Source organism: Thermobia domestica, chromosome 17, assembly GCF_964235325.1.
Source record: "Thermobia domestica chromosome 17, izTheDome1.hap1.1, whole genome shotgun sequence".
NCBI classification, from domain to species: domain Eukaryota; kingdom Metazoa; phylum Arthropoda; class Insecta; order Zygentoma; family Lepismatidae; genus Thermobia; species Thermobia domestica.
Window position 1 is genome coordinate 12,000,277 of NC_137470.1, and position 144,179 is coordinate 12,144,455.

Here is a 144,179-nt window from a genome sequence, read left to right on the forward strand (position 1 = left end):
AATCCTGGATCATAGGCCAACTTCATTACGATTCAAGATACGAAAGCTTGGGGAAAAAGTGGGAAGTAGTTGGAAATAGCTGATTTTCAGTCTAAAATGATGGAATTTCCAAATTGCAACAGTTGTTTCGGTTGCACACTGATAAAGTGGACAACGATACATGAAAAAGCAGCGTCGACAGTTCAGCAAGCTGTTCCCTGGTGCCACCACAGTACCAACAATATAGCGGACTTGAGGTGTTCTGTGTTCTCTCACAACAATATAAAGCTATTCTTGCGTGCTCTTACGTTTCGTTCTAACAGCATACTGTACTTCTTCATTTAACATGGGGCACCTTACTAGAGAGTAGCCCAGACAGCTGAAAATTTTTTAACATTTTAAATTGAAAACCACGTATTTCCAACAACTTAACTGTTTTCAACTTATCATACCTTCCGTACTACCATGAAAGCTTTCGGCCAGTTGGCTTTTCGCTTTCTACGCTTGCACTTCAAACGCATGCTTTCATATAATTTGTCTTTTGTTGTACTTGTAAGCGATGCTTTAGCCGAACGTCATAGCATCACTGGCCGTTCATTGGCTATTGACTTGACTTGTAAAACGCTTGCGTCAAGCTTGAATGGAACGCTGAATGCAAGGTTGCTCCCATGTAACTGCGTTACTGGAATCTAGCTTACGGCATGCTTGCACGTTTTCCAATTAAGCTGGATGCAAGTTTGGCCGACTTGCAATCCAAGCGTACAGCAAGAGGTTTGCAAGTTGTTTCTACTACTACGGTTTATTCGTAATGAATTTCTCTATGGCCCTGGACTTTTTATAAACCCGTTTGTACTGCATGACGTATACGTATAACACAAATAAAGGTTTGTAATTGTTCTTAGTATTGACACGGGGGCTGACCATTGACACGTTAGCATAAAAAACAGTAACTTCATTCACTTATGTTGTGGGTCCAGGTAAATGGCAACGTTGCATTTTCGTTTAACACTGGGGACATAAAGAGTGTACAGCCCAAACGGCTCGTCCGATTAAAAAAAAAAAATCGTTCACTTTAGATAGAAAACAACATATTTGGAGACGATTTTCCCTGTTACATTTTGTTGTAACTGATAATAAGAGTTACCTTTTGTCAGGGGACTTTTGAGCCACCCTGTATATAAATTTGTTCTATTACTAGATTTAAACATAGTGAACATTTCACCCCTACCGATTATGTAAAAATGAAAAGGATGTTTGGGTACACCGAACTGGGTTCTAGTCGTGTTACTTCCATTAAAATGTAACGGGAGCGGTGAGTCAAAATTTATATGAAAAACTTAGTATAGCACTATCCTACCAAGTTAATACGACGAAACGTGATATACAAACTATATTAAAAATAAGTAGTCATGTGTCCCCACGTTTTTACAGAATCCCCGTTTTAAGGGTGCATGGAGTATTTTCTATATTATTTTTCTTCACATTGAAAGTGATGTTTTCTTTTTCTTTTTTTTTTGTATCGCATCATGGCGTATCACGATCAGACACATGGACAGTGGTAAAACAAATCCCAGCATGAATTGCTTGATTGTTGTGAAACACAAGAACTCAATTCTCGAACAATAGCGAACGCCTGCTCCATTTAGTTAGTTATCACAGTTTTGATAAGAAAACTAGTCTTGCCTTTATCACAAACAAGTTCCTTATCACTAAAGGCGGAGAAAAGTTTTTTTTCTTAATTTTTTAACAGATGTAGAAAGAAAATTAAGAAATAAAGATAAAAGAGCTAGTTGCACTGGAATTGCAAACTGATATATTGAGATGGAAGCTTGATATTGAATTATATAAAAAGTATTACGGTTTTTGTTGTGCAAGTGTGCTTGCTTTATCTTTCACTAACATAATAGATTATTATTTAAAAAAATAAAAACAGACACAACGAGATTGTATTTGTAGTGTTTAGGTCTTTCTGAGTCTGAGTTTCCTTTCCCTACTCTTCGGTGGGGCAGCATACTTTAAGGGGCCGGAAAATGATGCCATTGCACGGGGCGGCAAATTGTCTAGAACCGGTCCTGATCATGATAATTACAAATGCACAAATCAACATTTAAATATATATAATTTGAATCAAAGACACTACAAACGCTTCAGTTAGAAAAAGAAAACTAAAGATATTATTCAACACTACTATTATCCAACTTACATGAAAATTATAATAAGAGCTAAATTAAAAGGAGATCGGGAAACGCCCGAATTCTTCTTGCGCACCTGGTGAAATATGTGACGTATAATACGATTACACAATTTTACAAAGATCCTTTAAACGTAAAATCTATTATAAGAAAGCCAATTGGCAACTCTAAATGAGATTTTAAAACACAGCTTTAAACACTTCAGTTCTTTCAAAAATAAAAATTAAAAGACTTATTTTGTTTTAAAAAATATATTTAATAAAATCTTTTTTTTATCTCTGCCTTCTGATCTTCGGGTACTATCCCAGTATTTGCCTACCGTTGTCCCCTAAGGGAAAGCCTCAGTTATGGGTTGGCCGAGGGATCTGAATCCTGAGTGTAATATAGAATTACTCACCTCTTTGTTAATCCACAAAATTTTCTTTTTTCTCTCGAACTGAACTATACCCGATCACCAATGATGCAAAGTATGTTCGATGAAACGCGGATTGGGTTTCACGGATTTCTTTTGTGACAAGGAAATTCTATAGTTTCACGTGTTCAATAGAACATGAATGCGTAAATGGTGCTTCAAGTAGAAATACAGCTTTAAATGTATGTAGGAAATTTAATAAATTTCAGTTTTGCTCAATAAAACCCACTGGGCTGCAATTTTTAAAAAAGGTTTTCACAACCTTGATATGAAATCTTTATTAAAATTACGTGGACACGTCTCCCAGGATTTTTGAAGATTTCTGTTTTAAGGAGAGGAGCATTTTCTATAATTCATTTCTTTACATTTGATGGCGATGTTGAATGTTCTTTGTGATCATATCACGGGAAAATGGTTGAACAGTTTTAAATTACTTTTGTAAAATAGTTAGTACCTACTTCCAGCTAAGTTTTTACCATGTTACTTTCATTAAAGAACGTATCATATGAGGGGAAGAGGAGCTCAAGATTTCAACCAAAAATACAGTATACCGTGTTTACTCGCGTAATAGTCACCTTAAGTTTGAAGTAAAAACATTCGTCAAAAAATTTTCCCAGCATAAAAGTCGCAGTCTACGGAATTTTTGTCTAGTTATGAATGAGACTTTCTTCGAAATTGCTAATCTTGCGCGAGTCCTAGCAAAAGAACTTCTATGCAAGTGGATAGTATCAAGTTAATCTTCTATAACATCTGACACCGTGTCAAAGAGCTAACGCTTTGGACGTAAGTAAAGATGATGTATGCTCTGTGGAACAGTTACTCAGATTCATCAGATGCAGACATAACAGAAAGTGAAACTTCGGATGACAGTGAATAGTGCCTTTCGTATGTATGGACAGCTCTGACACTTCTTGTGTGTGTGTCTTTTTTCCCTGTGGTGTTACATAGTTGTTATTCATGTGCTTCCAGCTTATGTAAATATATCGTTCTCTTGTGCCAATGCCAAGAAGACATTTTTGTCTCCCACGAATCGGTTAAGTGACGAGTTTCTTTTTTATTTTCTTTTTTTTACAAGTTTTAATATTTGACATTATGTACGCTATCTTTTACTTATCTTGACACTGCTGTATGTATCAATATTCGAAATTGTTTTGATCGTAACTATAATTGAATGGAAGCTTTCCTCGCGTAAGAGTTGCAGTTGGATTTTCGCATTAAAAGTTGATACTAAAGTGTGACTGTTATGCAAGTAAACACGGTATCATGAGCTCGTCAAGTTAGGAAGACGAAAGTGTATATACACCCCTCATTAAAAATAGGGGTACGTATATCCCAGTTAATGAAAATATCCGTTTTAAGGAAGGAAGGTCATTAATTTCTATAATTTATTTTTTCGCATGGAAATCCGATGTTTCCTGAAGTTTGTGATTGTGTCAGGTGGAAACGGTTCGACAGCTTGAAATGAACTTTTGATTATTGTAAAGTTCTGCTTGTGCAGGTGTTGGTAGACCATAGGTAGAGCAAATTACAGCCCGAAATCGTTTGCTCGCATTACCAGGTTGTATTACAAAATTCAACTATAATACAAAATAGATACACATTCTCTGTTTGGGTAAAAGTAGGGAAGCAAGCTACCTGAGGAGGAATAAGACACTCAATGCTCCACTGCAAGCAGAGAGGGGTTGAGGTCCCGATAAAGATCCACTGCAAGTTAGGCCGTTGTTGTGATAAGGAATCTCCCAATCCTCCACTGCAAGCCAGGAGGGAAGGAATACCAGAAACTCTACTGTAAACTAGAGGCTTTGGGTTTAGGTGAGGTACTTCCAAAACTCCACTGCAAACCAAAAAAGGGAATTTGACTAGTCGAAACTGATGCCTGTCATTGAAATCCCTCGGTTATATAAGTGCTCCAGGTGAGGCGATGGCATCGCTGTTCCTCCGTCGTCACACGACCACTTGTGCCACTGTTGTCTCCGTCGTATTATACTACAGTACTCCGCAGTAAGACGCACTGGTTGATGATTGTAAGTAGAGGCACATGTCGGGATATTATTATATAGTTAATACCTACCTCAAGATGGAATTTTGTCATGTTACTTTCCCGAAAGACGTATCCTTGGGGAGGTAGGAGTTCAAAATTTATGCCAAAATAACTTACGGGCTTTTTATGGTTACACTTTCATTGAAATTCATATCCTAAAAGTGGAAAGGAGGTTCACATTAGGAATGGGTTTCTCCGAAACCCGGTTCGGTTTCTCACTAGAGTATTGTTTCGTAGTTCTCCGAAAACTGAATCCGTTTACAACAAAACAGTTTTGTTTTTAAAAATATTGGTTTCTAAGCATATCGATTTCGGTTTCCATTTCCTTTATATCAGAATTTACACATGTTTTTCAGCTATGTGTTCTCGATGCATGTTACAATGCCGTAAAATCAATATACCAAAACCGGAGAAAACCGAACCGGTGTTTGGAGAAAACCGGAACCAGTTTTGAAGAAAACCGAACCGGTTTGGAAGAAAACCGAAATCGGTTTCAGAGAAAAATAGTTTTTGAAAATTTTGAAAACCTGGTTTCAGTTTTCCTAAAACCGGAAACCGAAAAACTGGCTTTTGTGCTCACCACTAGTTCAAATACACTTTCCATAAACCTTATTGTTCCTGTGCGAATAACGGGTATTTTAACTAGCAACAAATAAAACGAAACATAATTTTCTTTATATTATTATTTTAACAACAGCAACCAATAATGGAATACAATGCAACTAAGTCTGCGGTCTTGTTTTAATTCAAACTACATCTATTGTTGCTATTTTGATTAATCAGAAAAAAAAAAAAAAACTTTCAAAACACAAAAATATGCTGAAAAAGAAAAATTCTTGAAGCTACATGGTACCTACGATATAGGACAAAAAACAAACAAAAGATTACTGCACAAATGAAAGTAACAAAAATCAAATCGGAAAAGATTAATGTGTATTATATTTGGGAAAAAATACTGTTGAAATCTATAAGCAAAATTAAAAAGTCAATACAAAAAAACTACTTTTTTTTTCAAAACTGCTTACTTCAACTTTCGTTAATTTGGTGTAAGCTTTATTTATTTATTTTTTTTATCACAGTTTGCATTTTGATTTTTATATATATAAAAAAATCAAATAACATCCTCAGTCTCAAGCAATTGAAGACTCTTCCTAGCTCTAATCTCACATACAAAATATCACATTGTTTTCCACTTATTGTTATTAGTAAGCATTTTTCTTAATAATTATATCTATCTAATCCTATATTTAATTATTTATATATATAATATATAGATCTATATATATTTTTTACAGATCTTAATAAACTAACAAATGACAAATACAAAAATCATTAATACACAGCATTTTTTATCACTGCTTCTCATTTCATTAAACATTTACATTGAGATCAACATCATTTATTTCATTTATTTTCTTTTAACACTTAAAAAAAGAAAGAAAAAGAAAATGTATATTAGCTATTTTGGTCAGTCACAAATATACAGGGTGTTTCAAAAGTCTCTTACGACCCTCTTTAAAATCCGTATGGATGTATTTATATTGAACTTGATGTAGGAAATACATAATAGGGCTAGGGGCAAACGTTTTGGATGATAGTTCACGGACGGATGCCAACTTGAATTTCAATTCTTTTATTTCAAGCGATAGATGAGTCATGTGATACATGACCTTCGGCTAGCATTTGCTCAGGATGTCAAATCTGAAATCAGATTTCATGTATCTTTATTTGGTAGGAAGTTATGGACAACTCCTCCTCTCCATGCCGTTAACAACTGAGGAACGCATCCAGATCATCAAACTGTGGGGTGGGAGAAGTAACCGTGCAGTAGCTTCACGTCACCCTGTGTCACATGTGGAGCACATTGTGTAACAGGTAAACATCAATTGTCGACAACGGTTTCCTTTTCTCAGCAGGGAAATATTGTACAACAGGGTTATCATTGGACCTGGATAACTTGATACCCATAGTATGCACAGTGTGGCGCAGGGAAACGGGAAATTCTGAATCTAGATTAGCAACACTGTATTGCCAGCATTTGTTTGGGACCGATAAGACAAACATTGACAAGAGTGCCATAACACCGACATTTGGGAGGTGATTCCTGACACCAAGATAAGACAAAAAGTATAGATCAACCGGGGTGCACAAATGCTTCCTTTCGGAGTTATAGGCTGCCGAAAACATAACATACATACATGCACATACACAGACAGACACACACACACACACACAAACAAACAAACAAACAAAAAAAAAAAAAAACTTCAAAGGTCCATAGCTCCAAAACTATGGGACTTACCGTAGTCGGGTCAAGACTTCACTTAGAAAGTAATATGTGCACTATCCAAAAATACATGTTTCATAATCCTAAGGTACTCACAAAAATATTTTTATAGAGGGAGTTTGGCTACCGGGAAGTAATTTGAAGTACTCACCAACTACCTCTATAAAAATTGTTTGAAGCTATGGACCTTTAAGTTTTATTTTTTTTTTAAGTTTTTCGGCAGCCTATAACTCCGAAAGGAAGCATTTGTGCACCCAGGTTGGTCTATACTTTTTTGTCTTATCTTGGTGTCAGGAATCACCTTCCAAACGTTGTCGGTGTTGTTTTTAAATACCCTGTATATATGTAGTATGTACCTGGTTAATTTAGAATTGTGATGAAGAGTGTGTGAAAATGAGATCAGGGTAAGATAGAGCGTTTGAAGACAAAATATCTTGATATTGAAGAATACTATTGAGAGAATTATTTAAGATGGTATTAAGATGTTAAACAAGTGAAATGTATTACTTGTAGATTGTAAATACGATTTAACAAAAGAATAAATGAAGCGGAAGATGACGAAAGATGACGGCTATATTAATTATTTTGGTACGACTGAGCACTGGGCGAAATTAAGCCAATAATATCCTGTCTAACTGTTTTTCGATCTTATGTAATAACTGTATTAATTCATAATCTTCAGCACAGGACAACTTTTTGCTAAATTAATCAGCACCTCACTCATAATGTTAGCGGAACCATTTATATTCAGCGTTTTTAATTTTTTTAAATGATTCGGAATAAATTTAAAAGATGATCCAGTTATTCGAGGCATTCCTGATAACTCCAACAATTCTAACCGCGTACATTTCGTAACAATACTTTGCAGACCGAGTTCTGTAATGTCCCAACACAACTGAAGCTTGAGGAACTGCAAAGAACAGCAGTTTATTGCAATACTCTTTATACAATTGTCGTCCAAAGTAGGAAATAGGGTTAAAACCAACTGCGTAAGATTAGAAATACCTTCTTGTGCGAAAAACGATGTTAAAGCACCCGCGGTTAATTTCGGACCTTCGCATAGTTTAAGTGAACACAGGTTTAAAGTGGCTATGATTTCTAAGCTTTTATCAGTCATGTTTGCACAATATGAAATTTTCAGAATTCGCAACTGTTTGCACTTCCCCAAGTTCGTGAAAGATACATCCGATAAGTTTTCACCATCTAGGGTTAGGCTCGTAAGCGTATCTTTCCTTTCTTCAATCAGATAGATAATATCTGCGTCTTCAATATTCACAATTCCATCAATATTCAAATCCGATAGTAACACACACCCATCAATGATTTTCCTTAGTAATAGTCCGTTTAAACTCGTAAGGTACGAAATGTTTAAGACTGATATATTACGGAAATTCGAGATGACACTGTAACAATGCAAATCAGATATCTCGCTACCTTCCAAACTCAAACGAAAAACATTAGGGAAATTGTTCCCAATTTGTTTCAGCGCATCAGGCATAATTTTAGTACACCATTCGAGAACTACTGTCCGAATGTCCTGGCACATTTTGCTCGCTAAGGTAAGAATGTCACTAGCCTCTTGGTTTTGAACACACAGAGTGTGAAGCCAAGTCGCGTGGGTTAAGATGGGCAAAACTTCTTCAAAACACTGATTTTCATCGAAGACAAAGACGAAATCTTTCCAGAGGCTTCGATCGCCCACCAGTCGCTTCCACCGCTTACATACAAGGCTATTCATCAGACACAAATCCTCAACAGGGAAATAAGAAAAGATTTTCAATAGAATTTCATCCGGTAAGTCGTCTATAGTGGTGGAAGATACACTATCACCTTGGAGGTCAACATGTGAAACAGCTTCACTCCCTAACGTCATTGCAGGAAAGGAGGTCGTTCACTTTTTCCTCAGAAGAAAAACCAGCATTAATTCTACAAAGAAAAAGGCATTTATTATACAACAGTAACAACGTTTTTGCTATTTTCAATATTGTCAATTCTACACGCTTCAAGAAAATAATAAAATGTACGTTCTTTATAAGTTCTCTACTTTAGTTTAGGAGTATTAGTTATTCTTGCTTCCGCTATGCATACTGGTAGTAGTTCCGACATGACAATGGCATTTTATAGTGTTTCATCTCCTACTTAGATTAGACAACTTCTGCTAGAACGATGGGTGATAAGTTCATAAAATCAAACGAATCGTTTTGTTATCGACAGAAATTCCGAGAACTGGCTCAAGTCAGGCTCTGAGAGCTAACTCAAGAGCTGTTTCAATCTCATGCCTTTTGCACTCACCACTTTGGTACGATACTACGACATGTGTGTCTACTGGGATACAAATAAATAAAAATAGTGAATGAGCAGGAATGTTCATGTATTTATGTCATTCACCTAGAATTGCTTTCTACTGAGGCAGTAAAACATCAACTGGAGGCGACTCTTTTGGAGCGTTACCTTGTACAGTTATCGATAGAAGAAGAAAACATATTTTAAATGGATGTATTCCTTGTTTTATTGCTGACTGAACCTAAATATGGATTAATTACTTGTATCTATTTGTAGATGTAGTTATACTAAACTTTTATTCTCCCTTGATATTTGGTATCAGTGTTTTGAATCTCTGATACGTAAACAACAAATCACCCCTGGGTCTCTGCTTACCGTACCAGTGTGCTAATCACTACGTTATCCAGTTCATTTCATTAACGACTAGGTACGAATTTCAAGACTGAAGACATATAACTAGACTCCTGGAGACTCCTGGGTAGTATAGGGTCAGTCAGTAATCTCGGAGACGTGAGTTCAATTCCCAGTCCAGTGGCACATTCTTTACTCTTTCAATTTGTACGTATATGGTGTGAGAAAAAATAAGTTGTTTTATCTAGTCGTCATATAATATAAAACAAATATTGGATTTTCTCTTATCTATGTTTATACTTGTACAAACTTGTCCATGGTCATGCATCTATGATACGATATAAAACGCACTTATCTAATATAAATAAAATAAAGAGTTTGTTCGTGTGTCTGTCTGTCTATCTGTGTGTGGCCTGGGGACCAGACGAGTGTACCGAGAGTTACCAAATTTTGGTCACGGGTACCTTGGTCCAGGCACCAGACCAAGGCGAAGCGTTTTTTTAAAATTCGAACCAGGGTGGGGGGTCTCAGGAAGAGCGTTTACCGGGACATGTAAAAGTAGTAAAAATTACCGATATTAGTGTCGAATTCATAGTTTTCGCGGTCGCTGAGATCAATGGTGAAACTCCGATTGCATTAACTTCCAAATTCACCCCATTCGGCTATGAGCCGGGGGTCACCGGGAAGGGTGATACTGAGACATTAAAAATAATCTAAAATGCCCGATATTAGTATAAAATCCATTAGTAAAATAAGAGTTTCTTTTTTCTTTCGTTGTTCAGTTTGTTTACATAGATACTTTATCTGACCCATGCGAAGTGCGGGCATTTCAGCTAATGTTTAATAAAATAATGAATTAAACGTACATTGTTTATTCTTATTATTTTGTTTATCAGGTTGATAGTTTTGCAAGTTTGACCAACTAAACAAAATATAAACAGATATTTGGTTTAATTAGACAAATTATGTACCAATGTTTAATCTAATAAACGTTAAGTGGGTCAATAATACTTCAGTTTTTTAATTCAGTATGTGGAAGAATTCAGGTCCATTGGAATGTTTCTTTATTTACTTCTAGAGAGATAAATTGATTTCGAGAAAGACCCTAGAGGTATTTAAAGGTGCCTAAATCATCAACCTAATAAACAAAATGATAGAAATACACAAGGTACGTAGAATTTATTATTTTACTAGCTGTTATGCCCGTACTTTGCACGGGTCAGATAAAATATCTATGTAAACAAGCTGAACAACGAAAAAAAAAAACCTCTTATTTTACTAATGGTTTTTATACTAATATCGGGGATTTTAGATTATTTCTAAAATTGGATCTATTTTGTGTGAATGTACTACCATGAGCAAAATAAATGACGCGTCTCTTTATTTTGAAGTTTTTTGAAAATATCTACGTTTTCTTTATATGTTCGAAATTTCGGAAGGTTTCCCCAGCAGGACAGGTTAATAACAAACCCGTTTTTAATATTTGTGTTAGATATTAGCTTAAAATAAAGAAATTAGAAGCAAAAAACATTAAATCGACAGAAATCTCGAGAATTACCAACTCTGCTAAAGTGGGAAATTTTCAAGAAAGCGAGGGAATTCTGCAGTTCAACACGAAGCAGCGACATCTATGTCATTGAGAGAAGAGTGGATTAGATCTACAAACGAAAATTTTAACGAAATATTTCTAGTATGTCTTATTATATGCATTATCAGCGAACTCCAAATATATGAATCTATGCTAAGTATTAACGTATAGATAGTGCAAATAGTGGAAATTACCTATGGAAAAAGACGAATTGTTAGCCCAATCGTAATGAAAAATCGTCTTTACTGTAGAACAGGTTCAGCTTACGTAAGAGAGCAAGTAGCTCAGTTAGGTAAAGCAACAAGTTTGTATACCGAAGGTAGACGGTTCGAATCCCGTGGAAGTTCTGTTGTCATTTTTATCACTAAGGTTATTTTATTTATTTTTTATTTGGGAAAGAATCAAATTGTAACATATGTGTAAAACTCATGACGATACCAAAAAAAAAAAAAAAAAAAAAAAAGAGAGAGAGAGAAAATATCGTCGCATTTGCATTAGTGTCTCTAATTTTTGTTTGCAAACAGATTCGTAATTATTTCCCCTGTGCTCACTGATGCATAACGAATGTTTTCCAGTAAATGTTAATTCTAATTTGGAGAATTTTATAGTTTCACAATGTTTCTCACTACATAGTCTTCTATCTACGTGTTTGGATATTTTGATAACAGATTTCCCTATTAAATGCTTAATTTTCTCTATAAATATTTGTCTTAAATTGAAATTGTTTTGAATTTACTACATAAGCAAAGTTGCCCGAAGGAGGGGAGCTCAAGTAATAGATATTCTACGTAAAAGCAACCTATTGTAGAATGATGATGCTTCTTACCTTCAGCACATAATCTTAACGTTAGAGAGTCAGAGAGAGAAAAATCCTGGTTTTTCCTCCTCTATGACCACCCATCTTAAACCTCTACATATCATTGTTCGTCTCACATAATTTCGGCTCTCCAAAGACATTCATATTTATTATTATTATTATTATTATTAATGAATATGCCACCCTTACATAATGTTGTAACTTTACACATCTTAGTTTAAAGTGCTTTCTTTAGTAATAATTTGAGCAACCACGTCACAAAATTTAAAATGTATGAGGGGCACGACGTTTTATTTCCCCTCCTCTGTTTTCAGCACCCTCCAACAGAAGGTATATAATTTCTGAGAAGCAGGGCAGACAAAATGAATAAGAAATATATTTAGAGCATCCTTTCCTCCTTCGTGAATGTAATATCACGTAGCATTTTTTATTCTACTGAAGACGACCCTAGGCCGTTATGGTTAGGTAACAAAAGAAATACGTAATATATTTATAGCACCCCTTATCTGTAATATTACCTCTTCTTTATTTGTTCGAGGCTTCCTTACACAACCAAGGGTGACAAAAAGAATAGGAAAAGTGTCTAAAGATTACAAAAGACTTTATATTTTGTCAGAAACAAGGCAGTATATACACAACATTGCTTTCGTTAACAAATGTTTCACCCTTGAGTCGCTTATAAAATTATGCAGAATAACTTTTGTCGATCATTGTTCTAGAGGGATTTGTCCAGGATGGTTTGGTGTCGAGCTAATAACGATAAGTATATTTATTTACATCACTGTTAAAGAAATAGCAAACTTTCTGAAAGGAACTTACTTAGGAAACAGATCTTCCTTCTACTTAGCCAGAGCCCACTCTGAAAAATTGCATCTGGCATTCTGAGTGAAAGTTCTATGGGACTATTAGAAAAATATATTCCCGTTTTCACGCTGATGGTAGAATTTCTTAAACAGTTATTGAATTACGTTCGAAGGGTAGGCGTAAATAGCGCCCCCGCAACAATGTGGCGTGGGGACCGCACAAGCTGCAAGGCCAAAAAATATACAGAAAGTACGCAGGGGCGGAGCAGGCCAAATTTTCACACGGGCAAAGTGACTTTTTGGCGCCCTTCCCCTAGTAGTAGCCTATATTTTACATTTTATCATAGTGTTTTTAATAGTTTAAACCAGGAGCGTCATTTCAGATTTTGCTTTGAGGGGGGGGCAGACCTCTTGATATAAGTAAAATTTCGCGTTTTTCACTGATTTACTACTATTCTAATGATAAAATCTATATACATCTCAAACTCACGGGGGGCAAATGCCCCTCCCTGCCCTCCCTAAATGACGCCCCTGTTTTAAACCCATTTTCAAAAAGAAATCCATTACCTAGGAAAAGTTCACAAAGAATATGACCCGCTATAAACAATACCAACTCCACCCCCCCCTGGTCTAGTGGCTAGCACGCCTGCCTTCTGTGGTACCGGGTCCAATTCCCGGTGGATTACTGTTAAACGATAAAAGTGGTTCGGATTCCACTATAATTAGTATCCACATCTCCCTTGCCCATTAAGGCATAACCGTGGAACGCTAAACTCAAGCAAACAAACAAACAATACTTAATTCCCGGCACTCTTTATTCTACATGCCATCTCTCAATTTTTCGATACAGCCCCCTTAGTACTATGAAACTCTCTTCTTCCATAGTGAAATGGAAAAAGATCATATAATTGCCACTACTTTACAAGAATATAAAACCAAAAACGTCAGTAGAAAGCACATTATAAAATTTACTTTTTGAGGCTCGTTTTGGTGCCCCTCTTTCTCTGGCGCCCCGGGCAGTCGCCCGGCCCTTAGTCCGCCCTTGAAAGTACGGACGCATAACTAAGGACTGCGGAGGAGAGGTTAACCTTCATGTTATGCCACTGGTTTGACGTGTTTGAAATGTTCAGTAAGTGATCAGTTGGTGAAATAATTTCGACGGTTACTGATGTTTAAAGTTTAGCTAAGACAAAGCTACCTAATCAAATACATTTGATATCGCGATGTCACAATTTGATTTTTCCTCACATAAAAAAGATAAAAACAATAGTAATAAAAACCCTTACTCGTACTGGGCTCCTAACTAACTAACAACCTAATTCTTACAGACTAGTTGCTCTGACCGAGTTACGATTTCTTACGCGAAAGAAGTCTGTTATATTAAGAGGCATGCTTTTCATTATCAAAACTGTTCGAAGTAATACGAACATGGCTTAAGAACAGAGACGGAACTGAATTACCACTCGATTGACCTTGAGGGCAAATCACCAAAGCGTAGCTATAAACGTAAGTTCAGCATGCATTTCTCTGGAGTTGTGTTCAGTATTCCTATCTGCCAGTCATGCTTGTTCGTAGGAGTAATATGTTACAAACCTAACCATTCGATAGAGCACAATGACAGAGAATCAAAATTAATGAATTCTTGCCCTTGTGAACTTGGGATACTACCATGTGCAATAAAACTGTCGCGTCTTCTGAAGTGATATTTTATCGAAAATAACTCGTTTTCCTTTATATATCCGAAGTTTTTGAGGGTTTCAAAATGAGGAAACGTTACTGACAAACAAGGACGCATTTAGGGGTGGGTCCAGGTGGTCCGGACTCCCCTCTGAAAATTTCTGTAAATTTAGCCTAAATTTAAGGATTATCTTTTAAATTTTATTATAATTTATCCTAATATTGAAGTCGGACTTCTCCCGAAATAAATTACTGCATACGTGCCTGCTGACAATTTTCAATATATTCCTTAAATAAGTAAAATAACTAAATTAGGAGCAAAAAGCTTCAACACGGGCTAACTTTTGTCCACTGCCAATATTGTTAGAAGGGATATTAATAGCAAAAACTGCTAGGCAATGCTGAACCTTGGAACTTCACTCCGAACAGCAAGCTTATTATTGAGAACTACATATGAAACATTTTATCAAAACTTATCTAGCTTTTACCTGGCATGAAATTATTATATACACCAAAATTCACTCTCCTAAAATGTGTATTTAAAAATGCTCCACGTATCTACGAAGCAATGAAAATTATTTATCGAAATATGTGAGCAGGGAATTCTAACAGCCAGCCATTTTATTTAAATCGTAGTAAACCCTGTAACCGGGCGTTAACGTGAAGACAAAGCTTGGTCCATTGGTAAAGTGTTGGAAGAATATAAACTCAATGTTCGTAGGTTCGAATCTATCCACTCACCATAACATTTTGTTCTTATGTGTAACGATGAAATAAGAAAGAAAAAATGTATAACCGTTAAGACAAAACTTCAACCAAGTCTGAAGAGAACAATACTAAAATAGTAATACAATGACGTCAACCAAAAAATATTTCATGTAGCGTTTGGACGAAATTACAGCTGTTAACAATTGCAGAAATAAAAACAGGCTGTAATGCAGTCTAGACTTCTGAATGCATTTACTTCCTGAAAACTTCCGTCTCGTCATTGGTATGCCGTTAATCATTGTAAAACCTTTCAATTGGAAGTGAAATGACACAAACTAAAACAGTTTTAAATCAATAAATGTCTATGTGTAAAAGTAGGTGTCTTTTATCTGTAGTTCTGAGTTCCTTTTACTTTGAAGTGGCAAATGAGAGAAGAAAGTATGGTGTTCGAAAAAAAAATCAAATTTGAGATTTCAACGAATTTACACGTATTATAGCCCCTAACACCGAAAAAGTTATTTTTCGATACATGTCCATTAGTTCGTCCGTCCGTTCGCTACACTTTTCTGTGCACTCGCCTAGAAGCCATACCTCGCCTAGAAGCCATACTTGAACATACCGTAAATTAGTTGAAAAATTTACGGTATGTTCAACTTATCTGCACCAAATTTTAGTTTAAGATTTTCATAGTATTTCCTATAGTTTTTTTTTATTTCCCTCCTACTCCCAAAACAAGGATAGTTTCCTGTACGATGAAAATAAAAAAAAAGATATTTTCTCATAACTGGCTCTAACGATCTTGTTTTCTTTCTTTTTTTATAAATCAATATTTAATTAGCAACCCTATTTTGTGGTATAAGGCATTTATCTGAGAAAAATCTACAAGGGGTAGTTTATACTAAGGGGGTGAATTTTTTCTCAGTGATTTTCTCAAAATGGACTCAAATGTTTTCGTTCATATTTCATAAATAAAGATTTCATTAATAACTAATCAATATGGCATAACTCGTTTGTCCTAAAAAAATGCGAGGGGTAGTTTATTCTTGGTGGAGTGTTGTCTGGGCGATTTTCTCAAAAACGACTCAAAAGAGTTTATTCATATTTCAAAAATAAATATTTCGTTAATAACCGAACAATATGGCAAAACTCGTTTGTCCTGAAAAAATATGCGAGGAGTAGTTTACTCTTGGGGGTGTTTTTCCTCCACGGTTTTCTCAAAAATGAGTCAAGCAATTTTGTTCGTACTCAGAAATAAATATTTCATTAAAAACCTAGTAATATGGAATAACTCGCTTACCCTGAAAGAATCCTCAAGAGATAGTTTCTTCGGGGAGTTATTTTTCCCTCACGATTTTCTCAAAAATTACTCGGACAATTTTATTGATAATTCATAAATAAGTATTTCATTAATAACCCTATATTTTAGTATAAGTCATTTCTATGAAAAACAATTACAACGGATAGTTTATTTTTGGGGTCAAGGTTTTTTCCCCCGACAATTTTCTCGAACGACAGGCGATTTTGTTCAAATTTCGCAAATAAATATTTCATTAATAACAAAAAGTATATCTTAACTCATTGTTCGAAACAATTCACAAGAGGTAGGTTACTCCAGACGTGTTCTTTTTGAACGACTTTCCCAAAGTGACTCATTTGATTTTTTTCATATTTCATAAACAATGATTGCATTAATTGGTCTATTATATGTCTAATGAAAATGTGCTCAAAGTGTGAGTTAGTTTGTAGTATGGATTTTCTTCAATCGAAGTTTTTTATTCGATAATCTGACATTCGATGTATTTGAATAATACGATAATTTTATTCGTATTATCCAAATACACACTTCAGTAACAACTGCGGCCTAACACAGTTAAGAAATTGAATTGAAAAAGTTTAGTGCGGTGGCCCTGTAATTGAATATTTTTTGAGAAACTCCCTAGCTTTTTGTGGTAAACTCAGGCTTTTCTTTTTCGAGCGACAAAAGAGAGAAGAAAATATAGTGATTGTGAAAATAATATCAAATTCAGATTTCAACGGATTTACATGTTTCATGGCGTCTACATACCGAAAATGTGACTTTTCGACACCCGTCCTTCCGGTCCGTCCGTTCGGCACACTTTTATATGCACTCGCCTAGAGGCCATACCGTTCAACTTATCTACACCAAATTTTAAACTTAGGGTTTACTTAGTATTCTTACAGGAGCTTTTCCATTTTTTCCTACCACCTAAAATAAGTGTGGTTTACAAACAGCCGAAAATCGAAAAACGCTATTTTCTCAAAAATGGTTTTAACAATTTTGTTTATTTTTCATTAATCAATATTTAATTAACAACCCTATATTGCAGTATCAGATATTTCTCTTAGAAAAATTTACGAGGGGTAGTTTATTCTTGGAGGTGACTTTTTCTCGACGATTTTCTCAGAAAAGACCCTGGTGAATTTTGTACACACTTCATAAATAAATATTTGACCTTACAACATGGTATAAGTCAATTGACCTGAAAAATATATGAGTAGTAGTTTATTCTTGAACTTGAATTTATTCCCAGTGAGTTTCTCAAACACGACCAGTTGGCAACCCTGTATCTCGACAACGAAACTGAATTCGAAAACTGCAAGAGGACCATTTGTCTCCTTTTGATGTCACGAATCACCTCCCGAAGTTTGTGGACATCTTTCAGGTTCACTCTTAATGAAGCTTCTTTTCGAAAAGTTAACTATTAACTTTAGGCATCGTTTATCTTTTTTTTAAATCACAAATGTCGTTATTAATTTTAAGGCAGAGAACTACTTCTGAGAGAATAGATCTTGAAAAATAATTTTAAAACTTAGACTTTTGTTTTCGATACATTCCAGACAAGACGAGACATTTTACAAGCTATCTCGTGTCCAAAACATTTGCCTCGTATTATCTTGGATGTCACAAAGCGCGTCTTGTCTCTTTCTCGAGACATGTCTTATCTCGTGCGCATTCGTTAACACTTGGGAAGGATTATCTTTCTACTCAAAGCATTGTTTTTATAATGGTTGCATATTTATGATAATTGCTGTCCACATAAATTACAGTCCTTTCAGTTGAATTAATTTTTATTATTATTATTATTGAAATTGCAATATCTAGTTTAACGTTGGACGATTATGCACCTACGCTAAGGGAGAATGATGATGAATGAAATGGTGAAATGAAGAAAGTGGGAGGAAAATGGAATATCTCAAGAAAACACATACCCATGCACACGGTATTTGTCCACCTCAAATTTTACTTGGCACGAAGTGGAATCGAGCCACGGACCCCCTGCACCAAAGGTCCCTGCAATGCTTTATTATTATTAATAATAATAATAATAATAATAATAATAATTGAAGCGAGCTTAACGAGTTTCAACCGTACGACTCAACCAACGTTTGGGTGCCTGTTCGTTCGTCTGCTCCTCTCATAAAAGACATTTCGTTTTAATGAAACTAGTAAGTGCCTTCTTTTAGCTCTGCGAAGTAACTATTGCTTGGAATATGAATCTGCAAAACATAATAGGTAGCAGTGAGCACAGGGGAAATAATTACGAAACTGTTTGCAAACAAAATTAGTGACGCTAATGCAAGTGCGACAACAGCATTTTTTCTTTTTTTGGTATCGTCATGAGTTTTACACATACGTTACAATTTGATTCTTTCCCAAATAAAAAATAAATAAAATAACCTTAGTGATAAAAATGACAACAGAACTTCCACGGGATTCGAACCGTCTACCTTCGGTATACAAACTCGTTGCTTTACCTAACTGAGCTACTTGCTCTCTTACGTAAGCTGAACCTGTTCTACAGTAAAGACGATTTTTCATTACGATCGTCCTACCAATTCGTCCTTTTCCATAGATAATTTCCACTATTTGCTCTATCTTTATGTTAATACTTAGCATATATTCATATATTTGGAGTTTGCAGATAATGCATATAATAAGACATACTAGAAATATTCGTTAAAAGTTTAGTTTGTAGATTTAATCCACATTCCTCTCAATGACATAGATGTCGCTGCTTCGTGTTGAACTGCAGAATTCCCTCGTGTTCTTGAAAATTTCCCACTTTAGCAGAGTTGGTAATTCTCGAGATTTCTGTCGATTTAATGTTTTTTGCTTCTAATTTCTTTATTTTAAGCTAATATCTAACACAAATATTAAAAACGGGTTTGTTATTAACCTGTCCTGCTGGGGAAACCTTCCGAAATTTCGAACATATAAAGAAAACGTAGATATTTTCAAAAAACTTCAAAATAAAGAGACGCGTCATTTATTTTGCTCATGGTAGTACATCCAACAAAGTAGATGTATTTCCATTGGGATGACTTTAATAGTAAACACGGTTTATACTTAATATAACCATTACCTAACCTGTTTTTAACCACAATAAAAGCATCTACTACTAAAAAGAAAAAGAAAAATGAATGTAGACAAAAATATGGATTTCACACAAATGTCGGTCATTTTAGATTATTTTTACATGTCTCGGCACCCTCTTTAGTATGGGCCCCGTTCCTTAGCTGATGGGGGCTAAATTTAGAAGTAAACACTTTTTTGAGTTTCACCATTGAGCTCAGCGACCCGGAAAACTATGGATTGGACACTAATATCGGTCATTTTGGATTAAGGTTACATGTCCCCCCCCCCGCTGACCTCCGGCCCTCATGCAATGATTGCTGAATTTGAAAGTCATCGCTAATGAAAGTGTCACCATTGATCTCAGCAACCGCGAAAACTATGGATTTGACACAAATATCAGCCATTTTGGATTATTCTTACATGTCTTGGTATTCCCCCCCCCCCTCTGAGACCACCTGGTTCGAAATTTTTTTTTAAAAAAAGCTTCTTGGTCTTGGGCCTTTACCAAGGTATCCGTGACCCAAATTTGGTAACTCTCGGTCTACTCGTCTGGTCCCCAGGCGACACACAGACAGACAAACACACAAACAAACTCTTCATTTTATTTACATTACACTAAGTTTTACCTTTAGCAATTTACTTTCACTTGTTACGTTCTAAACACATCACTGGCATACAATTAACTGTCTGGCAATTTCACTTTTCCTTGATCAGATCTTATATTTTAAAAGTTTCCCTGGTATATATTTAATTTCCAATTTATAGAGATTAATTCATTTCCTATAAACGTATTTTCCATGTGCGAAGAACAGCTCGGATTCGGTTAAGTTAGGTTAAGGTAGGTTCTGTTGTCACGCTCCCATCATTTACCCTTTCCCACCAATTTCCTTTCAGAACATTAAATAGGTTGAGAAGAACCTGAGCATAATGATAATGATACCTGTAAACTTTAACAAAAATGACCCGGTATTCTCATTGTGTACCTTCCTACTGGTGTACATTCTAGAACGTTTTCGAACCTACAGGAAAATAATATAACATGCTGGCACATTCTACAACAATTTTGCACGTTCTGGATCATTCTAGAGAGTTCTAGACCATCCTGAAAACTCTAGAACATTTTCGAACCTTTGGGAAACTTCTATCACAGTCTGTAACATTTTCCAAGATTGTTGATAATTCTAAAATTTAAACCCAATTTTAGCACAGTAACACCGTTGCTTGGGCGTTTTCTCCCTCTAGGACTCCTGCTAGTCTAAACCGAAACCTTCTTCATGGATGGGAGACATAGGGCGACAATACCATATAACTCCCATGGGGCTCCGGTTCTTGGTTTCGGAGCCTTTGTGGCACGCACGGACAAACCACACTTACCTTTATTATATATATTGATTACGACATACCAGTTTTATTCAATTGTGGTATTGTTTTGGTGTTCTGCCAGAAGATAGGTTATAGACACTTCATTTAACACAGGCGAGGTCACTACAGTATGGTGGCCCCAAGAGAGTCCAAGTAGAACAACCAACCCTCTTCTCCACAGGTTTCATCACAAGGGTATACCGAAAACTGGAGAACTATGTAAAGGAATGGGGCACACGGTGTTTGTCCACCACAATGTTCACGTGGCGGGGACTGGGATCGAACCCGGGACCCCACGCACCTAGAAGTTGTACGAGTTCTAAATTTTGTTTAGAGATGTGGAAAAATGCTTCCTTACGTAATCTGAGTAAAATCAAAGTAGAATGTTTGATATGCCTTTAGTAGTTAATGTGTGAATGTTCCATTTTACTTCCGTGCATCAATTACATTTTACTGGGAGAATTTTTTCCTAGTTCGGGTCACGTGGTTTGGACTCCCACGTTGAGTTATAGATTAACTACTGTATATTCTAACACATGGATACTGAGAAGATTCCAGTCAACTTTAAGCGTACGAGGTTAGCAGATTCTTTCCAATTCAGAATTTGAGTGGTTAGAAGAAAAAGCTAGTGGAGGTTCGTTCGATATGTACTACAACCTACAAAAGCTGACTTCAGATTAAAGCAGGCTACCAAATCACCGGGTAGAGACTACCAGTGGTTATCTTGTTTGATGCGGCGATAGCACAGACACAATTCAGTGAAACATGTAGGAAAAGAGAAAATACTGCAACTTGATTCAATAAATGCACATTAAATTCTTATTACAACTGTACTTGAAAACACCCTTTCGTTTACTCAACTGTGGGTAGTTTCTCAAGCAATAACAAGCCTGCCACGAAAGACAATATAAAATAGAAAACATGCAGCACAGCGATAAAAACTCCAGGGTTATTAGTAACACATTGAGATACCATGTTTTTCGAAGGCTATGCGACAAGAACAAAGAAAGCCCAAGGTAATATGAAAAAAAAAAAAAAGTCACGGACATGACGGAATAGTCACTTCAACTGGAAACGAAAAATGAATTTAGTGGCAACAGAGAGGGCACAAAGGAAGCGAGAAAGAGTTCAGTATAAACACTAGAACAATCATAATGCGGGTAGGGCTTGGAGGCGAGGAAGAAACACACACAGACACAAAAGAGCATTTGGTCGTGACCTTCAAATAGTGTTGGTAAGTATGCAGGTAGGCCAAAGTGAACTCGAAGCTGAGGCGACACACAATGGTGGGTCTTCGCCACGAAGTAGATAAACATTTGTTAAAGAATGTGAATATTCGATGCGAAGTCGAGGTAGAATTTGTTCCTCCTGTCGAAGTCTTGAGCTGGTAGTCCAAGTTCAGGTGGTTGCTAGGGTCTTTCAAGAAAGGAACAGAAAGATAGAAAGCTTGAAGAGCATAGAAACTGCCAGAGCGACAATCTATCTACGTTAACCTAATCTAACCTGCCATAGTAAATGTTAAATGAAATACTAATCTGAAATCCATGTACCACTTACAGGAAGCTCTGTTTACTCTGGCATTCTACCATTCGGACATTCTGCAATCTGACATCGATCGAGCCGCTTGCGTCTTTTCGGATGGATTCGGGTGTTTGTTGACCTTGACCGCCAGGGTGTACCACTGTGCTGCCCGTGATTTTAGCTCGCTCAGTGTTTACCGAGGTTGTCAGTTGTAGTTTCTGTACAGTTCCCTAGCGGGTTACGTATCACGTTTCATAATATTGCAACTGTGCACATACAGTGTAATGTACTGTAAACTGTTCTCGGAGTTCAACATGAATTATTCAAGTGCTATTAAACCTAATACAGAGTATGAACGTAACTCTCACTATCAAACAAAAACTAAAGAAAATTAATAATTTTGGTAAAAGCAAAAACAGAAATTTCATAGTGTGTGATTTTAATATTGGTTCTTCGACAATTTATGATATAACCAGTTGAGAATGCTCCAAGAGCATTGCCAGAATTAACTCAAAAAGGATGGAGCAGGAAGGATTGTTCCTATGTGTAAAAGTAAATCGTTTTTATCCGCGCCTTCCTCTGTTTCTCGCAAAAATTTGCAAAATATCATCTCTCAATGATTTACAATTCTCGAGATATGGCTAACAAAATATCTGGAGATCGGCCATTTTTTGACCAATATCACGGGAACAGTGAGTCATAGAGAGATGATATTAGTGTTAATCAATACCTAACAGGATGGTAAACATTTTGGTACCGATATTAATTGATGGCCACTGGCCAAACGAATGGCCAGTTGGATAGTGCGCACTGGTCAGTGTTTGGTACCAAAATATTTACCATCCTCTTAGGTACTGATCAACACCAATATCATCTCTCTATGACTTTACGGTTCCCGAGATATGGCTTCTTAAATACCTGGAAATTGACCATTTTTTGGCCAATGCCTTGGGAACGGTAATGATGCGAAAAATTACATAACTTTCTCAGATAGTTTTTGATGCCTTATCGAATGCAGGGTTCAAAATTGAAAAATTTGCAAATAACAGACAGACAGATACACACACAGAAAAATTCAGTAACAAACTTCTTACGTTTGTTGAAAATTGCTAATTTTACAGTACGATATTTATATCGACTGCATACATTTAGGATGTGCAGAAATACATAAAAATACGTGTTTTAATAGTCTGCATTTTTATTTAGAGTGATCTATGTTTGGTATTCCCGTTAAAACCATATTGCCGTTCGATAATCCGGTAAATTCACTAATTTACCACGGCTATGGCCCCGAAAGTGGTGTATTAAAGAACGCCTCCCGTAACTAAAAATCCAAATCAATCAAACAGGCTATTTTAAGGTAATGAACATTAATACAAACAATAATTGAACAATCAAAACCATTCACAGCAAACACATAACGAAATAATAATAATAATAATAATAATAATAATAATAATAATAATAATGACGCAGTGCCTCAATTGTAAAACACTCCCCTCTGGTGTGTGTGGGGTTCTTGGTTCGATCCCAGCCCGCGTAAAGTACACTTTATGATAAACAATCACAGCGCACGTGGGTTTCCTCGTTTCCTCCCACTTTTTCATTCCACCATTATCATCACACTCTCTCTTAACATTGGTTCATAATCCTGAAACATTAAGCTACAATATTTTCTTATTGCATTATTGGAAATTACAGACTAAAAGTCCCTTTACAATAATAATAATAATAATACAAGAAGAAGAAGAAATCACACAACGCCAAAAAGGAGAACGCGAAAACCAGTAAAGAACTCAGGGAATATCCGAACACAGTACAGAAAAATACTTAAAATTCACATATAAAACAGTAATGAGCATAGAATTACTTCAAGTTTAAAGAAGAAAATAGCACAGGTAAAACTCAACACAAAATTAAAATGTCAAAGTAGCATACACTCTTGCTACATATAAATGCCGGCTAGGCTAAAGGAGACTATGATGATGAGAAATGAATGAAATGGTGGAAAGAAAGTGGGAGGACACGGAAGAACCTCGAGAAAACCCACACACACGCTGTTTGTCCAACACAAAGTCCACTTGGCGCGAGCTGCGATAGAACCAGGAACCCCATGCACCAGAGCTGAACGCCCTACCACTGAGAAACCGTGGCCCCGGGCTAATTTTTAAATGATCATGATTTACTTTTTATTTCATGTAGGTTATCAATATATATACACAAGGTGATTCTTTATAGGGTTTACAACTTCAATCAATCATAATTCTTTGTTGGAACTACATGCAGACTTGGTTTATATGTCATTATACTGCAAAACATTTCAAGTTTGACTCACGTAGTGAGTAGTTACGGAGTTGACCACACGCGGCGCCACTAGTCAGTCGTTGAAAATGGAGACTTTCAGTGGTGCGGAAAGAATTAAGTGCGTGTTTTGGTTTGAAGAAACGAAGTCAGCAACGAGTGTACGGCTTAAGTTTTGCACACAATACGGCAATGAACCACCCAGCAGACCAACAGCGTGCAAGTGGCACCAGACATTTGTTGAAACAGGTTATTCTATGCGACACACAAAGGCTCCAGGGCGCCCACCCATAACTGACGATATGGTGGAAGCAGTTAGGGAGAGCTTACTCCGCAGTCCTCGAAAATCTACACGACGTGAATCACAAGAAACTGGTATCCCTCAGACCACTGTTTAGCGTGTATTGCATAGACGTTAGTACATGAAGTCATACACACTGCCCTTAGTTGAAGCACTGAGTGAAGCGAATAAACATTTCCAACATGAACTTTGTGTTACCATGTTGGATCGCATTAGTAGTGATGAGTTATTCTTAAACAATGTGGTCTTCAGTGACGAATCAACTTTTCACCTTTCCGGCCGAGTCAACACACACAATTGTCGTATTTGGAAAATCCACATGTGCATATGGAGCTGGTTCGTGAGAGCCCCAAAGTAAACGTGTTTTGCTCTGTTTCCAGAGCAAAGGTGTATGGGAACCTTTTTTTTGCTGAGAGCACCATCACAGGAATCGCTTATCTTGATGTGCTCCAGAGCTTCCTTGTTCCACAGTTAGATGAAGATGACCAGGATGGCCGCTTATGGTGCCCCACCGCACTATCTGATAGACATAAGGGAATTTCTTGATCAACGTTTCCCAGATAAGTGGATAGGTCGTGGTGGACTAATTGCCTGGCCGCTACAGTCTCCAGATTACATACCACTTGACTTATTTCTGTGGTGGTTTCTGAAAAATAAGGCGTACACCCCTCCTACCTGTTAATGTTAATGAACTGAAACATCGCATCAAAACAGCCATCGCGGACGTTACCCCCGAAATGCTGTCTACTGTTTGTCAGGAAATCAACTTTCGTTGGGATATGTCCAGGATGACCCAGGGGCACACGTTGAGCCATGATGGATTTGTCAAAAAAAAAAAAAAAAAAAAAAAAAAAAGTGTTTTCAGTATAATGACATATAAACCAACTCTGTATGTGGTTCCAATAAAGAATTATAACCGATTGAATTTGGAAACCCTATAGAGAATCACCTTGGACAATTTAACTGGAACACCCGTGATAACGGAGAAACCAGAAGAGGGAGAAAAGCGAAACTTTGCACAAAGCAACTATAAGGAGGGGGACATCGTTTTACGTATTAAACAATACCAGCCAGTGAACAATGTTGCCATCCCAGTATAAAGTTATATATTTTTTTAAAGGCACTAAGTCAGATTATTACATATTTCAAATCAACATGTTAAACAAAAACATAAAATACCACATTTATTATTCAGTGTTGCAAACAAAGGATGTTATATCACAAATATCCAAAGTTTGGAAGACTCTATCACACATACGGCACAATGGAGATGGACAAGACAATGCACATCGGAAGTACCTTAGCATTGGATACTATGGTCATGGTATGATTTGTTTTGAAAGGCTTTTATTTCGTAAACATGCTTAGGTAAGTATCACATCTAATTACTTAGGTGTTTGCCAATTGCAAACAAATCATTTTGCCGTTTACAACACTTCGATATCTTAAATCGTTCCGGAGATATGACAGGGTGTGTACTATAATTCCAAAATGAAATTTCGTGACATTTTTTTGATGTTTTCTTTACCAAACAATAAAATTTCACAACATTCTAAAGAACAAATTTGGGTGAGAATTAGGCCGTATTATCATGCATGCAATAGAAGCGTGCTTTGCTTGCGATTTGGTAGCGTTTGAAGCGACCATACACATTTTTGGTGGTGAATTTTGACGTTTTATGGAACAAAATTTTCCAGTCTATACTCATATTTGTACAGATAAAAAAAAATCATGACCCAAAAGCTAAATTTCTTGACTTTCATGACCGTTTTCTGACTTCGTGACCGACAGACACCCTGTTATTGTAATTTTTACGTTGTTCAAATGTATCATTTGTCATTTAAGATTTGCAGTTTGTTGACACGATGCACGTATTAATAGTTCCCGTGGAGCCTGCAAATTTATCGCTTTCTTTTAGGAATTGACTAAGATCCCAATCCTAATTTGTCCGTGCACTATGTCTACTAAAGTGTAATGACTGTGTTATGATGAGATACAAAGGTTAAGTGACACGTTGTCAACTTAATTTTTATTCTTACATTACATGCTTAAGAAGTAAATGAAAGAAAAGTACATATAAATAAAGCATTGTCCAAGCCAGCCAACTTTGTCCTACACAAAAGGAATCGATTTCTTTCTATTCTCAGGGGTTGAAAATAAGCGACCAAATAAGACAATGGAGGTGACCCGAGGGGGGAAAAATCACTTCGGAGCTGCTACCTCCCCAGGAGTATTTTCCCAACCGGACTTAACCTGGATTACTGGTATTTTCGTCGCAGTACTTTCACTTTCCGTTTATTCAACCTCCCATCTCCGCGTGGAATTCTTCTGAAATCTGGTGGTAATTCAACAGTTTTCGCTGTGCAGTACGTCACACTCCACTCGTGCTATTGGTATAATAGCAATATCAATGGAAAGGGTGAATAGTGTCTTTTCCAATATTATACAATGTTAGTACGTAGTACCATCCTGGCACTATTAGCAATCGAAGTGAAGGGAACGGTAAGTCCTGTGAAAATACCAAATAGTCCTACTGGAAAATTCAGATGATCTTAAGAAAAGAAACTTATGAAGTGAATATTACGCCAATATGAAAAATGAACGTCACTGAAAACAGACGACAAAATAAGCCAAAAGTGCGTGTAGCAACTTCTGAAACCAAGTTCACAAAATGAATTCTTTCCATACGATACGAACTCTCTTCTGTTCACAAACTTCTTTTATAATGTTTATTATTATTATTATTTACAACACTATTTTATTACCTTCTTTGATTTTGCTATTATAAGATAACCCAATTATTTTAAAACACTATTTACACATTTATATGTCGATTAATGCTACTGAAAAAATAGATTTATCAATTTTCTTTCATCTCATTTAAAGTCATTATAGCCAGATACTTTTTTTTTTTTTTTTTTTTTAATCTGAGTTCTCCTGTTTCACGTCAACTTAGCTTGTGAAGGACATAAGTAACTCTTAAGGTGAGCTCCGAACGAAGATCTGGGTTTGAATTCAATTTAGTTGGCGGGTGCACAAACCACCATGCAAGATCAACTTTCACAGTATTTAGCTTCCGAAAGAGCTGAACAACAGAATCATGCACCCGCCAGAATCAACACAATCGGCTGACATGTTTCTTCTTCTACACCGTTCCTTTCGACACCCAGAAACACTGAAATCCATGTGACATTTCCAGGTCGTTTTCGCCTTGTTATGCGCAAGATGACAACTCAGTTCAATGGATTCAATGCGACCGTCATCTACCAAGGCAGTTCCTCCACAGGAAAGTGAAATTCAAATCGCCTGCACCTAACCCAATGGATGCTTCTCAAACTTAAACTTTTACCTCTTTATTAAAAATTATAACTTCTATGGTTTATTTGCAAGTATCTTATTTATTATTATTACTATTACTACGAGAATATCACTAATGCTACTTGAAGAACTGATCGTCAGAATATTGTATTTGGAAGGTGCTATTAAAGAAGAACAATGCAAAAGCATTCATTTACCAAAAACGACAGTTAATTCAGTTTTATTTATTTGATTGTTTCTTGTTCCTCTATCTCAATATGTTATTTAATTTAATCTAACACAGTAGCGTAACGCAAAAATGTTAGCCCCCCCCAGGATTATATTTGGTTCCCCCTTCCCATGCCCATTAACTTCCCACTATATTATGCCCTTGTACAAGACAATGGTTAATAAACCCATGGTATACGTATAATAAAACTACAATTAAAATTAATACTCACCGAAAAAGGCAAAAATTGTTTTTCCTTAAACTTCGAGTTCTAAGATGATTTTTTAAACTGGTGTTGCTAGAATGGATGCTTTTTCACACACAACATATTTTTCTTTTCTAAAGTAAATAATATTGTTCAGAGAAATGGATATTTCGTATTCAGCTCATTTTTTGTAGCCTATAGTTTTTGGCATTTGCTTCGCGGTGGGCCCCCAAACTCTGCGGGCCTCCCCGCACTGCAGGCCCCTCAGTTACGCCACTGATCTAACAGCAAAAATCTAACTATTTTCTTTTCTGATTTATTAGCGCTCCACAATGAATCACCCCCTTCCCAAATACTGATTCTTAAGTCAAACGGTTACGTTCGACCAAGTACTTAGATATAATGGTTATAAAAACAGCATTAAACGATTAAACACATTTCCGTTCTTTCGTAATATAATTAGTCCGTAGCTGTTTTAAGCTGCATTAAGCAAATTTTACACGGTTATGACAATTTTGCATCTTAAGTAGTAAAATAAGTAGGATTCCCTCTTCATTTTAATTTTGCATCTTAAATGTATTAACTTCCTCAAAAGCTATAAATTTCCGTACAAAGATAAACTAATATAAAAGTTTCACCACTTTTTTTATTTATTTATTTATTTATTTTTTTTTAAATATAAATACGTCAATGATCAACTCATTTTCCAGTATATGTATCTGAAGTTTCCACTGACCTGTAAATCCATCTACCGTAATCGATAGTTGCGATGCGTGAACCCGTATGTTCAGCTCATAATAACTGATCGACGACAACAACGCAGGTTCATAGCATAGAAGAGGCTGAGCATCAACAGAAGGGCTCAGGGTGACCGAGTCAAACCTGCAACAAATATACCAAACAACATGAGACCTACATAGTTTGCTTCTGTATAAAATACATATACTAAGAAATAAATTACCTCACTAAAGAAATCAGAGATGGTAGAATCTATTTAGCCCATCACTTGAGAAATATTTAATTGGTATTTCAATTGCTACAATATTCGCAAAACGTCTTAAAATGTTGCTAGTAAGGAAATGTTTTGGAAGATAAACTAGTTTCGGTAAGGAAATTCATAATAATTTTTCTCTTAGAAGGTAGAAAGAGGACTTCTTGTTTAAGAACTTTTGCCTGTTAGCATACTGTCTTTTTAAGTGAAAGCGCTGTCGTTTTATAGCTTTTGTGAACAAATTTGAGTGAAAAGTATCTAGCTGGAAGTTATGCATTTTATATACTAGAAAAAAAATTAGCAAGAATCAAATGAAAAAGAACAAATTCAAAGATAAAAACACAAAAGAAAAATCTTAGATCAGATCTTAAGATTCTACACGACTACTACATAAAGATCAGGCTATAGCTTGTATGTATGTATATGGTGTCCATAAAGTTCGTTGCTACCCCCTGTATTGTCGAAACGACTGCGAATAAGAGAAAAAACAAACAAAACAAGCGTTTTCTCATATTCGAAGTCGTTTCGGAGATACAGGGGGTAGCACGGAAATTTTATTTTCCAGATTTCGAAAAAAAAAAAAAAAAAAAAAAACGTACTTTTTGCGAAGTCGGATTTTTTTCGATTTTACTTTCCGGATTCCGGAAAGTAAAATTTCTGGAATTGCCAACCCCTAGCTAGTAGCTGTTAAAAAACATAATGAATATATACTGTAACTTGTATTAGTTTCTAGTAGTTGGATATGTTTTATCACTTAGGCAGAGAATTGCTACTGCAGTTATTTACTGCCTTATGAGGAAGGTCTTATTTTCACACACAGAAAAGTGGCCAGTATGTGTCAGACATTATCGTAAATGAAAAAACTGAAATCTTTGAGTTTTACGTCCCACGATTATGCCGGTTAGGCTAAGGGAGACGGTGATTGTGAGAAATGAATGAAATGGTGGAATGAAGAGTGGGAGGAAACGGGAGAACCCCGAGAAAACCCACGCACACTGTGATGTCCACCACAAAGTTCACTTGGCGGGAGCAGGGTTTGAACCCGAGACCCAAAGCACCAGAGGTCAAACATTATCGTGTTCCCACCTGCAGCTGCTCCAAAGCACTGCAAACTACTTTTTAACCAGACGAAATGCGGTAGTGGAAAAAAATCTGAACAATCATTCTGATAACATTCGCTTATTGTCAACATACCTACGTACAGTAAATACAAATTCAAATTTTTGACTTCACGAAGTATACAATGTAATTGTTCAATAATTAGCATAAGCAGGCATTCATTAATTTATATTAATATAATAGTCAATAAAACTAATAAGCGGGTGACTGATGACTCAGTGGTACAGTTATCATCTATGGTTTTCTAACCCAGGCCATGAGAGTTTTCGATGGCTAATATTGTGTTTGCAATTTCCCCCGGTTCTTTTGGTTCCCTTTCTTTTATTTGTTCTATCATCACTCATTAACGAATTTGGTTCACCAAAACTCTATAGCCCTATATTAATTCTGTCCGTCAGGGAAACAAAGAATCCCAAGAACTGCATGGTGTCTACTGAAATTCCAACATGAAATTTCGTGACCTTTTCTTTACCAAACCATAAACATTTCGTAACATTTTCAAGAGCGACTTTGGTTGCGAATTAGACCCAATTTTCATCATGCGATAGAAGCGTGGCTTGTTTGCGATTTGGCAACGTCTAAAACTGACCATAGACATTTTTAGTGGAGAATTTTGACATTTTATAGAACAAAATTTTCCTTTATCAGGGTGTCTACTAAAATTCCAAAGTGAAACTTCGTGACTTTTTCATGACCTTTTCTTTACCAAATCATAAAATTTCCTAACAATTTCAAGAGCGAATTTGCGTGCGAATTAGGCCGAAATTTCATCCATGCGATAGAAACGTACTTTGTTTGCTTCCGATTTGGTTGCGTATAAAGCCGACCATAGACATTTTTGGGGGTGAACTTTGAAGTTTCAAGGAACAAAATTTTCCAATCTGTACTTACATTTGTGCAGTTAAAAAAAATAGTGATCCAAAAGCTAAATTTCGTGACTTTCATGACCGTTTTCTGATTTCGTGAAAGATAGACAGCCTGAACTATATGATGGTAAAGAATGTAGAGAATTAGTTGGGTCAAACGGGAAACAAATGAGAAAGTGTTAGAAATAGTAGGAAAGAAAAGAACAATTTCAGGTGTAATAGAAACGAGGAAAAGAAACTGGTTGGAACATCACCTTGAAAGCAACTGCGTCATGAAGACCGTAGTAGCACATATGGTGGCAGGAGAAACAGAGAGCGGCGAAAGAGGCTACAGTTGATGGATGGTAAAAAATGTTGTGCTAATCACTCTACATTTTCTTTCATGAACCTATAATATTTTTCTTCACCATTTGCAACATTTCTACGCAGCTTAAAAGTTTTTCTACGCTACAAAACAATCATATACTCTGCCATATTTCGCACGGAGTCACCTACTGAGCTTGCCCTACAAATCGGAAGAAGTTACCTGCATTACAGATTTTTGATTTTTATTGATAACAAACGCGGAGTAGTTACTCGGCTCGAGAATAGAGACGTGGTTACTTAAAGGGGGCAGAGCTTCTCCGGTCAGCCGAAACGAGTAGTGCTCAGTTCTCCTTTTATTGATAGAAATGCGAGTAAATACTCCAAAATTGGGAATAATGAGTAACTTTTTCGTTTTATTGACATCACCCATTACCAAAACCCACCTGTTTTCATTACCTTCTTATACGCGCATACACGCCGTCGTTGATGTGCCTGCTCCCTTCGGACGCACATCCGCGCTATCGTGCGGGGCTACTAGCTTCACCCTATCCTGACTCGGTTAGATAGCACTTGTTCTTTTTAATGACCACCTAGCACAGGTTGGTTTGTCTTTTGCACTGTAGTTTACATGCTGTAACTATATCCGGACGCCATACTTATACGAATGTAGGTATTTTTTATTCCAAGCTGTAAAAGTTCACCTGCATCTGTTTTCATGATAACTGACTTGTAAGGCAACCTAACCTAATGTTATCTACTCTAATCTAACGAAATGTAGTACATTTCATTTTTTTTTTCTTCGATTTTCTTGTTTCGTATGTTCGGCAATACAGCACAAATGCCCAAATTAACATAAAACATTACTAACGTAAATTTCGCAATTATGTGAAGCTTTGTAGTTGCACGTCATGGTTAATAACTATCTTATAGGGAAATGCGTACAGAAGTAAACAGATTCGATTTTCATTAATGTACTTTTACGTAGGTACGTATCTCACAGGTAAGAAGACAACATATTTCGATTAGTAACACACTAGTCTATTAAAATATCATTACAATTTTTTTTCTGTAAATTTTACAAATCTATGGATCCATACAGTAAATGTGCACCGGAGATTCTAATGAAAATTTGCCTACATTTTAAAACAATATATACTCATCAAGTTATTACTTACGGTGTTTACTGCATGGCTCTCTGGTAAAAGCATGGTAGCAGCAAACAATAGTTTTTATTGTAAAACTTGCAGAACATGCTAGCAAATTTAATGTAAGGATAGGAGCAATTCTAGTTTATGGCATACAAAGTTAACTGTTCCGATTTTCTGCTCCGGTTTATTAATTTTCTTTTCACGTAATACTGCAATATTTAATATACAAGGGCATATTCAACCCAAATAAAGCAAAACTGCAAAGATTCAAAATGCTTGTTAAATGAACGAATGGAGTAGTGTATGCGATAAAATATAATTGACCCCAAGTGTGTGTCTTGCACAGGGTTGGCAAAAACCATGGTTTTTATTGAAAAAGCAAATTTTTTTTTTTTTTTTTTTGGTTTAAACCGGGCTTTTTTTGTTTTAAACAATTTGCTCTATGTATTTATATTACATATGGACAGAAATAAGTTTGTTTCGCCTTGGTGTTCTTATGCAACAACAGGGTTATGATGGAAGGGGTAGCATAAGCTTAAAGCGCAATCCAAACCGCTTCATCGGCTTACATCCCAGAGAAATTGTTCATTTTGGACATGAAACCGGGACTAATTTGTCACAAATGTGATGCGTCTGCCGACTCACCCGCGAAGGACTCCTGATAAAAATATGTTGTAATAATCTTTACATAGGCCGACTTGTTAATATAACTGTCAAAAGCCATTTCAAAAGGACAAAAAATAAACAGTTACAGAAGTAAAAACATTATACAGAGTTATATATAAATTGGGAAACTCCCGCCTTAGCCATTGGGAAAATCCTATTATTACTTTAAATGTATTTCCATGTAAAATTTTACGGTCAACGTATCCTAATCAGTACGCTAAAACTGAAGTATTAAATTGCAAATTTGGTATGTAGATATCATTCAATAAAATTAAAACAAAGTTAAATCCAAGCTGATGTTGGAAGCTGCGTAGGCAGTTGATAAATTTTGCCAATTTCTATCAATATATTAAAGCAACCTCGGCTTCTTTATAAAACAACAGGCATTCAGGAAAGCAGAAATATATAATTTGGTTTCGTTTCGTATGTTTAGGCTTAACATCCTTATGAAATACCAAGGTTATCACGGTAAAGACTTTCGCTTAAAGGGACACTTCGAATCGCTACTTGGTTTACACTTGAAAGATGGGTTGTGGTTCGACCGAAAATTGAACACAGGTCCCCTTGATTAAAAGGTGGAAAGTAGATAAAACTAATGTAGATAGTTTGATATGTGGAAACGTCACCATAAAGTTCAAACGATTTAATGCGTTTTTCGTTCCTCTATTTTATTTTGGTTTAAACATTTTTTTTTTTTTTTTTTTTAAATAATTAGCTGGTTTAACCACCTTGGTTTAAAACAGACAACCTTGGTCTTGCAGCAAGGTAGAATCTTATAATCACCTTAAATGTGAGATAAATTTAACCTAGATGGCTACTAGGAACTAAATTTCTTCAATTCGCAAACTATAGTAAATAAGTCAATAAAATAAATATCATAATGAATTAGTGCAAGTATGCTACATTAATTGGTCCATTGTAGTAATGACAGATTTTTAATGATACGAATATCACTCCTTTTTGATTTAGGAACAATTGAAATATGCATAGTAACACTATTTATATCCACATAACCACATAAACAACCAACTTATTGATATAATTTCCTGCAAGCAATATTGCAACAAAACGCAGTAAACTATCCAAAACAGAATACTTCGACAAGCGAACACGAATACAAAATTCATCATCCTTGAAGTACTCAAAAGGATTTCGCCTGCCTCTCATTATTCTTCTAGGTCGGATAGCTTATTTTACCTCACACAGTACTTCAAATTCATATAAATCTTTTGCAAGAATATTTACTCTACTCACAGCTGATCGCGACATTATCAAGGATTAATCTGCGGTTTTTGATGGCTAACCTTAATCCTATGATTTGGCGATATAATCTTCAGATAAGTGTTGGTGCAACATATTATCCTCACTTCGATGATTAACTGTAGTGTAATCCCTATCCACGAATTAATCTTCGGTTGCTGCAACTGAGCTTAAGTCTAAATTTGTGCTAAGTTGCTACTAAAATATATGAATGCTATCTTTGAAGCAAATGATGGCAGGAGAATGAGCGTGCGTCCGCAGGAAGCAGGCATGTCAGCGAGGGTGACCATACACATAAACGAGGGTAGCGGAAGCCACTGTATATGGTATAAAAACGCTTACCTTATGTGTTGTAGTGTGTACTTGTATGTTAATATGAACGACAGAGGTAGGATCCGGACATGCCTTCATTGCTTTAACACTGCTGTTCTAAAATAATGTAACACATTACTCATGTAAGAACATAAAATATTTCGGGTTAACTACCGTAAATGGCGGCCACGAAGCACATTTACGAAGAAATGAACAGAATCAAGTGAAAAGTTAGCATGGGAGTAACAAAAAAAGGTAATAAAATCATTTCTATAGGGTAATTAATTAGGGAAAAAACTAACGAGCTTTACCGTCCCACATTTATGCCGGGTAGGCTAAAGGATACGGTGATGAGAATGAATGAAATGGTGGAATGAAGACAGTGGGAGGAAACTGAAGAACCCCGAAAAAATTCACGAATATAGCGCTTGTCCACCAGAAAGCCCACTTGGCGCGAACTGGAATCGAACCAGGGATCCCACGCACCATAGGTGAACGCTCTACCACTGAGCCACCGCGGCTACGGAAAAATACGAAGTTAAATTGTAGACCATATGAGTTCGCGTATTGATGTGATATCAGGCAAACAGGCAATAATAATGAACTTAGAAAGTGTAACCTTAAGTAACGGAGGAAAATACTGAAATGTAGAGCGAAAACTAATAAGAGTAGATTTGCAACTGAACCAAACGTGGTGAATTGGAGCAAAATTTTGGGTGCTATCCCATCTGATGGCGGGATAAATTTGTACAATCATGAAGGTAATAGAAATTACTTCTACTTCATTTCGTAATAGAAATGTACACCTAATCAAAATATATCGGGAAATTACCTCTCTCATAAGGTAGAAACACGAAATGGAAAGTGTGCATTTTACTACGTAGTTTTCCATAAGAGAAACACGATGAAATGAAGAGCTAAGTGAAAGCAATCAACAAAATGGTCACAGAAGTGACCCAAAGCTGTTCCAAACGCACAACATGCATTTTTATGCTATATATGGTTCTCATCATCCTCCTCCCTTTGCGTACACTCACCTTCGCTCACGCGTCCGTTCCCTCTCGAATATTACTTGACCCCGTGCTGCGTTTCTGTATTGACTCGGTTAGATAGCATTCGAGATTTTTGCAGGCATCTAACACAAGTTTGTTCGTGTTTTAAAGTTAAACAATGTTTTATGCACCAAACTTTTATGTCATATGCACACACGCTGTAGTTATATTCCTAGTTACATCCTCGTTTACATGCATACCTAGCATCACTAACGTGCCTGCTCCCTACAGACGCACAATAGGTTGTAGACTACAGGTCTCGCTCCAGGTCCACCAACCAGAGACCAAGTCAGCTGAATTACGACAAAGGAAACTATTTCAAAGCAAAATAACTTGTTTAAAAGGATTTTTTTCCCCACAATCTACATTATAAAAGAAAAGTTGGGCAGAGCCCCCACAACACCTAAACGCATACTATTTGAAAATATTATGACATCAAATAAAATCCTTCAATGTAGGTAAGTGGAATTTTGGTTAACTAAGAATTTCAAGTAACTTATATTGTCGGAATTCACCGAACTGTGAAAAAAAAAAAAAAAAAAAAACTAACCAGAAAAATCAATAACATCAGAAAATACAAAACAATATACCCGCTGGGAACATATGAATTTCAAAGATCAAAAAACAGTATGCTAAAAAAAAAAGAAAAGAAAAAAACTATACCCACTAAACCCAAACACACATACAAACACAATAGAATCATGAAAAGAACAGTAAAAGAAACTATAAACTCTATACAGAATACACGAGCTATAAAGCAATATACTGGAATATACACTTCCACAGATTCAGACATTACAATCATGTACCATGTTGACCGCCAATGAACAATTCAACACCGACTCGAAATACGAAACTGAATGGACTTTTGAATAATATATATATAAAACTAAAATAAAATTTATGTTTGTAAAATCAAAGAAATAGCAAAAAAGACTTTCCATCTAAAATTATAATATTAATATTATTTTATATATATACAAAAATAGATTTACATAAGACTAATGTGGAAGTTAATAAACACAGTAGTGGACTGTTCAATGATTGGAGTTCAATGTTCTTATATTTCAACGATAAAAGGTCTAAAAATGGAAGAAGACAACAAGGAACGAAAACAAGTTACGTAAAATATATACCATCAGTTTTATAAAGGTAAGACCTGAGTTCCACAACCATTCTCGGACACACGTACTCGATACAGAACGAACCCGCTGCTTCGCTCCAGCCCTGACTCTGTCAGATACCATTGGTGGTTTGTAGTGACAATCTAGCATAGGCTGCTTTGTTTTCTACACTGTAGATTTTATGCCATATAACTGGACGCAGAATTCATTCAAGATACAGTCCTCGTAAAGTGAATACGCACCGAGAAATTCTTAAGAAACAAGTCTCTAAGGTAAAAATAAAGAATTTACTCATAAATGACAAAACGTTTACGTGATTCTGCTTGAAAATATTGGATCCACTCTGCTGTGCACAGGTCCTCGATTACAAAACAGGAACGAGACTTCTGAAGGCTCCTAACGTTGTAATTGAATATTACTTTGAACTGATCGAACTATGATTTGTGTTTCCATATAAAGTGTGCATGTATAATCGATTGGCATGTTGTCAAATTCCGTATTCGCCTGATTTTAAGGAATTATCCGCAAAGATTTACCTTTGGCGCATCACTAGAAAGAATTGGTGGAAAACTATAAATCTTTCACTAATTTCCTACTTCTTGTCCTCTGAAAGGTTTCCACTGGGCGACATGAAAATACCTCACTTGGCATAAATAAAATCCAACGCGGGCCCAAAAAAGTTGTAAAATTACAATTCTTTCGTGATTTACGTCTAAATACGGCTATCGGATGTACAGCATAAAAACAAAACAAACAAACAAACAAAAATCATCCTGTGGTAGATGGCCACTAAAAACCACGATTGCTATCCAACCGAGTTAGGGTAGGGCAAAGCTCGTCATCGATAGTGCGTATGTGTACAAGCGATGGTAGTGGAAAGATGTGAGTTTTGGCAATGATACGAGTTTGAATAGCATATGTCATGGTTTTATACTTGGAACGCTCTATTTGTAAACATAAAGTACTGGTTCTGCACATTACTGTAAGCAGAAATATACCGCCTGTGGAAAGTACTATTTAATAGAGCCATCTTCCGCATGCACTGACTTATGTTATCCGTCGTAAAGGACTTGTAGTGATTTTACACTAACCCTATACTTGTAACCTAAAATAAAGCTGTATTTTGTATTTAATTATGTAGCCTACAGAAATTTGTTCCTTATAAACACGCCTTTTTATGAAAAGTATTGAATTTTATCTGTAAATTTTCCAAAACGTGGTGCGCCCAAACTACCGCTGCACCGAATTAACTAAAGTCCATCTCCCCTGTGTTTGCTAAACGCCATTACTCATTCTGAAATATTCCTACAATCGCAGTTCCATTAGACGATTTTTTTTTCAACACTGCGCAATTAGGTTAAGAGGTAAGTCATTAGCTCTAAATCTCTTGCTAATCATAATACTGACACAGAATGCAATGTAAGATGCATTTGGCGGCACTTTGAAGTATATAGACCTATTTTGAGTGAAAAAAAATAATGATTATTATTAATACATTTTGACTGGACCCTGCGGGAGCCCATGTGTTTCGGTTTTCACGTTTATCAGTTCTTGTCTCATGCAGCCCCGCTGCTGAAAGGAACGTTTAACTCAAAATCAACATTCTGACTAACATTGCACACTCAGGAAGAATACAAAGAACTGGCTCGTGATCTATATGCACTGCGGAAATTAAAAGCAGCCTGTAAGAGAGAAAATAACGACTTCAGTATAATATGCTCTTTTCACTCATATTTATTGTACGGTAATTCACTATGGGGAAACTCTGCAGGTGCAAAGGACGTATTCAAAATGCAAAAGACATTATGTGGTATTAAAGGCGTACCTGACACTGAGCGCTGTAGGGATATTTTCAAATACCGAATCATGACAGTTCCCTCAATAAATATCTATCGTACTTCAATGCACATTAAAGGAAACCAGACTACTTTTAATTTGCGATCTACGTACAGAATTATAATGCAAGGTACACAGAGAATTTAGAAACGCCGTCTGTCAGATTATGCAAGACGCAGTAAAACTTTAAACATGATGGAAGGGCACTATTCAACTTGTTACCTGTATATGTAAGCAGTTTCCCAATCACATTAGAAATATTAATAGGAAACTGAATATATATATTACGAAATTTCAGGAATGCATTTGTCTATATATATAAAAGAGAACGTACAAAATTTTGTCCGCTCATCACGCTAATACGGCTGAACCAATTTCTTTCATTTTTGGGGGGTTATTAGGATTTGGACCCTAGATGGTTTTTATCATATCACTTTAATTTTTAATTACCAGTGTCTTGAGATAATTGACCATTCAAGTGTCCATAACGTACAAATCCTTTGTTATTAGTTCATCATAGGTAAAAATAAACGTATTTATATGCAACCCGCATGACCGTGTCACTCGGCGGGTTAACATAAATGACAGGCGATATACAGCGGAAAATAGCTTGAATCTTCTGTTTAAAATTTTTTAATTGATTTGCTTATTTTTACAGACACTTTTACAATATGCCAGCACCGGGATGACCGCAGCGAAGCGGGGCGGGTTAACATAAATGACAGGCGATATAATGTTAAGATTTACTGCAATCTTCTATGGTTTTTATCATATCACTTGAAAGCGAAAAAGTAAAAATTATCTAAGTAACAAAGTTTATTGCGTTCCGGGGTGACCGCAGCGAAGCGGGGTGAACGCTGCTAGTAATTTATAAAGTGTAAACGTCAACTGAGAAAATTTTGAGGACAAAGTCCCGTAGACGGCACATTTTAAAGGATTCAAAACATATTAGTAGTACTGAACTGGGCTAATGTTTAGCAGAAGGGGTCCAGCAATTGTTTCTGAAAAATATTACAATTTCGGTCATTTCTGTTAAGATTAGGTTAGTTTATGTTACATTATGTTAGAGTATGGGTCCAGCATAATTTTCCAAAAAATTACAGAATTTCGCTATTTCTACTAATATTAGGTTAGATTTGGTGTGTTAAATTCCAAAGTTGGGCGTCCGTTTCCAGCAAAATTTTTAAAACTTACAGGAAATATATGGATACTTTGATCATTTGTGTGCTTGATAATATATAAGAGTCTCGAAAAATCTGTTTATTTCTTATATATAAGCGGTTATAAACATGGGACTATACGATGAGCGGAGGGAACTACTTGGCGCAAGGTAACCGAACAGTTGCATTGTGGGAAAGAAACGAGCATTTATGTTATCAACATGGCGAATGTACAAGGGGAATTAACTAACAGTTTTAGCATTTGTGAAGCAATACGTTGATAACGAGCAAAATATTTTAAAAGTTTGTGAAGAGCACGGATTAATGAACCTAATAACAAATTGCAGAAAATGTGGAAAGGATATAACAGCGAAAAAACGTGGCGAAAGCGGACGCCCAACTTCGGAATATATGCCGATTTGGTTACGCATTGTTAAGTTTAAGAACTTGCATTATTCATTTATCCCGTAAATTTTGCTTTTGGACCCCTTCTGCTAAACATAACCCCTGAACTGAATCTACCATTACGTAACCTAGTACCACTATTGCTAATGCTCCTACGCAACTTCAACCGAATTTGAGATGTAGTAATGGGTTTAACCCTATAATGGGTGATATCAATAAAACGGAGAAGTTACTCATTACGCCCAATTTTGAAGTAGTTACTCGCATTGGTATCAATAAAAAGAGAACTGAGCACTAGTCGTCTCGGCTGACCTCGGAGAAGCCCCGCCCTTTTGAAGTAACCACACCTCTGTTCTCGAGCCGAGTAACTACTACGCGTTTGATATCAATAAAAATCAAAGACTCCTCTGTGATGCTAGTAACTTCTCCAAATTTGTGGAGCAAGCTAAATAGGTGACTCCGTGCGAAATATGGCAGAGTATATGATTGTTTTACTACGTAGAAAAGCTTATAAACTGCATAGAAATGTTGGAAATGGAGATTACAAAAAGCATTATAAGTTTATGAAAGAAAATGTAGTAATTAGCACAACATTTTTTAAGGAGAATCAACGGAAATTCGGGGTGGTGGACTACGTAATGATGAAAAGATGCGGGTTTTCTTCAAGGGCGCCGATCCTGTGGGGGCCAGGGGACCCGGGCCCCCCAAAGCTCATGTGGGCCCCCTATTGCATTTATGAATATACAATATTTTGCATAATTAGAGTGCAATTTGTCTTAAAATCCTGATATATATACCTTCTGCATCTGAATGCCCTCCCCCCTCCAATTTACAGAGAAATCGGTACTCTTTGTTTTCTTGCGTTACGTGAGTGATCCGGGATTCAAGGTCGGAATGTCAGGGGATTCTGGTGTGGCTATGAGTACCTGAAAATGGATTGTTTCCGGAAGTGTGCGTAATATACAAACAGCAAAGGCAGAGTGGCAAGAACAATATACATTTCCGGGTGCTATCGGAGCACTTGACTATACACAAGTGGCATTAAAGAAACCTAGTATTTTGGAGAGTAATACGTTAATAGGAAGAGCTATTTCGTGGCTAAGCGGTTAGCGTACATGCCTTTGGCATAGGAGACCCGCGTTCGATTCCCGGCAGGAGCTCATGTGGTTTGGATTCCACGTTAATCAGTGGGTTCTGTCTCATAAAGGCACGCTACTGAAAAGGACGTTAAACTAATAATCAACTCAACTCAACGCTGATAGAAAGGGTGTATACATAAGAATGTATTTTGTTTATGTCAAGGCGAAAGGGGACACGTATGGTGCGGAAAATGCAATCAGATGGACGTGATTTATGACGTAGGTGGCTGGACTTTATTAAAAAGAAAACAAAGGAGCCAAGTGTCTGATTTCGTTCTTAAAGCCAAACAATCTACAAAGACCTTGGACAACACGTGATATGCGCTTGTCGTGTTAATCTTGATATTGCTGGATTCCAATCAACATCCGTCAGCTCAAATAGGTTCATTCCCATGGTTTCAATATTACTTCCTTCTTTCCCGTTTTTTTATTTTTATTTTTTTATTTTTCTCCTTTTTAATTTTTGTTTTATTCTCGCTTGAATATTAAAGATTCTGTTTTGAATTTGTGTCTCAGTCGTAGATGTATTTGATATTTCGTTGCATTTCACTGTAATTACCTTCAGTTTCGGCTTTTCTTCGTTTACTTTCTGGTAGCTGTGACTTTGAAAGTACCACTGGAAACTCTTTTAGAATATCCACAAATGCACTTTGATTGAAGCTATCGTTCCTACTTGTCCGTTTCATGGCTTTTAAGATACACGCCATAGGTTAAAAACAACGAAATGACTGCGCGATGAATGGGAGAAATTAGTAATCACTTCTTTTATTGATACGACTCAGTGCTACGTGCAGAGGAAGCGCGAGTAAATGTTCATAAATCTGGAGCAGACTAGACCTGAGTAGTGGCTTGTTTTATTGATACGAAATTGAGGGAGGAGATTACTCCAGGTGTAGTTACTCCGATTCTCGAGCAGGACTTCTCAGGAGTAGTTACTTATTTTTATTGATATCACCCAATAGTTGTAATAACGGGCTCTTGCTTATAGTTAAGAGGTAGTGCCATTACTGCAAATTTGAAGTATGAATTGCAAATTGCATTGATTAAGAGTAACAATTCAAATGTTATTAATAGAGTAAGAGTAATAGGTTTATTAACATTTTTAATTCATTTCAATATTCTTTACAATTTAACTATTATTCCTGACGATGTCTATTCCAGCTAAGTTGTCTAAGACTAATATAAAGTATTCTATTCTATTGAACTTAGCAATTTAGATTGGCAAAACATTTTATGATTTCAAAATCACCATGAATCTTCTCAATCTGGATCAGATTGAGGTTTATAAACTATAAATTATCCCAACGACATCAATCCTTGACCGAACTCCAGCGCTCAATAACAGATGACCACAGTGTTGCCAGATTCCAGAATACACAATACATCTTCCTCTATGACACAAAGTCCTTATACAGAGTAGTTTTGAAGTATGATTAGATTCACACTAAACGAATGACTACTGCAGCAAACATATGTTAGAAAACTCTTTAGTATGGAACCAAACACGCAACAGAATGACTCTGCATAAGGCCCAATTTGTCTATGCGAAGCGAAGTAATTGCAACTTCATCGACAATTGGGGTAATATTCCGTAACAATTTGCGTTAACGCATCATAAAATATATTGCGATAACACAGGGCTGCAAATGAAAACCATCTGAATGTTGTTTTCGTTTTGATAGGTGAAGTTAATAGTTCTTGATTCGCTGATTCGGAAAATGAAATCCGTTTTTTTCTCATCACCCTAGGTATTTCCGCAAATTGATTTTGAAAATCCATCCCAATACCACAAAATTTGTATGTACTGTATATATTATACATGGCAACAGAAATACGAAAGAACTAAACAGATGTCAGTACTGAAATGTAAATATGAATGAATATAAATATATTCACTTACTAAAATATTTTCATTCTTAGGCTGAAATGAAACACTAGGGGGTTCAAAGTTGTCATCTTCTATGTCACTTTTCCGGCATGGGGAACTAGAATCACTAAAACACTTTAGCAGTGATGAAGGTTTTGGGATAGGAATGTCTGGACCATGACTCTATAGCTGATTAAATATTTGAGTAAACTACCATCTTATTTCTAATATTGAGGCCAATAGTTTCACAACAGCAGAAGTAACAAGTAACAGTATGATTCTTCGGTCCCTACAAACCATAGGGATTCCAAACGGCATAGACACCTGATTTCCCTTATTCCAATTTCTCAAAGATTCTACAAAAGAACGGCGCACATTATGTGAAACCTATGGTTTTGATTAATCATCAAGTTTTATATGAAAATAAGTGCAATATGCTTTTTAAACAAATTCACCGCAAATATAACAAAACACATTCGGACTATTTGTACAATCACGACGTGCCATTTTTTCTTTGTCTACAGCACAAGAGCACACGAACACAGAAGAAGCAAATCCAAGTAAAACCCTAACGTCACGCACTGAAAAAATAATCAATCTATGACCTAGGAAAGAATTTACACCAGAGATTGTCTGGGTCATTGTTATGCACGTTATACAATTTAATTTGTAGATGAAAATAAATGCCATTTATATGGACTAAATTTGTAACTAATTTTCTTTCCTCATACCTACATCAGCTACTTAATTGATTACAGACGCACTTCTGCTATCTAGCCAGCACTTGATAAACTACAGAGCAAACAGATACTATTAGGTTCGAGCGTAATTAGTGAATTGCTAGTAATTCTAGGGTGATAAAAAAAAAAAAACTAATGCCAGATTCTGAATGAGCGACCTCAAAAACATGTAATCCACGTGAAAGTTTCAAAACAACAAAAAAACATACAGATAAGTCAAATCAGGATAGCATTGTTTTTAACAGGCACGTAAGCAAGAATTTAATTTGGGAGGGATCCAAAAGTGCGGATTATGTTTAGCCACAAACATCTTGTAAAATTTAGAGATACAAGTGAATACTCTGCGTCCAAAGACATATTTATATGCAACATTCTGCAGGCAGCTGATTTAAATAGTAAGATCGCGCCTCCATAGCTTTCGAATGCGATTGCGAATGCGAATGCGAACTGCGAATTCATGTGACTCTACTAGATCCGAAGTTTTGCGAAAACAAATCTAGTTTCAATGTCTCTTTCAGAGCTTCAATGTAATATATTTTTGCTTGAAAATTCGTACCTTAAAATCTTGAGAGCACGAGGAAAACGAATGTGGGTAAATGACTTATTTTTATCAAGAAATGAGGAGGGATAATTTAATTTATTGCCTCAGCTAGAATAAAAAGTTGCTGTTCGTCTATGAATTAAATCTTCATATTTTAAAGACAAAACAAAGAAAAATATACATACCTTCCACTCCAAGTCCCTTGCTTACATCGCCTATAATTTGTTCACTGCGTGTAATCCTGGTTAGCTTGGTTCCACAATGGAACTTTATCAAAAACACAATTTATTAAAGCATCAACATCTATTTACATTTTTTTAAATCTCCGCACCTCGCAACGTCGTCTACTATTAAGCAAAAAAAAAAAAAAAAAAATTTCTTCTCTCAGGTAACTCTCAATTCTCTGCAGACTGCTCTCCATTCGCACGAATTCGGACGAACAATCCCAGCAGGTTTGGATCGTTCGCATTCGGTTTTCGCAATTCGGAAGTCTGGACTAGTCGAGGCACTCCAATTTATTTACATGTGCTGGGAAATTCGTATTCGGAATCGCATTCGGGTCCAATGAAGGCGCGGCCTAAGTAATACAACTGTATTTCATGTTTACAAGTGTAGGGTTACTAGTGTAAAATCATTATAAGTGCTATAGGATCTCATATCACCAGGAAGACCTATGCACTCTCACTTACGCACATTAGCAACATCTCTTCTGCGCTTACTTCTTATCAGGGCTGTTTTGTTTGAAACAAAGGGCGGTATTCAGAGAGAATTCGTTAATCGGTTGTTAGTCACAATGCAGAGTCGTTTTGACGTCTCATTAACACCTTACTACGTGGTTGACTAACGGATGGTTATCAAAATTGTATTCAGAGTCTCTGATTAGGACGTAGCATTGGACGAAGTTAATCACATGTGACTAATTAATCCACAGCAGAGTCTAATCTTTTACCCACGATTTAACGTGCGACACAACATTTCGTATTTCGGATTTCATATATTTTCGTTTTTACAGACTACGTATGCGCTCATCTACTTTTCCGTAGTTGCTAGGGATGCGTTCGAGTCGAGTCGAGTCGAGATTTAAGCCTGTCTCGACTCGTCTTGAGAAAATGTTGTCTCGACTCGTGTCTCGACTCGAAAATATGTTGCTGTCTCGACTCGTGTCTCGACTCGACAGTCTCTGTCTCGACTCGACTGGAATTCGAGTCGAGAGGTCTCGAAATTCGAGTCGAGACAAAATATACGAGTTAAAATATACGCACACATCAGCCAGACCATTATGACTACCTACCTAATTATCAGTATGTCGTCCTTTGGCACGGATAACAACGGCGACACGTCTTGGCATGGACGCAATGATCCTTGGTAGGTCGCTGGAGAGAGTTGACTCCACATATGCACACACAGGTCACCTAATTCCCGTAAATTCCGGGGAGGGGGTGATGCGCCCTGACGTCACGTTCAATCACATCCCAGATGTGTTCGATTGGGTTTAGATCCAGCGAGTTGGGGGGGCAGAACATCAGTTGGAACTCACTTCTGCGCTCCTCGAACCACCCCATCACACTCCTGGCCTTGTGACATGGTGCATTATCTTGTCGAAAAATGCTATTACCGTTGGGAAACATGGTCGTCATGAAGGGGTGTGCGTAGTCTGCAATCATTGTGCGATACGCCTCGGCCGTCATGGTGCCTTGCTCGAGCTCCACTAGACACATGAATGCTCACCTGAATGTTCCCCAGATAATAATTAAGCCGCAGCCCGCTTTTCACCGTCTTGCAATACAAGTGTAAAGGAGCTGTTCCCTTGGAATCCGACGGTTTCGCACCCTCCCGTCGTCATGATGAAGAAGGTATCGGGATTCATCAGACAATGCAACGCTCTGCCACTATACCAAGGTCCAGTGGCGATGATCACGTATTCATTTCAGTCGCACTTGTCGATATCGTGGTGTTAACATTCGCACATAAATGGGTCGCCGGCTGCGGAGGCCCATTGTTAGGAGTGTTCGTTGCACTGTGTGTTCAGACTAGTGTTGTGAAGGCCTGGGAGAAAACGAATATTTTGGGTAAAAAACAGTTTTTTACGGTTTTCCCGAACTTGAAAAAAAAAAAAACGGAAAATTTGGGTAAAATTGAAATTTTCGAATATTTTATTATATTATGCTTTCAAAATTAAAACTATTTTGTATTTACTAATTTAGAGTTAAGATAATTGAGTACTTATGTTTCTTGTATTAGAATAGGGAAATTTTGTGCACAACTCATCCAAACACTTCAAAGTTAGCACCGTGATAGAACGGAGTTATGGCTACAAAAGAAACTAAAATATATTCCTAGTTAGCTTAATTAGTATAGACGCTTTAAACTTAGTTTGAGCAATCTTATGAAGTTCCCCCTTGATGGCAGAGAAGTGTTAAAATAACAGGGCCAGAATCGTTTTAGTTAATATGTTAAATCAAGCATGTATTTTATAGAGATGTCTTCCTTGTTCTATGTAAAATTTCCGGAAAGTTTGAATCCATCGGAAAAATTATTTGTCCGAAAATATTGGCAAAAACAGGAAAATATAATTTAAAAATTATTTCTTCGCCTGTTGCTAGTCAACTTACTTACTGTAACATGTCTGTAGCATATACAGTAGGAAGTCGAAAATCCGAACTAACTGGGACCAGAGGTAGCTCGGATTTTCGAAAATGACCAAGAAAATGCCATTGAGGCTTACATATACTGTACGGTACGTTCTTCTATCGATACAGTGGTTATTCAGCATATACAGTAATTACAATACCGTACGAAAGGCTACTTATATTTAATGTTTCTGAAGTACTTGCTCGTACACTAATTACACTGATCCTGTAAGTCACACTTAAAACTTATAGGCCTAAGAGAAAATAAAAAAATAAAAATATGTATGACAATTACATATGAATGAACTTTTGTAAAAACACTGACTTCATACAACGTCGACGGACACACTATTGTTTGTTTATCGCTAGCGTTATATTAAGACAAAATGTAAAAAGCTTCTAGGGACCGCGTTCGGATTTTTGACGTTTGGATTATCGACGTTTCGATTATTAGGGTCCTACTGCATACACAATGTATTTCGCTAACGGAAAGATACTTAAAGCAACAAGATTTAATTCTACTTTTTAGTTTTCTAATTTCTGGTAAAATCCCTCTTTATTCTTTGTATATTTTTCGAATAACTCAAAAAGAGAGAGGATCTTATTTACATATACACACATATACCGCACAAGTGAGTAAATTTGAGCAGCGAGAAATATATTAAAGGGTTGAGTATGTGAAACTTCCGTTCGTTATTATTACAGACTAGGCTAATAAATTTCACGGGGAGATTACGTTTCATTTTGGACACAAAGGACACTAAAACTGTCACCAATAAACTTATGGAGCCCCAAAACGATGAATTCGACATTAAAATCCGTAATTTTCAATCATCTTTACATGTCACCATACCCCCTTAGAGTACTAATGGGATTGAATTTGGATTTAAACGGCCGGAAGTGTCAGTGTTCGTCTCACCGACTCCGAAAACTATTGATTCGACGCTAATATCTGTCATTTCCCATTCCCTCATGTTGCACCTTCAACGTGAAATACTAAAAACCATCCTGAACCTCATCTATGTTCAAAATTTTATCGAGATCGGTAAAATTTCCAAAAATTTTGAAGCGATTAATAAAAAATAATTTGTTCGGAAATATTAACAAAAACCGGAAAATATAATTTAAAAACTATTTCTTCGTCTGATGCTAGTGATCTTACTTACTGTAACATGTTTGCAGCATTACTATGTATATTGCTAACAGGAACAATACTTAACGCAACAGGTATTAATTTTACTTTTTTAGTTTTCGGATTTCTGGCAAAATCCTCCCTCTTTATTATTTGTATGTTTTTCGAATAACTCAAAAAGAAATATGATCTTTATACATACACACATATACCGCACAAGTGAGTAAATTTGAGCAGCGAGAAATATATTAAAGGGTTGAATATGTGAAACTTCCGTTGGTTATTATTACAGACTAGGCTAATAAATTACACGGAGAGAATACGTTTCATTTTTGACATTATAAGGCAACAAACTGCCACCAATGAACTTAGCGAGCCCCAAAACTATTAATTCGACACTAATGTCGGTAATTTTCAATTACCTATATCTGTTCCCGTCCCCTCTTAGGAGTACTAATGGGACTGAATTTGTGGCTTTAAACGGCATCGTCTGTTCATCTCAGGGACCACGAAAAGTATGGATTCGACCGCCATTTTCGATCGTGTATATAGTGTTTTTTTGTTTTTCTTTTTTTTTTTTTAATAATAAAGGTGCCAGTACGCTGGACCTCACGTTCACAATGGTTAAAAAGTTGAAAAATTAGCTGCATACCTTTCAGGGTAATAATAATAATAATAATAATAATAATAAGAATAAGAATAAGAATAAGAATAAGAATAAGAATAAGAATAAGAATAAGAATAAGAATAATAATAAGCACAATATATAGCATAATTAATTAGCTCCCAATGTTCAGACTTCAAACCCTACACTTTTGAGTAGAACAGCATTTTCATAAAAGGTAATTGAAATATAAGCACGTACGTAGCAATTTTTTCGGAAGAAAAATGAAATGAAATCTGTAAGTTTTACATCCCATGGTTATGCTAGTTAGGCTAAAGGAAAAATGAAATGAAATCTTTAAGTTTTACGTCCCACGGTTATGCCGGTTAGGCTAAAGGAGACGGTGATGATGAGTAATGAGTGAAATGGTGGAATGAAGAAAGTGGGAGGAAACGGGAGAACCCCGAGAAAACCCACGCACATGGTGTTTGTCCACCACAAAGTTCACTTGGCGAGGGCTGGGATCGAACCCGGGACCCCAAGCACCAGAGCTGAACGCTCTACCACTGAGCCACCGCGGCCCCTAGGCTAAAGGAGACGATGATAATGAGAAATGAATGAAATGGTGGAATGAAGAAAGTGGAAGGAAACGGGAGAATCCCGAGAAAACCCACGAGCGCGGTGTTTGTCCACCACAAAGTCCACACGGCGCTAGCTGGGGTCAAACCAGGGACCCCACGCACCGGAGGTGAACGCTCTACCACTGAGACACCTATTTATTTCGGAAGGGTCAAAGGTATTCGGGGGGGTTCAAGTTCAATTTTAGGATAAATTATATTAAAATTTGTAAACTTGCCCCTAGAATTAGACTAAATTTGTACAAAAATCAGAATTTCGGGGGGTCTGGATCCCCAAATTCCACCCCCTGGTTCGTCCCTGTTGAAATATCTACATTTTATAGACTATTCCAGATAGCAATGTAAATTACGAAAAGACAGCATAATATTTTAAAACATGGTTCATATAATAAGAAATGTACTTACATGGTCCTTGACAATTTTTAAAAAGCGACTATATTTTTTGTCACATCTGGAGATAACTATTCGATGTTTTTCTACACACTTATACGTACGTTTAAGATTCAATTAACATTTTCATAATTCGAAAATATTTACAGCTTTCTTGTCTGCCACACCACGCAACACATCACACGACCAACTAAATGAAAGATACTTAATTACTGAAAATTTATCCCACGACGTTTTAGTGTCCCCGAAACCGAAGCCTCTTGCAAAATGTTCAGATTCACAGGATCTCTTGAGCCGCTGTGATGGGAACTTCAATCTTTTCCACCTGTAATTGAGCAGAAACTCGAGAGTGCGACGAGTTGAAGTTGCTTTTCAATGAGAAAAAGAAAACTAAGATTTTAGACACAAAGCTTGGTTTACTAAACTGCTTTTCTCAACGTGTCGGCAAGTAACAAAAATGAGCGGGCTTCGATATCCAAAGGAGTTTCTGCCAAAGCATACAAAGAAACAATAGCACAATAGTTTCGATAACATCTGTGTGGTCCTTCGGTAGGCTACATATCCCGTAAGAAGCTAAATCCTAATGTAACTTGTAAAATTGGAAGGAAGAAAAGGTAGACTTCAGCCGCACCCGCGGCCAAAATAAAAGACTTGTAGCCGGCTTGTATTGATAATTGAATACTGCATCTTGAATGCACATTTCCATTTACTGGATGCACATTTGTGAAAAAGAGAGAGACAGTCTGACTTTTGCTCACCATCCACTTTTGCCTTATTTCTTTATTTATCTCAGGAATTCAACCCTCAACTTTCAATCTCTGAATTAGCGACAGACAAAATTGTGGGAGACATCAATCTTTTCAGAAAAAAAAATCTGGTCGGTTCATATTACTGTGCGAAAAAGGAATGAACAAAGGGAAGCGCGAAACGTACCAGCAAAGGAAAGATCCCTGAATATTATTAACTGGCTTCAAGAAGGAACAGAGATTCGCAGCTCTTTCTCCTGAAAGAAAAAAGGAAAACGAAAACAAATAAAAAACCCTCTGATTTTCAATAAACCTATACAATTACTATTTGGTATTGTTTTTAAAGTTTCTTGTCAACCTATTTTTAATACAGAAAAGGAAATATTCAGCTAACATTAAAAGGTGCCAGTATGTCGTACTGTTGCGTATCGACAGAAAAATCGCCATATATATTCTATATAGATTCTCCCTTCTGCCAAGTTTCGGAGCTGAATTTGGATTTAAAGGGCTGGAAGTGTCAGTGTCACTGTTCATCTTAGCAACCCCGAAAACTATCGATTCGACACTAATATCGGTCATTTTCAATAATTTTTACATATCTCTTCCCTCTTCCACGTTGTGGGGCTGAATTTTGAATAAATGGCGTCGGAAGTGTCATTGTTCATTTCAGCGACCCCGAAAATTGTGAATTCGACACTAATATGTCATTTTCTCCTTTCCCCTTCCCTCAAGTTGCATCTTCAAAGTAAAATGATAAAAACCATCCCGCACCTGATCTATGTTGAAAATTTTATCGAGGTCGGTCTGATGATTCATGAGTTATTAAGTTAGAAACATAGTCACTTTCATTTTGATTGTAATAGATAATCTGTCGCACTAGAAAACATGTATTTGTTTACATACAGGATTTTGTACATAATGTTTATATAAGTGTCTATATTAAAATATTAAATAATAGTAATTCGGGCTTATGCAGAGTCGTTCTGACGCGTTATTAGTAGCATACTAAAGAGTTCGACTAACATATGTTCCCTTCATTAGTCAGGTTTTTAGTATGACATTAATCATACGTCAAAACGACTCTGCATAAGGCCTTATATGTTTTAGTGCATGAGTATTAGTGAAATTTGCCTACTGCTCTTTCTCTTAAGAAGCGATTTGGTTAAAATTAACAAAACTTCACCAGACCAAAGAGCATATTGAGAACTTAGTTTTATTCAAGAGACCTATTTGTTGCAACAGAACACTTCATGTTCGTAGGCTTGTATGTAACTGTAATTAATGCATGTAACTGTATGTAACTGTAACTTCTGTAATTAATGCACATCCACGAATAAAGGACATGTGCAGACTATTAATTTTCAACTAGCTGAACCTGCGCTCTCTACACACCGCATCATTCACATATGAGCATGAATCTCCTTGTCATTCCTCATATCTGCACAAGTCCCTTTACAGATACAAGTGAAGAACACCTTCGTAAAAATCGGCAATAAGTATCATAAAGGGGAAATTTTGTCGACTATTTTTTTTTAATATCTCGCACCGTTTCCAAGATTTGAGCCGACTTGTGGTTGGAATTTCTAATTCATATATGACCAGTGTTTTCTTTCTTTTTGCATGCATTATGTAATAAGTAAATAAATTACACACACAATTAATTATGTCAGTTATATACGGAGTTCATTAAAAAAAAACTCTCCACAATGAAGATTCATCTTAGACTGGAGAAATGGTTATCCTTCGTTTTCTTATCATTTGGCCATGAAACAAACACCTGAGTGATATACAACTCCCTATATACATCTATGTGATGTTGGAATATATAACTCGTAGGGTATGAAGCTTTACTTTTAAAAAATTCAGTACTTCCAATGTATCCCTAAAAGTTTAATAAAGAACTAATAGCCATGTTTTTTTTTAAATATTCATTACAACTGGACAGTTTGCACAAAATTTGGAATCGGACAATGAAAACGGTACGTTTCTAGCACTTGTGGGTTCAATATCTCATTGTCGAAAGGCCTGGAGACAAACATATAAACTTTTCTGTGGGGACAAACATATACGCGTAAATCTAGTATTTTAAAAAAGATAATAATTGGAATAGTTTTAATTTCGAGTGCTATATTTTAATATTCACAATATTGAAATTTTTGAACTTATATCATTACTAGTAAAATTAATCTAATACAAACGTTTTATTATTTTTTTTAATGTTTCCAATTTTTCCGGAAAGAAATCGAAAAAAAACACGCGTTTTACCAATAGGGTCAAAATTTCCGGAAATTTTACAACACTGGGTCAGACATACTTGTACTTGGTCCAGCATTAAACTCTGATGTTAGTTCCGACGCAGTTCTCTGCCTGTACTGTTTTATCAGTCTGCTCAGCCTACAACGTCCGACATATGTAATGAGGTGTGGGACGCCCAATACCTCGACGTTTGAACGTCATTTCCCCTTGGTTTCGCAACTTGTTAAAGACACTCACCACAGCACTCGTCGAACACCTGACAAGTCCTGAAGTTTCCGAAATTATCGTGCGGAGTGTTTCTAAATGAGTACTTTGTAAAAATAATATTAAAAATTATAGAAAGATTTTCGAGACATTCGAGTCGAGTCGAGATTTTTATGCGCTGTCTCGACTCGACTCCTGTCTCGACTCGAAAATTCGAGTCGAGAAATACGTTTGTCTCGACTCGTCTCGAATTTTACGAAGTGTGTCCCGACTCGAATTCGAGTCGAGTCGAGTCGAGATTCGAGACTTGTCTCGACTCGTGCGCATCCCTAGTAGTTGCCACATTTATTTTACTCGCCGATGCATTGGGGTTCTATAAGTTAATCATACCCAAATCTTCATTTTAGTTGTACTAAAAGTAGACTCTGAATACCAAAAAGTGCACCTTCCTTAGTAAAGAGTTGGTATGCTTACTAACTAGTCTCCTACTAACCTTCGATTAACGAATTCTCTCTGAATACCGCCCAATCCGCCTTATGCAGAATCGTTTTGAAGTATGACTAGCGTCATACTAAAGGTCCTGCATTACTACTGCAGGAAACATATGTTATTCGAACACTTTAGTATATCTCTAATCATGCGTCAAAACGACTCTGAATAAGGCCCAGAGTAGTTTGTGTCATACTAGCTCCTTGCTAAGTAAGATGCACTTTTTGGTATTCAGAGTCTAATTTGAGTACAACTAAAACTTGATTTGGGTATGATTAACTAATATAAACCCAATGTATCGGTTGAGAAAAATAAATGTGGCAGCTACGGAAAATGAGATGAGTAGTCTGTAAAAATGAAAATACATGAAACACGTAATACGAACAGTTGTGACTCACGCTACAGTTCGCGCGCGCATACGGTAGTGAAAACATCGAACACCGTTTACGCATATAACTCGAGTGCTTCTATATCTGTGTGGTGCTATAAGTGTGGTTTCTTATCATTTAGTGCTTCAATTCTCAATACTAGTGCCAAGTGAAATCTCTGCAAATAGTGTAGGTAGTGTTTAACCACCCCGTCTAATGGCGGAGGTGTCGGGAGGTGATAACCTTCTCACCTCGTTACCAACTGTTCCACCTGATCATACCTCAAATGAAGTTTTATGGCAGAATCCATTCCGGTGACCAAAGAAGTCACGGTAAACTCAACACCCCCCCTTAAATTTATATTTACCACATCACGCCCCTCCATACGTTGTGCACGTGGTACCGGCGGCTAATCAGGAAACTAACGTAACAGTCAGGAAACATCCTCAAGTACTAGGGAAAATACTGTTTCAAAACAAAGTGGCAGGAGTTAAAACATTCACTCCCACCGGCGAGAATTTAATAAAAATCGAGTTTTATACAGGACACCAGGCCAATGAGTTCCTCAATCATGATATACTCAAACTGCATGGTCGGTCAGCCTTCGTGCCCTATTACACAACTCGGTCTATCGCAATTATTATTCACGGGGTTTATCACGAATTTACTGAAGGCAAAATATTAGAACACCTCGAGTGTCGCGCTAACGTTTCACATGTCCGCAGGATCAATAAACGCATAGAGTCCGAACTACGTCCTACCCAATCAGTGGTCATAACTTTCGATACGCAACGGCTCCTGGATTTCTGTTCTTTATATCATGCGGGTCATACTATATACACATACATTCCAGCAGTTAAACAATGCAAAGATGGCTGTCACCGTCTCGGCCATCTTCAGAGGGGGTGCCGATCGAAGCAGAAGCTATGCCATCGATGTGGAGCCCCACACGAGGCTCACGCTTGCACCGATGGACTCAAATGTACCGATTCTGTAAGAGGACACTCTGCCACTGATTTACAATGCCCAGAGAGGAAACGACATCAAAAAATAAATCAATTTATGGCGACGGAGAAGATAATCTACAATGAAGCTCAGAAAAGAATACCTACTACAAAATTACTCACAAACCAAAGCCCCGCTACCCTCATTCACAACCTCACCTCTAGCAATATACCGCCTCCTGCGCCTTTCCCTTTCCAGGGACCTTCTACGTCAGCACGAATTACTAAGCTCAGATCTCCCCTATAACCTCCCACACCGCATCTCCTAGACGGGGTGGAGGGATACAGGACCATATTAGAAAACGCAGGGCCCCACGCGCAGATGAAGAGCTGGGCTCGAGTGTCCCGCTGCAACCCACAACTACTACAGGACGTCCCAATAGTAAACAAAGAAGAACCCAGGAAGATTTAGAGGACTCCCAGAAAAATCCCCCGTCTTTTCCTCGACGCAGGATGACACTACAAACGCGGATGACCAACACACCAGAAAACAAGGAAGAATCACTAGAAAACTTTCTTCAGAATCTTTTACACAGTATAGAAAAATATGCTCTCATTAACTACGGATACCAGCCCGAAACACACTATACAGAAGACTCCGAGATATACCACCAATTACACACATACTTCAGGTCATTAGCGGAAGGCCAATAAACAAGTGTTCAAATTATTGCAATGGAACTGTCGACAACTGAAGGGCAAGGAACTTTTCTTATGGAACATCTGCAGATTCTTCATCCTGCGATTCTTCTGTTACAAGAAAAGTGGTCTACCCTCACATTTCCAACAAAGCTGCCAGACTACAGACTGTATACGCAAAATAGACCAGAAGGATACGGAGGAATCGCCGTTGTATTTCACAAACAATCATCCGTTACCGAAATACAACAATTGGATTTTCAACATCCACAGTTGATGTATCCGATCCAAGTGCAGGGCTTCAAATACAAACGGCTTTCAATTCTCAATGTTTACGCTCCCCCAGACCGAGCAATACCAACGACCCTATGGAAATATTTGTTCACTCAATGTAAGAGTCCTTGTATTATAGCGGGCGAACCCAATACCAAAAGCACCCTACGGGAATCAAAGAATACCAACAGGGCCGCTGATCTACTGATGGAGGCACTAGAAGACCAATCTTTTCTGATAGCTAACAATGGCACAACAACCCGCATGCCCAACCTCTCCGCTCCACCTTCTGCACCTGATTTAACTCTCCTGAGTGTGGATGCTTACTTATATCATACTTGGATGGTCTATGGTTTCACAAGGGAAGCGATCACTTTCCTATCATAACCACCTTGGCAAATATAAGAAGGGATCTCTTCACAAACGCAACCGGGATACGCCTCAACATCTTTCATACCGCTTAACCGTCACTATGATACATTACTCTATCAGGAATATTGAAAAAAGGCTATGCCACACATACATACAGCCCATGGAAGGTCCATCTTCCCATCTCTGACGGAGCATATAACAACAGGGGTGCAACAGGCGGGAAAAGAAAGGGACAGCGGCAGAAATAACACCAAACGTTATACATATCCGTGGTGGGACACACAATGTCAAAAATCGCTCAACAAAAGCAGGGCGGCACAGAAACAATATTTTCAGGATAGAACTCCGGACTCATACTATCGCTCGAGACAGGCACAAGCGCAATTCAAACAACAGATACTGAAGAACCGACGAACACACTGAAGAACTTCTGTAACAGCTTACAAGAAGGGACTAGCGCCACATCCATTTGGAAGTACGTTAAGAATACTCTGACAAAACGTCACACACACACTGGAGTTCACTCTCCTCCCTCTTGGTTTAAGGAATTCCACATACAATTAACAGCATCCTCAGTCTTGTCTTCGAGAATTGACATTATCTCACCTTTCTTTTCATCAACATCGACGGCCATCTCTAACATCTACCAAGAGGAACTAGAAGAAGCGATACCAAGAGGACGACACACCAGCCCAGGCGCCGACAAAATCTCAAATCAGCATATACAGGATCTTCCCGCGCAACTTCATCCGATATTAATACAGGGTTTCCAATACATATGGTCCACTGGCCATATACCCCAGACTTGGAAGCAACACATAGTAGTCCCGATCTTGAAACATAACAAACCAACCGGCCTGGACACTATACCGGCCTATAACTTTGCTATCATGTATCAACAAAGTGTTGGAGAAAATCATACTAAGAAAACTGGAGTGGCATGCCGAATACTATCACAAATTTCCCGCCACAATCATTGGAACGCGGAAAGGTAAAGCTACAATAGACGCCCTAGCTACATTTCTACTCGAAATTTGTCAAGCATTTCAACACCGACAATACGTAGTAGCTATCAAATTGGATTTTGATCGAGCATACAATCGTATAGAACTAGATAGACTGGTACAACACCTTACCAAGGCCAACATGCCGTCAATATTTATCAGATACGTCCATAATTGGTTTGTAAACCGCAGGATTCGCATTAAATATCAAGGGAAACTCACGGCAGCACGTATCACTTCTCAGGGACTCCCGCAAGGATCCTAGTAGTAAGGGGGTTACTCTGCCTAACTCTCGATTATCCAATTTGGGTCCCCATGGACCATAGTGAATGAATCAGGGATGCTTTGGCCCGGGATTACGTCACCTATTGAAATTTTGCTTATGCTTATTCAGGGGCCATGTACGATGGTACGAATGAGTCAGAGGTACCTTGGCAATGCTATGACATCATTGAATTGGGAGTATTGGATCAGTGGTCATGATGATTCTTTAAAATTACTAAAAATATGGTATTGATGATTCATTACGTTATGAAATAGTACAGGTTTACGAATGCTTTTTATTTTTCGTTCCCTTTTATGGCATAACATTTGGAGATTGTTATATCTTTGATGAGATGGACTAACACTTGTGCAAATGAAATCTTTAGTTTTACGTCCCACGATTATGCCGGTTAGGCTAAAGGCCCATACAGCAGAGGTGAACGCTCCACCACTGAGCCACCGCACCTCTACTGGTATGAATGAATTAGAGGTAGTTGGTTCGAGCTAATATGTTCGTTTGACGTCACTGAACTGGGATTTTTAGCTTGGAGCTTATGATGGCTTGTTTCGTTCCCTTTTATGGGTATAAAATTACCAAAACAAGGTTTGATCACTTTCTTGATGATCTATTACAGTATGAATTAGTAGACCCCAGTAATTGTATAAATTAGTATTAGTATTAATACGAAACTCGAAAACTTTGGAGTTCCTCCGTGGCTAACCGGTTAGCGTATGCGTCTTTAACGTGGGAGACCAGGGTTCGATTCCCGAAAGAAGCTCATGCGGTTCGGATTGTTATCCCTTTGATGAGATGGACTAACACTGGTGCAAATGAAATCTTTAGTTTTACGTCACACGATTAGGCTAAAGGAGACGGAGACGATGAGAAAGGAATGAAAGTATGGGAGGAAACTGGAGCATAATGTTACCCACCACAAAATCACTTTTGCGGTGTTTGAACCAGGGACCCCATACAGCAGAGGTGAACGCTCTACTATTGAGCCACCACCTACCTTACTTGTGCGAATGAAGTAAAGGTATTTGGTTTGAGGTAATGTGATTGTTTGACGTTGGGTGATCCTATTTCACTTTTGGGACCCCCCACACATGGACCATAGCGAATGAGTGAGAGATGTTTTGGCCCGGGATTGCATTACCTATTGAAATTTTTGCTTATGTTTACTCAGGGGCAAAGATCATTCAGGACACATATTATCACATTGATTTACATCAGGAGTTGGAGGGAGGGGAGTATCCCACCTCGTACTCTTTGATGATTATAAAAATATTAAAATTTGGACGTTTTTAACTTATCCTATTATCTTTCATTAATCATTGAGACATTTTTTTTTGTTGTATAATAGAGTATAATGGTTTATTATTGGGAGTTATCGTTTTCTTTGGAGCCTTATTACGTTATATGGAGGCATATTTAAAATTATTTCCTTAAATTTGATAAGTACTTTGTGATCCATTTTGTTCCGCTTCAGGGGTGAACATGGATACCTTGCGATCGTCCCGAGTTCGATTCCTGGTGCTAGTTTAGGAAATGTTGAATTTAATGTCCCCGCGAAAACGATGCTAATGAGAAATGGGGGAAAACATGAACTTCCTTGACTGAGGATAGAAGCAGAGACCGTACACGTGTGTTGATTACTATGTATTGGTCCCGAGTTTGATTCTTGGTGTTAGTTTCAGGAAATGTTAACGTCCCCTTGAAACGATGATGAGAAATGATGAAATGAGAAAACATCATAAACTTACTTGCTTGCGGATTTAAGCAGAGACCTCACACATCAGACATAAGAGCTGAGTCACCATACTCCATTGAGAAGTTCAGTTTGTTGATTACTATGTAATGGTCCCGAGTTCGATTTTTTGTGTTAGTTTCAGGAAATGTTGAATTTAACGTCCCCTTGAAACGATGATGAAAAATGATAGGAGGAAACATGAACTTACTTCGTTGTGGACTGAAGCAGGAACCTCACACGTTAGAGACAAGCGCTGAATCACCGTACTCCATTCAGTGTGAACAGTTTCGCGTATGAAAAGAAGACGAGCAGATTTAAACAGATTATGTTACATTACACATTTCAGTGCGAGCAGTTTACACTAGGTTTATGTTTCATATAGAAAGACTAGCAGCGTTCACCCCGCTTCGCTGCGGTCACCCCGGAACGCAATAAACTTTGTTACTTAGATAATTTTTACTTTTTCGCTTTCAAGTGATATGATAAAAACCATAGAAGATTGCAGTAAATGTTAACATTATATCGCCTGTCATTTATGTTAACCCGCCCCGCTTCGCTGCGGTCACCCCGGAACTTTTCGCTTTCAAGTGGTATGATAAAAACCATAGTAGATTGCAGTAAATGTTAACATTATATCGCCTGTCATTTATGTTAACCCGCCGAGTGACACGGTCATGCGGGTTGCATATAAATACGTTTATTTTTATTACCTATGATGAACTAACAAAGGATTTGTACGTTATGGACACTTGAATGGTCAATTATCTCAAGACACTGGTAATTAAAAATTAAAGTGATATGATAAAAACCATCTAGGGTCCAAATCCTAATAACCCCCCAAAAATAAAAGAAATTGGTTCAGCCGTATTAGCGTGATGAGGTAACAAAGGATTTGTGCGTTCCCTTTTATATATATAGACTAGCAGCGTTCACCCCGCTTCGCTGCGGTCACCCCGGAACGCAATAAACGTTGTTACTTAGATAATTTTTACTTTTTCGCTTTCAAGTGATATGATAAAAACCATAGAAGATTGCATTAAATGTTAACATTATATCGCCTGTCATTTATGTTAACCCGCCCCGCTTCGCTGCGGTCACCCCGGAACGCAATAAACTTTGTTACTTAGATAATTTTTACTTTTTCGCTTTCAAGTGATTGCAGTAAATGTTAACATTATAGCGCCTGTCATTTATGTTAACCCGCCGAGTGACACGGTCATGCGGGTTGCATATAAATACGTTTATTTTTACCTATGATGAATAACTAACAAAGGATTTGTACGTTGTGGACACTTGAATGGTCAATTATCTCAAGACACTGTAATTAAAAATTAAAGTGATATGATAAAAACCATCTAGGGTCCAAATCCTAATAACCCCCCAAAAATAAAAGAAATTGGTTCAGCCGTATTAGCGTGATGAGGGAACAAAGGATTTTGTACGTTCTCTTTTATATATAAGATAGAAGATCTGTGTTGTCATCTTTTTACTTCGTGTGCGACTTTGACCTTGAAGAAAACCTTGCTGACTCAGTGCTAACAGTAAGCATTGACGTATACACATAATCTTATTGTTTAGTTGGCTGTATTTAGAGGTGAATCAGACATTTAAGGTTGTTGGTTCGAATCTAGTTGTGTTCGCTGTAACTCAGTGCCTGAGCGATACTTACCGAAATTTTCCAGTGTTGCCAACACTATCAGAATGAATCGATTCATTTAGTCGGAGCAGTTTCGTGACAAAAATTGATTTTTTGTTTTGCACACAAAATTTTTTTCTGAAACAGAATTTTGTTTGTACATAAATTTTTTTCTGAAACAGTTTTTGTTTTCTACACAAAAAATTCTGAAACAGAATTTTGTTTTTGGACACAAAAAATTTTTCTGAAAACATTTTGTTTTCGTACACAAAAATTTTCTGAATCAGTTTTTTTTCGTACACAAAAAATTTTCTGAAACAGAATTTTATTTTGTACACAATTTTTTTTATTTCGTACACGAAAAAAAGTTCTGAATCAAAAATTTAGTTTGATTTTTTTTCATAAAACATTGATTTATTTTATCGGTAAACTGATTCAGAAAAAAGAAATTGAAATCGCAGTACAGGAAAAGAATTTGATTTTAGGATGTGAAATAAAACACATAATCATGTTTCTGTACATTTATTTTTAGCATGTGAAATAGAATACAGAATTTCTTTTTCTTCAAAGGAAGACGTGTCCGTGACGGGTACAAATTCTGTAAAGAGAAAATAAAACATATGAATATACATGGTAATATTTATTTTGTTTCCTGTGAAAGAAGAAAAACAGATTATTAACATCGAACTAACTGTTCAAGAGAGTGTGATGTGAGAAAAAAGAAAAGCAAATGGGACGTACCTGAATTCCTTTTTTTCTCCACTGGTTTCTGCAAGGTGATGTCATCTGAGTTTGTCTCCGTTCGTGCATCGTTGAAGCATGTCCCGTGCACCGTCTTGATTCTTTGCCCCGTCTTTGGGAAGTGATGTTGGTGGAATTAGGGAAAAATATGGCTGTTATTCTGTTCTGGCTTTTTTGTACGCATAGGGCAATGTCTCGTATGTGTCTGGTATTAATCGGCGTTTTTTATAGTTGAAACTGTACTTCTTTTCTTTAGGTTTTGTGACAAGATGATGATCGTGGGTTCTGTAAATTTTGTGCGGCGTGCTAATGGAGACTTTTTCACTCGATTGATTTATGATCATTTGCTCCAGACTATTGAAATTTAACTTTTGACTTACAGTATAATTGAGTGTAAACCCACGAATTTTGCATACATAACTGGTTGATTTCGTGTTGGGGTTGTAGATTTCCAAGGCGTAGTGTTTTGGGCCACCAGATACGAATTTTTTAATGTATGCTTTTGGTCCAATTGATTCCAGTTCATTTGACATTGAACCAAGAAATACTTCTGGTTCTATTGTGGGCTGTGATGGTCGCTGCGTGAATATTACGGAATCTGTATCGAAATATAGTACTCTTTCTTGCAGCAATTCTAAATATTTGTAAAGTTCCAGACGAGCTTGACACGTTGTAAATGCTCCAAGGACAACATTAGCATTGTGATTTTGTACTGGAACATCATCTTCATACTGCCAATAAAGGTATAACAAGGAATCATTAACAGGTAAAATTTGATTGACTTTTATGTCTGGAGCAGTTAATTTCTGATACAGTTCTTTGGGATCGTTAATGATGGTCGTTTGGCTGAAATTGTCTCTTATAGCGAGTCGTCCGCAGAAGGCATTCAAACAGAGTTTTGCAAGACTACGACCTGCTGAATTTGAAATTATATTTGCTGCATCCAAAGTTATGCCTTCACGTTGTTGTACCATTTGAATATACTGCTCCTTTTCTTCTTCGGTGACGCAATTGGCAGGCCATCCAGAAGCTTCCAGCTTCGATTTCAAAAATGTGTTAATGTATTCGCTGAATAATCCGCCAGTCTTGGTTTCTGGATCATATACGGTGATGTCTTAATCCCAAATTTCGTAAATTTCGATGAGTGCCCAAGTTCAATGGCTTTTTGAATTTCATAGGACACCCACGTTCCTGTTAGACTTCGTTCAGTGTCGGTATGTGTACATTCAGATTCTTGATTTAATGCTGTGGCACAGGCAGCACAAAGTGGAAACAACAACTTCTTATTTGAACGAAATGGAAGTACTGGATGAAACACATTTCTGCTAGGCAAAATCTTCAACTTGATTAATCCGTTGACATCTTGAATGGCCGGCATTTCTGGATCTCCCTGTAGATATATTCGTGGGTGCCCTATTGGATACCGTCCACATTTATTCACATAAGGATACAGGGAAACGGTATACAAGAATTTTATTTCTTCGCCTTCATTTTCATTTGCGACGTGATACAATTTAATGGCATTAACACGGCCACCATAGAAACTGTCTCTTGGATTTAATGGTGTCTTATTAGTATAAGGATGTGTGCTTAAAGAAGAGGCCAATGCTGGATTTGATTTTAACACTTGACGAAATTCACATTCCCACATTTCATGTACTTTATATGCCATGGATCGTAATAATTACATTTTACGCTGTATTCTCTCGTAGTGATAGTTCATCGTTTCTTCGGAGTTCTCATAAATGGACTGATCACGGCCTGTAGGGACACATAGAGTACAAGCATGGCTTCTGCAACCTTCAAACTCATACACGTGTTCCTCTTTAGTGTCGGGATCTTTGTAGTAACCGTCCAGATGAAAACCAGCAACATAAACTTCTTTTCCTTTTGCCGCATGCAGAATTTGGTGGCCCTCTTTTTCCTCCATGTAGGCAAGCCACTGCAAAGCAATCCGTGACTGATTGTTTCTGTGACGGTATCCTCGTGCAGGAAGAATGCTAATAGTATTGGGTTTTAAGAAATTTCGTCGAAATACTAAATTGCACGCACTCGCCAAAGTGATAGCCTCCAGGAAAGGATTGACGAGAGTTTCTTGTTCAAAAGTGGTCATGAAAGATATACAAGCCATTCGAAGTACGTTGACGTCCTGGACACAATAGTTCACCAATTCTTCTTGGAAAATAAACGTATCGTTCTGGTGTTCGTTGTACCATGTCATGAATTTCTCTCGTTCATCCACTTTCATTTCATCTGCACCATAATAATGGATGTCCGGTAATTTTCCCACATACGTTTGATTTGCAGCAGTATTTAAAAAGTGTGGAAAATATCCTTTGGTCGCTGGTAAATGAAATGCCTTGGATAATTTACTTAAAGCCATTGGCATGAAATTTAAGGAGTCAATAAACGATAAGTGATTCACTTTCATGCTTAAAATTTTTGCTCCGTTCAAGATCAAAGTAGGTTTCAATTCATGTTCTTCCACTAAGGATTTAAGAATAAAATGACCATCATATCCCTTAGAGTTATGTGCCAAAGATACAATAAGTTTGATGTTGGGTCGTGGTTGACGTAAATACGCAAGAAAGGCATTGATCGGATCATCTTGAAAAATATGTTCCCGCTGTGCACAAACTTCACACGGATGATGTATATCTTCATCTTGAACACAGTTGTAACAGACTTGTTGGGCCACCAGTAAATTGGGCTTATGAATGAACGTGCCTTCATCGAAGAAAGTATCCTGTGTGGCTTCGATATCATAGAAGACAATCATTGCCTTCTTAGCATGTAACACTGATGGAACTCCAGGTTTTAATTGAGTCGTGTCATGCTTCATGTAGCACTGGTGGGTAGACGTAACGTGTTTACGACACACATTACAAAAATAATCTGTACAATGATGTTCTCTTTCCCCTGTACGGACAAACGAATAAATGAGTAGACATTTGGAACACTGTTTTACCATCTTGCATACTGGCTGGCCTTTATGACATGGTACAGTCAGATGATTTGTATAGCATGTTTCACCATAAAATTCACGATTGCACTCTGGGCACTGTTTCTCCGTATTGGTCTTACTGCATGGCGGTTTCTGCAAACATTTCTCACACATGGCCGAACAGTTCTTGACGTGTCTATTTCTGTTATTATATTTTTGTGGCATGCTACACAATAATACACAGTAGAAAAAACGGCTGTTAATGACGTGATGATGTCATAATGAGAATTGATGCACATTAAATTGATTGGAATTTTGTCTTCGCCACCAGGCCCTTCATACAGAATACCCTCTCCGGAAAAGCTGGTGTATACAGTAAGTTTATAATTTGTCAAGTAACGTTGCAATTGTCGCAGTTCTTCCACGGATCCCCCATGGTCTAAATTCACTGAGGATCGAGACAAAAGTTCATGTACGGCTGGGAGAACGACACACTTGCTCTGGTTCTGATATTGTCTGTACAGTTTCTTGTTCGTATCCTTATATTTCTTTAGGCCAATAGCAATCACAATTGCATAAGCCAAACATTTCTTGTCGGTGTTTTTCACTCGTAAAATGCCAGTCTTGCGTTTTAGTAACTCGTCGTTTGATAAAAGACCTCGACGGACCAATCCAAATCCACGGGGCACATCCACATGATGAAAATGTACAACGAAAGGTTCGTTCATGAGAAAACTATCGTTACTTTGAAGGATGCGATCAAAGGAAGCCCATAAAGTCTCCAGTCTTAGATTACTTGCACGCCAAAAAGATAAATAAAACGGCTTGTTCTTCTCATCATGAGATAAAATCGATAATCCAACCATCGAAATTTCGTCGACATTTTCCAATAAGTAATCTAACATCTGTTGAATGGAGGCCTGAACCCACTCAACAATATCGGTGTCACTGGTCGGAGCATTAATTTGAATTTCCAGCATTCGTCCTTCGAGATTAAAACGCCGATAATGTCTATTGATTTCTCGCAAGACAGTAAAGCCAGAAGTAGCCATATTCAAATAGGAAACGGTAAAGTAAGCAAAAAGGAATAGGCAAAGAAAACAAATATCTAAAACGAGAGAGAGTAAAAGCACAAATTAAAATTGAACTCAGAGATCGCTAATACGTTTAACGTTATCAAAATGACTACACGATCAATCCTAAAAGAATTATCATATCTCAAATAGTCTTACTGCTAAAATGTTTTATTACTATTATCATACTGGAAATCAAACCAGGGACCAACATCAACATTTAATGACCTAACTTTCTGTAGTGATAAAAAGAATGAATGATATTGTCTTCCAACTCAGCTGAGAGAACCATTGTAGTAAGCATTTTTCCCTCACACTGAACTTTAAAACGTATGACGAACAGGAAACGAAAACAAAATATCATGTTTTTTTCAAGCTAGGCAAGGAATACGCGTATTCGATTCTCGGCGGGAGATCAGATGCCACATTAAACTGAAGGTCCACGTCTCACGCTGTAGGGGAACAAATTCGTGAGTAGTTTTTCGAAAAACTAAAATTTTGTATACGTTAATGGTAACTTTCAGAAACTGAGCTAAGTGGTTAGGGTTACGCACCTCTGGCCCTGGTTCAACACCCAGTATGCACTCAGATACAACATTAAGCTGTATTCCTAGCCACACTACTGAAGGGACGCTAAACCAAAATCAACAAATTTCTCGTGATTACTTCTAATGTGTGGGATTCCTGATTCGATCCCCGGTGAAGTAAGTGAGGGTACTCCCACTAATTTTTCCATTTGCTAAATATTTCATGATAAAATAAACAGTGATAACAATGTTATCTTCATTTCAAAATCACTCCATTGATATTAAGAAACGCGGTTGATACTTACCTCAAATTCAAGGAACGGAGTAAAGTCACGCTGTCACTAGAGGTACACCTTCGTTCATTCACAATCTTCATGGAAGTAGGACTTGAAAAATGAAATTTAGAATTTTATTTAGGCCAGAAACGTGTTCAAATATATAGTGACATCACTATCAGCCAATCAAAAACAAGGAAACTAATAAATGACATCACGAAGAACAAATGAAAACACAGAATTTATCATGTATCATGAGCCGAAACCTAACATCTTTTCTCCTTACTCATCAATCGTTACGACATCTAGTATCGCGATTCTGATCATGACATCATACCATTGACTCGTTAGTTTATTACGACATTCAAATTAACACATCTAAATGTGATTCAGTTTTCTTAAACTTGATTGAAAATGTAACACTTATCGATATGTTACGAAACTGTCTTTGACATAAATGTAAAGTTGAGCTTTAAAAGTCCGTCAGCTGAGAAAAATGCTGATGTAGTACTCGTCGTAAAAGCACATCCGCACATCCGCAAGCAAGTAAGTTTATGATGTTTTCTCATTTCATCATTTCTCATCATCGTTTCAAGGGGACGTTAACATTTCCTGAAACTAACACCAAGAATCAAACTCGGGACCATTACATAGTAATCAACACACGTGTACGGTCCCTGCTTCTATCCTCAGTCAAGGAAGTTCATGTTTTCCCCCATTTCTCATTAGCATCGTTTTCGCGGGGACATTAAATTCAACATTTCCTAAACTAGCACCAAGAATCGAACTCGGGACTATTGCAAATTATCCATGTTCACCCCTGAAGCGGAACAAAATGGATCACAAAGTACTTATCAAATTTAAGGAAATAATTTTAAATATGCCTCCATATAACTTAATAAGGCTCCAAAGGAAACGATAACTGCCAAAATAAACCATTGTACTCTATTATACAACAAAAAAAATGTCTCGTGAAAGATAATAGGATGAGTTAAAAACGTCCAAATTTTAATATTTTTATAATCATCAAAGAGTACGAGGTGGGATACTCCCCTCCCCCAACTCCTGATGTAAATCAATGTGATCATGTGTGTCCTGATTAAACATAAGCAAAAATTTCAATAGGTAATGCAATCCCGGACCAAAACATCTCTCACTCATTCGCTATGGTCCATGTGTGGGGGGTCCCAAAAGTGAAATAGGATCACCCAACGTCAAACAATCACATTACCTCAAACCAAATACCTTTACTTCATTCGCACAAGTAAGGTAGGTGGTGGCTCAATGGTAGAGCGTTCACCTCTGCTGTATGGGGTCCCTGGTTCAAACACCGCAAAAGTAATTTTTTGGTGGGTAACATTATGCTCCAGTTTCCTCCCATACTTTCATTCCTTTCTCATCGTCTCCGTCTCTTTTAGCCTAATCGTGTGACGTAAAACTAAAGATTTCATTTGCACCAGTGTTAGTCCATCTCATCAAAGGGATAACAATCCGAACCGCATGAGCTTCTTCCGGGAATCGAACCCTGGTCTCCCACGTTAGAGACGCATACGCTAACCGGTTAGCCACGGAGGAACTCCAAAGTTTTCAAGTTTCATATTAATACTAATACTAATTTATACTATTACTGGGGTCTACTAATTCATACTGTAATAGATCATCAAGAAAGAGATCAAACCTTGTTTTGGTAATTTTATACCCATAAAAGGGAACGAAACAAGCCATCATAAGCTCCAAGCTAAAAATCCCAGTTCAGTGACGTCAAACGAACATATTAGCTCGAACCAACTACCTCTAATTCATTCATACCAGTAGAGGTGCGGTGGCTCAGTGGTGGAGCGTTCACCTCTGCTGTATGGGCCTTTAGCCTAACCGGCATAATCGTGGGACGTAAAACTAAAGATTTCATTTGCACAAGTGTTAGTCCATCTCATCAAAGATATAACAATCTCCAAATGTTATGCCATAAAAGGGAACGAAAAATAAAAAGCATTCGTAAACCTGTACTATTTCATAACGTAATGAATCATCAAGACCATATTTTTAGTAATTTTAAAGAATCATCATGACCACTGATCCAATACTCCCAATTCAATGACGTCATAGCATGGCCAAGGTACCTCTGACTCATTCGTACCATCGTGCATGGCCCCTGAATAAGCATAAGCAAAATTTCAATAGGTGACGTAATCCCGCGCCAAAGTATCCCTGATTCATTCACTATGGTTCATGGGGACCCAAATTGGATAATCGAGAGTTAGGCAGAGTAACCCCCTTACTACTATCCGGTCTCAGGCCACTGTTCTTCAACCTCTATATGTTGGAATTTCACAACGCACTGAGGGAACACGTCCGTATTCTCAGTTATTTTGACGATCATCTGTTATATGTTCGCGGTTCCTCCTTAACAGAAGCACAAAACCGATTACTAGTCGCTCTGAACTTTGTACAACAATGGAACTTCTCGAACGGCATGCATGTAAATTGGGCTAAAACAACCTATATCATATTCACACGGAAAAGACAGATAGGTCACATTCACCTGCAGATTGACAATCTCAAATTGACACAACAGCCGCAGTTTACTTATTTGGGAATCACCTTTGACCAGCGATTAAACTGGAAGTTACAACTAACATCGTTACACGAGAAGATCCGACCGTATATCAACATCATACGAAGTGTCAGCCATAAAAAATGGGGGACGGACGTAGGCTCATTACTTCGCATCTCTCAATAATGTGTGGACGCCATTGTTCTCTACGGAGGTTGTCTGTTCGCACCTACGCCTGTGAGAGTTTGCCAAATACCACTGAGGGTTCAATCTACCACACTCCGTACATTTTTTTCTTTATCGCAAACCGCTCCTACTAACGCATTATTAGAGGCTGCCGGTACACTCCCATTCGCAGTTCAAATGGAATACTATGTCTCCAGATTCATCATGAGAAGGTTAGGAACAACCACATCCACAGTGATTCCGAAACTCGAACTTCTCTACACGCACAACAGACAGAGAGCATTACCGTATCGACAGAGACTTCCATGGTTAAATCATGCATATGCAAACCTGAGACGCTGGAAACAAACAATATATCGGAATCCTCGTCTACCTTGCTATAATGTTCAATATCGAACTACATTGCAATCAGCTAGACTGGAATTACCGATTTCTACTAACAAACGAACGAACTTACTATGCCCTCAGAGCGTGGCTCCCAGATGGGAATCTTACATGGCAGCAAACCATTCTCATCGCATCCTCATCTATACAGATGCGTCTAAAAGAATGCAAGCTGAAGTGGAATACACAGGGGCGAGTATATACCGTATATACCTCACTCCCGGCAAGTTGAAAGACAACGACTACGAAATCAGATGTCAATTTTTCACACTGAACTATGGGCAATACGTATGGGATTGCGACACGCCCTAGAACATAACTACTACAGTATAGGAATCTGTAGTGACAGTCTTAGCGCCTTAACAAGCCTCCAAACCACGAACCTCTCTAACCGCATGACATGGATTCACGGTAATATCAAACAACAGATTACAACCCTCACGGACAAAGGACACAGTGTCATCTTTTTCCAAGTATTTTCACACACTGGCATACATGGCAGTATGGTCGTCGATTCTCTCGCAAAGGAAAGTACTCATTTGGACCACATCACTGACATCTCGATTCCCACGGAGAACCTCCACGCCCAACTACAAAAACAACGACTGAAAAAATGGAGACGATATCAAGAACAACATAGACATCGTGAAGGTAAATACTTTTGGGCCATATTTCCAAGACCCACGACGAAGCAGTAAATTACGCCTTAAGGTTGGTCGCGACGACATGTGTGTTTACTTTTTAGATTATACTTAGGAGTTACTCAAACACCGTATAGATTATACCAACAAGGACATAGCAACACACCTCTCTGTTATTGTGCCGAACAAGAAGGGAGATTATCTCATTTCATATTTCAGTGTAAGTTAAATCAAGCCTACCGTGCCACTCTATATTGTAATTCATCATTTCCACCATACCACACCAGTGACTGTTCCCTATATCTTAGCGAACAATATACGAACAGTAGTGTATCACCTCCTCCAATACATAATAATCAACAACATTACGCTTTAATTCACCCTTGCACTACAGCTCAGTACAAATCTCAAGTGGGATATATCCTCTTGCACGGACTGCCAAAAGTAAATCTAAACCAATATAGATCAATCTAACTGAACTGTCCAGAAGACTTACCGTCAGGGCAAAATAGTTTACAAGAACAAAAACAACAAGACTCACGCTAAACCGTGGGTAAATGATTAGCCTCTGCTCTAGATTAATTAGTTACATGTGATTAACTTCGTCAAATACTACGTCCTAATCAGAGGCTCTTAATACAATTTTGATGCCCATTCATTAGTCAATCCCGTAGTATGGCATTAATCAAACTTGAAAAGGACTCTGCATAAGGCCCAAAATGTTTAAAACAAATGATTAAAACTTGTTTTAAAAAATTGATTTTGTTTAAAACAAATTTTATATACGTTTTAAACATTTTGTTTTAAACACATGTGGGCCTTATGCAGAGTCGTTTTGACGTCTGATTAACGCCATACTACGAGTTTGACTAGAGGATGGTTATCAAAATTGTATTCAGAGTCTCTGATTAGGACGCAGTATTTGACGAAGTTAATCACATGTGACTAATTAATCTAGAGCAGAGGCTAATCTTTTACCCACGGTGTAGCGCGCGACACAACCTTTCGTATTTCATATTTCATGTGTTTTCATTTTTACAGACTACGCATGCGCTCATCTACTTTTCCGTAGTTGCCACATTTATTTTTCTCACCCGATCCATTGGAGTTATATAAGTTAATCATACCCAAATCATATTTTTAGTTGTACTCAAAGTAGACTCTGAATACCAAAACTTGCACCTTCCTTAGTAAAGATTTAGTATGCTACTAACTAGTCTATGACTAACACTCGATTAACGATTTCTCTCTGAATACCGCCCGTGTATTTTTAAGGCTTTTTTATTTTTATTTTATTTTATTTTTGTAAAAAGCCTACCAGAGAAAGAAAATTAACAAAAAAATGATCCCGTTCAGGTTCAAAAGGCTATTTTCTTCCCGTACAGTGTTGCCACGCTTGGTACAATTACCAGATTCAGCCCCTTTTGTCATTCATCGGCCCGTTGGTACTACGCTGGCACTTTCAGCTCCTCTTGTGAAAAAAGTTGGTACAATTCTATCCAATTGTATTTGTGGCTACCTTTTTGCATGTATTCTATGGCGTGTATTCATTTTTCAAACGTCGTAATTTCATACTAGCTGGCACATAAATTATGTTGTTTTAAGTGCGTGATCTTTGAACCTTTATGACATTGTTGACCTTTTTCTATACCCATGCACACCAATTAAAAGGACCTTTCTGCATGTGGTCTATGGCTGTTCAAATCAGTTTTCAAACGTTGCAGTTTCATACTTACTAACACATCAAACACGACATTTTAACTACGTGGCCTTTGACCCTTTATGAGATTGTTGACATTTTTCTATGTCCAATCACACTCCTTGAAAGGACCTTTATGCATGTGTTCTATGGTAGCTCAAATCATTATTTCCAACGTCACAGTTTCTTACTTGTTAACACATCAAACATGACATTTTAACTGCGTGACATTAGACCTCTGATGATATTGCTGACCTCTTCGAGTTGCTATAAAGGATCTTCGGTAGATCCTTTATGGATATGCTTTTTAACATTATCTTCAACTGAAATCATCGTGTACAATAATCTGTTGAAAAGGGAACTTTGTTTGCAAAGGTCCCAGATGACCTGGTAGAGGTCACCGGGTCTCGATTGCCCACATTTCTCGTTATCACATTGTTCGGATCAGAATTTATGTCGATATACCAATTCTTGCTACCGAAGATGGATACTGAAAATAATGGCATGTTTGACTACTATTTAACATTGAAATCCCATAAGGAGAAAATCGCATTTTGACTTTTGACCCTGTAACTCTGCAAATTATAAAATCCGTGATCTCGTTTTGCTATCAAACAAATCTTCTGACCTTCCTTTAAATTGCCTGCAAAACTCGGCTTTGCTATGCCTGAGCGGTTTTGCTACAAAAATACCTACACAGACCATAATAAATTCAATGAGCTCCGAGCTTGGGGTCTTTGGTTCGATCCCAGCTCGCGCCGTGTGGACTTTGTGGTGGACAAACACCGTCTCGTGGGTTTTCTCGGCCTTCTCCCGTTTCCTCCCACTCTCTTCATTCCACCATTTCACTCATTTCTCATTATCACCGTCTCCTTTAGCCTAACCGGCATAATCGTGGGACGTTAAACTTAAAAGTTTCATTTCATTTTCGATGAGCTCCGAAATATAAAGTAACAAAATAGCATATAAGATTCAGTTTATAAAGCAATTGTTAGTTAAAGAATGGACATACACAATTTCGAGAATCGAGATAAAACGAGAAATGTTTACAATACTTTTCGTCTCGTCTCGTTTTCCATCTCCAAAGCGAGATGATAATTTGAGTGAACCTTGTCTCGTCTTGAATGTAAAATGATAACTCTCGTCTCAATTTTGTTTATTTTGTTTCAGAAACGAGATGAGAAATTCCTCTTCTCGTGAGCAACACTAAAGAAAACCGATATATTCTTGCCAAATGTTATATTTCTGGTTGTAAAGTTATACCCTGAGCGATAATAAGCTCCTAACTTTTAATCTTCTATGAGATAATAATATTATTAGTTTATTATTATTATTATTATTATTATTATTATTATTATTATTATTATTATTACTGAAGATTTGATAGTTGAAGTATTGAAACATCCGAGTATTAAAATATCCGAAGAAATTAAAACGTGTAAAACCGCCGATCAATCTCCACCAAAAATTATAAAGTAAAAAAAGGTACTAGTCATTCATGCATCCGATTCGATTAGACTACCTTCAGATTACTGCTCGAGCGCCTTGACCACTTAACCATGATTACTAGGCAGCAATTGATTTGTCTTTAGTTTGTTTACGAGTATAATACAAACGCCGTATTTGATTCAAAATAAAGGAGTTTTGTATTTTGTTTTTTAAAAATCTGTAATGTTGATAATTTAGTGAATACAGTGATATAATACCCTATAAGTCAATTACATATTCCTGTGTTTTGCCAATCAATCTGACTATTAACAAGCTACTGTTTTGAGCGAATAGAAAAGGCTCTCTATTTAGGCAAGACGGAAGAAGTAACGCTTTAGAGGGATGGTTAGAGCTCTATACGGTTCCTAATCGGGCTGCCCGAGTTCGATTCCCGCCTTCGCCGTTTGCACTTTTTAAAATGTTTCATTTACAAGGCTGAGCTCCAGTTGTATGTTGCTACATGAAATATAATCTCCATTGGAGAAATTCAGTAATGATGTAATCCTGAAAATAAAGGAAGGAAAATTAATGGAGAAAACGTTACTGAGTTAATTTTGTTAATGGTTCTATATTTCATACTAGCCGTTAATTCCGTTCATTTTTAAGTTGCTGTTTATTAAAACTATATTCTCCTATTCTCTGCTTGTGCCTCAATTTGTAAATTTGCACAAATATTAAACAAGTTAAGAGCCCTGAGTTATATTTGCAACCTAAGAAGAAATTTCGTTTAGTACGGGTAAGTTCTGCAACTCGTTTGAGTGTTATCGAATTTTCCATTTGTAACATTTACAAATAAATTACAGCATAACAACATTTAGCATTTTCAAAAGTCATTTAACGAATAATGAAATCAGATAAGCTCTTCTTTCGAAGTAACATTACGTATCAATCAGTTACGCCGGAACCTAGGAGTTCAGGCCCTGTTCGACCCCAAAATTTTCATTAGCGGCTGGGTTCTTCCCCTGGACGATCAAACCATACTTTAATTGATTTGCAGGTAGGACTAGTGTTAATAGTTTTGAACTCAGCGCAAGGCTTTGTGTTTATTTTTTAAAAAATAAACCAAAACATATTCTGCATAATATTTCCGTACATTATTTGATACGCATATATGTGTAGTCATTTGAAGTAAGATAACTTGTTAATATATCCCTCGTTTGAGTTAATTAAAAGATTATTTAAGTTCTCTGACTGCTATCTACTTTTCGGCGCCTCTGATGTCCGTATATATATATATATATATATATATATATATATATATATATATATATATATTGGTTTTGTGCTGTGTACTGTGAGTACAAGTATGCAAAAACTCCCTTTTGTCATTTCGTCAGCCAGCGTTTCTCCTCATTCCTGCACAAAAACACTCTTTACGATTTGTCTAGATTTTGTACCTCAAGAATTTCTGTGGTCCGCTGTACAGGGTTGCCCATTTTAATCTTTCCACGGAAATATCTCGAAAACAGTTGAACATAAATAAACTAAACAAAAACCGAAATACGAAATACCATGGTGCAAATCGAATGGTAATGTCACCGTGCCCCTCATGGCCGCTCTTCAAAGGGGCCCTGGACCCAATTTAAATGAAAACATGTTGCTACTGACACCTTGTTCGATAGATCTTTAAAAGCTAAAAAGCGATTTGGGAAAAGTTTTTCATATCGGTCACCGTGGCCGCCAAGGTATGTTACCTGTATCCAGTACCACTAATATGAAAACTGTTGAAGATAAATGAACCAAACAAAAGCTCAAATAAGAAAGCTATGGAGCAAATCGAGTGATATTGTTGCGGTGTCCCCCACGGCCGCCTTTCATGAAGGTCCAGGCTCAACTTAGAAATTTTAAACGAAAATACGGATCAAGTGATACCTCGTTCGGTAGATCTTCATACACTAAACAGTATTGTGGAAAAGATTGTTCATATGGGTCACCATTTTCAAAATGGCCGTCAAGACATGGTGCCTGTATTAAATAAAATGTCCAGTAACACTGATATGAAAACGGTTGAAGATATTAACCAATGAAAAGAATAAAACTCCTATAGGAGATCACGGAGGGTATTTATCATTTCACGGCTCGAAGATGTTGCACCAGAAGAGAAGATAATTAGAGCAAAAGTGTTATAATGCAAACGAGGAAATTTAAATCCTAAAACATCATCGTTCCGGCGTCCTCCATAAGTAGGTGAAGCGGGATGAAAAGGAACGGTGTATTTGCAAATGAGAACCTTAGCTTTTGCAAATTGTATCTACACAACAAAATTATCTGAAACTAGCAGCGTTCACCCCGCTTCGCTGCGGTCACCCCGGAACGCAATAAACTTTGTTACTTAGATAATTTTTACTTTTTCGCTTTCAAGTGATATGATAAAAACCATAGAAGATTGCAGTAAATCTTAACATTATATCGCCTGTCATTTATGTTAACCCGCCCCGCTTCGCTGCGGTCATCCCGGTGCTGGCATATTGTAAAAGTGTCTGTAAAAATAAGCAAATCAATTAAAAAATTTTAAACAGAAGATTCAAGCTATTTTCCGCTGTATATCGCCTGTCATTTATGTTAACCCGCCGAGTGACACGGTCATGCGGGTTGCATATAAATACGTTTATTTTTACCTATGATGAACTAATAACAAAGGATTTGTACGTTATGGACACTTGAATGGTCAATTATCTCAAGACACTGGTAATTAAAAATTAAAGTGATATGATAAAAACCATCTAGGGTCCAAATCCTAATAACCCCCCAAAAATGAAAGAAATTGGTTCAGCCGTATTAGCGTGATGAGCGGACAAAATTTTGTACGTTCTCTTTTATATATATAGATGTGTTTTTATAAGAGATAGATGTCTATAATGGTGAAACATAGATATCTTGTTAAATGATACTTTCCATTTTGAATGCAGGCAATTATTTGTGCAAAAATGAATAAACTGAAATGCGAAACCAATTTGCTGAACAATGCAATTTTAAAACAATGTGTACAAACGTTGGTTTTGCTCAAAAGTCGTCTGCACAATATCGGTTCATTACAGTACCAGTCACTTGTACACCCAAGTGTTTCAGACAAACCATACCTATTGTAAGTAAAAGTGGGGTTGTCATTTGAGATTTTACTATTCATTCCCGCTTCACCCACTTACGGAGGGAGATCGGAAAGATAATTTTCTAATAATTAGATTTCCTCTTTAGCATTATGTCACTTATACTTTAATAATCTTTCTCTCCGTTGGATTATTCTCGAGGCGTGGAATGATAAATACCCTCTGTGATTTTCTGTACGAGTTTTATTCTGTTCATTTATCTCTAAACGTTTTCATATTAGTGGTACTGGACGTTTTATCTGATAAAGGCACCATGTCTTGACGGCTATTTTGAAAATGGTGACACATATGAACAATTTTTTGCCACAACATTGTTAAGTGCATGCTGGGACTTAATTAACGTTTTCTTATCTGATGAAGCTTTTGTCGAAACACGACTATTATGGTCCTCATTCCCAAATCCGCTTTTCGGATAGTGGTTCATAACTTTAGGCCCATTTCTTTTTTATCCGCTAATATTAAATTATTCAGGAAAATCCTTACAGCTTGTTTACGCCCTCTTATGCCTCACTACATCAGTTCGTTTCATGTTGCACTTCACTCCACACATAATCTTACGTATATCCTTCGCTCTTTGCGGGATCTGTTTTCCTACTTCCATTTCCGGCAAGTTCCGGCCGGTGCTCTAGCCGTGGATTTAGATAAGGAATACGATAGTCTCGACAACAGTTTTCTTATGTAGATTCTCGAAGCTTGACAGTTTCCCATAACCTACCGCGCAGTTATTGTGAATTTATACTATACGGCTACTTTCTGAATTGTAATTAACGGACATCTTTCCCCTCTTATCCCGATACCACGGTGTCTTAGGCAAGGCTGTAGTTTATCAACTACCCTTTTCGATCTCTCACTAGACCCTTTGCTACGAAAATTGGGAACATTGCAGCCATTCGGTCCTTCTCGTTTTCTTAACCAGAACATTTTCGCGTTTGCCGATGACATCAATATTACAGGTTCCCACGCAGATGGCGGGTGTCTTTGATGCGTTACAGCGCTTTGCGCGTTGGTCAGGATTACATTGTAATCTACTAAAAACCCAGCTACTCCAATTCTATGACTTTCGTTTACCCACTCCCGATACAGGGACTCCACAAATACCACGTGTCTCCTCTTTGCGACTCTTAGGTGTCTCTTCATTTCAAATTCTACCCCTTTGTATGATGAAGTTTGGTCACCACTCTTAACCGAAATGCGTCACCTGTTGTATTCTCAGCGATTTCGCCGCCTCCATTTCTTGCATCGAAACCAATTTGTTAATATTTATGTGGTTTCTAAACTGTGGTACAGAGCGCACATTTACCCGTTACCGGAAATCTACGCGAAACGGTTTGAATCTTTATTTCTTTTGAATATTTGGCGTGGTCTCTTCTTTCGTCACCCACGTCCGGCTCTTTACCTTTCCCGTTCTGTGGGAGGTTTAGGACTGGTCAACATACGTATTAAATGTTGCACTTCGTTTATGCTTGACTTCTATAGAGCCTTCTGTAACAACGAGTCCTTTACACACTAGTGGATCCGTTGTTTTTGGCCGAGTTATGAGTTCCCCCAACCCCCCGTTCTGTATGTTTCCCGTCTTACGTTCGTTCATTATTACAGTACTGGACCTATTCAGGTATGACACCATTCCCTGAGGGCCATACTTCACGTACCTTGTACCATTTACTTGCGTCTTACACTTACGATTCGGCTCTCTTACGTATCCCCTCAGCGTTTTCCACAGATTCATTGGTCGCAAGTTTGGGCTAACATATCTGACCCCGTTTTGACTTCCTATTTCCAGGTAACCTTGTTTCAAGTTGTTCATCAGTTAATACCGACCCGTGCTCGTCTCTTTGAGCTGCATCGTCTCCCTGTCGCTCAGTGCATCAGATGTACCCAGGAAGACACACTGTCCCACCGTTACACTTGTTGCGTCGGTGCTCCAATTATTTGGAATTGTCTCACGACCTTAGGAAGAATTTGTCGACGACCCCCCCGATCAGTTCACAATGTCTTATATTTTGTTTCCAGATTTCTGTTTTTCCTACCTACAAAACATCACGCCGTTCTTTTTCTAGTCGCATGCACCATTGTTTATATTCACCGCTACGCCGCATTGATGGACGCTTACATTTATTACGACTTTCTTAAACTCACTCGTTACAAGCTATTTTTTCTTTCGTCTGCGTTGGGCAAGCGGTATTTTAGTAGATTTCTAGAAGTAGTACTTTCACGAGTCCTCCCTTTTCTGTTCGTTACTTCTAACTTCCCTTCGGAACTGCTCTCATTTGTTGTGATAGTCTTATTATATATGTTTGTTTCTCAGTACTTGTTATAGTGTTTTATTACGGAGCCAACCGTATTCTGTAAAAGTTTTGCAAAGTTTGTACTTCCCGTACATGTATAATAAAAGCTCAGTAGGTAAGTGGTTAGCGCATTGAACTTCCATTCAGCGGACCCGGTTGAAATACCGGCCAAGTTCAAACTTTTTAAAATGTTTCAATTTCATTTTCAGTACATACTCTGTGTGACAAGCAAGATCTCCCAGAATCCAGCATGAAAACGATGTTGGGATGAGAAGAATTGGAGAAGTTCTGTCAATGGAGGCAATAATTTACAAACTTATTTTCAGCAGTTATTCTAGATTTGATATTTTCACCTACTTTCAAGCATTTTCTGATTCATGCATGGTCAGTGTTTTTATTCGTTTGAACCCAGCAATATGGATAATAATATATATTGTTTATTGGACAACACGATCCGAACCATAGAGATTCATCTTAGAATGGAGAACTGTTTCGTTAGTAACCTACTTTACAATAATACCTGCATAAACATCTGGATCAGGGCTACCAACTGCAGTCATAGTCGAGAAAGGTTTCGTGTAAGTCGAGTTGCATCTGTTCAGGCGTTCTCACAACTGCAAATTATCTGGACTCCTAAATATTGGAATTAGATCATTTAAGGGGAGAGATACTTTTGCTGGTGGCTGTGCATCGATCATACGAATTGCTTGATTGAACACTAGAAGTTTGATAAAATCAAGACTTTTACTTCATTCCTTAAACATGCCACGGATTGCATGTTTAGTGCAAACCCCATAAAAGGCTGGTTCCCTCGTGCATGATAACAACAGTGCAGGCATGCACCAACGAGTGTATGCTGTACGTCGTGTGCATATGGTAAGAACTAGGTCCCCTGCTGGGTGTAGATTAACATAGAACAAGCCTCGTATCCCGATCTCTTGACAGTCTGAGTTGGGTTGTTTTTTTTTTCTAAATAGCAGGTGTATTTTTCATGCAGACAACATACCTAGTCATCGCAGATGCCTTCTGCAGGAATGGTTGAATAAACTTAATGCGGACTTCCACCATATCATCACATCTAAATTATCCGGAAATCAACCTAAGTGAAAAATGGATATTCACTCTCCGGAGATATTTTTTCAATTACACAGGGAGATCTTGTTAGTGCGTAGTCCATTACTTCGCATGATAACTCTTAAATGAATGGGATTTTTTAAATTATCATTTTTGAAATAGGTAGCTACATCAATTATCTGATCCCAATTTGTTAATGGAGTCAATAAGTTAATATCTTCACGGGTAACTGTGAACATTGCTGGCTATCCCTTTCCCATTTAAAATATACTAGCAGCGTTCACCCCGCTTCGCTGCGGTCACCCCGGAACGCAATAAACTTTGTTACTTAGATAATTTTTACTTTTTCGCTTTCAAGTGATATGATAAAAACCATAGAAGATTGCAGTAAATCTTAACATTATATCGCCTGTCATTTATGTTAACCCGCCCCGCTTCGCTGCGGTCATCCCGGTGCTGGCATATTGTAAAAGTGTCTGTAAAAATAAGCAAATCAATTAAAAAATTTTAAACAGAAGATTCAAGCTATTTTCCGCTGTATATCGCCTGTCATTTATGTTAACCCGCCGAGTGACACGGTCATGCGGGTTGCATATAAATACGTTTATTTTTACCTATGATGAACTAATAACAAAGGATTTGTACGTTATGGACACTTGAATGGTCAATTATCTCAAGACACTGGTAATTAAAAATTAAAGTGATATGATAAAAACCATCTAGGGTCCAAATCCTAATAACCCCCCAAAAATGAAAGAAATTGGTTCAGCCGTATTAGCGTGATGAGCGGACAAAATTTTGTACGTTCTCTTTGATATATATAGATACAAAGTGTTAATGAACTAAACTTCAAACTTTAAGAGGTGATTCTTCACATCAAAATAAGAGAACCTTTAAATGGAGACCTATAGGAAAAGTGCATAGTTTCAGAGCTGTCAAAAATCACGAAAAAGCTAAATTTCAAGAGGCCCTCTTTCGGGTTCGAGAGACTATAGATGGTTATCCTTATCAGCATAAAGGAAGTCACGCATACACAATCCGAAAATGCACATTTCATTAATGTTCCATAGGTGTACAGAGTATTCCCTGCAGGGTGAAATTTCCAGACACGCCATCAACCGAATTTAGAGATATGCTCTGACTTTATGATTGGTCCAAAGTACGCAAACGATAAGCCTTGATAGCAGTGACAACGAAATCCTTTGCCAAGATGTGGAAAGTGTTAAGGATCGTCAGCACCACGGTCTCTCATACTCGGGAAAACGCATGGTGCGATGTTTTCTTTCACGCTAATAAATGAAGAAAACCTGAATTATACCGTGACGAAAGACATCACATTACACGTTATTCCGAACACAAAGAAACATGAAGCTGCAGGTTCCTAACAGTTCCACTTTCCCTCCGAAGCATTGGGTGTCCATTGTTGTCAAGGTTTACCTCCTGCCTACTTTGGATCCTTCTTGAAATCAGGGTATATCTGAAAACTCTATTGAAAACATATCTGAGAATTACACTCTGTAGGGAATACTCTCTATACCTATTGACAAATGATGAAATATGCAATTTTTGATTGTGTATGCGTGGCTTCCTTTACGCTGATAAGAACCATCATTCACAGTTTGTGGAATTCGATTCGAAATACGGCCTATTGAAATTTAGCTGTTTCGCGATTTTGGACAGCCCTAGCTCTGAAAATATGCACTTTTCGCCATAGGTCTATATGAACTTTTCCTCTTATTTTGATGTGAGGAATCACCTCTTACAGTTTGTCGGTATAGTTCATTAACACCCTGTGTATTCCCTAGCTTCTATGCAACCTGTACAGTAACAAAGACATGCTGGTTGCCTATAGTAAAGGGATATGTACTTTTGTTTCTGAAATTATCTTGACCGAGTTCGTTAATGGAGTCAATCTGTTAATATTTTCACTGGTGACAGTGACTTTAACGGTGGCTATCCATACACGATCCTCTGTACTGTTTTTACTAGATGTTATTGTCCTTCGTCTTGCCATTATATGTCACACTATACGTAGATTGGTTCTTCATATGGAAAGACAATTACAATATGTTATTACATCCTTATAGGTCCGTGCTCAGAGAGGGGTAGTGCTTGCTCTATCTATTTGCCCGTTTTAAACTATGACATTGTAGAAAATGTTAAAAGTGACCGAAAATCAGATTTGAAATTCTTGCAAATTTATTTACGGAATTGAATTCAGTTTAACTCAGTTTACTCATCTCTGCGTAAAATTTCTTGCTAGTTTCTCCAAACATCTTTCATTGACCTTTTGTATTTCAAGAATTTCAAAGCCAATTATCCTATTATTGCACCATAACAAGAGTCCAAAGCGAGGAATCAGATATGTATGCATGGAGTTCCAGAACGTTAACTGCAGATATAAACTGTAGTCTTATTTAAATTGAGAGGTGGTAAATTGAATGCAAGCAGTGAATAAAATGTAAACTTTTAATGTGTATTCGTGTTTGTTACCTGCAGTTGCAACAGCATGATAATGTTATTTTTTTTAAAAGGAAAGGAATACTACAATTTTAATTATTAATAAGAAACAAAATACGTACATTGCAATGGAACTTGTGTTAATTACTTTGAAAATGAAACAAAGGGTAACTCTGTAGCTCAATATAGTATTATTTTTGTAAGTTTCTTCTATTAATAAATAATCGTACAATTACTTCACGTTCAGTATTTATCCTTCTATCATTTCTAGTGGGAGCAAGATAGCTCACTGGTAGAGTGATTAACTTCTGGTGGATGGAGCTCTTGGCTCGATCCCTGGCCAAGTAAGTTTGTTGTGGACAACATTGTGTCCGGGGGTTTTCTCAGGTACTCTCGTTTCCTTTCACATTCTCATTCCGCCATTCTTCTATCAAAATTCATTTGCCTTAATCATCCGTTTCAATGTCAATGACTCCTCAATATTCATTTCTACCCCATGTAGGAAATATGGCTTTCAACTTTGAATCGCTTCTGTACGGAAGGCGAAAGGATGCACCAGAACATTGAGGGTAGAATATTGACTCACCTTTTGAGTGATCGGTACATTTTTATTATAAACAAAAATGGCATGAAACAAAATTGTAGGTACAGAGGAATGATGTAAAAATTAAGTGCTTTACAGTATCTAATTCCTATTCTGCATTTGGAGGTTTACCTGGTGGCCATTAACATTGATGAATGCCTGAATCTGCAGACACACATTTCGTCATATCTGAACGGGAATGTTGCTGACTTCATCGGTAATTCGCACCGTCACACAGTGGGGCGAAAACGCAAAAAGCTGGCCAAAATATGATAACTATATTCAAATTGAATGAAATTTAGTATTAAGGGGTTATTGAGGTTGCTAATTACGATTCTGCAACTAAAGTTGAAAAAAAAAAAACAAACAAAATGGTGGATCCAAAATGGCGGAATAAAAACAATGTCAACCTACTTCGTATTTTTCACAATGTATCTTTAACAACATTAACTTTTTTCACATATTTTGATGAACAATTACTTGTTACTTTATTTCTTATTTATTAGAAATGTATTATTACTTAAATGACACAAATTATTGGTATATGATTCGGTTATGATAACTGCAACGGCTTGTCACTATAACATTAAATGAACAATAATTAACATCAACACGCTTCGTAATTGGCACGTTTTGGCAGCTACGTTTTTGTCGACAGCATTAATTAATATTCAGACTACCATTCTACAAACTATGAACGTGATGCACGAGGGTGCACATAATGTTTTCAACGCTTTAAGTTAATAAAATATATAAACAATGTGAAAATTTTGCCTGACTTACGATTCAAATTATAAATTATTACATCATTATTATTAATTTTTCACTTCATACACTTATTCTACTTACCAGTACGATATAGGAAAACTTTCCAGATTTAAAAACTATGAAAGCGTTCGAAAGCTACAACCGTTTCAACGGACGCGTCACAATTCTTCTATCTTTCTCTACGCATTTGACCTGCTGAAGGGTCTATTTAAGAGTGGCTCAGGTAGTTGGAATAAAGTAAAAACCCTATTCTATTTATGGACTTGGGCCATTCTAACATCACTCTAGCCAACTACATAAAAAATTTCCTATATTACTAATTTTCGTTTTTTACTTTTGGCCAGCTTTTTGCGTTTTCGCCCCACTGTGAGTCAATTCCACAATATTGTTTAGGGGTCTTGCATATACTTTGTCCTTCAAATGTCCCCACACGAATAAATCGGGGAGGGTGAGGTCTGGTGACCGTGGCTACTCCACTGTTCCCAGACGAACAATCCATCACCCGAGGAAAGTGTTGTTCAAAAAGTCACGTGCAATCATATCATAGTGTATGAAGAACCGTCTTGCTCTCAGCACAACGTGTCAAAATCATTCCTCATCTGCAACAGAGGTATCACAGGTTGCTCCAGTAAGTTAAAGTACGTCTCCCCAGTTACCGAAGCATCAAGGAAAAACAGCCTCAGCACACCGTCAAGCGTTACACCACCCCAAACCATCATACCAGGACTCTGGATATCATGTTCAATAACCACATTTGGGTTTTCAGGATGCCGCGGGTACACACAGTTGTGACGGTTCACTGACCCTGACACATGGAACTTTGCCTCGTCCGTTCGTGACATTATATGTCTCAGAAAATAGGCGAACGCATACTACACGTTTCTCAAGCTTCAGGGGAGTTGCCAACTGAAAACTGAAAAAAACACCATTACCCACAACACAAACAAAACAAGAAACAGACAATAACATTATTCATACAGCCTAACCTACCGTATCTAACAACAAGTCAGTACTACTTCTGGGACACCCTGTAGAAAACCAAAATTCAATACCCTGTCCGTGTCTAGCATAACTCCAGTTTATTTTGTAGAAATGTAGCATTTTAATGAACTGAAATCATTTTGGAATGCTTTGTGCCTCTAGCCCATTGTAGCGCTAAAAATATGCATGTAGAAATAAAAGCCATAAGTATTAGAAATCTGGGTGCAGTGTTCTTTTGCTCCAGACGTTTCCAACGCTGCTTACAATAAGAAATAATTTACGAGTCCATTGTACTTGAGTTAATCTGAAAATATAAATAAAGGTTTAAAATATTTTCAGTATGAGCGTCCTCAATCCAAATTGCAAGATCCATCGACTATTTAGTCGCTCAGCTCCCCGCAAAGGTAAAAGAACGTATCTGTACCTGCTAATAATTCGTTTGGTTATAAAACTTATGGACGTTTACATCATCTATAAGTTATATCCCTGTTTGTTCCTCGCCTTTTTATTATTTTTTTTAAAATCTTGTACACTTCGCATAAAAAAATTGCGACAAATAACGCCGTGCAGCTAAGCCACCCAATATTCACCTTCTTATCCCATAATCGTGTCTGGTAAACAGACCCCCTCTCTCTGCTTCTTTCTTCTCTCCCATACTAAAATTAGCTAACAACATGAACGCAATTCTAATGTCAAACTACACATGTATTAGTATCGATAAAATGAAATAACAAAACCGAGACGAAACAAGATTCTTAAGTTGTTTTACTGAGAAACTGAAACACATACAATAAAAAATTGAAACCAATGGACGTCTATTACACAGAGGTTCAGAAATGAGGCAGAGAGAGAGAGAGAGAGAGAGAAAGAAAGAAAAAGAGAGAGAAGGCAAGAGAAGAAGAAAAAATAAAAGGGAGAACAGATAAAAATGTGGAATTTTAAACTTAGTAAGAAAAGAACCTAACGTTATAAAGTTCTGTTATCAGAAATCCAACAGTAATATAGAAATAACGTTTGTTTTTATATTTTTTCAGGACTGTTCGAATATATAGAGGATGCTTGAAACATTCATTAAGTCTCTTTCATAAAGGATAACATACACAATTTCCAGTAGAACTGTAGATCTCACAGACACATCTAAGATAATGTCAAAAGTTTAACACACATGCTTTGTTTCCGCGTAGTTCGGTTGTAAATTCGGTAGTGTTCATTGAGATGCAAACTACATTCTAATAAACCCAGTAGTTAGCGTAGGTCACATATTCCATTGCAGACTACTAATTCAAAGTGAACAAAAAAGAAAAAAAAAACGAAAAGAATAAGCAAAAAAAGAAAGAAAGGTAAAATTGAATGAGTGCTATTTTACTGGTAAATTTTTATCAGAAATATCCTATATTAAAAGTCAAACCGTATCATAATGAAAAGTTACAAATGTTCAAATTGAATGTTCCTTATACATGTAGCAGACCTTGCATGTTTTAAATTTCAACGTGAATAAATCACATTGAATTATAGGATGGAAACAAGTTTCTGTCGAATTAGTATAAATAAAATTTTGTTTTCAAATAACCAAAGAGGTTGCCATTTTCTAGTCTTTTCCGAAGATATATCTGTTCCGAACATCCAGCATCACTTTCATCTCTTGCGGATATAACGTTGTAATTTATATAAATAGCATGAACACGCTAGAGCTCAAACGGATCATAGTGTCAGTCGGATGATGGTTAGAATATGGGCCACCACTGAGTCGAGGATTCAAACCCGTAGTGACCGGGTAATTCGACTGAGACTCGGTAACCCAGATGATAAAAAAGATATTATGCTTATTCCGTTGCGTGTAAACAGTATTTCTTTCAAAGACGACAGGACTGGAGATGTTATGCCCAGAGCACGAAATACTGAAGTTGCCAGTTAATTACATTCTCAAGACCAGGTCTATCGGTCTCTTGCTCCGTTTTAACTTTGGAACGTGCACACGCACATGAAGTGTGTGCGTACGTGAGAGAGAGGGGAAAGAAGTGAAATATGCAACGACAGGATAGAGAAACGTCAAAAAAGAAAGAGAGAGAGGGAGAGAGAGACGAATATAAATATGAAACATACTTATTACAGTGTATGATGAAGAACGCACACACTGTTTATTCAAATTCTCGCCAGTGATGCTTTGTAAGTTCTCCAACAGAAGATAAATCTCTGTTTGCAGCCATTATTTTACGCGAAAAAGTTATATTACCTGACGGGGAATCGAACCCAGATTAACCTCTTGCAAGTGTGGTACTTTATCACTACACCACCGATTGCTTTCCCCAAATTGTGTTCAACAAATGCTGTAATATTTGAGTAAACGATAACACGAAAAGTGTTGACTGCAGAGGAATGAAGTGTTTCGAATATCCTAGTAAATCCCTTGCTCTTTCCCAACCAACATTCGTAAATCGTCTCTATTATGATAAAAGTGTTTGCTTCCACATTCTTAAGCATTGCACGTCGAATATGAGAAATCGATTCTTCATTATCACTTTGTAAAAGAAGCAACTTTGGCGTGAACAGGATTCGAACCTATACTGGACAGCTTTATTAATTGTAACTCCATTACGTTACCGCTACACTAGTATGCCACCTGCAACTAGTATCCAAATACTACTTACTTTATCCTTGATCATTGGAACGGTCAAGGTTCTTCCTGTAAGGTTACTTGCACCTAAGTGCAAATGAAATTAATTTATTCGACGACCTAGAGAGAAATTAGTGCCCACTAATAAAGGAAACCACATTCAATCCATGAAAAAAATATAGAAATAAAAACATATTATGCAGTAATTTGGCCGTACAAATTCAAAAGTACGCGAATAATGATAATATAATAATAATAATAATAATAATAATAATAATAATAATAATAATTATTATTATTATTATTATTATAACCTATATTATACAATTGAAAGTGACTGTGACTTATAGTCTCTTGAACCACAAGACCGATCTCGATCAAATATTCCACATTGATATTGTTCGGACCTGTGAGTATTTTTATCTATTTGTTGTCACGGTGTTACTGAGGGGAGGGGTAGGATGGAAAAATATAAAAAAATAAAAAAATAATAAGTCTTTAATCAAACCACTAATCCGAATGAAATTTTCAATATAGATTACGTTTGTGCATGGAATGCTTTTAATTATTTCACTTTGATGGTGGAATGTATGGAAGGGGAGGACGGGGAGATATACAAAAATCAATGTAAATAAAAATAAAAGTGACTATGTTAATGAATTAGTAAGTTTTGACCGGACAGATCTGCATCAATTTTTCAACATGGATGAAGTTCGAGCCTGGAGTGGTTTTCGTCATATCACTTTGACGATAAAACTTAGGGGGCTGGAGGGGAGGGGAAAGGTATATAAAAATATAACTTAATAACTCTTGAACCACGTGACCTATCTCGATTAAATTTTTAACATAGATATGGCATATATGGCCTGATATGGTTTTTATTATTTCCCTTTGACGGTAGAACTTAGAGAAGAGAAATGGGCAAGGGAGATGTATACACATAAATAAAATTCAATAAGTATTCAACCACCGCACCAATCTCGATAAAATTTTCAACCTAGATGAAGTTCGAACCCAAGATGGGTTTCCTCATATCTTTTTGATGGTGTAACTAAAGGAAGGGGGACGATAGCAACATTTAAAAGAGAACGAAAAATGACCGATATTGGTATCGAATCTATCATTTTTGGAGTCGCTGAGATGAACAGTGACACATCTGATGCCGTTTAAATCCAAATTCAGCCCGCAACATGGAAAAGGGGTAGACATAAAAATCATCAAAATACTCGTAATCAATATCGTTGTGGAATTCATAGCTTTCCGGGTGGCTGAAATGAACAATGACACAGAAGATGCCGTGCTGCGGAACATGGGAAGGGGAGAGGATATATAAAACTAATCGAAAATGACCGATATGAAAGAGCGCTTTAATAATACTAAACAGTAACTGAATAACGAAGTATATTACTACTAATTTATCCCAGTAAAGCGGCCAATTCACGCTATTATTATTATTATTATTATTATTATTATTATTATTATTATTATTATTATTCGCGCAATTTTGAACTTGCAGGGCGAAACTAATTCATAGTATGTCTTTATTTCTGTAATTGCTCCTGCATTGTATGTTGTTTCCTTTATTAGTAGGCACTAATTTCTCTCTAGGTCGTCGAATAAATGAATTTCATTTGCACTTAGGTGCAAATAACCTTACAGGAAGAAGCTTGATCGTTGCAAAAATCAAGGCTAAAGTAAGTAATATTTCGCTCCTAGTTTCAAGTGGCATGATAGTGTAGCAATAACGTAATGGAGTTACGGTTAATAAAGCTGTCTAGCGTAGGTTCAAATCCTGTTCACGCGAAAGTTGCATTTTTTACAAAGGAATACTGCAGAATCGATTTATCATATTCGACGTGCAATGCTTAAGAATGTGGAAGCAAACACCTTTATCATGATAGAGACGATTTACGAGTGTTGGCTGGGAAAGAGCAAGGGATTTACCAGGATATTCGAAACACTTCATTGATCTATAGTGAAAACTTTTCGTGTTATCGTTCTGAGAAACAAATATTACAGCATTTGTTGAACACAATTTGGGGAAAGCAATCGGTGGTGTAGTGATAAAGTACCACACTTGCAAGAGGTTAATCTGGGTTCGATTCCCCGTCAGGTGATATACCTTTTTTCGCGTAAAATAATGGCTGCAAACAGAGATTTATCTTCTGTTGGAGAACTTATACAAAGCCTCACTGGTGAGAATCTGAATAAACAGTGGGTGCGTTCTTCACCACACACTGTAATGATAAGTACGTTTCACATTTATAATCGTCTCTCTCTCTTTTTTTTTCTTTCTTGACGTTTCCCTATCCTGCCGTTGCATATTTCACTTCTTTCCCCTCTCTCTCACGTACGCACACACTTCATGTGCGTGTGCACGTTCCAAAGTTAAAACGGAGCAAGAGACCGATAGACCTGGTCTTGAGAATGTAATTAACTGGCAACTTCAGTTTTTCGTGCTCTGGGCATAACATCTCCAGTCCTGTCATCTCTGAAAGAAATACTGTTTACACGCAACGGAATAAGCATAATATCTTTTTTATCATCTGGGTTACCGAGTATCAGTCGAATTACCGGGTTACTACGGGTTTGAATCCTCGACTCAGTGGTGGTCCATAACCTAACCATCATCCGACTGACACTATGATCCGTTTGAGCTCTAGCGTGTTCATGCTATTTGTGCAAATTACAACGTTATATCTGCAAGAGATGAAAGTGATGCTGGATGTTCGGAACAGACAAATCTTCGAAAAAGACTAGAAAATGGCAACCTCTTTGGTTATTTGAAAACAAAATTTTATTTATACTAATTCGACAGAAACTTGTTTCCATCCTATAATTCAATGTGATTTATTCACGTTGAAATTTGAAACATGCAAGGTCTGCTACATCTATAAGGAACATTCAATTTTCCAATTGAAAATTTGTAACTTTTCATTATGATACGATTTTACTTTTAATATAGGATATTTCTGATAAAAAAATTACTAGTAAAATAGCACTCATTCAATTTTATCTTTCTTTCTTTTTTGCTCATTCTTTTCGTTTTTTTTTGTTCACTTTGAATTAGTAGTCTGCAATGGAATATGTGACCTACGCTAACTACTGGGTTTATTAGAATGTAGTTTGCATCTCAATGAACACTACCGAATTTACAACCGAACTACGCGGAAACAAAGCATGTGTGTTAAACTTTTGACATTATCTTAGATGTGTCTGTGAGATCTACAGTTCTACTGGAAATTGTGTATGTTATCCTTTATGAAAGAGACTTAATGAATGTTTCAAGCATCCTCTATATATTCGAACAGTCCTGAAAAAAAATATAGAAACAAACGTTATTTCTATATTACTGTTGGATTTCTGATAACGGAACTTTATAATGTTAGGTTCTTTTCTTACTAAGTTTAAAATTCCACATTTTTATCTGTTCTCCCTTTTCTTTTTCTTCTTCTCTTGCCTTCTCTCTCTTTCTCTCTCTCTCTCTCTCTCCCTCTCTCTGCCTCATTTCTGAACCTCTGTGTAATAGACGTCCATTGGTTCGTTACTGAAATAAGGTAAAGAAACAGATGTAAAACAGCTGTATCAAGCGGTGCTATTGAACCGGTTCGAACCGGTTCGCTAGAACCGGTTGCTAAAATATTTCGAGTTCGCAGAACAGTTTGTTACACCCTGACATAAACACACATATGTGTGCATATAATGCATGACCCAACCAAGAGTGAAAGAAAGAAACCAGATAAAGGTCATCTCCACTCAATGCATTGCTGAGTCCCTGCTTTCTTGACTATTGAGTACCAGGGTCGATATGGGTATGTAGAAAACCGGGAGGCTTTGTAGGTCACGAATACGTTGGTTTCAATATCGCAAAGTGAGGTGTGTTCGAACAGAAGTCGAAAAACCGATCGAGGGTCCCAACAGTATAGTAGTCATTTCTCGGGTCACCGTGCGCCACTGGAGAGGCTTCCGGCGGAGATCTTTCAGTCTATCCTCATCTCCTGACTCTGCTGCGTAATTCAATGCCGCACACTACCTACGAAACCACAGAGATGCAGCTGTATCCTCACTAGAAATGACGAGACCCGGACCAGAAGCACGGACCTTTTAGTTGTGGGGGGCGCGTATCTCCGGTAACCATCAAGCCCCTCGGGTAATGTGAGCACACCATGCTTGTTTCCAAATATAGAAACTCCGATGTCGCATTTGAATTTGCTCCAGTGCTAGAGCTCAAAATGGCGAGACATTGTTGATCACACTCGGCTATTTCGAGCCACGTGTCAGCTGAGCTTGGTTTGGTTTCAGTTGAAACCCATTCTTGGGCTTGGTTCTGATACCCAGCAGGCCCGCTATCTAGGAGTGTGTTATGGGGAAGGTACAATTCAATTTGTTCCCTGATACACACACACATACACACACACAAACCAAGCTCACCTGACGCATGGGCCGAAATAGCCGGGAGCGATCACTAGTGGCTGGTTGTTTTGAGCCATGGCACAGGAACAACTTCAAATGCGACATCAGGGTCCCCATATTCGGAAACTAGCGTGTGTGCATTTGCTTCCCATACCCACATTACCCGTGGGGGCCCTGGTCAACGGAAATAAGCACCCCGATATGTTAACAATCCGTGCTTTTGGGCCGGTTTTCGTCACTTCTTATGAGCATCCAGCTGAATTTCTGTAGTTTCGTGGGCAATGTGCGGCATAGAATTAGGCATCAGAGTCAGGAGATGAGGGTAGACACATATATCTCCACCGAAAGCCTCTCCAGTGGCGCACGGTGACCCGAGAAGTGACTACAAAACTGTAGGAACCGTTGATAGGTTTTTCGACTCCTGTTCGAACACATCTCACTTTGCGACATCAAGACGAACATATTTGTAACCTACAAAGCCTACTTATTCTCTACATAGAAATACCGACCCTGGTACTTATCGGTCAAGAAAATATTGAGTTACTGGAGATGCCATTTGTTAAAACACCTCTGTACTTCCCCCGCTCGCTTGCATTGTTGTTGAAACAAGCAACTTTGAATTATTTCAATTCAATGGGCAGACAGAAATTTGAATGGGCGGGAGCCAAGATAGTAATCTTAAGCTACTGATAAAAAATTTTTCAGTGAGGTCGTTAAAAGGTTTTCAGGTCTTAATTGTTAATTCTTTTGATTAACTCTCACTAACAAAATATATTATTGTATATTCTGTCACATATTTTCCCCTCCTAATCTCGGTTTTGTTTGAACGTGACTGTACATAATACAACAGAAGCAGTTCTTAGTTCGAACCCAAAATGGTAAAATTTGCATTGCGTTATAGAACTAAAAACTTTTGTTTCTACATTGCATGGTTTGCTTCCTAACTGAATTATGTCTATTTATCTACCTATCCATCTACTGTCTCTCCCAGATTTTATATCTATCTATCTATCTATCTATCTATCTATCTATCTATCTATCTATCTATCTATCTATCTATCTATCTATCTATCTATCTATCTATCTATCTATCTATCTATCTATCTATCTATCTATATCGGGTGTTCTAAAATTGGCCCCTACGGACAACAGAGCGCTATTTTTCAGGTCAAAATATAGTTAAAATGCTATATAATAGCATATTCTCCAGGGACTCCTTCAGCCAATATAGGAAATCAAAATTTCACTTTGTGGCAACGTCGCAGGTTAACTTGAAACCATTAGCTTTGCTCTTCGAATCCATCAAGCAGTTACATCGATTGTTATGCTACAAAGTAGCGCTAGTATCAACGTATATCGACTTTAACTGCCTTCTGGAAAGAATTGATGTAACTATTTGATAGATTGGTAGATCTTCTCTGTGGTTCTTTATCTGCGACGTTGCCACATAGTGCAATTCGCGTCTCCAGACAAGGACCCGAAAGGTATACAGTTATATATATGTTTTTGGCTTTATTTTGACTTGTAAAATAGTGTCCTGTAATTCGCGGGCGTCATTTTTAGATCACTCGATTTATATATAAGTATATAATAGAGAACTGGTTGTTAAAAATTAGAATAGCACCACCGCTGACGCTAGGGAGGCAGCGTCCAATAATGGAATTACAGTGACGAAACGTTATTTGCTGAAGTTAATATCCCCTCCACCTCGAAACCTGAAGACATATCTGTTTTTTTATTATTTTACTGGGAAATGATTTCTCGCCTGAGTGTTGAAAGAGGGAGTTTCTTCACAGAAAATTGAAAAAAGAAACAATATAAAAGTCTTTGATTTATTGATAGAGATGGACAAAGGATGAGACTCAAGTATTTTTGCGAAACGGGAGAGGAGACTTCGGCATTTGTCACGTCTCGTCTCGCAGCCAACCCTACTTATATACTGTTTGGTCCTTTCAATTTCAAAATGTGGTTTCGCAATGATTTGTAACCACGGACGGAATAATTTCACACGCATCATAGTAATGTTTCTTGTCAAAGTGAAAACTTACTGCGAGGATGCGACCTCTTCACTATGTGCGCCCTTTATCCATCGAGACCTAGACATCGAGGTAGCGACCGCGACTTAAACCTCGAACTCGATCGCGAGGTCTCTTAGGTATGTCTTCACCTTTACGTTGCTATAGAAAGCGAGCAGTTGGCTAGGCGAGTGAAAGCAAAAATTTTTGTGTTAAGTTTCTTGCACTCCGATTGGGTTCATTTTTAGATTCAGAGTTGGCAGCGATGCAGATCAGTGTTACCAGATTGGGCTGAAAGTAGAGGATTGGACGATTTTAAGGTCTTCTCGCTACCAAAATTTCAAATTGGGCTACACGCTATTTTTGGGGCTTGTTTTAATTATCTGCAGGCTATAGCTGTTACGAATGCGCTACTGTCTTATTTTCATATACGAAGTCAGTTTTATATAACAATAAAAATTTCGTTTGATGAGTATTCTATTTACAACGCACAATAGTTTTACTAAAAATAACATATTCGATACTAAATTAATTCCTGTTTTAGTACTTTTTAATCTCCAGATCTGACAGCACTGGACTTTTGTTGAGTTTGCACTGTTGCAGTATCACGATCGTTTTGCTGTTTCAGTTAATAGTTACTCCAGCAGTTGTAGTAAAGTGAACATTGTAATTTTAATTGTCTTACTGTATTATCCATATTAATACAATGAGTAAGTAGAGTTGCAATAAAAACTTTCAAAATTCATGACCCTTAAATAAAAAAAGCAACTGAATTAGAGAAATGAGAAATAACAGTGAGAAAGCTTACTGTAAACGTTGTAAGGTGATTTTCAGAGCTCATAAAACTTATTTAAGGAAACATGTCACCTCGGAAATCAGAAAGACTCCCCATTTTATGCTATGATTGTCTGCCCAGTTCATTACACACTGCAGTTTATACTAGCCACACCACTGTCAACAGTTCGAAAATGTTGTCTCCGTATGACCGTTGAAAACTCAAGAATACCTGTAATATAATTCACATTTATGTTTGGGTTACAAATAGTTCAAATCCGCTACTTTTGGAGCAGAACTTTCGTAGTTTTCAGTCTTCAGATCTGGCAACACTGATGTTGATTGAAGTGTCGTTAGAAGGAATGGTGGGAACGGAAGTGAAAGAAGCCATTGAAGTAAGCGGTGTGTGAATATGGAGATCCTCCAAAATAAGTGGAAAGTAAGGAATTATTGCTTATTTCGTGTGTCTAAATGTTCTAAGTTACATTTATTATCTATTCATTATCTTAATTTAATCACATAAATAACATCTATCTTTATTGTGCGTTAGTATATTGACGAGCGTTCAAATCATGGATGCAAGCAATGGTATATCTGTAGATTACACTGTAAAAGCTGATTAGTTTTGTTTCTTGTGAGTTTGTTTAACACTGAAGCTGTGTGAATTTTATATTTCAACGTGGGATACGAAGTATATGTATTCTGACTAGATATCAAGTGCCGGGTCACGTGCACGGAAGCACGTGCTATTTACATGTATTTGGCTCTTTGAGAACCACGAACCCTGTTGTTGTTTAAATTTTTAACAGTTCTACAAAAGACGCAGTTTTATGATAATTCATTCAATGGTGAATTAGCGATAGCAATTCGTGCATTTTGTGGTGTAAAAGTACCGGTACAGTTCGAGAACGTTTGCTAAGGTTCCATGATGCATTGCGTTCGCGAAGGCAATGTTGGAAGCGGGGGAAAAAGCAGAGGCGGTATGTGTTATTTCGCTTTTGACTGCAAATACCGGCTATCTAAATGTTGAAATACAGTGAGGGTATGTTGCCTAAAAGATTGCATTTCTATTTACATAATCACTAAAAGCCATTGGAGAGTTTTTCTGTAGTTACCGAAGAGAGGAATATGGGGAGACTTTGATCCTCCGTCAACAAGCCTCTGAAAAAAAAATATATAAATATTTTCTTATATTGCGTTATAGAGAATTATTCACGGAAATGCTTGAAAACCGAGTTTTTATATTAACAATTTCCTGCGGGATAACTGCCCGACTCCCCTCCACTCGACTGAGGGGTATTCCAAATCCCCGGAAGATCGCTAATTATAGGTGCACATATCGCTAATGAAAAGAATTGTAAAACCGTAAACAAACAATTCTCGGAACTCTGGCCGACCCGAGAGCTTAGTTCTTATATGGCCAGTTTTTGTGTTTTTGACAGGGCCGGTTCTGCCATACTTGCAACTTGTGTATTTGCACGGGACGGAAATTTCGAGGGGTGGCAAAATCTATAATAATTATATTATTTAAAATAAATATTTCTTGTTGGAAACAGACTTCATGATGATGGTAGTTAAATTTACTAAGCTAACCTTCCATTTGAATACCGATTTTATAAATCATGTTTAGGTTGCATTAGTTTAAAGGTCACATGGACAGTGCTAAAGCACATGGTCAAATAAGTTTCAACATGAATTGCTTGATTATTGTCAATACAAGAACTCAATTCTCGAACAGTAGTAGCCTAAACATGTTTCATTTAGTTAATTATCACTAGGGCTCGGAAGTTGAAGACCTAATAAATTGCCTAAAAAGGACCTATAAAAAGAGCTAAAAATATCTAAAAAAAGGACCTAAAAACTGAAAAAAAGGACTAAAAATAAGACCCAATTTAATTAGAATTATATATTTAATGGATATAATGCTCAAAAAATACAAGCTACTGGTAGGTTAGCGGTCTGTCCTTCTTCCACAAACTGAAGTACAAACTAAAAAAAAAAAAAAAAAACAAAAAAAACTTCCCTACCGTTACCCCCTTGCTGGAGGACATTGTTACACCTCCTTATCTGACTTGTGATTGTTGCAGATCTGGTCTTATCAGTAGAGTCGTTGAAAAATGTCTTATCTTCTGAATTTTCTTTACTAAAGAAAAGATGTTTAAGAGGTGGTGGTGATTCGAGTTAATGACCAGTAAATTTATTGTCGAAAGATGAAGGGCAAAAAACCCATCATTGTTAAGACCTATTATAAGCTTTAAAAAAAGACCAATAAAAAAAACAAAAAAAAAAAACCGCCGAAACAGGCAAAAAAAAGGACAAATAAAATCCACCATTTTCTGGCCTACAATGACCCAAAATGAACATATATTATGTTCAGCCTCGTTTTCGGGCACTAGTAAAAAAGAGGATTTTTCATCAACTTCCGGGCCCTAGTTATCACAGTTTTAATATGGAAGCTAGTCTTGTCTTTATGTCACAAACAAGTTCCTTATCACTGAAGGTGGAAACAAACTAATTTTAATTTTTTAACAGGTGTAGCAGAAACATCAAGAAATAAAGATAAAAGAGCTAGTTGCACTGGAATTGCAAACTGATATATCGAGATTGACGCTGGGATTACCATCTTTCCTCTGCAGGTGTGTTTGATTTATCTTTCACTAACATAATAGATTATTATTTAAAGAAAAAACAGACACAACGGGATTATATTTGTAGTATTCAAACCTGTCTGAGTGTGAGTGCTCTTTCCCTCCCCTTCGTTGTTCATTATAGGGTTGGGTACTTATAATCGTGGTTTTTAAGATTTGTTCTTTCTCGAGAAAGGGGTACGCCAAATGATGCTATTGTACGGAGTGTCAAATTGCCTAGGGACGACCCCTGGTTTTTAGATCGTAGTCTCGTTGATTGAACTACACACGATAGTGATTCATAGTATATTCTATGTACTATCTTCGGAATCGAACTCGGAGCCATGTACACGGAAAACAATTAACGCTATAGCCCGCTTTAAAGTTTCTGAGCTTGTAGGAGTGTGTGATGCTGCAAGATATTTTTCTTTTCGCTTGCTTAAAAATTTAGTTTTCGTATATTTTGCCAAGAATTTGGTGGAGAAAAAGTTGTCAATTTAGAGAAAAGACATGTCAGTGGACAGTTACTCTAGGCTTCTGATTTGCGTGTTGCAATTCTAACCGTGTCATGTGCACATTGTATAGGACGAACATTGTGTTTTCTTTACGAGATTCTTTCGGTTTCTTCCCAGTATTCAGGCACCATTCATAGGTAGCTATTAACTATTTGTTTCACTCAATGCAAGGGCATAAACAGACAGAGGCGAGTCTAGTCCGAAGCCGGGGGAGGGGGCTAGGGCCCTAGTTTTTGAGTAAGGAAACTAATTTAAACAATTATTTATATTTTTTGGTAAGTTTATAGTAAACTCATGATGTACCTATCATAGTTCTGTTTCTGTTTGCTCCCCCCAGTTTTTACATTCAAGATCCGCCACTGTAAGCAAGAGAGTTAAACCCACAATTTTATGACATTTAGCGTTACCAATAAAAAAAATGCTGTGCACTATACTTTAAAAGCTGTATTAACAAGAATTTTAGGAATGATCCAAAAATGGATCAAAAGATTGCGATCTTGGCCAAGAATTAGTTTTTGGATCAGGAGCCACAAGATTTTTGAGCGAACCACAAATCCAGTTTTGGAATACTCACATTATACGGAATAAGCACATTATACGGAATAAACACATAATTTTACGGAATAAACACATTATACTGAGTTAAGTGATAGTTTGGGTTTGGCTACATTATATGTAGTTCTCCAGATATAAGGCGTACAAGAAACTTTTTGATTGAATGAAATATATTGGATTTTTTGGATCACAAGCTACAAAATTTTTGAACGGCCCCTAAATCAAGTTTTCATATTTTCTACGGAATAACTAAATTATACTGAGTTAAGAGTTAGTTTGGGTTTGGCTACACTATATGTAGTTCTCAAGATATAAGGCCTACAAGAAAATTTTTTGCCTGAAATATATATTGGATCTTTTGATCCAAAAAGCCCAACGAAGTTTTTAGTTCAACGTCCCATGAATAGATTCTATGCGCTAAAGAAGACATGTATGGGTAATTAAAAATAAATAGTAAACAGTGTTACCCACGAGACGAGACGAGACAAGGAGTAAGGTTTTCTCGTCTCAATTTGTAAATTTATGTACAAAACTTTTTGTCCTGATTTTTGTTTTATTTTCTTCTAGAAGCTATCAGGATCGAATAAGCGACCTTCGCCTCAAAATATACTCTCTGGCACTCAGCAAACGCTTTTCTTTAGCTACTGTATAATTTATTAGAGGAACACCATACCTTGTAATACCGAAGTACCCTAGAATGATCACAGGTCATATCGATTTATGGAGGGCAGCATCATGTTGATGAGTTTTCCCGCGTTTCTCCCGTCTCATTTACATTCTTATATCACCATGTCTTTCATCACCCTGCACTTGCATTACACTACTTTAACATTAGAGTATCTACGTTAGAACTATATTAACATTAGAACATTAGAGCATAAACGTTGTAGCTAGAAAGTTATCATTATTTTTTTTAACTCCGTACTTCAAGATATTTATTGAGTAAAATAAATTTTGGATATCATATATCTTACTTAAATATTTTTTTTTTTTTGGTTAAACGATATTTAAGTCAAAAGACTTCTGATGGTTTGGAGTATAACATCCCTTTGAGCACCGAGGCTTTATGAGACGTACACCGACATTGTTAAAGTCTTTCAGTCTAAGAAGCTCAGGTACCCATAATAGAAGAAAGTAAAAAAAAATGAAATGAAATCTTTAAGTTTTACGTCCCACGTTTATGCCGGTTAGGCTAAAGAAGACGGTGATGATGAGAGATGGATGAAGTGGTGGAATGAAGAAAGTGGGAGAACCCCGAGAAAACCCACGAGCACGGTGTTCGTCCACCACAAAATCCACACGGCGCGAGCTGGGATCGAACCAGAGACCCAAAGCACCGGAGGTGAACGCTCTACCACTGAGCCACCGCGCCCCCCCTAGAAGAAAGTAGAAACACTTTGAAAGTTTGAATTGGAAATCCTTTCGGGAAACGACCATTAGGAAGACCTAGGTGCAGATGGAAGGACAATATTAAGATGGATCCGGCAGAGGTAGGAAAATCTTTAAGTTTCACGTCCCACGATTATGACGGCTAGTGTAAAATAGACGGTAATGATGAAAATGAATGGAATGGTGGAATGAAGAAAGTGGGAGGAAACGGGAGAATCCCGAGAAAACCCCCACACACGTTATTTGTCCACTACAAAGTTCACTTGGGGCGACCTGCGAACGGACCAGGGACTCCATGCTAGTGATGGGCAGTGGGAATATTCCCGGTGGGAAGGAAAATTAAAAATGGGAATATTCCCGGAATTTTCCCTGGCATATAAATTCCCTGGAAGGAATTTATTTCTATTTCTTTACTTTATTTTCCAAATTAGAAGAACTACATGACTAATTACATTATTTCCATTTATTATCATTTACTTCTATGTTTTTAATGGTTTGGAAGCTACAAAATAAAATTTGTTGACAGTAGGCCTACTTTATATAACTAATAAATAACATGATATTTTAAATTTCATTTCCATTTGCACTAGAAAATGGCAAAGTACTAATTTACAAGCGATGAAAAGGAACCAGATTGTAAATTAATGTAGAAATTATGTAGAAATAGAGATGAAGTACTATTAATACACCCTGAACCACTGTTAGTAATAGACGTCGGTCTATCTGCTCTCTCTGACTCGAATTTCTGAATAGGTACTCGGACTTTTCTTACATCTGAATTAACGCATGACATAAAATTTCGAGAAATGGGTAGGAAGAAAGGTCGTGTGTGGCAATGTTACGTCCAAAATTTTAAAGATAATTCAGTATCTTGCAAATATTTTGGACATAAATATGTATGTGTAAATGTTGAAAAAATGGTGAGACATGTGTTTTCTGACAGTAACCCAAACTTATTTGTTTATAACATTTAAAAGTGTAATATTTTTATAATATCAGTGGTAGGGTCAAGTTTAGAAAATCCACTTACATATAGATTTAAACTGTTTAGCGGTGTAAAAAAGTATGTGGACTTTGTTTACCAAATGTTTTTTTTTATATATACGCATTTACTCGCATAAAACATATTGTAAGTAAATATAGTCTACATTTATGCGTACTCTCTAAATATAATAAAATAACATAATACCGTTCAGAATATACATTTTAAAGAATCCTCTGGAGACAACAGTAATAAATATACTGTGATTAAGAACGAATTTACCTTTGAAATCATAATATAGTAATAGAATGTTATTTTCTTCGTGTTTCTACATAAATTTCCGGAATATTCTCTTTTTTCGGAATATTCCCGTAAAATATCTTTCCGGTAATTTGCTCATCACTACTCCATGCCAGAAGTGAACGCTCTACCACTGAGGCACCACTGCCCACGCAGAAGTAGGAATATAAAGTAGGAACTGGATCCAGTTGCTAAGGACAGAAGTCAATGGAGATATTTTGTGAACGTGGTATTGAATATCCAGATTCCGTAGGCCATAGTGTTATTTAGACCTATAGCTTAACGTGGTATCCGAACCACATGAGCTCTCGCTTAGAATCGAACCAGGGTCTCCAACATTTAAAAAACGTACGCTTACTATACAGCCACGAGAAAGTTGTAGTTCTTCATTAGCTTAAAATATAAAGCCAGAACAGAATTTCTGAAACTATTTTCAAGTGCCACCACTTTAATTAGTCAGAATGTTCTATAGGCCATCTTACTGTTGTACTCTTCCAAAGAAAATTTATTATTTTTTTAATACTTTGAGTATATACCATGATATTAGTATACTTACATGTTCACTTTCGATGAAGGGAGCAGAGTAGCTCAGTGGTAGAGCGCTTACTGCTGGAGCGTGGAATCCCTAGTTCTATCCCCGATCAAGTAAGTTTGTGGTGGACAATATCATGTCCGTGGATTTTCTAGGGGTACTTCCGTTTCCTCACACTCCGTCATTTCACAAATTCTTCCGTCATCATTCAATTGCCTTAATTGTTCATCTCCCTTAGCCGAAAGGACGTAATAATGGGACGTTAAACTGAAAGATTTCATTTCATCACCAGTGTCTCCCTTAACCTCGGTACATAAAAAGGGACGTTTAAGAAGAATGGGGCATAGAAAGAAACATTTAAGAAGAAAGGGACATAGAAAGGGCGTTTAAGAAGAATGGGGCATACAAAGGGACGTTTAAGAAGAATGGAGCATAGAAAGGGACGTTTAAGAAGAATGGGACATAGAAAGGGCGTTTAAGGGGAATTGGACATAGAAAGGGACGTTTAAAAGGAATGGGGCATAGAAAGGGACGTTTAAGAAGAATGGGACATATAAAGGGGCGTTTAAGAAGAATGGGGCATAAAAGGGACGTTTAAAGAGGAATGGGGCATAGAAAGGGACGTTTAAGAAAAATGGAGCATAGAAAGGGGCGTTGGGACATAGAAAGGGTCGTTTAAGGAGAATGGGGCATAAAAGGGACGTTTAAGAAGAATGGGGCATGGAAAGGGACGTTTAAGAAGAAGGGGCATAAAAGGGACGTTTAAGAAGAATGGGGCATAGAAAGGGACGTTTAAGAGGAATGGGACATAGAAAGGGACGTTTAAGAGGAATGGGACATAGAAAGGGACGTTTAAGAAGAATGGGGCATAGAAAGGGACGTTTAAGAAGAATGGGGCATAGAAAGAGATATTTAAGAAGAATGGGACATAGAAAGGGCGTTTAAAAAGAATGGGACATAAAAAGAACGTTTAAGAAGAATGGGGCATAGAAAGGGACGTTTAAAAAGAATGGGGCATAGAAAGGGACGTTTAAGAGAAATGAGGCATATAAAGGGACGTTTAAGAAGAATGGGGCATAGAAAGGGACGTTTAAGAAGAATGGGACATAGAAAGGGACGTTTAAGAAGAATGGGGCATAGAAAGGGATGTTTAAGAAGAATGGGGCATAGAAAGGGACGTTTAAGAAGAATCGGGCATAGAAATGGAAGTTTAAGAAGAGTGAGATATAGAAAGGGACGTTTAAGAAGAATGGGGCATGGAAACGTTTATAAAGAATGGAGCATAGAAAGGAACGTTTAAGAAGAATGGGACATATAAAGGGACGTTTAAGAGGAATAGGCCATAGAAAGGAACGTTTAAGAAGAATGGGGCATATAAAGGGACGTTTAAGACGAATGGGGCATATAAAGGGACGTTTAAGAAGAATGGGAAATAGAAAGGGACGTTTAAGAAGAATGGGGCATAGAAAGAGATATTTAAGAAGAATGGGACATAGAAAGAGATATTTAAGAGGAATGGGACATAAAAAGGACGTGTAAGAAGAATGGGGCATAGAAAGGGACGTTTAAGAGGAATGGGACATAGAAAGGGACGTTTAAGAGGAATGGGACATAGAAAGGGACGTTTAAGAAGAATGGGACATAGAAAGGGCGTTTAAGAAGAATGGGGCATAGAAAGGGACGTTTAAAAAGAATGGGGCATAGAAAGGGACGCTTAAGAGAAATGAGGCATATAAAGGGACGTTTAAGAAGAATGGGGCATAGAAAGGGACGTTTAAGAAGAATGGGACATAGAAAGGGACGTTTAAGAAGAATGGGGCATAGAAAGGGACGTTTAAGAAGAATGGGGCATAGAAAGGGACGTTTAAGAGGAATGGGACATAGAAAGGGACGTTTAAGAAGAATGGGGCATATAAAGAGACGTTTAAGAAGAATGGGACATAGAAAGGGACGTTTAAGAAGAATGGGACATAGAAAGAGACGTTTAAGAAGAATGGGGCATAGAAAGGGACGTTTAAGAAGAATGGGGCATAAAAAGGGACGTTTAAGAGGAATGGGACATAGAAAGGGACTTTTAAGAAGAATGGGGCATATAAAGAGACGTTTAAGAACATAGAAAGGGACGTTTAAGAAGAACGGGACATAGAAATGGACGTTTAAGAAGAATGGGGCATAGAAAGGGACGTTTAAGAAGAATGGGGCAATAAATAAAATAAACTTTTATCCATTTCGAAGGAAAAAAGTCTGTCTTTGTGTGCCTGTCCATTCCACAATAATTTTCCTAAAATTTTATTTATTTCTAATGAAACTTACCATCTCCTTTCCTGTGTACCAACAAAATAAGCGTGTTGAAATCTAAAGTGAAGTAGGAACTTTATTCGTATCAATATGACAATAAAAAAATATTTTTTCAGAATAACTTTCCTAAAATTTACCCGATATTGACATAATAGTTATTTTCTTAAAAGTTACCCAGTTATCGCCATTGCTTGGTAATAAAAATGGTGAAGGATAAAAAATTAAAAGAGAAAAATTAAGTCACTTTGCAGCTTCATGTCATTCACACTGTGATAACTTTTCCACAATAAATAGCATATAAACGTATTCATATTTACATACAATTTGATGCATAATTTCTTTGAGGCTTCCCAACTACTACCAAAATTGACCAAGAGTAAGATAATTATTTATCCTCGCACATAGAGAATTAATTGTTCCATAATAAATTTCATTTAGAAAAATCTTTTAATTTTACGGAAGGTGATGCGTGTTTTCGTTGAGATTTAAGGACTGAGTCAGTTGTTTTGATTTGAAACTAAATTGAAAGTAATGAATTTATCTATCCCTATCTTAAGAAACATGTCTAAGTATAACTTTGTCCTAAAATGTTCCTGATTTTCATAAAAACATAGCATGTGTTACCCTTAGAGATCCAAGGATTCCGAGAAATCCAGCTTTTTCGAAGAAGAAAAGACGCGTTTTTCCCCTGCCTTTCTTGCCGTTTTGGAACATATCAATTTTAATAAAGAAGTAACAGTTTATCCTTTATTACACGATAAGATGTTGAATTGCATTCTGAAGAGAAAAGTCATTCCGTAGGAAAGGACATCTATGAACATAGTGGGTTTTCTAGTGTCAATTAATTGTTTAAAGCGCTAATAGATTAACGTTTAGCGAGTAAATTCTTTTACTAATAACTTTAGTAGTCTTACCAATAACTGTTCTGAACGTACTCGCATCCTGGAACAAAATTATCGTTTAAAATTTGTGAATAAATTAAAAATTTATTTTATGTATTACTAACAGAATACCCGTTATTCGCACGGGGAGAATATGTTTCATTTTAGACATAAAGGGCTAGATTTGGATTTAAACGGCATCGGAAGTATCACTGTTCATCTCAGCGACCCCAAAAACTATGGATTTGGCACTAATATCGCTCATTGTCGTTCATCTTTATAAATATATTCTCTGTTGCCTAAGTTGTACCGTCAAAGCGAAATAATAAAAAACATCCCTGGCCTGAACCTATGTTGAAAATTTGATCGAGATCGGTCGCGTGGTTTAAGAGGTATGAACAGGAAACCACAAACATAGTCACTTTCATTTTTATATAGACTAGCTGAACCTGTGCTCTCTACACAGCGCATCATTCACATATGAGCATGCATCTCCTTGTCTTACGTCACAATATCTGTACATGTCCCTTTACAGACACAAGTGAGGGACGTCTTGATGAAAATTGGCAAGGGGTACCATAAAGTGGAGATTTTTTCGATTATTTTTCGAAATGATTTTATAGAGCTAGTTGGTGAATACATCAAATTATATGCCCGTAGCCAAACTCCCTCTATAAAAAATGCTACGTGAGTACCGCAGAATTCTGAAACATGTATTTTTGGATAGCGTACATACTAGTTCCTAAGTGAAGTCTTGAGCCGACCACTATAGGTCCGATATTATTGGAGCTATGGACCTAGTTCATTTTTTCATATTTTTGGCAGCCTATAACACTGAAAGGAAGCATTTGTGCATCCAGGATGGTCTATACTTTTTGTCTTATCTTGGTGTCAGAAATCACTTCCCAAACTTTGTCGGTGTTGTTTTGAAACACCTTGTATATATCCTTAAATGTTTGTATCATTCCTGGGTCGTACTAAGTTAACCCGCCACTTTCATTACTGAAAATCGTGAAAAATTAAAGTTATTGTACAAGACTGAAATTTTGCCTTATATTAGCTTATGATTCAAAGAAACAAGTGCACTATATGATTCCGTGAAATATCTCGTACGTCGCTGGGTATACGCACGTCTTTGTGTGCTTGTTTTGAAAATTGTAACGGAGGTCACACTTTCATGATCGAATTAATTTCCAGTCAAAAATTGGATAATAATTATGATCCATTTTTGTCAATATTTTTGTGATTTCTTTTGAGCATTTAATTCAAATTTATATAAAAATTTGATGTAAATTGTCAATAAAATCTAAAAATCCATTGTTTTTTTTTAAAAAAAAAGAGGAATTTAATAGTGAATTAGATTACTTACTGCAGTTAATATCGTTGCTAGTGGACCGATTGCATTTTTTTACAATAAAGCTTTGCAAACCAATTAACTAAAATAGTAGAACATTATTAGAAATGTAAAAGCCCAGTTTATATTAATTATATTTCTTGTGTGACCTCCCGTTACAACGTGACCGCTGTTACAATGCCTGTGACATTCTGTTACTTACCATGGACCGCTGTTACAATGCTTGTGACATCCTGTTACTTACCTGTGACCCCTGTTACTTCGACAGTAGCATTGATACATATCCATGATTATCTTAAATTTATCAGGTAAGTAGGTCTGTTCACAAGAAGTATTTTACTACCTAATAAAATGTTGAACTGTATATGTTAAATCTTTTCTGCTGCATATATTTTTCTCATTAGTTACATTAGTGAAGTACTACAAATTAGTTTGTCTTCAAACTATTGTTCTCCAAAGTTAGTGATGCATTAAGAGATTAAAATGAAAGGCTACTTGTTTCTTAAATAAAATAAAATAAGTTTAAACAGAATACAAAAAAACTTTGTTCTGAACACTTTCGCAGCTAACATGGCAACTTCATCTTTTTACCGTCCTTTAGTCTAACTTAGAATTACAAAGCAGAACACATTTAGGAAATGCATAGTAAAATATTCGCTTCTTTGGTGTCATCACTTTCACTGGGGGATCTATTATAGACTTCACATCACTTAAGCGATAAGGAAGTGTATCCTTTTTCTTAGGCCAACTGAACTGTCCGGGACCTGAATAGTGCATTACATTTGCATGTATCACATTACAGCTGTCCAATTTAGTAATAGTCCCAGGGTACAATATTTCATCGAGCTTCACAATTACCCATTGTCCATTCTTCTGTCTCTTCTGTCGTACTCTCTTTTCTTTTCAACTTCATCTTCTGTCATTTTTGCACGTCTTCTACGTTGCCTCTCTCGATCCTTCCTTCTTTTTTCTTCAAGTGCCGAACCACTATGCTTCCTTCTTTGCCTGACTTTCCTCTGTGAAAGAAGATTTTCATTTCGATTGTGTAAATACCTCCGTAGGGTGGATTCTGATTTTGAAGATGTTGGAGTCTGAACATCCATCGTTATATAGGAAGTAAAAAGAAACAAATACCTGTTAAGCAGTGGTTTCAAATTTTAACATAAAACGTGTTCGTTTAAAAATACTGATCATCGTCTCAAAAGATCTACAAAATCTCGTAGGGTAAACAGTGTTTTGCAGAATAATTCCAGCAAGCTAGAAGCAGGCCCTTTTTCCTACCCTACACTGTAGAACAAAATAAAATAAAATATCAAACTGAACGCAGCGTCTTGATCCTTTGTTTAGGAAAATTATGGAAAATGTTCATTCCATTCTGTAATAGTACAATACTACGAACTCTGATGCGTTAATAAATTATACTTTCAATTAATATTACATGCACTCACAATAAAGTATTAAAAGTGGTATTCTTAGATGGACCTATCAGTTTTCAGTGACCTCCGCTTTTGTCTGTTTTACTCCACAAAAGGCCGAATGTTTCCTAAACTTATTTGTATTTAAAAGAAAGTAAAGCAATCAATAAAATTCTAAAACATGCTAAGAGATAAACACAAGCCTCTAATCCATCTCGTATCACAAATATTTCTAAGAGACTTTTCATTACTCTTTGCAATCCTTAATTCTGTAGTTTTATATAGCTTGATCATTAGAAAGAATCTTTTAATTGAAACATGAAGTATCGGCGGTCACGCATGTAACAACGGTCATTTTTTGTATCGTCGGTCACGCAAAAAATAACCAATTCGTGACCGCTGTTACAGTGACCGCCGTTTCATTTTCGGGCTATAGCTTCAACTATCGTTCGCACGTGGGCTTAATCGTGCTGCCCTCTTCAGTAATGTTAGCATTGTGAATGTGATTTAAAAAATAGTAGTTTATTTTGCATACAGGAATCAACTTATTCTTTGAATCAGGCGACCGTTGTTACGTTTTCAAAAGTCATGGCTGAAATTTTTAATATATTTTGTACTTACCTGCGTAATTGATTGCTTATCTGCTCGATTCAGCTGCAGTCACTAATCACACGCGCCATCTTCCTCTACTACAAAGTGTTGCCAGTTCTGAATAGGTTTCGTGCGGTGAGTAATGACATCGCTTGATAGTATGACCTCCGTTAGACAGAAATATCGAGACATGACTTTGGAGGTCTGTGCTATCCCCATAAATGGTTTGCGGAGATTAAATGGTACATAAGTTTATATTTCTATATGCTTAGTATACTGTAACATCAAAAGAATATACTTTCAATTTAGTGTTTAATTTTAATAAGGTGCAGAATATCCTATTTTGTGTATCGGGACACGTGACCTCCGTTACATTTCTTAGGTTTATAGCTTCATAATATAGAGTTCGGAAATATTATTCGTCATTCACTTGTCTGTAAAGATAAGGACAACAATGGGGATTGTCAATCAACGCAAATCTACTTTACTTTACAATTCAGTAATCCTATGGAAGCCTAGGACTGAAAGTGGCGGGTTAACTTAGTACGACCCTCCTAGAAATTAGACTATAGTACTTTGAGCTACTTTGAGTACTTTGAGTAAGTAAATACTCTTAGAATTGCGCACGAAACGAAACGTTTCTGGTCTTTTCATGATTTTCGTCTCAAAAAGCAGATAATAGTCGATAGAAGAAGTACCTATTTAAATTCGAGACTAGACAAAAAATACAATTCTCGTCTCATTTTCGAGACGAGACGTCGAATTTTCTGAGTCTCGTCGTCAATATTAATTTACCCAAGTCCTAGATTTCAAAAAAAGTTTTAGGGGGCCGCGGTGGCTCAGTAGTAGAGCGTTCACCTCTGGTGCTTGGGGTCCCGGGTTCAAACCCTGCTCCCGCCAAGATAACTTTGTAGTGGACAAACACCGTGTGCGTGGGTTTTCTCGGGGTTTTCCCGTTTCCTCCCACTTTCTTCATTCCACCATTTCATTCGTTTCTCATCATCACCGTCTCCTTTAGCCTAAGCGGCATAATCGTGGGACGTTAAACTCAAAGATTTTTCAAAAAGGTTTTGGTGTTACATGATTTCATAATATAAAATCTTGAACTGATGAAGTGATTGTACGAACATAATAAAGAGCATTTACCAACACTTGAAGATACGCAATATACTTCAATATTAAATTTGATTTAAATGTTGTTATATCACACTCTTTGTGACATCTCGCTACGTGAAAGCTTTCTCATAGCTTGCAGATGAAATTTAAAAAAGTTATGTACATAAATCTACATACCGAGCCGAGAAAAAAAAAATCGTCTGGACCAGTGGCGGCGTAAGGTAAACTGGGGCCCGGGGCCAGTGAAGTAGATCGATACCCCTTTTCAAACAATCGTTTTTTATACACTTCTATTTTTGACATTCATTTACATAATCATTTTTTTTCTGTTTACTCGTCCCCCTTTCCCCTTGGTGTGTGTGTTTAGATCATTTTAATCTGATATATATTGAACACATGGGATGACACATTCACATTCAGCATCCCTGTCTATATTTTAATACTTAAAACCGCCTTCAGGCTGACATCTAAAACTGGACCAAGACTATCATTGTATATTGTTTAGTTTTTTATTCATTTTTAAACAAAGGACACGATAGAAAAAGGATTAGAAACACAAGTGTAAAGGAAGCTACATCACAGGACAAAAATAACAATCTTAAGAACAAACAAAACTTAACAATCAAGAATCCAGAATTTATCCTACACCTATACTATCTTGTATCAACGCGTACTTAATTAGATGGAATAGTAGAGGTAATGCTCCTAATGATACATTTAGAGACAAATTTGCCTACAAAATGTAACAATGAGCTGATATTTAAAAAAAATGCAAATAATAATATAACCGATGCGATTTCTAAATGTAAGCTCTATGTTTTCTAGAATTCTTTGTTCGGTTCTCCCCTTTGTTGTTTCTCCTGTGCAATTTCTCATATGAGTCAGTTTATTCATAGATTCTCTCTGTCTGAGTTTGCGCTACATTGGTTTTATTTGATTAGATTTTTGTTCTACAATTAGCCCCATTCACTTTAACATTAGGTTCCTCTCCATTGATCATACACAACTTTTTTTTTTTTTTTACCGAACTATCAGTAAATAATAGCTAGAATAGATTTCTCTCCTGCTTGTCTTTTTCATTTATCTTTCACTAGGTTTCTCTCCAGTGATAATGTACTATCTATTTAAATGAAAAATGAAATGAAATCTTGCAGTTTTACGTCCCATGGTTATGCTGGTTAAGCTAAAGGAGACGGTGATGATGAGGAATGAATGAAATGGTGGAATGAAGAAAGTGGGAGGAAACGGGAGAACCCCGAGAAAACCCACGAGTACGGTGTTTGTTCACCACAAAGCCCACTCCGCGCGAGCTGGGATCGAACCACGGACCCCAAGAACCGGAGGTGAACGCTCTACCACTGAGCCACCGCACCCCCTACTATCTATTTAGTCCCACTACATTTGCCAAAGTATCAATGAATAGTTAAGCACTAGAATATTTCTCTTCTGCTTGTCTATTTTACTATTGTTTCCAGATTTCACACTTGTTTTATGATTATATTATTTGGTTTTTAATAATTCAGTCATGTTTATATTCTGCCACTTATGATTATTTCCATTACCTCTTACTAACATAGTATTAGAATATATTATAACAAAATATCATGAATGTATTGAATAATTGGGAATATATTATAGATTGAACATGTAAGCACAGAATTCTACTACGGGTTATACCATCCTACTTTTCATTACCAGCTATCACCAGTCAATTGACAGATCTTAACGGCTTTTTACTATATTACTCTTTTGGTACGTTTGTATTTTATTGCCTTCACTTCAAACATGAAACTACTTTCGACAGTAGTTCCACTAACATATTAGCCTGTGTTCCACCAACATTCAGAATGATACCTTCCTTGCTTTGGTAGCAGCGAAAGTCTCAACTATAAATATTATCAAAATCCAAAGTGGATGCTACTTCATTTTCGATAGAAAGAATGTCTAGATTCGTAAATCTTTCTTGACTCATTGTGGAACGCAAGAATGATTTTATCAATTTCATTTTGCAGAAAGACCTTTTAACAATGCGACAGATACGTGCAGTGTTATCAAAATCTTAAGAGCGGTTGGCAAACTTTAGTAAATTTCAAGCCCCATTGAAGATACATATTTCAGGATGCCATGTGGTCAAATGTAAAGCTGTTCTTTAGCTTTCTGAGCACACCTTAGTGAACGGATCAGATCCTTCCTTAGATCCTTACAATCCTGAAATAATTCTAATCCATCCAGATCATTCGGGTAGAACAAAGCCAAATCAGAGCAACATGCTTTTAGCCTTTCCTTGCTCTCATAATCTAACTGCTGCACAAAATTGGCCATGTAACACAGGAATCCAAATCTGTCGTTCAGGTCATGCATCTGAGTAAAGTGATCATACATTTGTTGTCTCATCTCATCTAGAATTTCATTGATAGAGCGCTTCACTTTGGCCTGTGCAGTCAGGGGTTCATTCTTTGCTTCTCCAGGCATGCATCTCTTTCTCCTGTGTGTATCTACAGTTATGTTCCATGCCCTGCAATTCCTTCAGCTGCAGATATGATTTCCTTGCACAACTCAAATCTCCAGGTATCAATGGTGTCAACCAGGCTCTGTAACTGAATAAGAGTTTGATTGAAACTCATATCCTGAGATTGAAGGAATTTTTGGATCCGATTAATAAATGAGAGATCTGCAGACCAGAAATATAGTAAAGCGATGAAGTTAAATGATTGAATGTTTGCAAGAAGACGACCAGCATCTCCTCTAGTATCAAGTGTTTCAGTCGAAGTGTCACGCAGATCTTCCAACAGAACAATTACTTCATCCAACTGACTAGAAAGTGTCTTCAAAGCTTCTGCTTTTGAACTCCGTCTAGTGTCAGTTTTACGTTTCAGACCAATCTTTACGTGATTTTTGCAGCACATTCCATCGGTGAGTAGATCTAGAGGAGTATACCAAAAACGTTCCATTGCTCCAAACAAAGTGTTCGCCAGAACATTAACGTGCGCAGCATGTGAGCCACAAAGTTCAATGAATTATTGTTACAAGGAACGAAAATGGCCAAAGGACTTATATTCCGCATCAAAGTTTGAACTCCAGAATATTGCCCGGTATTGTAGGCTGTTTTTATCACAAGATCGGCCTCCTATCACGCTGTAGTTACTTCAGTATTTCAGCAGAAATACTCTCAGCAGTCTTTCCTTTGACAGAGATAAAATCAATAAATGCTTCCCGAACTTAAACAGAATCACGTTGTATGTCAACAAATTGAATGATTTGTGAGAACTGTTCCACATGAGAAGAATCAGGAGTTGAATTAAATATAATGCTAAAGTATTTTGAATATTTGAACACTTGTTTTCTTATTGTACATTTTCTTTATTCTAAATTTGTGGGCTGAAATGTAAATTCATACGCCAAAAAACAAGAGCAGAAATGGGGAGACCAGCTGAGCAAAAGGGTTTCACTCGCTGAAAATTCGACTTGTAAAGGACAAAAGAAGAAGACAGAGGAAAAAGAAGTGAATCTGCAACTATAGCGTCTGCACCTAAGAGCTTTCAGTTAGCAACAGAATGCTAGTACCCTAATAAAACATTACGTTAATAAGTTCTTTCTACCCTTCTCTTGAACTGATATGTGAATAAATAAATAAACAGTGATGTTTTAGGAAGCAGGCTACCAGATGGGGTCCCATTACTTGCATCATAAGACCTTAGAATGTAAAAAACACAATATACTTTGATCTTCTTTTAATATATTTTAATCTACACAGGTTTTTCCTTTAAATTTCTCTGAGGTTATTGAACAAAGTGAAGCTTTTATTTTATTCATATTTTAATCCACATACATTTTTCCTTTAAATTTCTTTGAGACCCCAACAGAGTGAAACTTTTATTTTATTTATTTTTCACCTACATTCAACTTTTTTTTTTTAATTTTCTTGGAGGTCCCAAGAAAGTGAAACCTTTATTTTATTTTTCACCTATATTCAGGGCTTTTTCCTTTAAATTTCTTTGGGAGCCTCCAAGATAATGAAACTTTTATTTTATTTATTTTTAATCTACATTCAAGTTTTTTTCTTTAAATTTCATTCGGGTCTCCAAGAGAGTGAGGCCCGAAGCTTATAGCTTATACGGAAATCCGGCAGTAATTACCTTTATTAGACAGATATTTCTGTTGTTTCGTCCATCATTTGGTGTAATATTGATTGACAACTAATTGCGTTTCCTTTTAGGGAAGGTGTGGATTATAAACCTTGACAGCCCTTGTAGGGCTAATGCTAACAAAGTTCCGTAGTAATTATTTTTTACCTACCGTCGGGGCTCCCAGAAAGTGGGGAAGGGGCGAGGACACCGCTCGCCCCGCCCTTACGCCGCCACTGGCCTGGACATTAGGCGAAATCAACCGCAGAAAAAGGCGTACTCCTAGAATTTTTTCTTGAGTTGAGTTGAGTTGATTTTGAGTTAAACGTCCCGTTCAGTAGGCAATATGAACGTGGACCTATTGATTAACGTGGAATCCGAACATTATGAGCTCCCACCGGGAACCGAACAGAATTTTTTCTTGGGAGGGGTCTAAGAGTACAAGCCACTACGTCTATGTAGAATTGAGCAGGCATTATTCTGCACCGAAAAAAAACGATAAATAATTGTAAAATACTTCCACCTATATTTTCAGAAAAAATAAGACAAAACTAGGTTGTTTTTAGAAGAGAAAGAGCACAGGGTGAAGTATAAGATCAAATCTTTATGCTACATCAACCATTTCTCTGTTAAACAAGTATAGTTTTATTAAGACAGAGTACAAATGTATGTTGAGTGAGAAAGTTTTAGGGGGGTGGTCAATCCTGTGGATGTGTCCCTGCGTAAAAAGCAGGGTTGAGAAAAACATTTAAAAAAAAACGAAAAAGTTTTTATGTTTAAAACGTTTCTTTAAAACGTTTTTAACGTTTAAAACAAAGTACTTTGTTTTAAACAAAAAAAAACATGTTTAAAATGTTTATTTTGTTTAAAACAATAATCTAAATAGGCATATATATTACATTTTTACACTCTTAGATACTGCTTGCCATCTATATTCAACCGCTAGATCAAATTTCGGGAACTTCCCTAATCTCGATCCGCCCAAATGTTCAATTCCGGAGAAAGAAATCGGGATTTTCCCGATCTCCGTTCACAGAATATGTAGTTTAGTTTCTTTGTGTTACGTTCTACTGGTCGTCTGCATGGCCCACTCACGGTCCATGGTTTGCGCAAACAAGGCTGTTTGTGCAAACAGTTTGACCGTGTGTGGCGATGTATGAACTGTTTGCGCAAACGTTTGTGCAAACATTTTCCACATCGAACTCGTTCGAAAATTGTTTACACGAACATGATGTTTGCGCAAACACGTGGACCGTGTATGGGCATGTTTGTGCAAACACGAGCTTTATTTCCGAGTAGGAAGCCTAGTGTACAGACGCTTATTTCTTGCGCTATGGCGTCAATGAATAGGAATCAAGAATTCTGGCGAGAATTTATTGACCTTTATCGAAATTTACCTGAACTGTGGAAGGTAAAGAGTGAAGATTATAAAAACAGGAATTTGAAAAATGTGGCATATGAGAAGTTACTGCAGATTTCAGATGAGAAACAACATGGCCTTGTGTTGGCTTCACACGGCGTCCAATTGGCATTGAGTGGTGTTGACAGTTCGTGACAAGCAGTTATGCACACTGTCTTCTCGCGCTACTGCGAATCTTGACAATATCACAGGCGCTACTTAGAAATATTGTACTAGCACATTAACTGCTCACTTTACGAAGTAGAGAAAAGAATTACGAACAAATACGTGAAAACTACATCTTTCTATGTCAACTGGTTGTCATGATAGACGCTTTGAAAGGTTTCCATATAAAACAATTAGTAAAACGAGCGTTGAGTCCCGCGTCTAATTTCCAGTGGATTTTGTTTCGATTTTCAAATAGAACTCACAACTTTTATTACAGGATAATCAGCGGTGTAGCCAGCAAGTTGTTCTAGGAGAAGATTACTTTCAGAGGGAGGCAAGCTTTTCACATATTGAAAGCAGAACAAATTACCTCTTTCACAACATGAAAGGATTTTAACTTACTATACATACATACATACTATGCGCATATTATATTTTCACAGTGCTTCCTTATCAAAAGACGGATCGTGACAATACTGAAGTTAAAAACCGGAGTGTAAAAGATGAATCAATAAGCTATTAATAAGAAAATAAATGCTGTTTATAGCAGTCTGTTTATCTGACTTTGTGTTTATGTAGGTTAAAATACTAAAGAGGAAAAAAACGAAAAAAATATTAACTCCGATATTATTTTGCAATAATATAGTAGTGAGTTCACAGTGCACCCAGTTAGGGAAATGAGAATATAAAGCATATGATTAATTTTAGTTGATTCAATTAGGTATAGAAACCGTATTTATGATGATTGATTTTTTTAAAAAAATTTCATATTTTATTATAAAGTCCTTCATTTGCATTAACTGTTAAATAAGTTTATTAAACATATACCAGACGAACCTCATTTTGGAGCTGGAAATAGTTCGGAAAGACAGAGCCCCCTTTTCCCCCGTGGCTACATACCTTTGCAATCTTTGCCATCATCGTAAGAATAAAGCATGGGAAGTTTGTAATTTGTTTTGAAATTTACTTCAAGATAGACCCTTTGTTATTCGACAGAGGGAACGCAGTATGTTTTATTCCTTTTTTTCTTTCACGTTCCACTGCCTTATCTGCGACTTTTAACACCCTCTTTTCTCCTCTATAAGGGAATCAAAAGCATCAGGCGTCTGAATGGTGTAATAAATTATCGTAACCCAAAACAAACTCGAGCATATCGAGTTGCTTAGGAATCGTAAGCAAACCGAGTACAGCAGAAGTTTTATTTTCTGTCTTCCTTTTTTTCTTTTTCTTTCAAGTGCTACGAAGTCAAGCTCGAAGAATTATTTTTTGTGTTTACAGTTTTTGGAACCCATAAAAATAAATTTACAAGAGTCAGATTCAGACAAAGACGAAATATTAACTGACATAGATGATAGTGAAAGTAGTGTTGAAGACAAGTGTTTAGCATTTTCACTGGAAAAGTTAACATGTAAGTAATTTAGTTGCTATATATACTTCTAGGATGCATAGTCAAAATTCTTGAGTTTGCTGGAATAGTACATTTACATTGTGAATAATGTTGCCAATGTATCTATCATAATCAACCACTCTTTCATCCACACCCTCTTCTTTCTTTTTGGTTTCGCGGGTATTTCCGCTTCCAAAGCACAAGCAATTACTATCGCTAAACAAGCTGCTTCAGTGGACATGCTTACGCGATTCAACTCAAAATTGAACTGAAGTTTGTGCAAACAGTTGTATCGTGTGTGGCCGAGTGTTTGCGCAAACACGATGTTTGCACAAACATGATGTTTGCGCAAACCATGGACCGTGTGTGGGCCTCTTTAATCTTTAAACGCCCATTGACGCAACTGCTGTGTCAGGGCTTTAAACCTCAATGGCTCAGTCTTAAACCTCAAATTAAGGCTGGAAGATGGTTTTGGTACCAATTTATTCCTGAAAGATGCAGCTTTGCTGGTGTGAATTTTATGTATAAGGGAGGAGGGTAAATATCGTGTTTTTTGTTTTGTTTTTTCAACAGTTTTTGGGGGGTCATTCCCCCTCTTGGGGGATAGATTCATAAAAATTGTTGCGTGAAACAATGAAGTAGGTTACTACATGGTAATATCGTGTATTTGTACTTCTTGCTTATATGGGGGAGCAGGGGAGGGGGGGCAAAGTTAGCCAATTTTTGGAGTTTAAGTTTTTCGACGTAAATTACATTTATTTTTACAAAAAAACATCAATAGCTCAGTCCTTAATTAAGCTAGAAAGATTTTTTGGTACCAAAGTATTTTTGAGAGATAAAGCTTTCCGTCAGTTGCATTTTATGTATATAGGGGGTACGTATGTACGGCCGAAACAGGGAGGATGAAGTTTTTTTTTTCATCAAATTTTTTCCATCAGGTTTTGGCGGGTAATCCTCCCACCTTTCTTTTCTTGTATTAATTGATATGTGAAGCAATGAAGTAGTCCCCTACATGATATTAACCTGTATGTGTACTTGTTGTTTATAGAGGAAGAGGGGGGTCAAATTTGGTTAATTTACATTTATTTTCGGGACGGTCCCATATAACGCAAGATATATATTTCACTGAAGTGGTCTAGAAGCATAATTCTTGTTCGTATACATGATGTGTGCAGCAAAAATGTTTTGCATATGGACATGGTACTATTGTGGGGGAGGGGAGAGAATGTCTAATTCAATGAATGTTTTTCTGCGTATATTTTTTTAAAAATATTTCCTACATAAAACGAATTCATTACGCAATGGCAGCAATGGCTACCATTTCTTATATTATTGTCACAAGTATGTGGCCTACATATTAGCATCATTTTGTCAGCGTAGGGTGGCTGCAAGGGTTGCCAGGGCCCCGCAAAGTCAATATTTTCATACTTTTAATGATTTTTTATGTCTGTTCTTTTTCTACGAATACGGCGGGAATATCACGAATGTTACCTCGTTGGAATTTGTGGTCAATAAGCTTTCCAATGGTGTATAACTCATGACTCTGTGATAATTAGGGGGGTCACCAGAGCCCCAAATGTGAGAGTCTACCATTTTGTTAAAATCCCTGGCGGGTGTCTATAGTTAATTGTGTTGTTATGGCGTAGACATTAATCATTATTAGCTACCCATGTTGCAGATAGAGATGTACAGATGGTGATCACAAAAGTGGAAACACCTGTAGTTGGCAACACGTCATATGTATGGGTTGGCAGTGGTGTCGTGGCGCACGCAGCGCCGGACCGCTGGTGGTGGTGTGTTAGGTCGGTCTCCATACTATGTCAGGCGCAGTGGAACAGCAGTCTCCAGTGGCTGCAGCAGACGGAGGTAGTGTAAAATGGGAGACCTCTCAGATTTTCAAAGAGGGCAAATTGTTGTTGGTGGTTATGTGGAGTGAGTGTGACGGCAGTGGCTACTGTGTTAGGTGTGTCGCGTGGGACAGTGTTGAAGGTGATGACGGCCTACACAACTTACGGGAAAACCACATCGGGGAAGCGGAACAGTGGGCGGAAGAAAATCATGAGTGACAGGTCACGCCGGGTATTAAAGCGCATTGTCACGCACAACCGTCGTGCCACTGCGGAGCAAGTGACGGAGGAACTCAATCAGCACCTTCCCCACCCTATTTCGACAATCACAGTCCGCCGCGAATTACATGACATGAACTTACGGGGTCGTGTTGCGCGGGCCAAACCGCCCATCAGGGACCATAACGCTTTCGCACGCCGCAAATGGTGCCGCGACCATGCAACTTGGACCGTTGAGGACTGGAAACGTGTGATATGGTCAGATGAGTCATCCTTCTCCCTATTCCCAACCACGGGCCGTGTTTATGTATGGAGAACGCCCAAAGAAGCTTATGATCTGCAGTGTCTCCGCCCAACTGTCAAACATGGCGGCGGCTCGGTGATGCTGTGGGCCGCCATATCATGGTTTTCATTGGGTCCTGTAGTCACACTTAGCGGACGAATCACTGCCAACGATTATGTCGCAATTTTTGAAGACCACTTGCATCCTATGGTCCGGATGTTGTTCCCGGACAATGACGCCATCTTCCAGGATGATAATGCACCCATTCATACAGCTGGCGTTGTTGCAGCATGGTTTGAGGAACATCGGGATGAAGTTCAACACCTCCCCTGGCCCGCCCCATCCCCAAATCTCAACATAATTGAACATCTGTGGTCCGTCTTGGAAACACGACTCCGGCGACGATTTCCACCTCCATCCTCTCTCACAGAACTGGCCGATGCCCTGCACAAGGAATGGTGTAAAATTCCACTTGCTACCATTCACGACCTCTATGCCTCCATCCCACGTCGCATCAAGGCTGTTCTGAAGGCGAAAGGTGGCCCGACACTATATTAATCTGGTAAGTTGCAATTTCGTCCAGGTGTTTCCATTTTTCTGATCACCATCTGTATCTTGAAAACTGTTTAGTTAAAATGTTATTTGCTCCTTGTAGGCTAGTCACTGCTCTTTTCTATGAGTTGTATTGTGTTTGTCAGAGCATTTCTTCTACCTTATGACGTGAGAACTGTCATTATTATGGAAATGATAGTGATCAAAAAATACCCAAGTTTTGAATTTGTGAATTTGGGTCTTAGAATAGTGTATAGTGTGTTTAACCTCCCTTATTCTTGGAACTTAAGTAATGTTCAAATACTTCACTTGAATTTCTGTTGGTTTAGTTATACGCACACTGATGTGCAGAGTTTCGTTCAGCAATTGCTGTTATAATAAGAATATAACTCTGCTTGTAATTTACTCCATGCACATCCTGCGGAGCATGGGTTGTTTGTTAGAAAATTAAATTAGCTTATTCAATCTGATAATTAGTTGTTTTAAACATGTCCAACCAGCATAAAAAAACACATTTAAAACGATTTGTTTAAAACATTTATAACAAACTGAATAAAACAACAGCCCTCGTTTTAAACATGTTTTAAACACTTGTTATAAACATTTTGTTTTAAACATATCAACCCTGGTAGAAAGCATGTCTAGCGTTTTCTGAACATTGGACTCCTATTAGCCCAGTCAATAAAGGTTTTTGCAAGGAAAAAAAATTGGAAATGAAATCTTTGAGTTTTACGTCCCACGGTTATGCCGGTTAGGCTAAAGGAGACGGTGATAATGAGAGATGAGTGAAATGGTGGAATGAATAAAGTGGGAGGAAACGGGAGAACCCCGAGAAAACCCACGAGCACGGTGTTTGTCCACCACAAAGTTCACTTGGCGGGGGCTAGGATCGAACCCGGGACCCCAAGCACCAGAGGTGAACGCTCTACCACTGAGCCACCGCGCCCCCGGAAAAAATTTGGGTAAAGCTGATTTTCTCTCAAGTGATAGACCACTATGAGAGGAACATTTTCCCAAAAGTCCCCTCCCCTCCCCCTGGAGCTTCTTCCCCCACGCCCCCTCAAATTAAAAAAATGGGCGTTTTAGAAAAAGGGCCATATCTTCAAAACTAATAGACATATTGACATGCTTCTTTTTTCTCGTAATCTGTAGAATGTGCTCTACAATTTCGTATTCCTTAAAGTTTTTCATAAACCTAATGGTTTCTTGGCAATTTTAACCTAAAGAGTAAAAAAATGAAAAAAAAATCGCCCGCGCCATTTTGTTTTTCCTCTTATATTTCCTTAGTGAGTTGTGATATGGAAAAATGTTTCAAATAAATCTTAAAGAGCATAAAATTATCTTTCCAACGGTGTATATATTGTGGGGGTTACTCTTAAAATTAGCCATGTAGCGAGGTAAGTTTGAAGACGAGCGGGCTGAAATTTTCGCCTCAAATATCAGTCACTATGTTTCATTTCGAAAGAAAAAAAATATAATAACAAAGCTTTTTTTTTCAAATAATAAACCACTGCATTGTTAGAAAAGCATTTTTGTTTAGTCCTGCCTCGCCTGTGAAGCTTTAACCCCTACTCTATCCCCATTACCATTCCAAATTTAAAAATAAGCGTTTCTGATAAAAGGTATTATTTCCAAAACTATTCAACACATGATAATTTTCACATTCTGTTTTATTCTTAAAAAGTGATAAAATTATTTTATTTTATTTTCTATTTTTTTATAAATCTAATAATTTCTAGATAAACAAATAAACTATAAAAATTTGAAATATTTTGTTAGATCTTCCTTTCCCTATTTTTTGCCTTGGATCTCCTCAGTCAATTAGCGTATGAAATTATATCTATAACATTTTTTATTATGTTTACATCTTAATTTTGAACATGTCCCCTATGCTTACTGTAGTATTTTCAACTTAATCTTCCGTAGCTATACAGTATACTATTTAATTTTCGGATGATGATTCTACAAGTTCTTCTTCGGAATAGAAATGTGAATTTAGGCAAGACAGCCCATACAGTGCTCACACATTGTAGAGCAATCTATTTTAGTTATTTTACATTTACAGTATTGCCAACATCCTTGCTTACACGAACATGATATTATGTACAGAAGCTCGTCTGGTGCAAATGGCTTGGATGTGGAAATAGATTTCAATGTCTTTTTGGAGCGTCCGTTTTCTTTAATTAATTCTATCCTCCAACCCCATTCTGTGTCAGGAAGTTTATTTCTTAACCATTTCTGTACTTGCAAAACTACTCTGAGCGAATGTTCATTACACGCTCCAGAAGTTGGAGGTAGTTTAGCCAGGTCGAAGTTAGATCTTAGTGAACTTTCCTTTGTGAAAGACAAAAATCTGTGGTATCGGGCTTCATTCAAATTTGAGTATTTTCCCAAATCATACAAAGCCAAAACTAGTTTTTCACCTGTAGATAATATTTCTCTTTAGATTTTGAAATATCAAAAAACACTCTGGCCCAGTTTTTAAATTCCGGTGATTTGAGCATATCTATTACTTTTAATTTGCCCATACCATAAAAACACGATGTCGTGTCACATCCTGCAAACGCATGACAGAACAAAAGTAGTTGCCGGCAATCTCCAAACTTTTCTATCAATGTTTCGATCCTGAAGTACCGTGTGTTCGGAGTCGCACCACCTTTCTCTTTACAGAAGTAAACAGAAGCACTTTCTTTCTCAGGAGACAAAGCAGTAAGTAAGACTACCAGGTCAGTATCAGATCCTACAACAATAACTTTTGAAGCAGTTTTCAACTGTTGAATGGCCGTCATTACAATGTCAACATCTGCGTCTTCCTCTGCTGCAATTACAGTTAATCCCCGTTTCACGAGTACAGACCCCAGAGCCAACGATAATCTCTTCTTATTGTTTCTATTACCTAAGAACTCGTCTTTTCCCGTGGCACAGACTGTGTTTTGACAAAAAAATATGTCTTGTGAAGATTTTTGCGCCGCTCTCCTGTTTTGTTCTTCATTTTTCGTGGTAGGCTCACTAGGGTACCCATCAAAAACAACGATAGATTTTTGACCATATTTATTAAGAACATGTGTAGAATACTAAGACAGCTCCAAAGGTACAATTTTATGGTCATGGCAGATGGTGAAGAAGAAACCCTCCGTCTACAATATATGTTGCATCCTTTACATCTAGTTCTTCGATGATTCCTTCTTCAAAATCTTTCATCAAGGATGATTTTGTACCTTTTCGAAGAGAAACTTCGTCAAACAGAGCTGGTGGGCGTACTGCCAATTCATATTCGAAATATGTCTTTAATTTGCTGGCGCTATCACAGGCACACAATATCCGATTAAAAAGCTGTTGAGAATTGATATTGACCTCTTTTGATCTTACTCTTGCTGACTTCTGTGCTGCCTGTGTCTTCACCTTTTCTGTGCAGTTTGAGTTCTTGGAAATTTTTACCTTTAATTTTGTTCATGGTAGACAAACCGACATTGTATGCTTGATCACAGTATATTGAATCATCACAAACAAACCCAGTGGCCAAAGAGACCAGTTCACCGGACAACTTTGTAAAAGGATTGTGTTCTTGTAACCAAGCTGTAAACTTCTGTAAGTCTGACAAGTCTTTCTTCTTTCTGGATTCTCGTAGTTCAACGTGCTGTTCGCTAAACTGCATTGCTGTTCCAAAAAAATCTTCTACAGCGTCATGGACTTTGAGAAAGAATGGTGTTCCAAGTACTCATTTTGAAAGAGTATTGTCAGTAATGCCACGGCCATGTGTCAGTCCTCCAACAGATTTCATGGGTCGCATCAAATCTTGTTCTATGCACATATCAGACCACGTTCCTGACCAGTGCTTGCCTTTCCGCCTAATAGTGAAGAATCCTTTCTCCTTAAAAAGAACTAGTTCTTGATTTGTGAGTTTTGATTTAAGTTTGCACATCTCTTGTGCATACAAGTGGGCGGATTTAGCATAGTGGAGATGTCCGGCAGCATGAAAATATGGGAGCATTTGAATTGTTGTATTCAGATGTAAATCCCAGTTTCCTGATCTTTCTGCAAAGATAAACAGCATTATAAGGTCAATGCACATAAGAAGATTAACCCACAGCTTAATTGTTCTGCTTAAAGTTCTAATTTCCTGCAAGAAATCGTTAAATTTGCTCAAAACTTCTTTAACAGCTGGTTCTTCTAGAACATCTTGTTCATTAAAACTCTTTTCAAGAAGAACTTTAGAAATATTTTCCAAATATGCAAGAGAGCCATTTATTTCAGGAAAACTGCTCTTCATCACTTTAACAATCGCACAAGCAGTAAGGCTATATGCTCGGACGGCTCTTGCGTATGCGTGACCATTCAAATGTGGTTCACAGTCAGTTTACCGTAAACTGTAGCCCATAGGTCTTCCAAACCACTCCCCTCCATTATCTTTCCAATAGCGCCCATAAAAAACATTAATAGATGGAATCCTCCTAGCCTGACTGTTGACACTTCACTGTTAGGATTTGCTGACGCTACAATTTCAGCCGCCTTTAAAAACAATGGTTGATCGAACGTAACAATACAGGCACGGCGTTGCTTCTGACATTGTTCTGCAGCATAACTGAGAGCAGAGAAAATTGTTGATGGATTGCTAGGATCCATGTTTATAAAGGGAATTCCTAATATATATCCTCACAATCTTCTCTTCTACTCATTACCGAGGTCATGAATCCATTCCACCCAGGCTGCATATCTGCGCCTGCAATCCACAAAACATTCATTGGAAATATGGGGTGTACCGTTCGACATTCAATTCCTCTGGTAACTTTCAAGTAATTAAAATCGTCCACAAAAATATTGGAGAGACCACTACGGTGACTTTTTTTGGCATACGAAAGAATACGAATAGTTCCAGGATTAATTGTTCCCAACGGAGTTCGCTTCACCTCCACTTCTGTTTTAACACATTTCCTTAGTGTTATGCATTTTATCCCTCCATGATATTTGAGGCGAAAATTTCAGCCCGCTCGTCTTCAAACTTACCTCGCTACATGGCTAATTTTAAGAGTAACCTCCACAATATATACACCGTTGGAAAGATAATTTTATGCTCTTTAAGATTTATTTGAAACATTTTTCCATATCACAACTCACTATGGAAATATAAGAGGAAAAACAAAATGGCGCGGGCGATTTTTTTTTTCATTTTTTACTTTTTAGGTTAAAATTGCCAAGAAACCATTAGGTTTATGAAAAACTATAAGGAATACGAAATTGTAGAGCACATTTTACAGATTACGAGAAAAAAGAAGCATGTCAATATGTCTATTAGTTTTGAAGATATGGCCCTTTTTCTAAAACGCCCATTTTTTAACTTTGAGGGGGCGTGGGGGAAGAAGCTCCAGGGGGAGGGGGGGACTTTTGGGAAAATGTTCCTCTCATAGTGGTCTATCACTTGAGAGAAAATCAGTTTTACCCAATTTTTTTCCGAACTTTAATGTTTTTTGACCTTCATTGACTGGGCTATATGTACAAAATTAAATGTCGAGTCTCGCTCGATAAAGAACCAAAAAGGATTACATTTTAGGTGAATTTACCCTTGTTCCTTACTGATGTCAAACACGAGTAATCTTTGGGACCCTTTAAGAATCCACCAGCCATTCTCAATTGTAATTCTTGCGAAACATATGTCATAGATAAACTTATATTTTCAAGATGGAGAGCTCCTTCGTGGCTAAGCGGTTAGCGTACGCGCCTTTGGCATGGGAGGCCCGGGTTCGATTCTCGGTGGGCACTCATGTGATTCGGAATCCAGGTTAAACTGTAGGTCAACGTCTCATATAGCCTCGCTGCTGAAAGTGACGATAAACGAAACAATCGAATCAATCAAGATGGAGTGAATTTATCTCTTTAGCACAGATTGAGATAAGTAACAGACCCCAATGGAAGAATAAAAGCACATGCCACCTGGTAACTTGAATAATATTATCTTTAAACATTCTTTTCTAAGATATTGCGAATTCACCTCCTTGCTCTGAATAATACGAGTAAGCAGTAGGTCTCAAGCAAAATACACTGTATTTCATAAAAAAAAAACGAAAAAAAAACATATACTGACATGTAAGCTTAACAAATATTTCATCTTTCTGGACTTCTGACAGCACAGCAATTATAACAAGCATTAACTCTGGGAAGATCAAAATTTCTGATTCTATAGTTTGCAACACTGTCATGGATATTAATTGGCATGTGGAAGTAATTATAAATGAACCTAGGGCTTTGAAGAATTTAAATATGAATTCACTTCCAGTATTTTATAGAAATCAGAGCAACTCATGGATGACAGGAACTCTTTTCAAGGAGTGGTTCGATAAGCAATTCGTTCCGTCAGTGAAACAGTTCAACAAAGAAAATGATCTGCCACAACGAGCACTTCTTCTCATCGACAATGTCTCTTCCCATCCGTCCGACATGCAGTTGGTGTGCGGGGACATAAAAGCGATTTTCCTGCCTCCGAATGTTACGTCATTTCTGAAGCCAATGGACCAAGGGATTTTCAACTACGTAAAACGAAACTACAGAAAGAAGCTCCTTCGTTTTTTAATTGAAAATGACTCTCTTTCTATTCGTGAAAACTTGAAAAAAAATACAATTAAAGACGTTATTTACTGGTTAGCTGAATTATGGGAAAACAAAAGCGAGAACTTTCTGCGTATAAGTTGGAAGTAGCTTTGGCCTGGTCTCCAGTTTGAAGACGCACCTGACCCTACCCCTGTCACACAACAAGAGCTCCTTAATCTTGTGCAGCAAGTCCCAGGCTGTGAGAATGAAGAAGGTTGCTTAGAAGAGTGGGCAACAGTTGATGTGAATGAAGTAGGGATGGCCAGACGGATCCGGATCTCGGATATCCGGATCCGAAATTTTGGATCTCGGATCCGGATCCGGAATTTCGGATCTTGGATCCGGATCCGAAGTTTCGGATCTTGGGTCCGGATCCAGAATTTCGGATCTTGGATCCGGATCCGAAGTTTCGAATATTGGATCCGGATATTCGGTTCCTGGATCCACACCCGAAATTTTGAAGTTCAGATTCGGACTCCTGATTTGAATATTTTAGGCCTTAGATTGAGACCCAGAACTAAAATATCCATATGCATAAAATTTACTAGGTGAATTTTATCTAACTCAGTGGGAAGACAATTCAATTTAAATGACAAAAGATTACACGAAAATCTCATTTTTACATTTTTCGGGGCTAGACCACTGTTGCGCACACCCCATCTTTAGTATATCTTTAAACGTACTACAAGTATGCCACTTTCATCTCAAGTCAGTAGTTGTATAGATCTGCCTTTTGTTATATATTAATCGAGTTAGGATTAAAACTCGATTGTTTGTGAGACCTATGATAATATTTTCAGAATGAGTTATAACGTTGAAAAACTGCATAGTAATGCTGCATATTTTCTTTGTGCCACATTGGAATTTAATGTAGTCTATCTTATACAGTCGGATCTTATGATTAATTCAATGATCTGAACTCCTGCAGCATTACCCTAAAATCATGGATGTCTTTGAATTTTCGTCATTATTTCTATTTTTTATTACGAGCAAAATAAATATCATAAGCGGCATTTTGCATAATACATATAGACGCACTTCAGTCAGTTGATTGCTTAAAGTTTATAGCAAAGCTATTACATTTCTAAGACACTGGCGGCCTTAGGACAAAATTCATGGCTTTCCCGTAAAATCTTAAATCTCTCTATATAAAAAGGGCAAAGTCCTGAGTGAGTGAGTGACAGATCACCGTACAGGCCAAATCGCTTAAGCTACAATGAAATTTGGACAGTTTATAGGCTTTGTGACGCAGGATACCACTAAGGAAGGACTTTGGGAAATTCGACGAGGAAGGGGGGAAATGGGTGGAAAATAATGATGATTCTTGACGTTAGATACTTCAAATTTGGTATTTAGGTTTCTCATTGAAAATAATTTGATACTTGTTCAAGTGCTTTTTGGTATTTAAATTAGAAGGTGCAGGGAAGATGTAGAAAGTAAAAGAACGGGTGGTAATTGCAATTATTGCAATTAGTATAATAATATGCCTATATCTCGGAAACTTAAAGGGTTAGAAACATGGAATTTGGTATTTGGACTTCTCACTTAAAATAATTAGATACGTATTTCAACGTTTTTTTGATATGTGGCCCAGAAGAGAAGAAAAAGGGCGAGAAGAAAATTAAGTGGAGATTACAATTATTGTATTAATGTGTTCAATCCTTTAAGGTTAGAGACTTGAAATTTGGTATTTGCATTTCTCATTGAAAATAATTTGACATGTGTTTCAGTGTTTTTTGACGTTTTAGTAAAAAGGAAAAGAAAAGAGATGGAAAGGAAAGAGGGTGGGGATTTTAATTATTATAATAACATGTCGATATCTGGGAACCTCTGAAGGTTAGGAGCATAGAATTTGGTATTTGGACTTTACATTTGAAATAATTAGGTATGTACTTAAGCGTTTTTTGATGTATGTCTTGGAGAGGAAGAAAAGGGGCGGGGAGAAAAGACTTTTATATCTCGGAATCCTGGAATGTTAGAGAAATGAAACTTGTTATTTGAACAAAAATTCGTTATGAAATGAAATCCTTGAGTTTTACGTCCCACACTTATGCCGGTTAGGCTAAAGGAGACGGTGATTATGAGAAATAAATGAAGAAAGTGGAAGGAAACGGGAAAACCCCGAGAAAACCCACGAGCACGGTGTTTATCCACCACAAAGTCCACACGGCGCGAGCTGGGATCGAACCAGGGACTCCAAACACCGGAGGTGAACGCTCTACCACTGAGCCACCGCGCCCCCTTAAAATTTCGTTATGTTTGCAGGCGTATGATGTGGGAGGCCGTAGACCGAGCAAATGTGTGGGCTGGGGGGAAAGCCCCCATGTACTCGCACTGAAATTCGGTATGTCTCGGGATACCGGAATGTTATTACATACAATTTGATATTTGAACTGAGATTCGGTATGGTTGTAGGTTTACGAGGTACGAGGTCATAGGCCGATCAAATGAGATATCAAAGGGTCTAAGGGCAAATTCCCAGACATTTCTTTTTAAATTGATTATGATTAGAGGCTTTTGTGGTGCGAGGCCCTAGTAACGGGGGTCTAGTGGCGAAGCCCCCAACTAGCCGAGGTCTATTAAGTATATAAATGTATTTGCGTAATGACTGGAAATTGCATGTATGCCTGTGGACAAAATTGCATAAGTAGCCACGAGAAATGACAATCCTTTAAGATAAAACTTTTAAAAAGCTACCAAAATGTACTCTTGAATGAGTTGTATATTATGTTTGCGCAGTGGCGAATCCAGAACGGACTCCTGGAGGGGGCGGATGGATTCTTAGGGGGCGGTTGGGGATGCTAGCAGTGAAAAATTACTTAGATGATATGAAATTGCCACAAATTACTACTAAAGTACACTGTTAATGGTGGCGCTGGGTAGAGGCGAACGACTTTTCGCCCTCCCCCTGGATCCGCCTATGTGTTTACATGAATGATATAGCTCCTTATACAACCTATGCAGAGTTAATAGTAGTGGATTACTAATTACAAAGATACGTGTTACTGCTCGAGGCTCCATATGGTATTTTGTATACACATACAGTACATTAATACATTGATTTTGATACGTTAATTGCCATTTAGAACTTCATCTCTACTACAATTCTTAATTCTAACTGGAGTGGTACGGTCACAGAGAAACGTATTTTTAAAGAAAGAAAAAAATCTCATCAAGAGCAAGAAAAGGAAGTTGCTCCTTAATTTGATTTGATCTATATTTTATGGGCTGTTCTATTAGCAATGGCCTAGCCCATCACGACTAGGAAATGGCCTCATTCAGTGACCACAGTAACCCAGAAAGAATTAGAAAAGTAAGCAGCCTGAGTCTAATGAAGAAGCTTGGGCTTGAGACTAAGGTTTCATCCCAGCATTTGACTAGTATTACAGAAAACAAAGGACAAATTTCCATCAGGACGACCGCTTTAAAAAAGATTTACTACCTTTTCGGTCAAGTATTTCTACTACAATTGAATCTGACAATGAGATTGCTCTATAAGTCGACAGTTTTACTCAATCAAATTTGGAATAATTGTGACATATTAAGGCGCAAAAACCAAATATCAACAGAATGAAGAGAACGCAAGGCTGTCACACGATCAGATACCAAAAGTGTCTTAAAATGTTATTTTAAGCATAGGAATGAAAATCACTTTGTCAATAATTTCGAAAATTTTGCTGATTCGGAACACCCGAACTTTCTGACACGGAGTTTCGAATTCGGATCCAGGATCCGGTTTTTCAGGTCTGGATCCAAGATCCGAAGTTTCGGATCCGGATCCAAGATCCGTTTTTCGGATTCGGATCCAAGATCCGGATCCAGTGTTTGGATATCCGGACCCAAGTGGATCCGGATATCCGGATCCAAAAATATCCGGATCTGGCCATCCCTAGAATGAAGAATATAGTGACCAGGACTTGGTAAACATGGACCAGGGACAGCGTGACGGCGATGTAGGTGGCAGTAACACTGAGGCAGTGTTGCCAGATTGGGCTACAAGTAGTGGATTGGGCGACTTTTTAGGTGCCCTCGCTACCAAAATTTCAAATTAGGCGACACGCTATTTTTTGGGCTACTTTTAATTATATACAGGCTATAACTCTTAAGAATCCGCTATTTTCTTATTTTCATATATGACGTCACAAATTATTATTTTTACATTATACAATAAAAGTATTGAGTGTGTTTATATTGAACAATAGTATCATTAAAGCTAACATGTTCGATACTAGTTGAGTTTTTGTTTCAATTTCCAGTTCTGACAACTGGATTTTTGTTGAGTTTGAGCTGCTGCAATATCAGTGATCGTGTTTTGGTCTCTGTTTATGCCTAGACCTAATAGTTGTGTGGAATTGTGTAAGCAGGCACGTAGCCAAGGGGAGGGGGGTCCGGGGGGTCCGGACCCCCCTTCGAGACCAGAAATGAAAAAATTAAGGAAGGATAAAACAAAATAAAATGACAAAAAGAAGGATCAGCGTTAAAAATTAAAAATAAAACTACAAGAAGCTTTTGCTTACTCTTTCTTATGAGGAGATTTGTATTACTTGCAATATGGTGGCGAGGTAAGCGGGTATTCTGCAAGAGTCAGGGAATTTGAAATTTCAAGAAAAGTTATGGAATTCTCAGAATTCCTGCTACTAGTCAGGGAGATTTCAAGCTTCCGAAACCATAAGTGCCGTTGTGTAACAGCGTGGACATTTTTAATCATAACTTTTCGTCATCACATCCTTGCAGCATCAAACATGTTATTTCAAGAACAATTTTCTGTTGCTCATTTAACCTGTCATTTGGAACCGACAGTAGTTGACGGAATAATAAAAACAAAAAAATTATGTTGAAAAAAAGTTCTGTTAGCATTTGATTCAACAGAGAAAGGAACGCATATATTGTAAAACTAGTTGAATATACACATGCTTCGCACAGGGGCTGTATTTGGAAGTCAACGCCTGTGGGAGTATCACCATTGATCTCAACGACCGCGAAAACTATGGATTTGATACTAATATCGGTCATTTCGGGCTATTTTTTACATGTCTCGGTATCCACCCCCGCTGACTCCCGGCCCGCATACTTGCAAGTCATCGCTAATGGAAGTGTCACCATTGATTTCAGCGACCGCGAAAATATGGATTCGACACTAATAGCTCAAGTGGTAGAGCCTTGGCTTCGCATTCGGGAGGTCGTGCCTTCGAATTCCCCTGCCTACCATCCTGACTGAGGTTTTTCAGGGCTTCCCTCAGTCCTACCAGGCAAATGCCGGGATGGCACCTACTAAACAGATCCTGGCCGATAGCTTCCAAATCCTTTCCATTGCTAATGTTATTGGATATTCAATGTAAAATGGCCTCTGAGCTGTATCTGGTGATTTTTAAATAAATAAATATCGGTCATTTTCTACTACTTTTACATGTCCCGGTAAACACCCTCCTGAGACTCCTCTGGTTCGAATTTCGACAAAAACGTTTAACTCTGGTCTGAAGCCTGGACCAAGGTATTCGTGACTAAAATTTGGTAACTCTCGGTCAATTTGTCTGGTTCCCAAGCCGGTTCCCGTAAACGACCCCCTTAAACCCCATTGTTTCGAATTTTAAAAAAAAAAAAACGTTTCGTCTTGATCTGGGGCCTGAGCCAAGGTACCCTGACCAAAATTTGGTAACTCTCGGTCCACTCGTCTGGTCCCCAGGCCGCACACAGACAGACAAACACAAACAAACTCTTTATTTTATTTATTTTAGAAGATAGTTTACAAGACAGTATTCAGTATGTACTTTTTATAATAATTGAGGTCATAACGAAAGGAAATTTGTTATATTTGAATAAACAGGAGAAGGACGTAAATATTGCATAATCTTTTTCAATACTATTTTTTATTATTTTGCTCGAAATTTCTTCATAGTTTGTTATTAAAATACTTGCCAACATATCCCCATTTTATTGTCCTAACAAACCAATATATGTTGATAGTAAAGTAGTTTAGATTGATCGAGCTCCTGGGGCTTCACAATTTCATGTTCCCCCCCGCCGTTACGAAATCCTGGCTAAACGAACCAATATATGTTCCAGTAAAATAGTTTAGAGTGATCGAGAACCTTTTGTGATGACCACAGTATTTCATATCACGGACCCCCCCCTTCACGAATTCCTGGCTACGTGCCTGGTGTAAGCATGAACATTTAAAATTTAATTATGTTACTGTATTATCCATATTAACATAATGAGTAAGTGGAGTTATAACAAAAACTTCAAAAATTCTTGGCTGCCAGATAAAGAATTTAGGAAATGAATTAAACAAGTGAGGAATAACAGTGAAAAACCATACTATAATTGTTTCAAAGAGTATTTCAGAGTCCACAAAACTGGAAATCAGAAAAGTCGTCTATTTTATACTATCACCATCTGCCCAGTTCACTGCACATTGCAGTTCTATTGATTCTGACGTATGTAGAGATTACTCTAACACCACCGACAACAGTACGAAACTATGGTCGTTGTCTGACCGTTGCCAACTCGAATATATCTATCTATCTATCTATGTATCTATCTATGTATCTATCTATATCTACCTATCTATTTATCTCTCTCTCTCTCTCTCTCTCTCTCTCTCTCTCTCTCTCTATATATATATATATATATATATATATATATATATATATATATATATATATATATATATATATATATATATATATATATAAATGTATAACGGTAAAAAATATTTTGGGCTACAAATAGTTCAAATCCGCTACTTTTCGAGCACAACCTCGCTACTTTTGAAGCTTGAGATCTGGCAACACTGCACTGAGGGAGAAGAAGCTCCTACGGACGTCGTGATAGACACAGAGGCTGCTTCTGCTCTTGACGTAGCACTACGCTTTGTGGAACAACACCCGTCAGCCACTCCGAACGACGTGATGTTCATGCGACGCTGGCTTGGAATTACATCCGCGGGAAGATTTTCTAATCTTGGACAGTTAAAGATAACTGACTTCAAGTGAAAAATCAGTGTTTATTTAATCTTGTGTTGTAACTTTTCGTGTGAATCGTAATCCAGTTAACCTAAAATGATTTCATTGTTTTGGAATTTTTGAAATACGTAAGTAGACGTAAACTATTTCCTATTTTATCTAAACTTAACTGTATTTTATAACGTTTTGAATAAGCATTAAGTCTAAAAATGTTAAAACCTAAAAAAAAAACGAAATTTGTGTGATTAAATCTATTTTTTTCATTTTCCAGCTGTAGTTAATTTTTTTTTTTTTCTGAGAACGTGTTCGGATTTGCCGGGGTTGTACTGCTGTATATTCTTTTAATTCATTATAAACATATGGTGAATTAACATTTTATTTCTAGCTACAAGTGGCTACTTTATTTTTGCAAGCAAAACCCGAAAAAGTTCACTCTAGGGGAATCGAACCCGGGACCCTTGGCACGTGAGTCACAGATGCTACTGATTCTGTCACGCCTTCACTTGGTAAACTGACGCAACGTACGACATATGCGACCAGTCGAAAACTTTAAGACGCTTTTTATCTGCTATATTAGGCCATTGCGGTCTCCCAGTTTGTAATATAAACACTTTAAATGTGCATTGTCACCTTGGAAAAAAAATGACACCGCAGTTCATTTACCAAAGTATGCTTTCTCCTTGTGAGACTAATGAAGCACAGATACTAGCGCTTGGTGCACAGTTTAGTAGAAACGATATACTAATGGCTCACATTACTTTTGGCATTATTGCTTCAAATAATGGCCGAACCTCACATTTTTTCTTTTCTTTTCTTTTCTTTTCTTTCTTTCTTTTTCTGTGAACATTTTCGTAATTAATGAAACAACTTATTGAATTTTGTAAACAAATAAGAACAAACAATAGAGTAACAATATTGATTGAAACGGACCCAGCATGAACTTGTCTCTCATTAATGTTTTGCTTATTTTTTTGTGCACTTAGAATGTTTTCTGCACAAACGAGTAAAAATATTCACATTATTAGTACTTCTAGTGAGTAGGTAACTTAAACTCTCTATTTGGGAAGAAATTAGATAAAAATGCTTCTAATTCCCAAACCTGCTTTTAGTTTTTAGCTTATCTCTGAAACTTCTGAAGCAAAATGGTGGTCTCGTTGCAGAAAATGGCGCACCAATGACTGATACTAGATACATATCTCTCTAGGACTTGAAATTTGGATTCTGTTTAACAAAATACATAGAATGCATATCCTCGGATCCGCTGTACACAGAACTTTTATTTTTTCGTATGACTGTCTTACTTGTATCCTCCCTATTCAAAATTACTAAAGTTTTTTCGCCCATAAGTAAACTAACATGATTGCTCGTCCTTTGATTTCGAAATTTTGATTCTATGTAATAAAATGCATCGATTGGAGTCTGCTGTACAGAACTTTTGTTTCTTTCTGTGTCTGTTTTACGTGTATATTCTCTATCCAAGATCGCTAAAGTTTTTCGCCCATAAAAGAAATTGACACGATCGATCGTCCTGGGGTTTCGAAATTTGGATTCGGCGTAACAAAATACATCGATTGGAGACGGATGCACAGGTGTGTGACTCTGTTAACAAATAATAGGTGAAATGATAAGTGGGAAGAAACGAGATTACCTCGAAGAAAACTATCGACATGGTGTTTTCCACCGGAACTGACATTGTTCGAGGTTTTTTTTTTTTTTTTTTTTTTTTTTTTTTTTTTTTTTTTTTTTTTTTTTTACAACAGAGTTAAGCGCTCAATCGCTGAGTCACTGTGCCCTGTTTTCCTTTGCTATTCAGAACCAAATGCGGAATGTTCGCATATACGATTCTAACTGTGTAACAGTGATGCCAACCTGAAATCTTATAAAGTCCCATTTCTTTCCTATTTTACTCCTGAATTTCCAACGCTATGCTAACCAAACTTAAAAAAAAAAAAAAAAAAACTTTGAATTCAGGAACTTTGAAATTAGTTCATATCATTCATATTCTTCAATATATTAGTGAATTATCCAAGAATTCCGGTTGTCTACGTTTATCAAACAGATTAGGAACATATTTTCCATAACAGGAACAGACAATTGATAATGCTGATGAAAATAATTAAATTTGTTATGAGTTTAGTATTTCCATTACGCTCTTGTACCATGATCTTCCACTGAACATAATGGGCCTTATGCACAGTCGTTCTGACGCGTGATTACTACCATACTAAAGAGTTTGACTAACATTTGTTTAATGCAGTAGTCAGGCCTTTAGAATAACGCTAATAATACGTCAAAACGACTCTGCATAAAGCAGAATAAGACTACATATACTTCATTTTTTAGTCATTTGGTATGGAAGATGTTGGAATTTAGATGTTTCTCCTTTTACCTTCTTCCGTTAATTCTGTTCTTTCTTTCATTTTTTTAAAGTACCAAAGTAATGTTACAGTTACATGCATTTTATATCAACAAAATTTGAGAATTAGCATTATTTCCATGTACATTGAAGACCCATTTGTCTACTCGATTATAAACAATTTTGTTGGCGTCAATGGAATAGAAAAATACCATAAATTCTGCTAATTTTACGAAAATTTCTTTCATTCCATTTCAAGAAATCAGGCAGAAAATTCTGCAATACGCAATTTTCCCCATGGGTTGGCATCACTGCTGTGTAAGTTTTCTTCTACGTACCTTGCATTAGTAACGCGTGGGCAGGAACTCAGCTCGACACGTATTAGGGTCAGAAGTTTGACCTTTTACTTCCTCCCTGGGAGCAACCTCATAGAAGGGTTGGTCTGAACGTTTAAAAAACGTATTTCATAAGAAAGGTTACCATTCTCATGTGTTTTGGAGGAAAATTTAGTGCCCCCTTTCGTTTTAATGAAATAAATCTTGAGCATGAAAGCTACATAAGACAAGGATTGAAAGGTTCGGGCCGCGCAGGACCCAAACCACATGAACTTCTACCAGGAATCAGATTAGGAATAGCATTAGGAATTAGATTTCTGGGCTTTCGGCATCTTACAAAGGCCATGTTAACCCGTCATGTATGAGGGATAATGTCCATCGGCGATCACATTATCCGAGTAAGGGGAAGGAAGGAAGCGGCCTGGGATTTAAATGTTAGGTGCCACCCCGGCATTTGCCTGGTGCGAATGAGGAAAACCCAGGAAGACCTCACTCAAGATGGCTTGCCAGAAAAAGGTTTTACAATTTTTTAACCGAGTGTCCCCACCGGGTATCGAACCCGGGACTGCTGGCACCAAAGACGGCAAAGTTAGTACCAGGAATTAAAGTTGGGCCTTTCACGCCAAAGGTGCGTAGCGCTAATTCCTATAAATACATGTTCTATATATTTCAATTGAATGACAAACTGCTCTCCACCTGCAGTAGATAATTAATATGACCTCATCTGTGGTAATCTTTGCACTTTGGAAAAAAAAAATGAAATCTTTAGTTTTACTTCCCACTCTTATGCCGGTTAGGCTATAGGAGACGGTGATGATGAGAGATGAGTGAAAATGGTGGAATGAAGAAAGTGGGAGAACCCCGAGAAAACCCACGAGCACGGTGTTTGTCCATCACAAAGTCCACACGGCACGAGCTGGGATCGAACCAGGGACCCCAAGCACCGGAGGTGAACGCTCGACCACAGAGCCACCGCGCCCCCACTTATCACTTCGGGGTAGAAGCAAATCAGATTATATACGCATAGCATACCTTTTAACCTTATAAACTAATAGCAGAAGAAACGGAATACACTTGAAATGAGATCGAAAGAGACGCTAACCCATGGGGGTCCACCGAATCAGACCCTCGAAACTACTTAACTCAAGATACATTTGTACAGTTTTTCAATTAAACTATACTTGTTTAGCAGGAAAATGATTAATGTAGCATGAAAATTTGATATTACACTTCTTCTGTACTAAAAAAAAAAAAAAAAAAAAAAAAAATCTAGGGGATCGCGGTGGCTCAGTGGTAGAGCGTTCACCTCTGGTGCTAGGGGTCCCGGGTTCGATCCCAGACCCCGCCAAGTGAACTTTGTGGTGGACAAACACCGTGTGCGTGGGTTTTCTCGGAGTTCTCCCGTTTCCTCCCACCTTCTTCATTTCTCATAATCACCGTCTCTTTTAGCCTAACCGGCATAATCGTGGGACGTAAAACTCAAAGATTTCATTTCATTTTCATTTTAATTTCATTTTCAAAAAAAAATCTAGTTGTATCATTTTCTTCCTGAAAATATAGATATAATTTTGTAATTATTTATCGTCTCTTTGGATGCTGAATAATACCCGTTCAATACTACCTAGACGTAGTGGCTTGTAGTATTCAAACTCTCTCTCCCAGTATTTCTTTCAGAAACAATTTTCCGGGGAGGCACACTTAGTATTCCGGGGTGCACTGCTGGTACTATTCTCTTTATTTATTATATTATAGACATATTATTTTGGTCTCCTCCGGGGGGACACGATCAGAGATCCGGGAGTAGTGCTCCCAAAAAAGATGTCTGGAAGAAACACTGCTGTCTCTTAAAGCTTGGACCCGTCCCAACGAAATTTTGTGGGTGCGTGTCTGGATCCAAACTACACGATATATCGGAGTTTAACCCTCTACCGTGTGCATCAAAAATAAGTTTCGTAGCTATTAAATTATGGAGAACTTTAAGCTGGTCATCGAGTTGTAGGAAGCCTGCGTTATATACTGTCAATTGAGTTGAGTTGATTTTAGTTTAGCGTCCCTTTCAGCAGCGAGGCTATATGAGACGCGGACCTACTGATTAACGTGGAATCACGAACCACATAAGCTCCCGCCGGGAATTGAACCCGGGTCTACCACGCCAAGGGCGCGTACGCTAACCACTTAGCTACGAAGGGGCTCATACTCCCAATTGAGTTCGGCGAAGTAAAAGGTAATAAAGCATTTTATTAATTCGAAATAAAAAAAAAATATTGTATCAATATTACCACTATTTTCCAATATTTGGGAGGCACTGTGATTGAATGGTAGAGTGCTTACCTCTGGTGCGTGGGGTTCTTGGTTCGATCCCCGGCCAAGATAGTTTGTGGTGGACAACATCATATCCGTGGGATTTCTCGAGGTACTTCAGTTTCCTCCCACTTTCTTATTCCACGAGTTCTTCCATCATCATTCACTTGCACTTAATCATAATTGTGGGACGTGTCCTTAACCTAGGCTAAAGGACATAATTGTGGGACGTTAAAGAAAAGTTTCTTTACTTTCCAATATTTGGGAAGATAATTAGAGATATTTTCTGTAGAGAACATGACATTAAAAGAAGAAGAATGAAAAATGGCGATGGTTCTATTTATTACGGTCTTGCTGCTATCTACGGTGTTATTTCTTGTTGGCATTGTAAAATACTGACTCAATAGGGAGGAAACAAACGAGTATTGTAGTTAATTGATTAAATTTTAATGTCATTTTTTCATCACCTAGACTATATTAAACACATCCATTGCTGAATGCTGGATCTGAATCACTATTTCAAATTTAACATTATTTTACTATAATGCTAACCAAGAAAGTTCTGTCGCTTTTTATGGAGGTCTGTGTTCAATAGGCGCTCACACCTGAGTTGAATGCGAATGGACATAAGGCGAAGGTCAGTTGTTGATGTGGGTATATCCAACATACTAGCTGGTTGTTCCACCTCAGTTACACCGTGAACTAGCCTAAGGATAGAGTGAACATTTGACCTCCACAGAGTGTCAGAAAAAAAAATGAAATCTTTAAGTTTTACGTCCCACGGTTATGCCGGTTAGGCTAAAGGAGACGGTGATGATGAGTAATGAATGAAATGGTGGAATGAAGTAAAGTGGGAGGAAACGGGAGAACCCCGAGAAAACCCACGCACACGGTGTTTGTCCACCACAAAGTTCACTTGGCGGGGGCTGGGATCGAACCCGGGACCCCAAGCACCAGAGGTGAACGCTCTACCACTGAGCCACCGCGGCCCCGAGTGTCAGAAGAGCGTATATAGCCGTAGACATATGGCAAAGCTAGAAAACCTTAGTGGGTGGTATAGAAAATTGATTTATTAGCTTTCTCCTTCCACTACATGGTAGTGAAACTGATATTTTCTCCGAAAATTCGATGTTGCCAACAAAATTCGAACTGCCTGACAGCTATCGGTGAGAACAGGGATGAGTGAAAGCTGATATTCTCCGTTACTTGAGTAAGAAATGGGGTGTCTTAAATGCTTTGGGGAAGAAAAAATAATCTGGAAACTCTGAATGCTTAGTGTTGCTTTGTTATTTGACACTTTCATCCTGCTTTCAACAGAATATTTCTTTTTCCATTGAGAAGGAACGACCCATATATACAGACAAGTCGGTCAATGTTTATTCATTTCCCCAGAAAAGAAATACATTTTAGACTGTGCATTTTTTAAAACGATAAACATGAATGCATCTATTAAAAAGAGCACGAGAGAAGTTTTTAATCTACATAAAAGTCTCTTCAATTCTAGTAGAGTAATAATATATGAAACGCATGATGAAGAAGTAACTAACTTTCTCATTTACATAATAGATAAGACTGGAAGAGATCAAAAATTTATGAATAGTGTATTTTAATTATATTTTACATTTTATTAAATTATTACATTACAATTAATTATTTTATTACATAATTACATTATATTATACATTGATTATTTTTATAAAATTCAACACGAGAGTATAGGCCGCCTTAATTAATTTTCTTTCTCTGATTTTTCCTCATGACATCAGAAGAACATTGGTATAATATTATTTTTTATTTTTCTTCGCTACTTGATAAAGATATTAGTCAAGATGCTTAGTGTTGTGATAGGCCACGGTGTATAGATCGTGTGTATCCAGAATCGAACATGACTAGTAATTAGCGGAACAGTGTTTATTATTATTATTATTATTATTATTATTTGGTCTAGGAATTAATTCGTGCGGTTGGTACGCACACATTGAAGCTGTAGTACAAACACAAAATACATAAATACCTTAAGAAAAATATTGTCCATCGCTAGCCACCACTTTCGCCCATCTGTCAGGCAATGTACGGATTCCGTGGCGAAAGAAGTCCACATCCTTGAAAGCGATCCAGTCAGAGACCCATGTTTCGATATCTTCTGAAGAAGTAAACCGCTGTCCAATCAAATCGTTGTTCATGCAATCGAACAAGTAGTAGTCCAAAGGAGCAACGTCTGGTGAATACGGCGGGTGGGGTAAAACTTCCCATCCGACATTTTCTAAATAGGTTTTGACCGGTTTTGCGACATGTGGGCGAGCGTTATCATGTTGAACAATAAGTTTATCATGTCTGTTCTCCCATTCTGGTCGTGTTCTGGCCAGAGCTTGCTTCAAACGCATTAATTGTCGTCGATAACGTTCTCCATTCATAGTTTCACCCGGTTGCAGCAGCTCATAGTACACCACACCTTTCATATCCCACCATATGCACAGCATAACCTTTGCACAGTGAATATCTCGTTTTGGTTGTGATGGACCTGGTTCACCTGGTTTCACCCAGGCCTTTTTTCGTTTAGGGTTCTCGTAATGGATCCACTTCTCATCACCCGTAATAATTCGATGCAGAAACCCCTTTCTGCGCTGTCGTTGAAGCAGCAATTCGCAAATGGTTTTTCGTCTTTCAACGTCTCTGTCTTTCAATTCATGTGGAACCCAATGTGACATCTTTTGAATCATTCCCATGGCTTTCAAGCGTTTGGAGACTGTTGTTTGATCAACGCCTAATGCTGCTGCAAGTTGTTCCTGCGTTTGACACGAATCCTGCTCGAGCAATGCTGTCAATTCTTCGTCTTGAATTTTTTTTGGCTGTCCAGCTCGCTCTTGGTCTGCCAAGCCGAAATCACCACTTCTAAACCGTGCAAACTACTTCTGACACGTTCGCTCAGCTAGAGCATGGTCACCATACACTTCCACCAAAATACGATGACTTTCAGTCGCACTTTTCTGCATGTTAAAGTAATGCAGCAGGACACCCCGCAAAAACACTTTATCAGGCACAAATTGCGCCATGTTCACTTAACTACAAACTGGTGTTGTTGACGCTTTAATCCACTGCCCTATACTACGAACGATACGCGATGACAGGGGTTTGCAACACATGTGTGGATACACGGAACTGTGGGACGCTCCGTTCGTTGCGCCATCTCTTGTCCACCCGCACGAATTAATTCCTAGACCAAATATTATTATTATTGCAGAGAGTATTTAATAGAGATCTAGGTATAGTTTGAATCCATTTTAACATTACAATGAGATATGGGAAAAAATTTGGAAAGTATTCTCACAAGTAATAAGTAAAAGATAGTATCTCACTATTTGTTTGATGGGAAAAAGAAAATAGTGGATAATTCTGTCACGATTTCCCGCTGTATAATTCTGAACACTTCCAAATTGTGATGTGAATTTTAGCATCAAGATATGTAGTATTACTATTATAGTTATTTTTAATATGCTATGTTTCGGATCGATTTCCGATCAAGCACACAGTGTTCTTACTTTGTGACAACTGCATCTTGAGACAATCGAATTAAAAAACAGGGAACCTTGGACTAGAACAACAACAAAGAAAGCAATGTTATGACCACACGTGACACAACTTGCCTTCGTTAGTTCTTGGTGATCTGTAACATCAGTAAATTATTAATTTTATTACCGCTAATTATAAAATTATTTAACTGGCTGAAGAACCGGCGTTCACGGAAAAAGTAGATTTATGGAGCATACTTGAAGCGTGTATCATATTTGAATCCTCTTTTCGTATTTAGAATAGGTATTTGAATCGAAATTAAATGATAAGAGCTTTGGCGACCCAAGTGCTATTTTAAGAATTGATTTCAAACTGTTTAAAATTTTCTTTTCACTTTTAGCCCAGTAAATAAAGGACCGCGAGCTGAAATAATTAAGAAAAAGCTGAAAATTTCAGGACTTGTTTTTCATGTGATCTTAAATGAAATATCAAAAGTCCCCTAAAATCCCGTGTGCGCTTCATCCTCAAAATGGCGGCCAAAGATGGCGGCCGTCCGGAATGCGCATGGCTACCGATTTTAGCTTGTAACTCTGAGACTATTTAAGATATTCCAATTCTGTAAAAGCACTTTTGTTCTAGAAGCTCTAATCTATAACTTTTCTTAATACTTCTTTCTCGTAAAGTTTGATGCAAAGCCACCATTTTCCATTAAATTATAAAGTGATACAGTTTGAAAGTCCTGTTCTTGAATTGGTTGTAGAAAATCTCCAAAACCGTTAGGAATTCGCAAACAATGCTCGGAATAGTTTAAATTGAACATTTAATTAGCTTTGTTTTAAAAAAAGAATCATCCAAATCGGAATACAATTAGTCGAGAAATTCGACGTTTTTGAAAAATATAGGTGGACAGAGCTGCTTTCTTGTCACCCCATTGTCCATACTGTGTTCCTTTAAATCTCCTTTTTTTAGTAGCAGAAATAAAGTACTGAATATATATGTATTCAGTAGACTCACCCTTAACATCATTGGCGTAACAGCTGGTAGTCTATATATTATTATATTCTAAACATACATAAATTTTAAGCTAATGTGGTTCATAGTGGTATGAAAGTAAACAGCAAACCCCTGCCTTCTTATCTCAAAGAATGAAGCAAACAAGAAAAGAAAAGCAGATCATGTCTAAAAATAGAAGCATCAACAATGCATTCGTATCGCGTCTACCTAGAAAGAAGCAATTCCTTCATTGGAAACGTTACTCCCGAGAATCCACAATTATTAAATTTTTTTGTTGAAAATGTAACTAGAAGTAAGAAAGGTGATTCAAATATGTTATCTCGGATGTATATCATGATCTTCCATTCAATTATTTCAATATGTCGGCCTCGTACGTTTATATCACCAATCCATCTAGCAACTGGAGTTTACTGTTTGCGATACTATGGATTTCGTCAATATATAGATAGATATACTTGCATAGTTTTGGAATATCAGCCAGCTATCTAGAAGATATGAATATTCTAGAATGCCTTCTATTATTCCAATCCAAACCGATCATTCTCAAAATTTGATTCAGTTTGTTTTTGATAATGCAGCGAGAACATTAGATGGCCACGGTACTTTCCACAGTATGGGTGGGATTAAAATATGCACACCTAAAATAAATAGACAAGATTTTCGTATAGAACGTGCTGCACTGCCTTCAGCAGTTATGGTATCCGCTCTTGCTGGAAGGGATATTAAATTTTATAACAAACCAACAAACAATGAACTTTTAAATATTGAAATAAAGAATTTGATACCGGAAGAAAATATGATAGTACAAAATCTCCGAATTGCTAATTTTCACAGAAGTTTGACTTCTCATGCATCTCATAAAAGATTCATCTAAGCCAGGGTGGAATGGTTTCATGCACACTATCACTATGACCACCGGCAGTTTGAAATGAGCAGCATAAGTGCAGTTCCTTTTCTCAACTGGAAATCATCAAATTTCTGTACAATTTACACTTCCTTTCTATTTACTTGTGACGGAAGCAAGAAGGCGGGATAGGATTCTTGTATCGTACTTTTGAACAGCTTCTGTATTGGAAGGCAGTGGAAATAAAACATCTGCTCAACAAGATAGTGATTTAGCTAAAGTAGTTGTCAGACTGGGGGGATTTCACCTTCTAATGTCATACTTAGGTGACGTTGGACATATTATCTGGTACTTTAATTGAAGAACTTTGGGGCTTGTTGTATGCGCAAAATACTGTGGTGCACATGTTAAATGGAACTACGTATGCAAGAGCACTGAGAGCACTAAGCACTTTTTGACTTATGTAGCACCATCAACAGATTTGCAGT

At 37.3% G+C, this 144,179-nt stretch overlaps 1 protein-coding gene across 11 annotated transcripts; it reads right to left on the reverse strand.

The window, feature by feature from the left end:
• Nucleotides 1–7,229: 7,229 nt before the first annotated feature.
• Nucleotides 7,230–43,584, reverse strand: LOC145674591 (SMAD family member 2-like). Of its 11 annotated transcripts, none has more exons than XM_081744796.1 (3): nucleotides 43,366–43,584; nucleotides 29,469–29,614; nucleotides 7,230–8,837 (listed from the first exon to the last, which is right to left on the reverse strand). In XM_081744796.1, exon 3 carries the CDS (start codon nucleotides 8,782–8,784, stop codon nucleotides 7,576–7,578), a length of 1,209 nt encoding a protein of 402 aa, XP_081600922.1. In that variant the 5' UTR covers nucleotides 8,785–8,837; nucleotides 29,469–29,614; nucleotides 43,366–43,584; the 3' UTR covers nucleotides 7,230–7,575. The 11 variants fall into 11 exon arrangements, with proteins under 11 accessions (XP_081600922.1, XP_081600932.1, XP_081600931.1 ...); XM_081744806.1 differs by lacking the exon at nucleotides 43,366–43,584 and adding an exon at nucleotides 39,072–39,198; XM_081744805.1 differs by lacking the exon at nucleotides 43,366–43,584 and adding an exon at nucleotides 39,072–39,091.
• Between the last annotated feature and the right edge of the window lie 100,595 nt (nucleotides 43,585–144,179).

Bases quoted from the DNA above. Each gene is read 5' to 3' on its own strand.
- LOC145674591 (XM_081744796.1), bottom strand. From the start codon at position 8,784: ATGACGTTAGGGAGTGAAGCTGTTTCACATGTTGACCTCCAAGGTGAT.